The 143,528-nt window shown below is 43.2% G+C and overlaps 4 protein-coding genes across 5 annotated transcripts; 2 read left to right on the top strand and 2 right to left on the bottom strand.

The window, feature by feature from the left end:
• The first annotated feature begins 470 nt into the window (after window positions 1-470).
• BCO2 (beta-carotene oxygenase 2) lies at window positions 471-41,199 on the top strand. 2 transcript variants are annotated; one of them, XM_027578127.1, is made up of 12 exons: window positions 471-595; window positions 4,824-5,018; window positions 14,335-14,546; window positions 14,745-14,860; window positions 15,619-15,721; window positions 21,946-22,074; window positions 23,089-23,249; window positions 24,185-24,352; window positions 35,936-36,073; window positions 37,546-37,728; window positions 38,423-38,533; window positions 40,857-41,199. In XM_027578127.1, exons 2-12 carry the CDS (start codon window positions 4,828-4,830, stop codon window positions 40,968-40,970), a joined length of 1,626 nt encoding a protein of 541 aa, XP_027433928.1. In that variant the 5' UTR covers window positions 471-595; window positions 4,824-4,827; the 3' UTR covers window positions 40,971-41,199. The 2 variants fall into 2 exon arrangements, with proteins under 2 accessions (XP_027433928.1, XP_027433929.1); XM_027578128.1 differs by having other exon boundaries at window positions 40,838-40,947.
• On the bottom strand, window positions 38,776-40,215 carry LOC113913829 (thymocyte nuclear protein 1-like). The gene is made up of 2 exons (XM_035722654.1): window positions 39,674-40,215; window positions 38,776-39,604 (listed from the first exon to the last, which is right to left on the bottom strand). Exon 2 carries the CDS (start codon window positions 39,586-39,588, stop codon window positions 38,899-38,901), a length of 690 nt encoding a protein of 229 aa, XP_035578547.1. The 5' UTR covers window positions 39,589-39,604; window positions 39,674-40,215; the 3' UTR covers window positions 38,776-38,898.
• A 3,082-nt stretch (window positions 41,200-44,281) lies between the features above and the next one.
• PTS (6-pyruvoyltetrahydropterin synthase) lies at window positions 44,282-51,509 on the top strand. The gene is made up of 6 exons (XM_027581558.2): window positions 44,282-44,474; window positions 45,996-46,075; window positions 47,321-47,343; window positions 47,725-47,781; window positions 50,262-50,332; window positions 50,529-51,509. The coding sequence occupies exons 1-6, from the start codon at window positions 44,386-44,388 to the stop codon at window positions 50,650-50,652; spliced, it is 444 nt and encodes a 147-aa protein (XP_027437359.1). The 5' UTR covers window positions 44,282-44,385; the 3' UTR covers window positions 50,653-51,509.
• Window positions 51,510-61,115: 9,606 nt separating this feature from the next.
• On the bottom strand, window positions 61,116-70,889 carry PLET1 (placenta expressed transcript 1). Its single transcript, XM_027580255.2, has 4 exons — window positions 70,681-70,889; window positions 66,170-66,371; window positions 63,672-63,733; window positions 61,116-62,052 (listed from the first exon to the last, which is right to left on the bottom strand). The coding sequence occupies exons 1-4, from the start codon at window positions 70,859-70,861 to the stop codon at window positions 61,712-61,714; spliced, it is 786 nt and encodes a 261-aa protein (XP_027436056.1). The 5' UTR covers window positions 70,862-70,889; the 3' UTR covers window positions 61,116-61,711.
• Between the last annotated feature and the right edge of the window lie 72,639 nt (window positions 70,890-143,528).

Raw genomic sequence — 143,528 nt, forward strand, 5'->3', positions numbered from 1 at the left:
GAAAATGTTTTGTAAATTAAATAAATGGAAAAGAAAAGGAGGGATGAAATGCTAGAAGGCAGAGGGGCAAAAGATGGAAAGGTAGGTGTGGCCAGATTGTAGAGTCCTTTGTTGATAAACTACATTTGGACTTTATTCTGTAAGGAAAGAGATGTTAATCTTTCAGAAGAGAAGTGGCATAATGAAACTGAGCCATGGATCAAGGCGCTTAATTGTAATGTGAGAAGAGGTTTGAAAGAAGAAAGTTTAGGAAGGGAGACCACTATTGGTGGTCCAATTTCAGAATTTCAAACAGCTGCTTATCACAGATAGGTAGTTGGGATACTTCTGACAATGTGACCGACCTATGGGAGAGATTGCAGGCGTCTGGAAGCCCTATCCCTTGTCTGCCCTCCCTGACTTCCTCCCCCATTCCCTCCTATTCTGTCAGTGAGCCAAGGACAGCCCAGGAAGTGAGTGGGAGGTTTTGGAAATCACAGGATCTGCTGCTGCTAAATCAATACCAGAATATTTTTTCAGACCTTTCTCCATTTTGTCAGCAACCTTTCTACCGTTGCAGTGGGGTTCCTTTCTGTGGTAGGACACTGGATCCCAGGTAGGGGATTTGCCCCTTCCTCCTCCCCTTCCTCCTCTTCCTAGCCGCTCAGGCTTCCAGTTCTGTGCCTCTTTTCTGAAGAGTACTGGGGGCTTCTGAAGCTTTTCACTCTGTGTGTGGCAGATACAGGCAGCAACACCACAGAGCTGGGAGTTAAGGAAGACTGAGTCAATATTTGTTTGTCAGTGAAACAGTCTTTCCATTTGTATATTTTATATAACGTGAGGCAGGATCAGGGTTTAGGGATTCCCTTGGATCTGCAATAGGAAGAATAGTCACTGTTTAGACCCTTCTCAGTTGAAAATCATTGCTACATGTCCTAATGTAAATGTTTCGTTCTGCTGTTTGCATTCTGGGGGACTGCCTTAAAACCTCTGGTTTTGTAGCTTTCTATTTTAGCTACTATTGTTACATGATTTTATTTCTTGAAATTGGCTGATGTTGAGCTTTCAGAAATCATACTAATATGGACTATAAACTTTAAAATTATTTAATTCAATAATTTAGTACTTGCAGTATGCAAGGCAGTTGTGTTAGGTACTGGAGTGGGAGGAAAAACAAGTGACCCTTTACTCAAGGAATACCAGTAGCAGAAGTTATAAATTGTATTCATCTTTTTTTAAAAATCTTTTATTGATTTATTTGACCAGAAACACAGCGAGAGAGGGAACACAAGCAGGGGGACTGGGAGAGGGAGAAGCAGGCTTCCCGCAGAGCAGGGAGCCCAATGTGAGACTCGATCCCAGGACCCTGGGATCATGACCTGAGCTGAAGGCCAACGCTTAACGACTGAGCCACCCAGGCGCCGCTATAAATTGTATTCATCCTTATCGCCCAAGAGAGAGTAAGATGAGTGCCGTAACAGAGCTGAAATAGATGCTGTGTGAGTTCAGACTAAGGAGAATCAGTTCTTGTTATAGGAAATGGGAATGTTGTGTTTAAAAAGCAGGTGATATGTGCACTGGATCTTGAAGGATGAGTAGGGTCAGTGAATTTCACCTGGAGGAGATGGGAAATATCCTAGGTGAAGAGAAGGGTATAATTGTGATGAGGAGAAGAGAATGGGGAGTGGCTTAGTTTGGCTGGAGTGGAAGGCATTAGTGAGGGGGCACCTGGACAGGTAGGTTGGTGTGAGATTGTACAGTGCCTTCAGTGCCTGGCCACGCAATTTAGACTTTACATGGTAGACAGTGAGGAGTCATGTGTGAGGGCTTTGGAGGATTATTTGATACAATCAGATCTGTACTTAGGAAGATTAATTTTGTAGCAGTGCTTCCTAACCTTTTGCACATCATAGCACACATAGAGAATGATGGTATTTTTACCTCATCCTGGAGTAGATTGGATGGGATCTGGAGCCCCATGAACTGTTCAGAGCTGGAGGCACTTGGCCTGTGGGCTCTAGCCATCCCAAGGGGCAGAGGGGTCAAGAGGCCCAGCCATTTGGAGGCCCCCACAGCGGATAGCTTCCCTATCTGCTTTCTCCTTCCAGTTAAGAGACCCTGACCATCTTATCTAAGAGGCTGTGAGGGCCTAAATTAGGGCAGTGGCAAGAACGTGACTGATAGGAAAGAGAGACTGAAGCATTGGTGCTGAGGAGGACAGGTATGGACCAGAAGAAACAGTGGGGGGGGGGGCTGCCCGGGTGGTGTGGACCAGCACACATCTCGACAAAGCGTTTGCCCGAGGCACCCTTGTGGACTTCTGAGCGCTGGGGGTTTATACTGGCCCCCCTATATCATTCCTGTAACATTCTCTTCCTGGCCCCGTCTGGTCACAGTCAGAATTTAACCCCTTAGCGAATGTGAGGGTACAATGAAGAAGAGGAATTAAAGGCCCACACAGATTTTGAAGCTAGATGATTTTGCAGGTGGGAAAAATGGATTTGGAAAGGGGAAAATGAGGAATTCTCTTTTGACATGTTGAGAGCCACCTGCAAGAAGTACTTGGTGAAGTTAAGGGACTAGATGAGACTACCAAGGAGGGTGTCCTGAGATTATAAAGAGCAAAGGTCCAAGGTCAGACTCAGGAGGTGATAAGGGGAAGAGGAGCACTTGAGGGAGTTGACATTTGGACATTATCTACTACTATATTTAGTTATGACAACAAACAAATGGGAAGTATTATCTTCCTTTCATTTCCATTACGCCCATTCTATCATTGACAAACTTGAGGCTCCGAACGATTAGTAACTTATTCAAGGTTGTCAGCTAAGAAGTGAAGCTAGCATAAAGCAAAGAGGGAGCAAGGAAGTTAGAGAAGTGCAGTATTTTCAGGAACCAACAATAGAAAGGGGTTTAAGGAAGTATAGATCACAATATCAAGTACCGTGGAAAGTTTGAAGAGAATATAAAAAACTGCCAATAACATGCTATGGAGTATAGAACATATAGACATGTAAGTTTTTTTCTAAAAATGTGAAGTGTTTTAAGTTCATGAATTTCTATTCAGACAAATGTCCGATCAAGGTATTCAGTTTAATTCTACTTAAGTGAGAGGACTAAAGTAACTGACCTCAGGACATTTATTTTAATGTAAGAGGAGTGTGAGATGAATAGGCATAATATATTGTGTACTTTTGAACTAGGTATTAGATAAATACCTAAGCGTTTCAAAGCATCCTCTTTATACCTCTAATATTGTGGTTCTCAGATTTTCATATGCCTAAGAATACTTCCTTGCTGTATCCCAGAAATTCTGATTAGGTCCAGGGTGGAGTCCCTGAATCTGCATTTTAGCAGTAATACCATGTATTTCTGTTCCAAGTGACCCTCAGACCATACCTTGAGAAACAGTGCTCAAACAAAACACTGATTATAGTATAAATGATCTGTTTATATGTTCATTTACATCAGGTTTGAGTACTTTTTATCCCTCACCAGTTACTATTTTGTTGAATGTATAAATAATTCGAAGGAAGATGATATTACATCTTGTTGGATTGATCATTAAAAGCTATGTAAATAATGATAGCTAACATTTTTGAGTATTTACTATGTTCTAAAAACTTTACATAACCTAACTCATTTATTATTTATAGGCTTAGAAGTAATAAGAATTATTATTATCTCCACCTTAGAAAAGAGGAAACAGAGCACAGAGAGGTTGCCTTGCTCGAGGCTATTTATTTGGAAAATGGCAGGCCAGGTATGTGGACTGCACTCTGGAGCCTGGCAGAACCTGGGGCAGTACTCTTATTAAATATTACACTACACTTCCTCATAAAGGAGGTAGATTTGTGATAGAATTTGAACAATACTAGCATTTCCTTAGGGATAGATTAGTCAATTTTATTTGGGAAAGCAGGAAATAGTTGGGTTTGACTGAATTGTTACTTACAAGAAAGTAGAAGGAATCATGTACTCTAAACTGAATTTTATAAAGATTTGAAAGAAATGAGATGATAGATATAACATTGTAAAAAATTTTGCTAAAATAATGCAAATCTCACTTTTTCAGAGGAATAGGGTCTCTGTGTATTAGTTTTTCTAGTTTAGACTTCTATATTACTGTTAAAATTTTATGAAATAAAATAAAGTGCTGTCTAATTAATTACATATCTGACCACCTCTCTGTGTTAGGTAACACTACCTTGTGAACACCAAATGAATATGAAGTAAAAGGGATAATTTTCGGCTTCTTATATAATAATGATTTTTTTTTCTTGTGGCTTTTGAACTTTAGGTAATTCCAGACCAGGTCTCACTGCATAATTTAGTTCATGACACCCTTCTTTTAGAAAATGCCATGCATGTTCATGCATATGTCATTAAAATGGAAGAAATTGAATTACAGATCCTACTAAATTCTCGTAAATTGCTGTGAAATCTTTGGCATCCCGTTCTGGTGTAATGTAATTAGGATAATGATGAATAGTGGTCATTTTTTATCATAACAGTGAGGTTGCTTTTAGCACATCTGAGGTTAATACGTAGATTCAGTCTTGTGAAAAGAGGAACATTGTTCAACCATGACAAATGATAATAATAATGCAGTCCTGAGTTCATCCTTAGGCAGATTTGTACTGCAAGAATACAAAAAAAAGGATTGTTGTAGTTAAAAAATGGAGAACCAGAGAGGTGACAGTTTGAGAATGAGGAAGGAGAGGAATTTGGAGACTATATTTGGTGATGGGTTTACTTTTCCCTTACCAGTAGGTAAGAGTATTGTCTATGGAGAAACGGGCATCTTGTACAATTTTTTTGTGCTCTTGATTTCCTCTTCACAGTACCATGGAAAGTACTCATCAGAAGAAGGCAACCTTCGGTAAGCGTGAGAGGCTTCCATGTATTGCACCACTCCTAACCACGGTGGAGGAGACGCCACAGATGGTCTCTGCTCGAGTCCGAGGACATTTTCCCAAGTGGCTCAGTGGCTATCTACTTCGAATTGGGCCTGGGAAATTCGAGTTTGGGAAGGATAAGTAAGTCTTGATTTTGGAGAACAATTTGGATTTTTTAGCATGGCTGGTTCAATGGAATATGCTTTAAATCTGTTTTCTCTCTGAGGCTAACGTCATGCAGCTCCTTTGAATACAGGTGAGAAAATTGTAGTCTACGGAAAAAAAAAGAGAGACTTCATTCTTTAAAAAAAAAAAAAGTCCTGACTTTTCTATTTTGCAGAATATTACAAATTTGTAGTCCTCTGAGGGCTTATGGCAAAAGAGAAGTGTCAGGAACTGTCTGTATGACTACCGAGCTGTGTTTCACCACAAGTTCCTGAAGGAAGGGGCAATGTCTTCACCTCATACAACTCCCCTACCCAGTGCTCCCCAGACACAATGGCTCTTTCAGTTCCTCAAACTGGACACATTTATTTTTGCTCAGGGTGTTGGCATTGGCTCTCATCTATCTTCCCAAGTCTGACTCTTGTCATTCAGGTATCAGCTCAGGTCTCACATCCTTTGAGCCTTCCCTGATCCCCAAATCTAAAAATGCTCTTATTAAATGTATGACCTATTGGGGCACCTGTGTGTCTCAGTCATTTGAGCATCTGACTCTTGGTTTCTTGGGTTTGGCTCAGGTCATGATCTCAGGGTCTTGAGATCGAGCCCAGTGATGGGCTTGGCACTCAGCTCAGAATCTGTCCCTCTTCCTGTGCTCCCCTTGCTCGTGTGCACGCTCTCTCTCAAATACAGAAATAAAATCTTTAAAAAAAATGGTATTACCTATTTTAATTCTCTGCACAGCCCTATCAAATGCCTAGTATTTTTGTTTGTTTGTTTTTATGTTTGTTTACTGACTGTGTTCCTCCACTAGAATATAAGTTCCATGTAGGCCCTGCTCTTGAATAGCTCTCAATAAATACATGGAAATAAATGAAAAACACCAATAACTCTTATGTATATTATTTCTCTGTACATTTAGTAGGGACATGAAGTGATGTAAAGAAACCCCTATGGTAAGGAAGGAATCTTCTTTGCTTTAAACATTTTTGAATATTAAAAACTTTTTCATTATAAAAGTGTTTACTTATGTAAAACTTTCTGAAATATAGAACAGAGCGGAAGAAAATGTGGACCACATCCTCTCTTAGCACTTTGGTGTATTTCCTGCTAGTCTTTGCCTCATTTCTATAGATTGGTTTTAAATAATTACAATCATATTGTATGTAGAATTTTTTTATTGAAATATAATTGACATGACATTATATTAGTTTCAGGTGTACAACAATGATTTGATATTTGTATGTGTTGTGAAATGGTCACCACAGTAAGTCTAGTTAACATCTGTCACCACATATAGTTACAAAAATTTTTTTTCTTGTGATCAGGACTTTTAAGATTTATTCTCTTAGTAACTGTTAAATATGCAATAGTATTATTGACTATAGTCACCATGCTGTACATTACATTCCCATTACTTATTTTTGTAACTTTTGACTTCCTTCACCCATTTCACCTACCCTTACCCCCTGCCCCCCATATCTTGCAGCCACCAATCTGTTCTGTGTGTGTATCTATGAGCTTGGGGTTTTTTGTTTTTTGTTTGGTTTGGTTTGGTTTTTAAAGATTCCATGCATAAATGAGATCGTATGGTATTTGTCTTTCTCTGTCTGATTCATTTTATTTAGCAGAATGCCCTTACCATGCTGTCACAAATGGTTTTCTTCTTTTTTATGACTGAATGATATTCCATTGTATATACATATACCACATCTTCTTTATGCATTCACCCACTGGTGGATACTTAGGTTGCTTCTGTATCTTGGCTATTGTAAATAATGCTATAATCAATGAGGGGGTGCAGATATCTTTTGGAGTTAGTGTTTCTGTTTTCCTAGATAAGTACCCAGAAGTAGAATTACTGGATTATGTGGTAATTCTGTTTTTAATTTTTTGAGGAAACTCCATACTGTTTTCCACAGTGGCTGTACCAATTTGCATTCCCACCGACATTGCCTGAGGGTTCCCTTTTCTCACCATCCTCACCAACATGTGCTATTTCTCATTTCTTTGATACTACCCATCCTAACTGTGACGTGATGTTGTGGTTTTGATTTGCATTTCCATCATGATTAGTGATGTTGAACATCTTTTCATGTGCCTCTTGGACATCTGGATGTCTTCTTTGGGAAAATGTCTATTCAGATCTTCTGCCCATTTTTTAAATTGGATTGTTTATTTATTTTTTATTTTTTAAAGATTTATTTATTTATTTATTTGACAGAGAGAGATACAGCGAGAGAGGGAATACAAGCAGGGGGAGTGGGACTCCCTGAGGGGAGCCCGACCTGGGGCTCGATCCCAGGACCCTGGGATCATGACCTGAGCCTAAGGTAGACACTTAATGACTGAACCACCCAGGCGCCCTTTTTTATTTTTAAAAGATTTTATTTATTTATTTGACAAAGAGAGTGAGAGAGAGAGCGTGAGAGAGAGAGCACAAGCAGGGGCAGTGGCAGGCAGGGGGAGAAGCAGGTTCCCCACTGCGCAAGGAGCCTGATGTGGGACTCCATCCCAGGACCCTGGGATCATGACGTGAGCTGAAGGCAGACCCTTAACCAACTGAGCCACACAGTGCCCCCGATTGTTTACTTTTTTGCTGTTGGGTTGTGTGGGTTCTTTATGTTTTGGATATTAATTGAGTTTTTTTGCCCTGATTTAAAAACTTTCACACTATCATAAGCCTTTTAATCCATGTTGCTATGAAATCTGAATGACCGGTATTTTTGATGGCTGGATGGGAAGGTGGTTTGGAGGCAGAGAAAAAGAAGGTGAATCAGGTGGCCTATAGATCCCCCTGGCCCTAATCAGTGGAGTTGTGCTTTTTTCTACTTACATATCTGGATTCCATGCAAGTTATAATTTGAAGAAAGATTCTAAGGCAAAAAGAAGGGGGAGGAGGAAGAGAAAAATAAAACTACTGATGCAACCCCAGAGAGTAAACAGCCTCTTGCAAAAAGCATATGGTCTTTCATCTGCTGCTGAAGTAGCTCTAGTAAATTTTAAAACCAAGCAGCAGAGCTACTCAGGGCCTAGGCTTGCACTACAGGCCTCTTTAAAGGTAAACGTCTTCGTGGGGGAGGTGGTGGTGTGGCTGGTCCTCCTGAGTGTCTACTTTGTACTTCAAATCCATTTCTTCTGAGCCAGCAGTAGGCATTTACAGCAGGAACAGGGTCTGGCCTTCCCCTTGGGTGTGAGGTACAGATGCCTTCAGGTCAAAGAGGAGGTTTGGTTTAGTGCTCGGCTCCCCAGATTAGACTTCCTGGGCCGGCGGAGACCTAAAGCCCGGGCGCCCCAACCTGCGAATGAGAGTAGCCCCACTCAGTCCCGAGTCTCTGGTCCCCTTGTGAGACGCCGCCGCCGTTCAGGCGTCTCTGTCAACATGCCGACACAGTAGCGACAGGACAAAGGCCCTTCTTCAATCAGAAGTATTTTATCAATGATTTCATCCATGATATCAATGATTGCATGCTTATCAGTTTTTTAAATGACATGAATCTGGGTAGAATAGGAACCTGGTGTCTCCAGGGCATGTTTAGCCTTCCCTGTACTTTCCAGCTTCCTGCAGCGCGTCCCTTCCTGAAGCCTCCTTCATTCTGTTTGTCCCTCTCGCTATTAACCGGCAAGCGGGCCGACTTCATAGTGAAGAGGGGCGATTGCACTGGAGCTCCTTCCACTGCCCTCTTCCCCACCTCCAAACTTCTCCACAAAAGTACCTTCTCCTGCCTCCTCATGATCAGAGGAGGAAGTGGCCCTCTTCCTTTCCTCTGAAACCTTGCCCCATCATTCATACCCCCCCGCCCGCCCCGCTGTGTCTGTTTCTCCTCCACCCACCCCTCATCTTGGCCTCCAGATGTCCTCTCATCCTAAAACACCCTCGTTCCCCATTCCACCTTCCCCTCCAGCTAGTACCTCTTCTCCTCCCCTCACTGCCTCTGTTTGCCTGCTTCCTGGTGTCTTCTCGGTTCGCTGCCCTCTTGACTTTTAACCCACCACTCTACAGTAGCTGTTCTCAAAAAGGTCACCAAAGCCTGTTAATTATTAAACAAGATGGACTTTCCAGTCCTTAGCCTGACTTTTCAATAGTGTTCGACATTATTGACCACCCGTCTTAAAATTCTCTCATCCCTAGATTCCTCCATAACAATTTCTCCTGATTATTTCTGTTTTCTTTTCCTTTTTTAAAAGATTTTATTTATTTATTTGAGAGAGAGAGAGAGCGCACGGTGCGTGCACACACGAGTGGGGGGAGGGGGAGACGTAGACTCCCTGCTGAGCAGAGAGCATGATGCTGTGCTTGATCCCAGGATCCTGAGATCAGGACCTCAGCCTAAGGCAAATACTTAACCCAACTGAACCTCCCAGGCACCCTCTCCTGATTCTTTTTCTATCCATCATCAGATTGCTCATTCTAGAATAAAGTTTTTGTTGCTCATCTCACTTCACTTGTGCCTTTGATATTGATACATCCCAGCCTCTGCCCTGAGTATTCCTCTTTTATTATACGCTTTCTTTGGTATAGTAGAAATAATACATTCTTTGGAGTAAGATGGAGTGGATTCAGATCCCATTTTGCCATTTATCAGTGCTGTGGTCTTAAGCAAGTTTTCTCATATGAGAAATGGGGCTAATTATATAGATTTTAATGACTGGGGATGAGAATTAAAAGGAGACAATGAGTGCCTCATTCAGTGGCTGACAAGAATTGGCAGTACATTTTCATTTTCTTCTTTCCTTTTCTCCTTCCCCACTCCCTTTCCTGCCAAATTACTTTTTATATTTCACCTTACTTTTTGGGGTATTGTAAGACCCCAAGATTTGGGGTCAGCACTGAATTCAAATTGCTTTCTTGCCTCTTACCAGCCCTGTGACCCTGCACATGTTTTTACTCTGTACGTTGGTTCCCACATCTTTAAAATTATTCACAGAATCAATGCATATAAACATTTTATATTTATATATAAATTAAAATATATTATATGTTTATTTTTTATATATACCTAGGAAAGGATGTGGTAAAGTGCTTAGCACAGTTCTGGCAGGTAGTAAGCACTCAGTAGATGGTAGTTACTGTCTTATTTGCACCTGGCCTGTGCCTGTCACCCACAGGTACTCTCAAACATGCATCTCCCACCCAGCCCCCATCTCCTGTGCTCTAGCACCTGTATTTTGCCAACTGGCTGTAGAACATCTTTACTCTGATGGCTTCAAATAGCTCAGACTCTTGTTCAAAACTGAACTATTTGCTCCTCACATTTTCTCCATCTCAGTGAAAGCAAATTATCCCTCAGGTGTAACTTTTTGGACCTTCTCTTTTTGTCACTGCTTTTATCCTATCAGTCACCTGATTTGTTTCTGGAATTTTCTAATTATACTGTTCATTTCAGGTTCTCATAATCTCTCACTTGAATTATTGCCTGGTCTCCTCATTGGTTTCTCCGAATCTGGATGCTCCTCGTTCTATCCCGTGTTCTACTGTGTGTCCAGAGTGACCTTTCTAAGATGCGGTCTCACTGTTTCACCCTCCTGTTTCAAAACTCCACGTGTTGCTGTTGCAGGTCTTTGAGCTGTAAGTCTAAGTGCAGATAGGTCTCGTGCTGACCTATTTTCCCGTCGCCGGCCACTGAAGGCTCTGCCCACACACGAATTTGTTAGCTGGCTGTTCCTCCAGGATGCCATATGCCTTCACTGCTCTTCCTTCCTGCCTTCCTTCCTTCCTTCCTTCCTTCCTTCCTTCCTTCCTCCCTCCCTCACTTTCCTTTTCCTCCCTTTCTTATCTTTCTTTTTTTTCCTTTCTTTCTCTTTCTTTCTTTCTTTCTTTTTCTTTCTTTCTTTTTTTCTCTCTCTTTCTTCTTTCTCTCTCTCTTCTTTTACCACCTCTCCCTAGGATGCCCTTCTCCCCTTCTCCAACTGGCAAACATCCTTAGGGAACTAGACAAATGTCTTCTTTCCTCTAGACCCTTCCCTGATCCCCACATCCTTCCATCCTGTTGCTCCTTCTGTGCACAGATAGTATTTTTTTAACACTTGTCAGTTGTCTCAGAGAACAACTTTATGACATAGTTAGTTATGTGCCTGTAAGCACTGGTCTTGGCACAAGCCTGGCAGAATAGTAGGGGCTCAAGAAAAGTTGGTTGGTTTGAGTAAATGAATGCATGGAATGATAGGGTCTAGAAGGATCTTATGAGATGGAATCTAACAAGTGGAATATCATTAAAGGTATATGTAGAGGAAGAGAAATTTTACAAGCACAAGGATAAAAGTGATGTGGTTTAACAACAAAATGTGTTAAAAATTACTTAGGGGTTTTGGTTGACAGCTCAGTGTGAGTCAATACTATCAGGTGGTAACAAAAAAAAATAAGGAAAGAAAAGAATATGAAGTTTCTTAAATGAAGAAACTGAATGTCTGCTGTTACACCTGGAGTATTGTGTTTGGGACTGTGTATTGTGTTTTTGGTGGTGTTTAGATTAGAATAGCAATAATTATTGAAATTATTTTCTTTTTAGTGTTTTTTTTTAAAGATTTTATTTATTTATTTGACAGAGACAGTGAGAGAGGCAACACAAGCAGGGGGAGTGGGAGAGGGAGAAGCAGGCTTCCCGCCGAGCAGGGAGCCTGACATGAGGCTCGATCCCAGGACCCTGGGATCATGACCTGAGCCAAAGGCAGACGCTTAACGACTGAGCCACCCAGGAGCCCCTATCATATACCATATTAATAGGTTTTAGCATAAATAATCATAGGATTATCTCCATAAATGCTGACAAAACTTTTGTCAGAAGTCAACATCCATTCCTCATAAAAATATTCATAAAACAGGACTTGATGGATACTTTCTTAACATGATATATATATATATACACACACATATATGTATACATAATCCATATGTATATGTATATACAATATATGTATATCAAATATATGTGTGTGTATATGTATATATACACACATGTATGTATTTATATAGATGTATGTATATACACAAACATAATATGTTTTAATCTTAGTCTTAAAACCCGTAATATTAAATTGAGAAAGATTACAAGTATTTTTTTTAAGACAGGAGCAAGGAGAAAATGGCCACCATTCCACTGCTTTTCAACTAGATGTAACCAATACAGTTAGACTAAAGAAATTGATTAGAGGCACAAGGATTAGTAGAGTACAACTATCTCTGTGGATGATATTTTAGTAAATCTGGAAAACCAGAAAAATCAATGACAAGACTAACTCAAACAATAAAAGGTAAGGTAACTAGATGTAAAATTAACCTACCAAAATCAATAGCCTTCAAAGACACAAACAATAACCAGTTAGGGAACATAATAGGAAAAAACCTTGACAGTAGCAACAAAGGAGATTAAATATTTAGGAACTTAACAAGAAATGTGCAAACTTTACAACACTCCTGAAAGACACAATTAAACAAATGAAAAAACATCATGTGTTCTTGAATAAGATATTTCAACAACATAAAGATGTCTGTACTCCTTAGGTTAATTTTAAAATTTGAGGCAATCTTAATAAAAATTCTAACAAGTTTTTAAAAGAAGTTAGACAAATCAATATAAAGTTTATGTGGAAAAATAAATATGCAAGAATAGACAAGAAAACACTAAAGGTTTTTCAGTGAAGGGACTAGCCCTTCTAGACATTAAAAGATACTATAGGGTGCCTGGGTTGGCACAGTTAGTTAAGCATCTGACTCTTGGTTTCGGCTCAGGTCATGATCTCAGGGTTATGAGATTGAGGCCCTCATTGGGCTCTGTACTCAGTGCAGAGGCTGAGATTCTCTCTCTACCTCTCCCTCTGCCCCTCCTGTTCATGCTTCTCTCTCAAATAAATAGAACTTAAATCTTAAAAAAATACTATAAAGTGTCAATAATTAACACATTGTGATATCAGTGCATGAATAAATAGATAAGTGATATAGAATAGAAAGCCAAGAAATAAACCCAAGAACGATTGGAAATTAAGTTAATAATAAAGATGGCATCTCAAATCACTTGGTAAAGAGAGTCTTTTTTTCTTTTTTTTTTTTACTTCATTTCCTGCATTTTTTTTATTGTGGTAAAAAAAACAATATAGGAGTGCCTGGGTGGCTCAGTCTGTTAAGCATCTGACTTTGACTCAGGTCATGATTTTAGGGTTCTGGTACCAAGCCTTGCTTTGGGCTCCGTGCTCAGCACAATCTGGTGCTGCTTCTCCCTCTGCCCCTCACCCCACTCATGCTGTCTCTCTCTCTCTTTCTCAAATAAATAAATAAATAAATAAATAAATAAATAAATAAATAATAAAATCTTTTAAAAAAACCCATAACATAAAATTTACCATCTTAGCCATTTTTAGGGGTAAAAGTTAGTGTTAAGTTTATCACATTGTGAAACAGATCTTCAGAACTTTTTCCTCCTACAAAACTGAAACTATACCTTGTGTGTGTGAGAGAGAGACTGGGTTATTTCATTTATAACTATGTCCTCAAAATTCTTCTGTGTTGTATCATGTGACAGAATTTCCTTCCTTTTTAATGGACACTGGTTGGCTTATTTTTTGGTTATTGTAAATAATGCTGCTATAAACACAGGTGTATGAATACCTCTTTGATTCCCTGCTTTCAGGACCACTGCCGTAAGGCAATGGTGTTAGCCTTGCTTATCTGTGCTGAAGACGTTAAACATTCAGTCTATCAAGCACATGAATAAAAAGACTGTATGATGTGAAGCCCTTTAAAAAGCAAAGGCACCAACTTTTCTTTATAGTTTTTTCATGTTCCATCATTTAAATAGATCATTTCTACTGTAATCATATGTATAAAAATGATTATCCAGTAAGTACAGTTATCTTATTTGTTTACTTTAGCATAATTCTGATAAATTGAAAAATTTTAAAGTAAAGGGAAAATACAAGATATGAAGATAACTTTTTCTAAAAGCTTAGGAACCCATTTTAATTGAGAAAATGTCAAATATTCCATATCCTTGTATGCTATTCTCTTGGCTATAGGGTAAAAATCAGAATTATCTTAGGAATCACCAATTTGGAGGTTTTTTTTAGCCTTCTAAGTGTGAGTTTTTTGATGGGGTAGTGGTCAGGAGAATGTAGGTCACTCTTTTCTATTGTACTCCAGGATATACTCAAAAGGTATCATCCCTTAATTTCAACTTTTCTGAATAATCAAGTTGTGCTGGGAACCCATTCCGATTCCTTATCTCTATATTTGAAGGCTCTTGTTTTTACCCCGTATTTTTCTTACTGATATTTGTTTTTCTTTTTTTGCTCCTGTTTGAAGGTACAATCACTGGTTTGATGGAATGGCTTTGCTTCACCAGTTCAGGATAGAGAAGGGCACAGTGACCTATAGAAGCAAGTTCCTGCAGAGTGATACTTATAAGGCCAATAGTGTTCATGACCGAATTGTCATCTCAGAATTTGGCACGCTGGCTCTCCCTGATCCATGCAAGAATGTTTTTGAACGTTTCATGTCAAAGTTTGAGCTGCCTGGTAAGCAGCCTTTACTGTACCCAGAATTTCTGGGTGATAGTGATGATTCTTTAATTATGATATGTGTGAATCTATATAAATATATATTTTGAAATAGATTTTTTGTTTTTTTGGTATGAGAGGATGTTTAAGCTGTTTTGTTGCTCTGATTGTGTGCTGCAGTACATTGTGGTGTTTAACTCTGGGGTTTGGTTTCAGCAATAACTGACAATACCAATGTCAACTATGTGCGGTACAAGGGTGACTACTATGTTAGCACCGAGACCAACTTTATGAATAAAGTGGACATTAAAACTCTGGAAAAAACAGAAAAGGTAAAATATAGGCTGAAAAATGAATAAAATGGACCCAAAATGTCTTTCCTTTCAACATCCTTTTTAGAGTAGTAGATATCTGTAGAAGAAATTGGAGGGGCGCCTGGGTGTCTCAGGAAGTTGAGTGGCTGACTCCTGATTTCGACTCAGGTCCTGATCTTGTCCTGGGATCAAGCCCTGCAACCGTCTTAGTGCTCAGCGGGGAGCCTGCTTCAGGATTCTCTCTCTCCCCTCTGCCCCCCCCAAAATAATAAAATCTTAAAAAAGAGAGACAATTCTAGACTTCTTTTTCCTTAGTCCTAATATCTGAAGGCTATGGTAAAGGAGAAATAGAATAGTATAGATTTACTTTGGTCATTTCATGTTCTTCCTAGCTACAGGTAGAATTGGACTAGAGATTGTCTAGACCCATACTGCTTTCACTTAACACATTAATTAAAAATAAATAAAATTTTGGACCAGAATTTTAATTTTAACTCTTATTTGTAGTACTTTCCTGTGATCTTGGGGAAAAAATCCTTATTGGGTAATCATTTCTGTCCATTTGTTGTTGCTGGTGGTGGAGTTTTTGTTTATTATTTAGTTTCAGTTTCTTTAGTAGGAAAAATAATTTTGATTTCTCAGAAGTAAGATTGGGCTTATACTATAGATTTCCTATTCTATTTTTAAAATATTTGACACATTCCTACTGTCTCTGCGTCTAAGTAGAGATCTGCCTGTGTAACATTTAAAAGTCCCTGATTGTCTTAAATTTGCAGGTAGACTGGAGCAAATTTATTGCTGTGAATGGAGCAACTGCACATCCTCATTATGACCCAGATGGAACAGCATACAACATGGGGAACTCCTATGGGCCACATGGTAAAGTTGGGATAGGGGTCTTTTTTATTTATTTATTTATTTATTTATTTATTTATTTATTTATTACCGTATTTTTTATTATGTTAATCACCATATATTACATCATTAGTTTTTTGGTGCAGTGTTCCATGATTCATTGTTTGTTCATAACACCCAGTGCTCCATGCAGAACGTGCCCTCCTCAATACCCATCACCAGGCTAACCCATCCCCCTACCACCCTCCCCTCTAGAACCCTCAGTTTGTTTTTCAGAGTCCATCGTCTCTCATGGTTCGTCTCCCCCTCTGACATACTCCCCTTTTCTTCCTCTCCTGTTATCTTCTTCTTTTTCTTTTTTCTTAAAATATGTTGCATTATTTGTTTCAGAAGTACAGATCTGTGATTCAACAGTCTTGCACAATTCACAGCGCTCACCGTAGCACATACCCTCCCCAATGTCTATCACCCAGCCACCCCATCCCTCCCACCCCCAACCACTCCAGTAACACTCAGTTTGTTTCCTGAGATTAAGATTTCCTCATATCAGTGAGGTCATGTGATACATGTCTTTCTCTGATTGACTTATTTCACTCAGCATAACACCCTCCAGTTCCATCCACGTCGTTGCAAATGGCAAGATCTCATTCCTTTTGATGGCTGCATAATATCCCATCGTGTATATATACCACATCTTCTTTATCCATTCATCTGTCGATGGGCATCTTGGCTCTTTCCACAGTTTGGCTATTGTGGACATTGCTGCTATAAACATTGGGGTACACGTACCCCTTCGGGTCCCTACATTTGTATCTTTGGGGTAAATACCCAGTAGTGCAATTGCTGGATCGAATGGTAGCTCTAATTTCAACTGTTTGAGGAACCTCCATACTGTTTTCCAGAGTGGTTGCACCAGCTTGCATTCCCACCAACAGTGTAGGAGGGTTCCCCTTTCTCCACATCCCCGCCAACATCTGTCGTTCCCTGACTTGTTAATTTTAGCTATTCTGACTGGTGTGAGGTGGTACCTCATTGAGGTTTTGATTTGGATTTCCCTGATGCCGAGCGATGTTGAGTACTTTTTCATGTGCCTGTTGGCCATTTGGATGTCTTCTTTGGAGAAATGTCTGTTCATGTCTTCTGCCCATTTCTTGATTGGATTATTTGTTCTTTGGGTGTTGAGTTTGATAAGTTCTTTATAGATTTTGGTGGGATGGGGGTCTTTTTAAAAATAATTAGGAGGTAACTATCTTCCCAGGGTTTCATAATGGTTAAGGTTGTAAGCCTACAGGAACTTTGTTTGAAATGTTCAGAAAGAAATCTCCAAAGTGGTATAACTGAGCTTAAAGTATATAATTTCCTGTGTTCTGTGGTCCTTTTGCACATACACTTAGCAACTGATTTGCTATTTGACCTTTTCAGCATGACTTATATTTTTATGTTCTGTTGTGCTTTTTGGCTCACAGGCATTATAGGGATTTTCAATATGTATTTCTCAAACTTGAATTTCTTAAAAGTATCATATTTTAAGTACAAAAAAATGTAGAATGCTGCAGCAAAGAAATATTGGGAAGGTACATTGTTTATCACATGGGAAGGAATTTATTTTTATCATGGGAATAACACACAGTGAGGTAAGTTAAGGTTATGGTTTGGTTGTATTTATAGCTGTTTATATCATGTCTCTTTCTCGGTCACCCACATACTTTTCCAACTGCCTACCTATCTGCCCCAGAAAGTTCTAATAGTTAATAATGATAGCTAACATTTATCGAGTGCGAGTGTCTAGTATATGCTGGTGTTAAGCATTTTTCCATATATTTTCTCATTTAATCCTTAATAACAACTCTCTGAGAAAGATACTATAATTGCCCCATTTTACAGACAATGGCAGTGAACCTTGAGAAGGTTTAGGATACTTGCTTAGGCAAGCTTCTAAGTGTGTAAGACCGGTCTTGAGCCCGAATCACATCCAAAGTCACTCTGATAGACCATCTTAGAAATTATTCATTGCTGAGTACAGAAGACTCTCAGAGCGTGCAAATTCATGTTCCTATAACCTGAGTACATGTCTCTCTGTTTGAAAAGAAATGGGTCAGGTGCCTGGGTGGCTCAGTTGGTTGAGCAGCTGCCTTTGGCTCAGGTCATGGAGTCCCAGTTTCGAGTCCCACATCGGGCTCCCTGCTCAGCAGGGAGTCTGCTTCTCCCTCTGACCCTCTCCCCTCTCATGCTCTCTCTAACTCTCTCTCTCAAATAAATAAATAAACTTAAAAAAAAGAGAGATGGGTAGCTATTAGATATTTTATCTATCTTGGCTGTCACTCTATCATCTATAACCTGTGAAACCTCTGTAGAGTTTAACTTTTGTGTAGGTTAATGTATACTTTTGGAGAGTGAGTAATTGGCTTGCAGTTTGTTGGTCTCTACCTCTCCATATTTATACATGTGATGTATATGAAAATGAATACTGCAGGTTTGTTTTTTACTGGCTCATGTAGAAATGGGGTACTCTGAAACTTCATCACCCAGGTCTCTCTCCTCTTATTACCTGATCTAGGGTGGGGGTGTATCCTTCAAAGCTGTTATAGAACACAGCAAACACCCTTTTAGGTAAAATCTTTCAGCAAATGGGTAAACTGAGTCAGCAGGTTTTTGTCCATCTTTTCTAATCATTAAAAAAAGATACATTTTTTAAAAATGATGTCTACTCTATATGCTTTTTTGGTCTGTTTTTTCTTCCCTTAGCAACATATTAAAATATTGTAATTAATTATTTCTTATGTCAAGAAGCATTTTACAGAACCAAGCTGCATAGAATTCTCCTATGTAGAACTATTTTCTTGTTAATTAAAATATGGTTGACAAAAAATAAATTTCTTAATAAATTGAGTCTATCAATCAAGTAGATAACCTTGTAACTAGTTCATAATATGATAAAAACTGTTTAACCATTCTGAATTATATATTCTAAAATAAATAGTCATTAGATCAGAGGTTCTCAGCCTTTAGTGTGCCTAAGAATGTTCTGAACACTTCTAGCAATATAGATTACTGGGCTTTATCTTCAGAGATTTTGGTTCAATAGACCTGAAAAGGGGCCAGGAATCTGCATTTTAACCACCCCCTTACCCCTTATGTTGGCGCATTTGAGCAAGGTCCCCAGGTGATTTTGATGCAAGTGACTCCTGGATCTTTGAGAAATCCTGCCCCCAGTCATCAAAGGCTGTCTTGGTACTTTGCCTCAATTTACTATTATACAAAATCATGAAGAGTCTCCCAGAGTTAGACTCACAGTATTGGGAAGGTCATTCTTTTGGGCTTTCCTCTGCTGGGTGTTTCCTGGGTATATGTCTGCCTCGCTCAGGCTTCACAACTTGTGATTAGGACAGTTCATTAACTAAGAGTGGTTAAATTTAGTGAAGTGAGTCTTGTCACATAATCCAGCTACTGAGATGGGCAGCTCTTCTCTTTATCTCCTCCTGACCTCAACTAAAACTGAATTTTCTTTCCTCCTCCCTCTCCTCCTCCTCCTTTTTACGTGATGATTTAGTCCAGTGAGGAGTGTTTGAACTGGAACTCGAATGTACATGTCCTTGCAGGGAACTTACTACCTAGGTTGTGGGAAAATTTAGTGATTCCCCTAATAAAGCGCTCACCAGTAATTTCTATCTTTAAGAAGTAAAAAGCTTTTAATTGTTTTAGCCTTTCCATATATTTTTTAAAAGACTTTTAAAAATGAACAAAAATCCTCTAAACATTAATCAATCCAGGTAGTTTTTAGTACTAATTAAATATATGTAATCAGTTAGATGGTTATATGATACTCTTGAACTGTAGAACTTGTCTTTTATCGCTTTTATAACTCATCACTGTTTATATATCATGGGTGCTTAGAACACATGTATATCCCCAACTCAGACCTCTCCAGTATTTTATAACCAGTTGCTTACTCAATGTTTTTACGAGGATGTCTAATAGGCAGTACAAAATTAATTTATCTGAAAACCAAACTCCTGAAACTTTCCCCTAGATTTTTTCTGCTTAAAATATTCCCCATCTCAGTTGACCCTTCATCTTTCACGTTCCTCAGGATGATAATTTTGGAATCATCCTTCCCACCTGTCTTTCTCACATCCGTATTCAATTGGTCAAAAAGCAATTGCAGCAAGTGCCTTCAAAATAAATAAAAAATCAACCACTTCATATGACCTCCCCTGCCAGCACTCTGGTTTGAGCCCACCATCCTCTCTCGCGTGAATTATTGTAATAGCTTCTTGATGGATCTCCGTGCTTCTGTCCCACGTCAGCTCATGCTCAGCCTATCAGCCAGTTACCGTTTTAGCCCACCCACCTCGTCTCCTTATACTCGTCTCCTTGTTTACTATAACAGGGCCACACTGGCCTCCTTGCTATTATTTGAACACTCCAGACTTACTCTTGGCTGAGAATCATTTACTCTTCTCTCTGCCTGGAATGTGATTCTCTCAGGTGTCCTCAAGGCTCTCTTCCACACCTCCTTCAGGTCTTTACTCAAATGTCACCTTCTTAGTGAAGCCCTCTCCGATCACCATCTTGAAAATTGCAAACAGTGGCCTCCATCTATATACACTTACTTTTGATCCCCGTTCCCTGTTTTATTTTTCTTTGTAGGTCTTTTCATCATCTCATGCTTTATATTTTTACCTATGAATGCTTTATTTGAGCTTTATCAAAGAAGAGCCTCTTGTATATTTGCACACTGCTGTATACAAGTGTCTGGAAGATATACTTAGGACACTCAGAAGAGTGCCTGGAATATAGTTGGCACGCAATAAGTAATTGCTGAACAAATGAATGGAGAACTGTATGGTTATGTTGTTCCAAAAGAAGCTCAGTGATTGCAAAATTCTGCAAGTTACTGGACCAGCATTGGCAATTTTAATATGAGAAATATAATTTGAGATGACCTCAGTATATGTGTATTCACTGAATGATTTAAAAAACATATATTGTTGGGCGCCTGGGTGGCTTGGTTGGTTAAGCGACTGCCTTCGGCTCAGGTCATGATCCTGGAGTCCCGGGATCGAGTCCCGCATCGGGCTCCCTGCTCGGCGGGGAGTCTGCTTCTCCCTCTGACCCTCTTCCCTCTCGTGCTCTCTCTCTCTCATTCTCTCTCTCTCAAATAAATAAATAAAATCTTAACAAAATAAATAAAAAAAATAAAAAACATATGTTGTTAATTAATCTGTCAATAGCTATCTGTACTGTGCTTATTGAATTCTAAGTCCTTGCTTGGTACTGAGGATGCAAAGATGAATCAGACACAATTCCTGCCCTTGAAAAACTCACCAGTATACTGGGAAGCAGATAAACAAGCACAAAATTATAGTTCAGTAAGACAAGTGCTGTGACTATATGGGATATAATCAGGGCATAGAGGAGGGGCACCAAATACATTTGGGGTGGGGAAGAGTCAGGGGTTGCTACTTGAGGAGTGGTTACCTGAGCTGATTCTTGACGAAGCAGTAAGATGAATGATTACATGAATGAGGGTGATTGCATGAATGCATTGATGAGAAAGGATGAGATAGGACTCAGAGAGACCCCAGGGATCCAGAGGACTGGAGAGAAGTGGGTGTGGGGGCAAATAGAGACTGTAGTTGTAGGGACTGGGGAGTCGGGAGAGGGACAAATGGAATTTGAAGATGATCCTGGCTGGTACCTAATCTCTTCCTATAGAGAATGAGTTCATCTTCAGGAAGTGAGAGGGTAAACTTTTGGGAGCATTAAAATGCAATAAACTTAGCTATTAATCATGAAAAAAATGCAATAAACTGTTAGTTGATTACTTTGTGTGTATTGCTTTAAAATCTTACCTAATATGACTTTCATAAAGTTAACTTTTTTTTTTTAGATTTTATTTATTTATTTGACAGAGAGAGACACAGCGAGAGAGGGAACACAAGCAGGGGGAGTGGGAGAGGGAGAAGCAGGCTTCCCGCGGAGCAGGGAGCCTGATGTGGGGCTCAATCCCAGGACCCTGGGATCATGACCTGAGCCGAAGGCAGATGCTTAACGACCGAGCCACCCAGGCGTCCCAGTTAATATTTTTTTTTATCCAAGTCTTTGTTTGAAATAACCCTTTATGAAATATGGATGTCAGGCATATATTGTATAAATCTCTTAACTGCTTTTGTGTAGTCCATGAGTGTGAGGGTTATCTTTTATTCTAGAATGTGTGTAAAATAAGACAGGACTTTGTTTTCCAGGTTCTTGCTATAATATTATTCGGGTTCCTCCAGAGAATGTGGATCTTGGGGAGACAATCCACGGAGCCCAGGTGATATGTTCTATTGCCTCTGCAGAGAGGATGAAACCTTCTTACTATCATAGCTTTGGTAAGCCCAGACGTAAAGTAAATTGCAATGGCATCTGCCTTAATGTCGCTGTAGCAGAGGAACTAGTTTGGGCAAATACTATGTTGATAAGCTTATCAAAGGATGCTGATAATGAGACCAAGGTTGCATTTTAATGCCAGTTAAGTTTCTTCTATTCAGTCACATACTTCTTACCCTGGCCAAATGACTGCTTAAAAAGACGTATTTATTTTAGTACTAGCAATTACTTAAAACTTGACAACATCAAAAGTGAACCATAAGGTCAGTTATGGACTTTGAGTGCTTCTGATGTGTCTGTGGAAGTTCATCAGGTATAGCAAATGTACCAACCACTCTAGTGGGAGGTGTGGATAAAAGGGAGGCTATGCATATGTGGGGACAGAGGATGTATGACAAGTCTCTGTACCTTCCCTTTAATTTTGTTACAAAACTGAAACTGCTCTAAAAAAAATAAAGTCTTAATAAAAAAAAATCATTTGACCATAAAAAAATTGACAGAATTCAAAATTTTAGGTAACTTTAAGCCACAGGTAATGATCATACATGAAAAGATCTTGACTATATTTCCTGGGGGAAATTTATATTCTGTTTGCTTCAGCTCTTTCTCAGAATTTATTTTCTACGTTCTAAACTGTTACGGCCAATCTACTCCTGAATCCTTACCTTCAGTATAAATAGCAAATGGATTACAGAATAAACATCTCGATCACAAATGACACTTTAATATTATGCTTCTTTACTTTGTTCCTAAAACAAACAATTTGAAAAGAAAAATAAGAAAGATAAAAAGCAAGCTGAGGGCATTCAACCCAAGCTATTCTAAGCAGTTTCCTTTTTTATGTAGGAATAGGAAATATGTAAAACAAAGCTGGGAAATAGTGAAGGATTATTTCTGGCTGGCTTTTGCTTAGGTCAGCAGTACTATGTCCAGGCATTCAGGTAAGTCCCTGTAACTGTCACATTTCAGACAGTAATTTGCCAAATAACATTTTATTATTTGCTGGAACCTTTTAGGAATGACGAGGAACTATATAATCTTCATTGAACAGCCTCTAAAGATGAATTTGTGGAAAATTGTCACTTCTAGAATTCGAGGAAAGCCCTTTTCAAGTGGAATAAGCTGGGAACCCCAGTATAATACACGGTTTCATGTGGTCGATAAGCACACTGGGCAGGTGGAGTATTTTGAGTATATTCATCATGAAAATGATTGGACACAAAGACACATTTTCCTGTAGTTGATTTTTACTTTTCCTGGGCATTGCTTGCATAAGATTATAGTTCAGTAAGACAAGTGCTCTCTTAATCAAGGATATTACCTTCTTCCGTGGGTAGGGCTAGCTCACTTATTAGTTAATACAGTGGATTTTGCATATTAGAAAATTGTTGGTTTTACACTTTTAATTATCTGACTTAACTAAAATGGCATCTAGGAAATCTTCTTAGCATCTAAGCATGGATTTTTCCATATCATGATATTTGCTAAAGAGAATGTTGTTCATGCAGAGGTCTTGGAACTTTTGCACTTACTGTAATTGCTTGCTCCTGTGACTTCTTGATAGGTAAATATGATAATCCTACCAAAGTCCAAGGTGCATGTGTTAGTTAAATATCTTTCTATACTCCTGATTAGTAGTACTATTATATTTGTCTTCTCTTAGTCTCTTTAAAGAGATAATATCCTAAATCTACTCTCCCCTAATTTCATTACCAGAAAAATCCTATATTTGGTAATGAGTGCATTTTCAAAAAGTTCATCATAAGCTACTTAATAGCAGTATTTTCTATTTAATCATGTAAGATAGAATCCAGGATTTATTTATCCCTCAAAACATTGGGCCATATTTCATCAAGACTTTTAAGTTCGTTATAATCATTCATTAGATAGCTCCAGAATTCATTATTTAATATGGTATGTGACGGCTTAAAGAAGGATGCTTAAATCAAAGTGTTTGCTTCTACATTCCAAATTCTACTTTTTACACTTACTAGGCCTGTCATTTAAAGGGAGGGAATCTTTTTAATTTAAACTTTGTGGGTCTGTCCCCTAAAGAAAAAAAAATGAAAAAACAAAATATCTCTCTTTCATTGTTTGTATTTTCCCCTGCAGCTTCTTCCAGGAATGTACTACAGTAAACCTTTTGTTACTTTTCATCAAATCAATGCCTTTGAAGACCAGGGCTGTGTTGTAATTGATTTGTGCTGTCAAGATGATGGAAGAAGCCTGGAAGTTTACCAATTACAGAATCTCAGGAAAGCTGGGGAAGGGCTTGATCAGGTAAACATCTCTAATTTGTCAGGTTCTGATTGGCTTTGGAATTAGCTGTTTCTCTTGCTTCTTTGGCAGATAAGGAAGGAGAATGGTTTTGAAGACCCAGCTTTGTCATTTACTTATTTTAATACTTAAAAATAATTTGAAGTACTTACTTAATACCTAATAAATAAAAAGCATATTAAAGAAAACCAAGAGATGTGTTTTGGAGCACTTGTGATTAGTTCTTTATTACACATTCTTAAGTTTCCTGAAAAGGATAGCAAAATGGACTATAATATCTTAATTCTCTAATAAAAGAAAGTGTTCCAGTTCATCTAGCTGGAATTCTCTAATAAAAGGAAGTGTTCCAGTTCATATCATTTTCCTGATACTGATGAATCCAAGGTAAAATTTTTCCTTTGTATTATGTAATATAAATTGTTTTGAGCTGTAGTTTTGTTTATATTTATTTTTTTAAAAAAAGTTTTTTACAAAGTAGGCTCCATGCCCAGTGTGGAGCTAACGCGGGGCTTGAACTCGTGACCCTGAGATCAAGACCTGAGCTGAGATCAAGAGTTGGTTGCTTAACTGAGTCACCCAGGTGCCCTTGTAGTTTTATTTTTAAATCTTTTTAAAACATTAATTTTAAAGTTACTTATACTTACAAAGCTGACCTATATTTGTATGATAGGTCTTGATATCTGTAGGATAAGTCCATTAGCCCTCTTCTTTTTTAAGATTGCCTGGGTTTGGGGCACCTGGGTGGCTCATTCCATTAAGCATCTGACTCTTGGTTTCGGCTGGAGTCATGATCTCATGGGTTGTTGGATCTAGCCCTTCATCAGGCTCCATGAGAGCCCGCTTGAAGATTCTCTCCTTCTGTCCCTAGTCCCGCTTGCATGCACTCTCTCTCTCTCTAAAATGAATAAATAAATCTTTTAAAAAAATTGCTTGGGTTTCTCTTGGCCTTTGTGCATTTCCATAAATTTTAGAATCAACTTGTCAGTTTTACAAATTAAAAAAAAACCTGATTGAGATCATGTTGCAACTATAGATCAATTTGGAGATAATTGATATCTTTACTACAGTAAGAAATATTAAGTCTTCAATCCATGAACATGGAATATCATTCCATTCATTTGAGTCTTTTGAAGTTTCCCTCAGTAATGTCTATAGTTTTCAGTGTCAGGATATTACATAGCTTTTGTTAAACTTATCCCTAGGCATTAAATGTGTTTTGAAACTATTGTAAATTGTATCTTTTAAACTTTCATTTTCTGTTTTTGCTGGTATATAGAAATGCAATTGATTTTGTATATTTATGTCATATTTAGAGACCTTGCTAAATTCACTTATTAGGGTTTAAATAGTTGAACTGTAGGTTATTTTCAATTTTCTATGTATATAATCATGTTATCTGAAATAGTGACAATTTTCATTTCTTTCCAGTACTTATATACCTTTTATTTCTTTTTCTTGCCTTATTATACTAGTTAGGACCTCAAATTGAAAAGAAGTGATGATAGCAGTAATAATTTTCCCCATCTCATTTAGAAAATGTTTAATAATCCACCATTAAGTATGAAATTGCTATAAGTATTTTTGTAGATACCTTTATCAAATTATCTTAGTGGCGCTTTTGATGAATAAGCATGTTCCAATATATCAGTTTTTTTCTTTATGAGTAATACATTGTACATCCTGTTTCAGACATCTTCCCATCATAAGGTCATGTAAATATTGTCCCATATTACCTCTAGAAGAATTTTTAATTCTGAAAATTAAGTACCCATATATGTATTGTTCTGTTTCTGGACTCTATATTCTGTTCCATTGGTCTCCTTATGTATTCTTGTGCCAGTATCCCATTGTTCTGATTACTGTCACTGTATAAAAAATCTTGATGTTTGGCAGATCAGGTCCTCCTAATTTTTTCTTCTATAATAAGTGTCATGGCCATTCCCTGGCCTTCTACATTTTGGAATAAATTTTAGAATCAGCTTGTAAGTTTCTACACACACACAAAAATAAAAACAAAAAACCTGTTAGATTTTAATTGCATTTGCACTGAATCTACATATTAATTTGAGGGAAGATTAACATCTTTACATGATGTTGATTCTTCCAGTATATGAACACAATATATCTTTCCATTTATCATTTCTTTAAAGTGTTTTATAGCTGTCTGGGTATACATTTTATACACCTTTTGGATTATAAAAAAGATTATTAAATTATTAGATTTACTTCTGGTAAGTTATATATATGTAAGAATATATATATATACATATACATATATATATATATTTTTTTTTTTGAGAGAGAGAGAGAGAGAGCATGGGTTGGGGGAGGGACAAAGGAGAGGGAGAGAGAGAATCTTAGCAGGCTCCATGCTCAGTGCAGGGCCCAAGATGGGGCTTGATCTCATGACCCTGAGATCATGACCTGAGCTGAGATCAAGAATTGGACACTTAACTGACTCAACCACTCAGGTGCCCCAGGTATTTGATATTATTTTATTATTTTTTTTTAAAGATTTATTTGAGAGAGAGCATGAGTGGGGGCAGAGACAGTGGGAGAGGGAGAAGGAGAAGCAGACTCCCCACTGAGCAAGGAGCCCGACATAGTGCTCGATCCCAGGACCCCGAGATCATGACCTTAGCTGAAGGCAGAAGCTTGAATGACTGAGCTACCCAGGTGCCCCTTGATATTATTTTATATTAATTTAAATGTTATTTACTTTCTCTTTCATTTATGTTAATACTGCTGTATGGCAATATGATTGATTTTTATTTATTGATCTTGTATTCAGTAATGAATACAGTAATTCAGTAATTCTAAAAATTTATAGATTCTTTAGATTTTGTACATCTACAATCATATCTTATGCAAGTAATGATGGTTTTCTTTTCTTCCTTTCCAAACTAGTTATTGGTTTTCTTTTTCTTGCCTTACTTCACTGGATCTCCAGTACAGTGTAGAGTAAGTAGTGATGGTTGACATCCTTATCTGGTACCTAATCTGAGAGGAAAAGTTTTCAACATGTTACTATTAAGTATGCTGTTTGTTATAGATTTAAACAAACAAACTAGTAGACTTTGTTTTTTAGAGAAGTTTTAAGTTGAAAGAAAAATCAAGCAGAACATACAGAGAACTCCCATGTATATTCCCCTCCTCCTTATCTCCCCAGGTTTCCCTATTATTATTACCTTGCTTTGGTATGGTATATTTGTACAGTTGATGAACCAATATTCATATATTATTACTAACTAAAGTCCATGATTTACATTAGGTTTCACTCTTTGTGTTGTACAATTCAATGGGTTTTGACAAATGCATAAGGTCATGTATCCATCATTATATATAGTACCATAAAGAATAGTTTCCCTGCCCTAAAAATACCATGTTCCACCTATTCTTCCCTCCCCACCTCCCTCAACACCTGGCAACTAGTAATCTTTTTACTGTCAATATAGTTTTTCCTTTTCCAAGATGTCATATAATTGGACTCCTAGACTATGTAGCTTTTTCAGACTGCCCCCCCCTTTTTTAAACATTATTTATTTGAGAGAGAGAGAACGAGTGGGGAGAGGGGCAGAGGGAAAGAGAGAAGCAGACTCGCTGATGAGCAGGGAGCCTGATGAGGGGCTTGATCCCAGGACACTGAGATCATTGCCTGAGCCAAAGACAGAGGCTTAGTCAACTGAGCCACCCAGGCGCACCTCAGACTGGCTTTTTTCACTTAGTAATATGCGTTTAAGGTTTCTCCATGTCTTTTGGTGGCTTTATAGCTCATTTTTTTCATCACTGAATAATATTCTATTGTATATATGTACCACAGTTTGTTTATCCTTTCATTTATTGGAGGATATCTTGGTTGCTTTCAGTTTTTGGTAAATATAAATAAAACTACTGTAAACATTTGTGGACAGGTTTTGTGTGGACATAAGTTATTGATAGATTTTTCTTTAAAGATTTTATTTATTAGAGAGAGAGAGAGAGAGAACGAGAGTGCACACAAGCAGGGAGAGCGGCAGGCAGAGGGAGAAGCAGGCTCCCCGTTGAGCAATGAGCCCCATGCTGGACTCAATCCCAGGACACTGGGATCATGACCCGAGCTGAAGGCAGACACCTAACTGACTGAGCCCCCTAGGTGCCCCAGTAGGTTTTTTTTTTTTTAATTTTTAAAATTTTTATTTATTTTTAATTTTTTTTAAGATTTTATTTATTCATTCAAGACACAGAGATACAGAGAGAGAGAGAGAGCATGAGGAGGGGGAGAGGCAGAGGGAGAAGCAGGCTCCCTGATGAGCCAGGAGCAGGATGTGGGGCTTGATCCCAGGACGCTGGGATCATGACCTGAGATGAAGGCAGACGCTTAACTACTGAGCCACCTAGGTGCCCCTAGATTTTTTTTTAAAGATGAGTTTTGCTTGCTTAGGAAAACTCCCTTTTACTTATAGTTTACTAAGAATTTCTATCATGGATGGATGTTGGATTTTATTTATTATTTTTTTCTGTATTATTGAGATAATCACATGACTTATCCTTTATGTCATCAATGTGGTGAAGTATACTGATTAATTTAAGAAATGGTTATAATACCTATTTATTGATTTTTGAATGTGAACCTTAACCTTTCATTCCTGAACCAAATACCAACTGGTTGCAATGTATTTTTCTTTTAATATTGTTAGATTTACTGTATTAATATTTTGTTTAGGGTATTTTTGCATGTCTTTTCTGAATAAAATTGGCCTATAATTTTTCTTTCTTATAATGTCCTTGTTAAATTTTGGTATTAAGGCTTTGCTGATCTCATACAGTGAGTTGGAAATTGTTCTCTCTTCTCTGCAGAATGTGTAAGATTGGCATTATTTCTTAAATGTTTGAAATAATTCAAGAAGTAAGCCATCTGGTCCTGCAAATTTCCTTATAGTTAGATCTTAAATTATGAATTCTTTTTTTTTTTTTTTAGATTTTATTTATTTATTTGACAGAGAGAGCGAGAGAGCACAAGCAGGGGGAGCAGCAGAGGGAGAAGGAGAAGCAAGCTCTCTGCTCAATAGGGAGCCTGCTGTGGGGCTCAATTCCAGGACCCTGGGACCATGACCTGAGCCAAAGGCAGATGCTTAACCAACTGAACCACCCAGGCACCCCTTAAATTATGAATTCTGTTTCTTTAATAGTATAGGACTATTCTGATTTTCTATTTCTTATTGTATCAAATTGGGTAAATTGGGGTTTTCTAGAAATTTATCCATGTCATCTAAAATTTCAAGTATATTTACCTGATGTTATTCATAATATCATTCTGTGTTTTTAAAAAATGTACCTAGGGTTAATTGATACCACCTGTTTTTATTCCTGATATGGTTATTTTTTCCTGTCTTTTTTGTTCATTTGCTTAAGCTTGCCAGGGTCTTAGCAATTTAATGAAGCTTTTAAAAAAGGACTGTCTTTTGGCTTTGTTGATCCTCTTTAATGTGTGTTTTCCATTTCATCAATTTTTGTTCTTATTTTTATTATTTCCTTTTCTACTTTCTTTTTCAAGTTTTTATTTAAATTCTAGTTAGTTAAAGTGTAATATTAGTTTCAGGAGTAGAATTTAGTGATTCAACACCCAATGCTCATCACAAGTGCACTCCTTAATCCCCAGCCCCTATCCCCCACCCACCTCCCCTCCAGCAGCCCTCAGTGTGTTCTCTATAGTTAAGAGTCTGTTTTATGGTTTGCCTCTCTCTTTTTTTCTTTTCCCCCTATGTTCATCTGTTTGTTTCTTAAATTCCACATATGAGTGAAACTATGGTATTTGTCTTTCTCTGGCTTTTTCTACTTTCTTTGTGCTTAATGTGCCCTCTTTCTGGGGTGCCTGGGTGGCTCAGTCATTAAGCGTCTGCCTTCAGCTCAGGTCATGATCCCAGGGTCCTGGGATCCAGCTGGCATCACGCTCCCTGCTTGGTGGGAAGCCTGCTTCTCCCTCTCCCACTCGCCCTGCTTGTGTTCCTGCTCTCGCTGTCTGTGTCTCTGTCAAATAAATAAAATCTTAAAAAAAAATATGTGCCCTCTTTCTAACTAAGGATATGGATCCTTAGTTTGTTATTTTTCATCCTTTCCCCCACAACATATGTCTTTGAGATGATAAATTTCTCTTTAGCTGCATCCCACAAGTTTTGATATGTTTTATTTTTATTACTTTTCAGTTAAAGAATTTACTCTCATTGAGATGTCTTCTTTCAAATGTGTTTTAAAAATTTCAAATATATTGGGATTTTTCTAGTTATTTTCTGCCATTGATTTCCAGCTTAATTTTGCTATGTTTTTAAATTTATAAAATTTATTGAGATTTGCTTTATGACCCAGAATAAGATCATTTTTAAATGCTTCATGTGAAAAAAAAAAAATCCTAAAAATAAATAAATAAATAAATAAATGCTTCATGTGTATTTAAAATGTATATTCTGAATTTTGGATGTAGTGTTTTGTATATGTCAATTAGGTCATATTTATTTATAATATCCAAATCGTGTCTATTTTTATTAATTGCTGTCTATTATATAAGGCTCTGATATAACATGAGAGGCATATTGAAATCTCTTACTTACACTATAGATTTTTCCGTTTCTTTTTTTATTATGTTTTGTTAATCACCATACATTACATCATTAGTTTTTGATGTAGTGTTCCATGATTCATTGTTTATGTATAACACCCAGTGCTCCATGCAGTACGTGCCCTCCTTAATACCCATCACCAGGCTAACCCATCCCCTCACCCCCCTCCCCTCTAGAACCCTCAGTTTGTTTCTCAGAGTCCATAGTCTCTCATGGTTCGTCTCCCCCTCCGATTTACCCCCCTTTATTCTTCCCCTCCTGCTATCTTCTTCTTCTTCTTCTTTTTTTAACATATAATGTATTATTTGTTTCAGAAGTACAGGTCTGTGATTCAACAGTCTTACACAATTCACAGCGCTCACCATAGCACATACCCTCCCCATCTATCACCCAGCCACCCTTTTTATAGTTATGTTAATTTTATTTAATTTTATTTTTTTAAGTAAACTCTACCCCCGCCATGGGGCTTGAACTCATGACCTACCCCAAGATCAAGAGTCAGATACTCTACCAGCTGAGCTATCCAGACACCCCTATAGTTATGTTAATTTTTACTTTATATATTTTGGTGCTCTGTTATTATGTACATACAAATTTAACTTGTTTTACCTTGATAATTTATTGAATATTTATTTCTGAGTAATGGTTTTTGCCTTAAAGTCTACTTTTTGCTTAGTGTTTGCTCTAACTTTTCCATTCTTTTACTTTTAATCTTTCTAAATGTGTACCTTGTAAGCAACATATATTTTAAAAATCCATTGTGCTAATTCTTGACTTTTTGGGGGAAGACTTATTTCTTTGAGAGAGGGTGTACATGCATGTGTGTGGCGGGGAGGAGCAAAGGGAGAGAGACAGAATCCTCAAGCAGACTTTCCACTGAGCATGGAGCCTGCAGTGGGGCTCGATCCCAGGATCATGTCCTGAGCCGAAATCAAGAGTCAGTCACTTAACTGACTGAGCCACCCAGGTGCCCTTAATTCTTGACTTTTAATTGAGCATTTAGTTGGAATAATCACCTATATTGAAGCTTAAAAATCCCATGTTACCATTCACTTCCTATTTGTGTCATTGTTCTTTCTCTCTCTTTTTTTGCCTTCTTTGGATTGGTTGAGTATATTTTATCGTTTCCTTTCCATCTCCGCTTCCTCAAACCTCATTCCACCTTCTGCCCATTAGCTTGGTATACATCCTTTTAGTGGTTATTTTAGAGATTACAATATGCATTCTTCATTTAACACAATATATTATAAATTGGTTCTTTTAATTCTTTGCAGACAATGCAAGAACTCTGGACACTTTACTCCCAATTTATACACTACTGTTGTTGTATATTTTAGTTTTCTCTCTATTAAACCCTACAAGGCATTATTACTAATGTTGCTTTATGTAATCATAGTCCCCAATACTACCCATTTACTCACATCTGTACCTTTCAGTTGCTCTTAATTTCTCCCTGTCTCTCTGAACTTCCATGTGGAATCATTTTCTTCCTGACAAAAAAACATCTTTTAGTATTTCCTTTGGTTGAGATATGCTGGTGATGAAATCTATATTTTTGCCTGTAAAAAAAGTCTTTATTTTACCTTCTTTCTTGAAGGATGTTTTCATTGGATAAAGAAATCTAGGTTGTTATTTTCTTTTGACAGTCTAAAGATATTTGATTGTATTCTGATTTCTGTTGAGAAATCAGTAGTCTGCTACAATGCTCAGTTTAAAAGAATTTCCTCCAACATATTCAGAATACTTAAAGTCTGATAGCTTCTATTATCTGGATCCCTTGTGGCTCTGTTTCTGTTGTTATCTTGTTTTGTTTTGTTTTTTGATCATACTCTCTTGTCTTATGCACTTGCTAATTTTTATTGTGTACAGAATATTGTGTTTGAAAATTTGTAGAGATATTTTGAGATCCAGGATGATATTATGCTCCTCCAGAGAAAATTTTTTTTGCTTTTGGCAGATTGCTAGGGTATATGTTCAGTTCCAGATATTCTTAAATCTAGTTATAGGGGTTGAGATATTTTGAAGCAGGTACAGTCCCTGAAAGAGCTGGACTATTTCTTGTTTATTCTTACTCTTAGGTGCTGACCTAAGGGGTCCTGACCCAAAGAACTAGGGGTTTATCAGGGCTTCTCCTTTTTGGCAGTCATTGAACTCCACATTTTGTCCCTCTAGTTCCTCAAAACTATCAAAATCTCTACTCACTAGGGTCAAGTGGTGGGGGAGTTGGTGTGGCTATATCTTTAAAAATAGGTAGCATGAAGGATCTTCGTGGTGATTTTATATCTTGAATGTGGTGGTGATCACATGAATTTACACATGATAAAATTGCATGGAACTAAATACACACACACACACACACACACACACACATACATGAGGGCATGTTGAACTGGTGAAATCTGAATAAAGTTGGTGGATTATATCAATGTAAATTTTCCAGCTGTGATATTGTATTGTAGTTATGCAAGACGTTATCATTGGTGAATCTGGATGAAGGATACATGTCATCTCTCTGCATTATTTCTTTTTTTATGTGATAAAATATACATAACATAAAATTTACCATTTTAACCGTTTTTAGGTGTTCAGTGGCATGAGTACATGAACACTGTTGGGCAGCCATACCCATTGTCCATTTCCAGATTTTTTCATCATCCCTAACAGAAACTCTACCCATTAAATAACAAGTCTCTATTCCCCCTCTCTCCAGCCTTTGGGAGCCTCTATTCTACATTCTGTTTCTATGCATTTGCCTACTCTGGGTACCTAATATAAGTGGAAGCAAACAAAATTTATTTTTTGTGTGTTTGGCTTATTTTATTTAGCATAATCCTTTCGAGGGTCATCCATGTTTTAATATGTATCAGAATCTCATTTCTGTTAAAAGTTAAATATTTCCTTTTATGTCTATACTACATTTTGTTTATTCATCTGTTGGTGGACATTTGGGTTGTTTTTTTACCTTTCGGCTATTGTGAATAATGCTGTCATGAACATTGGCATACAGATACCTATTTGAGTCCCTGATTTAAATTCTTTTTGTTTATACCTGGAAGTAGAATTGCCAGATCCTATGATAATTCTATATCTAATTGTTTGAGGAACTGCCAGACTGTTGTCCACAGCAGCTGCACCATGCACAGGGGTCCAATTTCTCCACAATCTCACCAGCACCTGTTATTTTCTGTTTTTGATTTTGTTTTTTTTTTTTTCATTTTTTTGACAATAGTCACCCTAGTGGGTGTGAAGTAGTATCTCATTGTGGTTTTGATTTATATTTCCCTAAGGACTAATGGTGTTGAGCATCTTTTCATGTACTTATTGGCCATTTGTATATTTTTGGCAAAATGTTTATTCTAGTTTCTTGCCCATTTTTTAATCAATTGTTTATTTTTCTGGATTATTTCATGCCAATCTGCAGTGATCTGAAGATTAAAAAGTTTAATAAAAAAATTCTTTCATTTTCTCAGCCTTTCAGCTGCCTTTTCCTAGAAGCAGCTAATATGAGGGAACAAGTTGCCCCCAGTATCTTGTTTACCTGTGGGTTTCCTTCTCCCTCCACATCTCTGCCATATTGATCTTCACTGCCTTTTTAGCCCACCAGTGCCTTCGCACAGTTGTTTTAAACATCTTGTCCAGCTTCTTTAGCTGTTCTCAGTGGGACAGCTGGTCCACATGACCTAATTCACCATTACTGGAAGTCTCTTTTTGTTCAGCTATGGTTTTGCAAAAAGAAAAAAAATGTTTAAATAAATTTAAAAGTAATTTAAAAAATCTCTTTGTAAAGCTTAAAAATAGCACTAAATCTTTACTTGGTAAAAATATTTCTTTGTGAGGTGGAGATGATACGGACCAGGTGTATGAGGGGAAATGGCACAGTTTGCGCTCCATTTTACAGTATTTCAAGAGAAGAAAATGTGCTTAAAGCATTCTCATTGTCAGAAAAAAAATACACGTATTTTGTTAGAGTCTCCTGCTTAAACATGATCTCTACAGGGAGGTTGTGTTGGGGGTTCCCAAAGCTACCCTTGGTTTAATGATTCACTAGGAGGGTTCACAGATCTCAGAAAAATCAGCAAATGCAAAGGTTCATGGGATGAAGTCTAGAGAAAACTGCCAGGTGCACCCTTCTAAGTCCTTTCCAGTGGAGTCAGGACACACTTGATTTCTCTAGCAACTTGTTGTGACAGTGTGTGTGAAATGTTGTGTGCCAGGGAAGCTGGTTGTCCAGGGTTTTGTTGGGAATCAGCACATAGGCACAAAGCCCCTATACACCCTTGGTTAGCAAAGCTCCATACGCCCAACAAGGAAGCAAGGCGTTCATTATAAATCACATTGTCAGCATAAATTGTCTCGACAAACTAGTACAGTGTGTACAGTTTGTCTAGTAGAGTACTAGACAAACTAGTACTCAAGACCTCAGGCATGCAGAACCACTCTTGTCAGACAGAACATTCCAAGAGCTCAGTTTCCAGGTGCCAGCCAGGAACCAGTCATGAAAACAGACCTTTCTTGAGAATGTGCCAGGTTTGAGCGACCGAGGCCTACTAAAAGTTAATGCTTTTCCACGCAGAGGCCTATTCTGACTAAACATGAAGAAGGAAGCACCCTCTTACTCTCTAGGCTCTCACCCTACAGTATGTTTCTTAATGGCACTTATCACTATCAGACCTTGGGCTATCTAATCGTTTATTTGACACTAATTCAATAACATGTATTTTAATTCTTATTTATTATCATCTTTTCTCCACTAGAATATGATGTTCCATGAGGCCAGAGACTTTGTTCACTGTTGCATTCCCAGTGTCTAAAACAGTGCTTTGCCTATAGTAGGTACTTAACAGATATTTGTGGAATAAATGAATGAATGAAAAATACCACTTATGCAATTACTTAGGAATGCCAATAAAGCTGACTGGGTATAAATTATTGGGACATGCTGTTATCCCATGAATGACATTTTCTCCTCTGTTTCTTTGTCTCTCCTGAACAGGTCTATAATTCAGTAGGCAGATCTTTCCCTCGAAGGTTTGTTTTGCCTTTACATGTCAGTTTGAATGACCCCGAAGGAGAGAACCTCAGCCCATTGTCTTATTCTTCAGCCAGTGCTGTGAAACAAGCTGATGGAAAGGTATGCTATGAAAGGACATTAGACAAAGACTTTGATTTTTAGTCATGTTACTTTATTCCTTGGCTATTCTCCACAATGTTTTGTGCCTAATAAGTCTGATAACTTTCAGCTGAGCAGGGTAAGGTCACAAGAACTGCAGAATTCTATCCTTTTTGTGTTTTGAAACAGATAGGCGCAGTTTTCTAATGGTTGTGAAACGTCTAAGTATTTGAGATTTAATGGTCATCTCCACCTTTTAGATAATTTGCACTTACCATGTTACTGTTTAGCTGTCAGTGTTTTAGCTTTAGTAGAATAAAAAGCCCACTTCCACCTCTTATGCCATTTGACAGCTTCATCACAAAACCTGGTTTTTTTTTTTTTTTTGAGAAAGAGAGAGGGAGAGAGTGCTTGTGTAAGTGGGGGGAGGGTGCAGAGGGAATCTTTTTTTTTTTAAAAATTAACATATACTGTATTATTAGTTTCAGAGGTAAAGTTCAGTGACTCATCTGTTGCATATACAACACCCAGTGCTCATTACATCATGTGCCCTCCTTAATGCCCATTACCCAGTTACCCCACCCCCCCACCCATCTCCCCTCCAGCAACCTTGTTTGTTCCCTATAGTTAAGAGACTCATGGTTTGTCTCCCTCTCTGATTTCATCTTATTTTATTTTTCTTTCCCTTCCCCTATGATCCTCTGTTTTGTTTCTTAAATTCCACATATGAGTGAAATCATATGATAATTGTCTTTGTCTGGCTGACTTATTTCATTTAGCCTAATGCCCTCTAGTGCTATCCAAGTCATTGCAAATGGCAAGATTTCATTCTTTTTGATGGCTGAGTAATATTCCCCCGTGTGTGTGTGTGTGTGTGTGTGTGTGTGTGTGTGTGAGTATACACTACATCTTCTTTATCCATTCATCCATTCACCTGTTGATGGACATCTGGGCTCTTTCCATATTTTGGCTATTATGGACATTGCTGCTATAAACATTGGGGTGCAGATGCCCTTTTGAATCACTATGTTTGTATCCTTTGGATAAATACCTAGCAGTGCAATTGCTGGGTTGTAGGGTAAGCTCTATTTTTAACTTTTTGAGGAAATTCCATACTGTTTTTTAGAGTGGTTGTACCAGTTTGCATTCCCACCAACAGTGTAAGAGGGTTCCCCTTGGAGAGAGAGAATCTTAAGCAGGCTCCACACTCATTGCAGAGCCTGACACGGGGTTCCGTCTCACAACCCTGAGATCATGACCGGAGCCAAAATCAAGAGTCAGATGCTTAACTGACTGGGCCACCCAGGTGCCCCCAAACCTGATCATCTTTTATGCATATATACATATGATGGAAGAGGAATAATGGAAAAAATGACTTAGAGTCTCAGTTCCCAAGCCCTGTCACAAACTCCTAGCACCCTCACTGACCTACACTGAATAAAATAAGTGTGAAAGTAAGCAATTACTGCATATCTTTTTGGAACCTCTTTTAGATTTGGTGCTCTTATGAAAATCTACATCCTGAGGATCTAGAGGAGGAAGGAGGTGTTGAATTTCCCCAGATCAACTATGGCCAATTCAGTGGCAAAAAGTATCGTTTCTTCTATGGTTGTGGCTTTCGGCATTTGGTGGGGGATTCTCTGATCAAGGTTGATGTGGTGAATAAGACACTGAAGGTAATGAAAATCTTTTTCCCTTTCTGAACTCTTTTTTAAAAAATATTTTATTTGAGAGAGACAGAGAGCATGAGCAGGCTGGGGAGGGGCAGAGGACAGGGAGAAGCAGACTCCCCACTGAGCAGAAAGCCCTTTGCTGGGCTTGATCCCAGAACCCTGAGATCGTGACCTGAGCCTGAGGCAGATGCTTAACCGACTGAGCCGCCCAGGTGCCCCTCCCTTTCTGAACTCTTAAATGACCTGTTCTGTACTTTGAATTAGTTTCTGTTTTGTTAAAGTAGCTCTTTAGATCCTTTAATATTTAGGCAGTTCAGCCATTTACTTTTATTAAGTTTGAGAACCATGCTATCACCTAGGCTAGGGGTATATTCTGTCTAGGGAATCTTAAATGAATCACAAGCCCAGAAAAAGAAGTCTCTGCATGATCTTATTTTTAGACAAATAATGGGGTTCAGGTTGTTGGGACACTTATATTTCAGGTTGATGGGAAATTGTACAAATTGTGTTTGATGATGATGGAGTCTGCAGGTGCAAAATCACCCCGCACCCTGCCCATTCAACTCAGTGAGCCTGATTCTTTTACTCTTGGAATATTGTATTAGACAGCCAAATTCATGCTGGGAGTGACAAAAGCTATAGAAGGCTTCTTGCTCATAACTAGCCTTCTATCAAATACTTTTTTTGGGACTTCTAGATTTGGAGAGAAGATGGCTTTTACCCCTCAGAACCAGTGTTTGTTCCAGCACCAGGAACCAGTGAAGAAGATGGTGGGGTTATTCTCTCTGCAGTGATCACCCCTGACCAGGTAGATGTATCTCCTCATCACTAGTCAAAAAGAGAAGTAGCAATGAGCCTTTTGAGGATTATATTCAGTGATGCTATCAATAGTTTTTGATTCCAATACAGCACTTTCTCCCTCTTCTTCCTCTCCTCATATGTACATGCCCTTTTATCATAATCCACGCCTTATTATTACTTGAACGTTCTATTTATAGAATCATCCTCATAATTTGCATTTGCATAGGAATTCATTTTTTTTTTTTTTGATATTAACGTTTTATTGGAAAAGGTACATGAAAACCACGCAAGGTGCCACACACCTTCGTTTGTCTTATAAAAGCTTGACTTCTTTGGAGTAATGGCTTGCCCATTCCAGCAACAGTGTCCCAGTTAACTTGGCTCCTTTTCTTCCAGGCTCAAAATAAAATCAAACTCCTCTCGAGTCAGGGGCTGAATTGAGAGTCTCTGGCGAGTGAAGAGAGCCATATTTTTTAAGGGGCCTCCAGTGGTTTTGTGAGCTTGGTAATGGGTTTTGAGCTCAGCCAGGGTGATGTAACGCTTCATCATCCGAACAAACTGTACATCCACCATGGACCATTTGGGGTTGTCTTCTTTGCTGGATGGGTCATAATGGGGATTGTTTTTCTCAAACTGTGTGTGGTCTGGGTAAGCCTCCTTCACAATCTTCACAAGTCCTGCGATGCCTGGCTCTTTGCAGTTGCTATGGTAGAAGAACGCTTCTTGCCCCAGCTGCATGGCTCGCAGGAAGTTCCGGGCCTGGTAGTTGCGAACACCATCCCAGCATGCTGTCTGCTTGGGCTGTGCTTTAAGATCCTCAATGTTGAACTTCACATCTACACCTTTCTCTAGTCGGCTTTCTGGCTCAGACTTCATCAGCCAGTAACTGCTTAGATTCTTCCCACAGTTTTTAGAGGCTGAAGTCTTCTCAGGGCTGGAGTTACCCAATGTAGCTGATGTCCCTACTGGGTTCTTAGTCTTGGTACGTTTTCCTGCTGGCCCCTTATTGTCTGGCCCAGTAGGCCCAGCAGCCCCGGCGAGCCTCTTCCGGGGTTTCGGCATGGTTTCCCTGCGGGGACTGAAGAGCAGAAGATTCCAAATCAACCGAGAGAAACAAGACGCAGTTCTGTTGCCTGCCCCCAGACGCCTGCGCTAAAGTCTCCTCGGTTCTCTCCGTGATCCTTCTCTCATTCAGTCACCATTCTCCCAAGCCACTGATTCCACGATTCCGCAGACAGAACCCCACCCAGGCGCCCGCATAGGAATTCATTTACAAATGACTTTCACACATGTCACCTTAGTTACTCATCAGAACAGCTTTGTTGGATACCATTTTACGCACGTGGAATTTGTAACTTAGAGAAGTTGAGAGAGCTTGTGTCAGATCTTACAGTAGTAAAGCCCGTGTTTAAATCTGTCTTCTGATGTCTAGTCTGATGTTCATGCCACCAACTGTGCTGCCAGTTTCATCCGAGTGCCCCAAAAGTCTAATGTGGTGAGCCCTAGTGTCTCAATCATGTTGATGTCTTAACTTCTTGTCTAAAGCAGTCTTGTGGCAAATAGGTTGAGTACCAGCTTTGACCAGTTATTAGTGGGTGCCTGGGTTGTAGGATTCTGAGGCTTTTTATTTTATTTTATTTTATTTTATTTTATTTTATTTTATTTTTAAAAGATTTTATTTATTTGACAGAGAGAGACACAGCGAGAGAGGGAACACAAGCAGGGGGAGTGGGAGAGGGAGAAGCAGGCTTCCCGTGGAGCAGGGAGCGCGATGCGGGGCTCCATCCCAGGACCATGGGATCATGACCTGAGCTGAAGGCAGGTGCTTAACGACTGAGCCACCCAGGCGTCGCCTGAGGCTTTTTAAGGGTTTGGTGAGAAAAGTGCCGTGATCAATTACTAATATCTGCCATAGGCTTAGGAGGACTTTGTCCTCATATCATGTACTTGCCACTCCTGTAATTACACCAGGGCAAATATCAATCTGCCTTGTAATGCTACCCTTTGTACAGCTCCAAAGTAACACAAAATGGAAACATTTCTAATTTGGAAGAAAAAATTTCTGTCTCCTAGGAGATTGGAAAGGGGCAGGTAACAAGATCCTTAAACTCCAAGAGATCCTCTGAAGGTAATTGATATAAACAACTTAATTTCTTCACTCTAGGTATGAACTTCTTCAGCCATAATGTCCTTCTCAGGCTCGTTCAGCCATTCAGCAAACATTTAGTGAATGGATGGATAGTCAAGGCACTGTGCTAGGTGCTGAGGATAGATAGGAAGATGCATAAGACATTATCAAAAGAATTTTCAGTATTGTCTTTCTGTTCTAGAATGAAAACAATTTTCTCCTAGTCTTGGATGCCAAGAACTTTGAAGAACTGGGCCGAGCAGAAGTACCTGTGCAAATGCCTTATGGGTTCCATGGCACCTTTGTGACCATCTGATGGAGCAACTCGAAACACTTGGAAACTAGCTTTAAAATGAACATGCTCTGTACAAAAGGGAGCACAAAAAGGGCACCTTCCCTTCCAAACCACAGACACCTGGTTTTAAAATTTCTATTAAAAACAGAATTCTTGAGATAATAATGGTTTTATAATTTTTTAGAGCTCTTTCTTAAAAACTTTAAACAAGTGTTGATACAACCTTTTGAAGAGAGTTTTAAATTTATATTTACTAGATAGATCTTCCTCTAGATAATAAACGTACGTAAAAGAAAAAGTAGAGCTGCGTCATTACCACCACCAGATAGGGTGAGTGACAGAGGTTCTCACACTTGAGAGAAAAAATACAAATAATTGTAGATAGTAAAATATGAACATAGCTCTAAAAAGCACCTCGTTTTTTCCCGTCACAGCCTGCCTGTTAGCATGGGTTCTAGGGCTCACAGAGGACGGGAAGCCAGGTATGTCATGCTTAGAGGCTTTCTTCCAAACTGTTTCCCTGCTGTCTGCAGATGCCACAGCAGTTGAACCACTGACTGCCACCTTCTGCCCTGCCCCCAGCTCAGCCTTGGGAGGATGTTGTTTTGAGGGACGTCACTAAAATCAGGCATTTCTTCTAATCTCCAGGTGTATAGTTCTCCAGAAATTGATGAGAAGTCAGTAGTTCTTCATTCAATCGGGCAACAGGTGGCACTGGAGGCCATATAATCTCCATATAATTTAATTTATAATTATATAAATATAAATATATATTTATATTATATATAAATATATAAATTTATAATAAAATAATTTCTAAACCCCCTCTCTCACCCCCAGTTTTACTAACAGCCCAAATCCCGCTACATCTGTCACTTAAACCATACTCTTGCCAACACCTTCAAGATCTCTTGTTCCCTTTTCCTTCAGTTATACTTCCTCTTTCCACTTAACTCCAGCCTGGGGCCAGTTAAACTGTCCTCGCTCCCTCTGCATGTTGAATGTTGCTGGGGAAGCCTCCTAGATGTGTAGTTTGGGGCAACTGTGAACTCATGGTTCATGCACACCCCTGGACCAGCATAGCCAGTTTCTTCCCAGTTATCCTCAGGAGTTATTACAGACATCATAAACCTTGTCCTTTTCAGTGAAGGGTTCCCACAGGTACAAAAATGCCACAGGTAATGGTTTATATTGTGGCAATAAAGTGAAAGTTCTAAGTTTTGTGTCTGGCTTGATGAAACACAAAACCAAACCAGCAGGTACCAGAATGATGAGAAGATGCCTAAGTACAGCTAAGACAGCAGATGTGGGAGCTTCAAGGCTGAAGTCATTGTAAGAGAATGTAAATATATCTCACAGAAATCCTCAAAAAGGCATTGTACTCCCCCACACAAGACATGGAGGATTGTTTTAGATCTTATCCGGATCTAAAGGGTGGAGGAGATTCTAGCTGACTTCTGTGAAGTATGCAAAGCTGATAACGTCTTTCCTCTATAAATTCCATCCTAATCACAGGGAGTGAAGTTCAAACATATAAAGGTTAGTGGTACAATCATAAGATTTTGACCCAAGGATGCCCAAATTCTTCTGTGGCTCTGGCATCTATGAGGTTCTTGAAGGCGAAGACAAAAAAGGATCTATGACATTTTGTAATATGCCTATGCCTGGTAATCTAGTGCAGAGAGTTCTGGTAAAATTGAATGAGCATATGACTAAGTTTAAGCCTAAGCAGGGCCTCTTCCTCTCGCTAAGTCCAGCTCATCACTCAGCAGTGTCCAGAGACTCAAGGAAAGGGAGTATGTGGTGCATAGGGAAGGGGTAAAGGGACTAGGGCTTCCCCCTTGTGACTTTCTCTTAACTAATTACATCTGCAAAGACCCTATTCCAAATAAAGTCATATTTTGAGGTACTGGGGGCTCAACATTAATTTTGGGGGGACATGGTTGAATCCATAACAGGATCACTGAGGGTTTTTATTTATTAAGGGTACTTAATAAAAACATTTAGAGAAAGAGCTCTGCAAATGTAATGCCATGTTTTACTAAAGTAATTATAGCAATTTCTCAGAAATTCCTTCGGCTTTGTATTTTGATTCTTAAGACTTCATTCAGAATGAGTCAAGTGTTTTATCCCCGATGTGGTCAATGCCCAGGAAATACTGTTTTATTGTAAGTGATCTTGGATGAGTAATTCACTTATCTGGGCCCGTGTTTTCCTATCTGGGAGAGGACTGAACTAGTTCATGTCTGTCTCAGATGTCTCCGAAGTTTATCCTTCTTTGACATTTTTTTACAGCCCAACGGGGAAAAGAATAAAAATATTTGAAAATGCGTTAATGTTTGCTACATGACAATAATTTCTTTTTTTTTTTTAAAGATTTTATTTATTTATTTGACAGGGAGAGACATAGCGAGAGAGGGCACACAAGCAGGAGGAGTGGGAGAGGGAGAAGCAGGCTTCCCTGCGGAGCAGGGACCCCGATGCGGGGCTCGATCCCAGGACGCTGGGATCACGACCTGAGCTGAAGGCAGATACTTAATGACTGAGCCACCCAGGCGCCCCTACATGACAATAATTTCATGCAGGACAGAGTATGTAGCCGGAGACAGGAGACATTTGAGAGAAATCAACATTTGGGGCCCGTATGCCTGCCACTCTCCTGGTTTAATCTATCCTTCCCAGTACCTGGAACACTGCCAGCCTCATGGTTAGCTATTCAGTAAGTATTTAGTGAGGAAATGGTGAAAAGAGGTGACATAATACTGGGAACTGCAAGAAGTGTGGATACTCCTTATAGGTTGGTGTGAGGAAACAAGATCCGTTCACTTTGGAGGTGACAGAGAATCTCTAATGTGTGTGTGTTCACACTGTGATAAATGGCTTCATATGTGTGGATGCTAAGGAAAGCTTGAGAATTTCCCTTAATAAGAAGAATCTTTACAAACAGTCCAAAGGTAGTATCATTTCCGAAAGCCAAGCGCTCCCACGCGTGCCCTGAAATCCCCGCTCCCTTTATGTTGTAAGTGGCTTGGCCCTAGGGCTCATCTCAGAGTAACCAGCCGGTGGAGGTTACTGTAACCAGGGCTTTCTGGAAGGGAGTGGCAGGAGCATCTCAAAGAGGTCCCTCCAGTACCCGAAGTGTGCCCCGGCTGAGCCTAATGGCCCGACTTGGCCTAGGGCTGAGCAGCCAGTATAATGAAAGACACTAAGGTCCTACCCACCTTTTCCGACCCACCGCTGGGAGGTTTGCTTAGCTTATCCCAACTCTGCCATCCAAGAGACTCACAGTGCCGGACGCTTGGCTGCCTCCAGACCAGCGGAGGGAGCCAGTCGCAGCGCGGCGCGGAGAGCGCGTTCCAGGGCGCCGGCAGCACTGCGCAGACGCGGGCCGCGCTGTCGTCCAGCCCCGGCGCCAGCCGAGTGAGGGGGCTCGGCGATGAGCGCGGCGGGAGCCGGCGAGGGCTGTCGCCGCCGGGCGCGGGTGTCCCGCCTCGTCTCCTTCAGCGCGACCCACAGACTCCACAGGTGTGGGGGGGCGCCACAGGGCGGGGGGGGCGGGGGGGGGCGCGCGCCCCCCCGGCCGCCCTGGCGCCACGGTGACGGGGACAGCTGGAGTCGACCGGAGGAGGCTGTGGGGCGCCGTGGGGCGCGGTGGCAAACGGAGCCGAGCGGAGGGCACGGCCCTGCGTGCGGAACCCGAAGGCTAAGGTTCTCCCCCCTCGCCCCGGCTCGGTGCCCTGGAGCAGCTTCGGGGGCGCGCACGTTTCCTAGTGGAGCGCCAAGGGTTGCAGTGGCACCCAGAGCAGTTCGCCTGGCCCGGTTGACACAGTGTCAGACATGTGGTGACCTCTCGGCAAGTGTGAGCTGCCGCGAGGTGTCAGGGGCGCTAGCCGCCATCACCAGTACCGCTACAGCAACGCAGGTTTATGCCCTCCTTACCACAGCTGTCACGAACCCAGGCGTTCCCTTTGCAGCCCTGAGAGCAAGGAGCACAGCCGGGATTTGAACCCGGAGCATTCAGGCTGCTTGACTGCACTGAGGAGTTGATGTGGAGGAGAGTTTCGCCTCTCCTTAGCAAGCTCCGCTCTCGGCATACGTTTCCCTATCTGTAGAATGAGGATGATGATTTCTAACAAGAGTCGTCCATTCCCATTCACTGGGCAGGTATTTGTGACCAGCGTGTCAGGTCTTGTGCTAGGTGGCGGGGATGCAGCAGCGATCAACACGTGCCTGTCCCCACCTTCTGTGCGGAGCGCACGATCTGGCCAATTTTGTGGAGGGTACAGTGGGATAATTTTGTGCCAAAGCTTTGTGAACCGTAGCATTCTAAACGTAAGTGGATGAGGGTGGGGGGGGGCGGAGAAGAAAGAGAATCTCAAAACGGAAGGGGTGGTATAATAGGACGTTCACACATAGAAGGCCTCATTGAAGATGCCTAGTTGATTGGACACGTATAGACCTAAAAATTCATTAAGAAAATTGTTTCCTGCCCAGAATACAGCTGAGCATTGTAATTTTAAATTTGTACTTAATTTGAATACTGCTGTATGGATTGGTGAAACCGTCAGTGGGCAATAATTCAGGCATAATAATGCAAGATTGTTAAAGAGGAGACGTAGTAGGTCATCTATTTTTCAGGAGAAATGAGATTTTTAAGCCACTTGAAGACAAGCGTCTTCTTTTGTCATTGTAAGTCCTTGCTTCATTCAAGCCATACCTACCATGTAATGGGTACCCAGTGTCTGTTGAGTTGAAAAATAGAAGGGCCTTGAGCAGATCAGTTGGAATCTTGCTGTGGAACAAGGGTTGTGGACTTTGTTCACGCTCATTTGTACATTACAGTAGCCTAATTAGGGGGCATACACTGGTTCCTGACAGAAAGTGGAATAATGAAATCAAGTTGATTTATGACTCCATTTGGTGAGCTAAGATAATAAATTGTGAAGCTCTTCAAAGACTAGAGCAAATAATAAATGTAGGGAACAGAGAAGGTGTCTGAACTTGTGTCATGTTATTTTATTTTTATTTATTTTTTTTTTTGGTTAGCAAATCTCTGAGTAATGAAGAAAACTTGAAACTGTTTGGGAAATGCAACAATCTAAATGGCCATGGGCACAATTATAAAGGTGAGAGAAAAACTGATGAAATTTTAGGTCTTTCAATAAGGATGAAAGTGTGATCAGCAAATATAGTCTAAACGAGTAAGAAACTTTATGGACAAAGCATATTTGAGCCTTGAATGAGAAGTTACATGGAAGTTCAGAATGAAAAAAATCTGTTGCCTTGGTTGGATGTGTCTTAAATTTTACCTTGCAAATATCTGCTCTGTTAGAGATAACAAATGGTTTAAACAATTTTTTTTTTGCCTTGGCGTTAGTATGCATAATGAGGTTCTTTTGGCACCTGCTTCCTTCTAATTAGGTATTTCTGAGGCTAATGTTAAAATTAGATCGTATTAGAAACATTAGATTGTATTCTTTGAGTAAATAATGACTGACAAAAGGGAGATATTGACTAGGAATGTGCTGTATGCTGGGAAAATAGGTTGTGTCTAAAACTGCCTGCAGTGTTCCAAGAAAATAATGTATGTGAGTGTAGGAGACTTGATTCTTTGAGATAAAGCTGATATCTCAAAAAACAGCCCTGTGAGCATAGAGTATCAACAGCATATAGTTGGGTAGAGTAAAAAGATTCAAAAGGTGCTAAAAGATCAGAATTTCTAGTTTAGTTACCACCTCTTACTTGATCTATGATATTTGTCACTTTTAGTTTGCTCACTTATCACATAATACCTAATGGTGTTTGTACAGAGCTGAAAAATATATATAAAAGTCACTAATTTGTAAAACACTCTGGTCATCATTTTTCAAATGCTTATACAAGCAGTTCTTTAATTTACAAAATATTACCATAAACTGTATGTGTTTGTGTGATTATAGGGATCAGAGTTTTAGGCCCAGTAGTGGTTTTGCTTGCTGAGAAAGGTGCTGCCCAGCATTGGGCCAACTTGGTGTGTAGCTGGATGTCTTCCTGTACATTCTACTTTTTCAGGCAGTGATCGAGCAGCATCTCAATCCTACCTAGTGGACATTCCTACTTAGTGCATCAACATCATAAGCTGAATGTACACCCTTTCTGGCTCTGGCTGGGATCCTCTGCTTAGCCAAAGCTCCTGCTGAGCTTCTCTGTCTTGGCCAAGTCTTGCTTTGGTTGAGAAAAAGATCTTAACTAAAAGAACAGCTGTTTGAGGGAAAATATGAATAGAGCTTTGCAGGATAGAGACCTAACAATTTATGTTGTTAACTTGTGCTTGGGTGTTATCTGTTGAAAGTCATGTGGTTTTTTTTGGTGTTCTGTTTTCTTTCCCATAGTTGTGGTGACGGTGCATGGAGAGGTACGTGCTGAAAAGATCTGTGTGATTTGTCCAGATTGCTGGGCCCTCTCAGCCAACATGATGGATTCTGTGTTGAAAAATTCTGTTCAAATCAATATTGCTTCATTGTTGTCCTTTGTGTATGGTGAGCTGCTGCCATTCTAGGCCTTTCCTCTCCCAAAGGGTTATCTTTAATCTGCTCTATGTGGACAGGTAGAAGAGCAGTACCATGAAAGGGGTTCCTGGAGCACCTGGTGTTTCCATAATGAGATCGATGAGTGTCCTGGGGATGAAGGCAGACATGGGCACGATTTCTGCAAATTGTACAGCCTTTAATAATTTAACAGAGGTTTAAATATGAAGAGCATATTATAGTAACATTCACCTTTGTTTATTCTTTAGATTGATCCTGTTACAGGAATGGTTATGAATTTGACTGACCTCAAAGAGTATATGGAGGTAATGTCATGTTGGATGCTTATTACATACTGTCCTCTAAGTGTATTTGGTGGCCCCCTTATCACTTCCCAACCAAGTATCTCCAGAGGTTCCATGACCTTATGAGTGGAATTGGGTGTGGGAGTAAGAAGTAGTTGGAGGAACTACTCTCATGTTTTTCTAAAGGTGTTTGGGTGATTTAAAGGAAATAAGTCACAGTTATATTGCAATGACGGGAATAACCTTAACAGGCTTGTCGTTCTTGTATTTCTTGCTGGTGTATACTGATTTCCTCCATTTAACAGATTTTGCCTTTCTTTCAAGACACAGCTTTCTCCTTGAGGCTTTCTTTTCCTTCTCTGGATTTTCCTTATGCCTTTGATCATAGATTTTTAACATTACCCTGTGTTATTCACTCTAATTTTATCATAAACTCACTGAGGCAGTTCACCACAGGGATAACACAGAAGAAGGAGTTCAATCAGGGACTTGCTGACTGTATCATTATAGAAATCCTGCATTATCAGAGACCTTAGAGATTATCTAAACCAACTTCTTCATTCCATAGATTAAGATTGAGAGAGGCGGAACAGTTCACTGACTTGCCTTAGGTTGTGTGGTTAGTCTTTTACAAAGTTGGGAGTGGACTTCCTTCTATCCAGCTTTGTTATTATTCATCATTTTACCTGTTCAGTTCTTCATTTAAACTCTGCTCCTTCCTTTTTTTTTTTTTTAAGATTTTATTTATTTTATTTAACAGGAGCACGCTCCCTTACAAGCGTGGGAGTGGCAGAGGGAGAAGCAGACTCCCCTGCTGAGCAGGGCTTGATCTCAGAACCCTAGAATCATGACCTGAGCCAAAGGCAGATGCTTAACCGACTGAGCCACCCAGGCGCCCCCTCTGCTCCTTACTCTTGTTCTAGAATCTGACATTTGTCTCATAAAAATGCTATTAATGATCATTACTGCTTCCGAGGTACTTATCATCCATATATTCAGCAAGTTCGCCTGCTCTGCATCAGTCTTCGAGCTAAGTACCAGGAGTACACAGATGAGTGTGACATAGCCCTTACCCACAGAGTGCTCATGTTACTTTTTTAGGAGGCAAACGATAATAAGTGCTCAGTGAGTTTCAGTTGAATAAATGAATAAGAGGGGCGCTTGGGTCACTCAGTTGGTTGGGCAACCGACTCTTGATTTCAGCTCAGGTCATGGTCTTGGGTTCCTGGGATCAGCCCCGAATCGGATTCTGTGCTCAGTGGGCAGTCTGCTTCAGGATTCTCTCTCTCCTTCTGCCTCTCCTCCCACGCGTGCATGCATGCTCTCTCTCATAAATAAATAAATCTTCAGAAAAGAAAAGAATAATCAGTGAACAGATAACAGTGTGTTTCAAGTACTTTAGGAAAGCTATAAAGACAGGATTTTTGCATTTATTGGGAATGTAAAATATATATACACAGAGTGCTGTACGATATAGGACAAGAGTATAGGAAATATGAGGCGTTCCATGCGTGCGTATGACCACGTGCTAAAGGAGAGGTTCTGTATAGAGAACTCCTCCCCACTTTTTGTACCTGAGGGACACCATGCAGTCCAGTCAGTAACAGTGGCTCATCGTGGCTTATAGAGTAAAGTCAGAGGGGACTGTGGAAGAAGCTTCAAAAGAAAAGTTGGGACTTGAACTGGAATTGAAGAGAAAACAGGTATTTTCTTGATGTCCATGTTGGAACTGCCCTTCATTTGATCTGTTTTAAAGGCTGTTTGGTTTAAGGCTTAACTCTTTTTATATGGTTCTGGTTTTGCTCAAAAAATGATTATTATTATTAATGTACCCTTCTGAGAACCATGCCATTGGGAAATTGTTTCACAAGTGCTTAGATTTTGTACGCTAGCTAAAAGTAAGAAGTGAGAAAGAATAAGGCAATTACTGTTCTTGCCACTGACAAGGGAAAACATTGTTAATATATACACGTATTAGGAAGCAACGGTCTTCACATATTTATATACTTTTTCTCCTAAGAGTCCAAGATCATTCTTAAATTATTCCTCGTAGCAGAAATTTAGAACTACTTACATAATTTCACTCTTAGTCTGCTTTGTAAAATGTAGTACTCACTGGATCCTTGTCCTAATGACATTGTGGTGTTGGGCTGAGGTGAAGACTGTATGGAGAAGTATTTTTGGTAAGTTTATGGACAATTCAAGAAGCGTTAAACTCAGTTCTGAACTGCAATGGCTGGTTACAAGAAAGCTCCAGTGAATTCTGTACTTTTTGGTTTCTTACCTCTTTGCATTTAGTAATGAGGAGAACCAGTCATTATGGAGATCTGGGCCTTGCTTTATTTTTCATCCTTAAGCGTTGCTTTGTGAGACATGGAGTACTTACAAGTACTGAGTTAGCGGCTAACTGATGAGTTATGGTTTAGAGGCAAAGATAGAACACTTTGGAATTTGAGTCCTAAATGGAATGAGTGGTGTTTTTTCCTTTGTTTTATCTATAGGAGGCAATTATGAAGCCCCTTGATCATAAGAATTTGGATCTGGATGTGCCATACTTTGCAGATGTTGTAAGGTGAGTGTGACCATCTTGCCTTATGTAGATAGTAAGAAAGAAGAAGAATTGCTGTCAACATTTTATCTGACCACTGTGTGATTTCTGAAGTTTTGTTTTAACATTATCTTTTAAATCTAGAATTTCTGTTCTCTATCAATATCAAAAATGAAATTTTGTTTATTTGCCTTTGATCTTCTTTCCTTTTTTTCTACAGCACGACGGAAAATGTAGCTGTATATATCTGGGAAAACCTCCAGAAATTTCTTCCTCTGGGAGTTCTTTATAAAGTAAAAGTGTATGAAACTGACAATAATATAGTCGTCTATAAAGGCGAATAGCTTTTAGGGGTTAATACTGTAGAAAGACTAATTTCTTTCCATATTTGAAAAAGGTCTTTATCCCCTGGGACTATTAAGAAGTCGTCACACACTTGTTATGCCTCTACACTGTGTTCCGGAGTGCCCAATTGATTGAAATCGTTGTGTGTAAGACCTGTTGTGAATTCAAATCTATCTTAAAACCAAACTTGTAAAACATCCTGAGTATCATTTAGAGAGTCTTTTATTTATAGATTAAAAATCACTTCATTTTCAGTAAAATGTGTGGAAGTTAAAAGTAAAATAAATCAATTTTTGTTTTTCCGTTATCTCATTTTTAGTATTCATTTTTCTCTTGGTATAATATGAATGGCGAAAGTGTTTATAAGACATCGTAGGTGAAACTTAAAAAAACAAAAATACAGGTGACCACAAAACATGTACTTCTTCCTTGATTACTTTTCAGGTATGTAGGGACACAAGTTTATTCAGTGAAAATGAGACACACAAATCACGTTGGTGATGCATTGTAGGTGGATGTACAAGGATTGATGAAAATACCGCTTCAGCGCATGTTGTTCAGTGCAGTTTTGCACGTCTTATTGAACTATGAGTTGCTAGCGAGGATCAGCACGTTCATTGAACATTTGTTGGAGTATCATTAAACTATTTATTATGTATATTTGTCCATGTTTCCAGACCACCTGAACAGTTTTAATTCAGAAAACTGAAGAATAATCACATATATCAAATCCTATTAAATTAACATGAAAAAGGGTATATTATACTGTAATGTGTCTCTTACATACAGTTTTTCCTAATCAATCCCATTTTGTTCTGATCATTAAACTTACACCTGCTTAAGTTGAACTATATTCTTGGCATCTGGTTTCTTTTCCTCATAACTAAATCTGCAAGAATGTATTTCCCTGCTTTGCACAAAGAACTGTTCTCTCTTGTGTTCTCATTTGTATCCTAAACTTCTTAAAGGTAGGGTTTTATTTTTCTTTCCACATAGCAACTAGTACACAATAGATTCTCAGAATGTTGCTGCCTGAAAATAGTAAAAAGACTATGCAGTTGTCACTGTACTAGAAAAATTTTCAAAGGAGTACACTTTTATTCTGGAGAGTTAGTAACCACAGGGATTTTATGATCAATTTTGATAATAATGCAGTGCCCACTTAATTAAATTTGAATGTGTTTTAGTTACCAGACACAATTTTTGTTATGTATGCTTGTATTCTGTATTGATTACTTGAAAGACAGGATTTTTAATTCCCACAGATACCATGCAAGGTGGATATTATTCTTATTTTGCAGATGAGAAAATTAAAATTCAGTGAGTTTAAGCCGCTTACCTAAGATCACTCAGCAAATAAATAGCAAACTGAGTGTAGGACACTCAGAGTTTGTCTGACTCCTGAACACAGACTCTAAAATATATAATAAATAAAATATATAATGTGTGAGGATTTTTAAAAATAGATCTAATTTTGTAGATCTGATACCACATTAGAAAAACGTTATTTTTCATAGTAGCATGGGTACTCCAGATATTTGCTGTTTGTGAGTTGCTTCAAGAGAATTTTTTTTTTTCTCTCTCCTTAAAAAACTGAGAAGTCTGTCTATCTGTCAAACTGAATGGGTGAGTAAAGGAGGGCAGGACCAAAGATAGTATGTAGGTGATTTTCTTATGTCTTCCTAGAACCTGCTGTCAGAGACCTATTGAGCTGTACTGTAATTGTTGCTTTACCTTTTTGTGTTCTTACTGCCCTGAATTCGTTGTGGGCAAAGTCTTTATTCTAAGCAGAGTATCTTGTAAATAGTGCTCAGTAATTTTGTTGTTGATTAAATATATGAATGGCATATTGGTAGAAACTATTGAAATTTTGTAGTGCCCTATACATAATGGGCACTTGGTAAATGTTTCTAGAATTGAATAATGTGAGGGTTTTGAGGCTTGAATTCTGGTCCTTGTACTGTTACTCTTCAGATGTGTCCTTCTTCTCTTAGAGCCTCTAGTCTCTTTACCTGTAAAATGAATGCTTGAAACTGATGCTTTCTGAAGTTGCTTCTGCCTATTTTCAGATTTTATATCTCTGTGATTTTATTTTATTACTTTTTGAAATATTTTATTTATTTGACAGAGTGCATGCAAAAGCAGGGGGAGCTGGAGGCAGAGGGAGAAGCAGGCTCCCTGCTGAGCAGGGAGCTCAGTCCCAGGACCCTGGGATCATGACCTGAGCCAAAGGCAGATGCTTAACCATCTGAGCCACCCAGGCGTCCCCATTTCTGTGATTTTAAATACCAAAGGAGTACATATTAAATTAGACAAGGAAAAAGATTATCATGAGGTGGTAAGTTTTGGAAAAACTTAGTAGAGGAGGTTATTCCTGAATGGTCCTTGAAGTGATGGGGTAGGGAGGGTGGCCTTTGGAATTCAGGAGAAAGGAGGGAATATGTACTGAACAGGTACACCTCCATTAGTGAAGATGCTGGTGGGAATGGACCAAGTGTATTTGGGATAGAGCGAATAGATTAATCTCAATAGAAGGGTGATGAGAAGGAAGCAACGGTCTTCAAGTATTTATATATTTTTTCTCCTAAGAGTCCAAGATCATTCTTAAATTACATTCTTAAATAAAACAAAGGAAAAACACCACTCATTCCATTTAGGACTCAAATTCCAAATTCCAGCAGTGTGGAAGGGGGAGCTAGCTTAGAGATACAGGATGGGGACAGCCTGGGGGCCTGGAATATCAGTTTAGTTTTTATCCTTTGAGAAATAGGGAGCTGTTGAAGTTTTTCTGTTTGCTTTTTAAGGAAGATCACCAGCTGGACACAGGAAAGGAAGGAGACCAGTTGCAAAGCCATTGTGGGGATCCGGACATTAGGTGATGGTGGCCAGGAGCTGGCAGAGCAGGGGCAGTGGAGTGGCAGGGAAGGAGGGCAGAGCTAACATGATGTGGCACCTGCCGTGGCCTCAGGCATTTTGCTCAGTACTTTCTTTGTTACCTCAGGTTATCCTTAGGACCACCCTGCAAGGGGAGTGCGCTGGTTATCTACCACTACATAACAAATTACCCCAAAATAGTGGCTCAAAACTGTACGTTTATCATTATTATAGCAGTTTGAGTGTGCGGGGGTCACTGACGGGTTGCAGTCATCTCAAGGCTGGATTACGAAGGGTCAGCTTCCAGCTCACTAAAAGGGTTGTTGGCAGGATTCAGTTCCTCATGGCATTGTTGGTCTGAGTCCTCAATTTCTCCCTCCCTTTCTTGCCATGGGGGCCCCTGCCTAGAGCAGCTTAGGACAGGGCAGCTTGCTTCCTCAGCATGAGCAGGCGAGAGGGGAGGGAGAGAGAGAGAGTGCCAGTGAGCGAGCACGTGCCTCAGCACGGTGGAGGTCACAGTCTTGTGACCTAATCACATTTCTAGATTCTGTTCCTTAGAAGCAAGTCTCTAAAACCACCCACACTGGAGGGAGGGGATTGCACATATATTCTAGTGTGCAAAGTATGACGAGGAGAACAGCAGGAGAGGAGGCTGGGGAGGTCAGTGGGGGGAGGGGAGGCCTGTCATGCCCTTCTTGATTCCCCAGAATAAAACACATTTCCTTTTGCGGGAGTGAAATATTCGAGCAGTAGTGGTTGTTTCCGATGGGCGTGGTGGGTTTTGTGGGTAGACATGCACAGATCTTTAAAGCATGATTCTTGAAATTAAAACCAACTCTAAGGTAAGAAGTTGAGAAAAATTATATTGACCATATCACTATGGACAGAATGACCAGAACTCAATTGTCATTTATATGGCCTGAATTGATGTAATCATTACCAGTGGGTTATAAAAATGGCCAGAATATGATCAGTTGTGTATATGCAGCCACTCATAGCCTAGATCTAAGGTAAGTGTCTATTTCGTTTTTTTTTTTAAACTCCAAACTTTTACATTCCTCCTGGAAATAGAATTATTTTAAAGATGGGAAACAGATTGTGCTCATTTTGCTTTTGTTTTGTCTGGGATATTTCTAGCCTCCCTTGCACATAGACAAATCATTGTTAGTTTCACACAATTTAACTTTATAGCAAGATTCTGTTGAAAGACACTTTTGGAAACTGTCCCAGATAAACACTCTGTCCACATAGCTGCAGAGAGAACTGCTATCACCACAAATGAAAAGTCGGGGAGGGTGGTCTGTCCACTGGAAGAATTTTCAAAGCAGCAATTAGGCTTTCAAGTAGCTCATAAGTCAGTTTGCTTCCTTCAGAATCTATCCACCCAATCCCACTGGCATTCTGTCATCATCGAGACAAGAGTATTAATCATTAAAAAAAAAAAATTAAAGCATTGACCTTTCCTTCCTTCTTTGCTTCCTCCCCTCCCTCCCTCCCTCCCTCCCTCCCTTCCTTCCTTCCCCCTTCCTTCCTTCCTTCCTTCCTTCCTTCCTTCCTTCTTCCTTCCTTCCTTCCTTCTTCCTTCCTTCCTTCTTCCTTCCTTCCTTCCTTCCTTCCTTCCTTCCTTCCTTCCTTCCTTCCTTCCTTCCTTCTTTCCTTCCTTCCTTCCTTCCTTCCTTCCTTCCTTCCTTCCTTCCTTCCTTCCTTCCTTCCTTCCTTCCTTCCTTCCTTCCTTCCGAAACAACATCTCAGGCTTGTATTCTTCAGAATGCCCGGGAAACAAGTCCTCAGTATGTCAGCCCAAGTTCACCTTCAGGCAGTCAGTTTATTAGTGAAAATTCCCAATTTAGTATAAGTATGAACTCAATTTAAAAACCTTTTTCACTTTTCACAAATATCTTAATAAATACAAGCACTGGCTGATGACAACCTGAAGAAATAGAAGGGCTAGTGTTGTCCTTCATCTTTTAAAGGTTTAATTTGCCTGCAGAGAGACCCATAGATGGGGTAGTGAGGTGTCACACAGGCATCTCAAAGTTAACATTTCCAAAAGTGCATTTCTGATTCCTCCTTCAGAATTTATTCTTCTACCAGTCTTCCCTGAAAATGCCGCCACCATCCACTCATTTTTTTTTCAAGCCAGAAATCTGGGAGTTGTCCTGGATTCATGTCACTTCTAATCTATCAGAAAGTTCTACCAGTTCTACCTCTAAAATAGGCATGATTTTTGTGTCTCCATTTCCAGGGCCACCGCCCCAGGCCAAACCGCCACAATTTCTTGCCTGGATTATTGACATGGCCTCTTAGCTGGTCTCCTGCTTGCACTTTGATTCTTTTCCATACTTCTTTAGTTCTCTCTTCTCTCCTGTTACCCCTTGAAATCTTCCTCTTGATTTTAAAATGAACTCAAACTTTATGCTTCATATGACCCAGCCACTGAGCAGCTGGTCACACTGGCCTTTTCTCAAGTCCTAAGGCACACCAATTTCATTCCTGCCTCAAGATCTTTGTATTTTCTGCCTTTCTGCCTGGAATTCTGCCCCTTACCCCCACCTCCCACTTCTTCATAAAACCGTCATTCTTCAGATCCCAGCCTAAAGGTCCCCCTCTTGCAGAAGCCTCCTTGGTCACCTGTATAGGTAGAAATCCTGTTATTTTCCGTTATAATCCTATACACTCCACTTTCTTGCAGTCTCAAAACTTTTATCTACATTTTCTTTTGTCACACGTATTTGCTTATTAGTTGACTGTCTTTCCTGATTACGGGGATGTCAGTGTCATGCGGGCCAGAGCCCTGTTGTCTTATTACTCTTCTTCCACCAGGACCTAGCTTATTGTCCACCACCCAGCAGGTGCTGAATAATTAGTTATTGAATGAATGAAAGTGCCTGCCACCTCTAAAGAACTGGTTGAACCTGGTTTGGTAAAAATTTTGAGATTTAATACCGAACTTTTCAAGTATACTTCACATAGGTCTTATTCTTAGAAACAAACCACCACAAAATAAAATCAGATCCCCTAAGTACTTCTCCAAACCTGATTATATGGCTGATTCTATCTTCCTGGAAGTTTTCCATTCCCATTTATGGATAAAATTTGTTTTAGTCCTCAACTACTACTTTAAAGACAAAACAAAATCAAGGATTCTGAATCAAGGATCTTTTAGGAAATTGCTGTCATGGCCACACCATCATTTTGTAGCTGCTCTTATACAGGTGCTCACCGACAAGGTACTCCCTTTATAGCAGGATGAACAGTCGAGATTGGTGGGTAGTTACTGTCCCAACTTGTGGAGAGGAGGTTTGCCCCAGGGAGAGAGCCTCAGCTGGTATTGCAAAGAATGCCTTTTATCATTCCATCTGTTTGGCCCTTAAGAGCAGGGTTTTTTGTAGAGCATGAACTAAATAGATCTGTGGCAACACTGAGGGAATTACATGCTTTTCAGCAAACACGGGCCTAGTTTTGTTGCCATAATAACTTTCAGTAATTCCCAAAATATTAGGGGGGAAAGTTGAGATTTTATTCTTGAAGGAGAAAACTGTATTTAAAAAAACAAGCAACCTAACCAGATTGTGGGGTATAATGTTTTCCATTCTCATTTAAGATTGCATAGTTAACTGACTTAAAGTTGTTGGTATTGGTTGGTTTCTTGTGGATTAACGTTATGCTCACCACTGTGTGTCCAGCATCTCAGTCACTGTAGTCCTTGAGGTGGGAGTCAGCTCCAGTTCACTGTAAGAAATCTGGGGTCTAAGGAGATGAAGGGTCTTGTTCAAAGTCATTCATTAAATGGGAGAGCTGGGATTTGAACCTAAGTTTGTTTGGCTTTAAAAGAAAGGGAGAGGGAGGAAGGGAGGAAGGAAGGAAGAGAAAGGAAGAAGGAAGGAAGGAAAAGAGAGAGAAAGGGAAGGAAGAAAAATAGACTATTGAAAAATGTTCCCAAGCTCTTGGGTGGCTCAGTTGTTAAGCGTCTGCCTTCGGCTCAGGTCAAGATCCCAGGGTCTTGAGATTGAGCCCCGCATCGCGCTCCCTGCTCCACGGGAAGCCTGCTTCTCCCTCTCTCACTCCCCCTGCTTGTGTTCCTTCTCTCGATGTGTCTCTCTCTGTCAAATAAATAAATAAAATCTTTAAAAAAAAGAAAGAAAAATGTTCCCAAGCTCTTTAAATGTGCTGTCTACATATCTTGTTAATTTAGCCAAAGGCTTTTTGAGATTGTTGGACTCAAACATCTGAGTCTAAATTTATTTTTACATACAGGTTATATGCATATGCATAGATAAGTGTGTAGTTTTTTGCATATGTTAAATTATTTCCCACTTCTATCAGGTATATATATTTAACTTCATTCTGTCTATATACATGGACATAACTTACATAAAAGCAGGGTGGGGGTGGTCCATATGTCCCAGTTTCACTGCTGAACCATAGTCAAAGAAATACGGTCCAGTGATCAGAGGTAAAATTATACTATTTTCACTAGTATGTCTTGAAGGACATTAAGAGACAACCGGTTTATAACCGAGAACAGCTCTTGGGAAATCCCTGAGCCTCTCCACTCACTCCACAGAGGCTCCTTTCCATCTCAGCCCCCACAGTACTCATCCCAAACTTTGCTCTTTCTTCCCCACCCTCTCTTGTAACTCTTTATTATGTGGAATAATTCAACCCCTCACCCACGGTTTGGTTTCTCTGTAAGAAAGGAGCTGACCCAGCACGCAAGGAGACATTTTACTTAGAAGCTTGAAGGGTGGCGAAGGTGGGGCTGGGGGCGGGCGGGTGGGAAGACTGTGGAAAGTCAGACAGCCATTTCTTATAAGAGTTACAAGTTAGTACTTTTAGTCCTTGTTATAGGTACCATTTTATCTGCAAATATTTATATGGGTACAATACTTGGCTTTCTTATACATCAATATATCATTTGTGATGCCTTTTTTAGGCATTAAATAATTAAGTAGTACTTACTTTGTGCCAGGTACTGTTCCAAATGCTTTATATATATTAACTGATTTAATCTCCACAACGGCCTATGGGTAGCTACTATATTTCTCCTTATTTTACAGATGAAGAAACCAAGTTACATAGATGGTAAGTAACTTTACAAAGTCCCACTAATAATAAGGGGTAAAATCAAATGTGATTGAACTCAGGCAGTCTGGCCTCAGAGTTTATGCTTTAAGACAATTGCCAAACTACCTCTTGTGTGAAATAATATTAAGTTTTTTACTTAATTATTAGTATTTTTCAACGTTTATTTTCAAAAGTAATGTGGAGGTTGATAGATAATAAGATAATGTCTGCCTGTTCTGCCTGTTCTGAACGTTTTCCCTGCTCTGAACAGTCAGTGGGATAGCTGGACCACTGACCAGGCTTGGCACTCTTTCTGGTATGTGAAGATCTTTGAGGTAATGGGATTAGGAAGACAGCAGTTTTCTTTCCTACTCCCTCAGCACTCCCTTCCTGTAAACGGGTGGGCAATTGCTGTTTCTAACACAGGATAAGTATGCATCGAATTCACAAAACACGAAGCTGCAAACAAGAAAACATAGAAGTGGAAGAACGAGGTTGGGCAAGTGAACGTGGGAGTGGAAACAGTCCATCTTTTGTTCACCTCTTTTCTGTGCATGAGGTGCAGCCCAGGGGCTTCCTCGAATTTCCCAAATGCCTTTGTTTTCCTTGTGGTGAGTCACCTTCCCATCAGCGAGGATCAGGATTAGCTTATTCCTAGACTGTGAACGTGCGTACTTGTTTATCCCTTTCCTTGCTCTGCTGGCTGCTCACTGGACTCGCTCGAGAGACCACAGACGGCAGCTAACCTGAAGCCTCCTGAGGAAGTGCGGCCTCCTGAGTCCAAGGAAGATAACCCTTGTTGAATATGACACTCTGTGTCTGAGCCTGGCTTTCGCTTCCAAATCCTCCGCAGTGCTCTGGGAGGCCTCTGCCAATCAGCAGGGCATAGAGCAATGCCAACTTAACATCTCTGACTAGACCCTGAGAACTAGGTGTGGATGTGACAGAGAAATCAAAATGGAGACCCACCCACAAGAGTGCTCAGATGCCACCTGGGCCAACCCTTTATGGAAGAGATGAGAAACCAAGGCAGAAGGTCACTTTCTTCCTTCGTAGCAGAACTGGAATTTAACAGGCTCCCTGCCTCCGAATCCAGTGCCCTTCTCTGGCTGCCTCTGTGCTGCGTGTCTGAATTCAGCTCCCCAGATTTCTCTGAGTCTAAAAGTTTTCCAGCTTGAGAGAGTGTTTCTGCTGAGGCTCCAATTGTTGTCCCACCTTCCACGTTGAACCTGAGATGCCGCCAGGCCGGGCCATGACAGATAATACGAAGCTTGTTCCTAGCTTTTGGGTCAGGGCTCACTGCAGTTTATCTCCAAGGTGGCTGCAGGGTGGCGCGTGGAGGAGCGCTGCTGGAGCACGCAGCCTGCTTGTGCCCATCAGAGACACCCATACCCTCTCCTTGTCATAGGGCCCTGGGGAGCCACTTGTCCTGGGGGATGCCGGGGGACGCGGGAGCCACGCAGGGGGCCTTAGGGTGTCCTGGTTAATGGTGCAGGCTCTGAAGTGGTTGAAACCCAGCCCCACGACTTACTCACTGAGTAACTCTGGGCAAATGATTTCTCTCTGTCTGCCTGAGTGTCCGCATCTGTAAAACAACTCTATCTCCCAGGGTTGTTGTGACGATTAAATGGGATGATGCACTTAAAGTGCCTGGCAGGTACTAATAGTAGCTACCGAGCCGTGTCACAGAAAATGGCGGGATGAGGAGCTCCAGGAATCGGTCCCTCCACCGCAGCAACCATTAAGCTGGCAAAGACTGTCAGAGTGAACTTTCTCAGCACTCTAGGATCTAATAAAAAACTTCCAGCTATTAGAGGAATGCTTAATGAAAGAGGCCACTAAATTTTGACATTTAAGAAAATAATCAGGTCGCTGACTGACTGCTGAGATAACAGGAAAGGGCTGTCAGTGACCCACACTCAACAAGGAATGCAGTCTGCACAGAACAGTTGGGAAAAGTCCCTAAACAAATGGACGGCAGCCCTCAACAAGCAGCAGGCTGCCCTGGATTTCCAGAGCCTGATTTCCAGAGCCGCCACATTATACCTTCAACGTGTCCAGGGTTCAACAAAAATTAAAGACCTACAAGTAAGTAGGAAAGTGTGGCCTATTCATAGGGAAGAAGAAGAAATTGACAGAAACTATCCCAGAGGAAGGCTGGTTACTAGATATTGGTATCCTGGAATTTATCATAATTATTAAAAGAAAACTTTGTTGCTTATTACCAGGGTATTACTGGAAATCCCATGCTTTCTGTTGGTTTTACATTGTATTATGAATACTATAAATATTTTGCCCATTTCTTAATGGAAATTACCATTAGGGGAAAAATGACCAGTTTGTACTTGAGGAGAAGTAGAATCCCACCATTCTATTAATTTTTTTTAATGTTCATATACACAAATAAAATTAGCATGTTATACTTTAAGTTAGAGTAATCACTCATTACAGACATATTTGAATTTAACACATTCATTATTCTTGTTTGAAGTATAGCTTATTTGGTATCACATAGGAAATACTGTTTTTATACCATAATATTTCCCTATGGTTGTTTGCTCAGACATGGTACATTCCTGTTTTCTAGCCCTTCACATACTACTGGTGTGGCCAATAACATCAGGGCTATTCCTTTTTCTTTTCCTTTTTGGGTGACATGAGACACAGAAGCTCTGTGTAACCTGAGTGGGTTTGGTCAGAAATCTGAGGTCATCTTGAAAGTGAAGAAAGGTTTTCCCCATGGAGACTCAGGTGTGGAGGAATCATTTGGCAGTGAACAAAAGTTTACATTGGCTGTGGAATTGGCTGTCAGCATGTGAAACTGAGAGCCAGAATTCCGGGTTACACCCAGACTAGGTCTAAGCAGCTAACAAAAAGCCTAATTTGTGTCCTGAGAGATCCAGTTGAACATCTGTGTGCCCCAAGTCCACCAGTGAGTGGACTAGCTACCCTCCACCAAGTGACCCTCAGGTCTCTGTTTTGGTCCAAAGCAGTGGTAGTAGAGTTGCACATTTGAGAATGTAAAGTCTTCATTCACATGCCTGTCAGAGCACTGGCTTTGAACGGAATATAGGAGGATGCAGTGGAAGCAGGAGCAATTGTTTTCCTAGCTTCCTTCTAGGAGATGAGTTTGCTGGTGAGAAAGACTAGCAGGATCTGAATGGTACTTGTGATGGGGCAGAGGAAGGTTCTGTTGGCCAAGCTGGTTGTCCTTGGGATCGGATGTAGGGTTGTCCTGGCTGTGGAGAAGTGTCCTGTCATTGGGGTTGGGTGTGGGGTTGTTGTGGTTGTGGGGATGTGTTCTGTTATTGGGGTTGGATGTGGGGTTGTTGTGGTTGTGGAAATGTGTTCTCTTGTTGCAGTTGGTTGTGGAGTTGTTCTCGCTGTGGAGATGTGTCCTTTTGTTGAGGTTGGGTGTGGGTTTGTCCTGGTTGTAGAGCTCTGGTAAGTGGTTGTGTCTGGAAAAGACAAAAAGCAATGCATCAGAACCTGTTTTGGGGGGGGGGAACTGGAGAAAGGAGGCCAATCTGAGGGAACACTAGAGCCAGAGTTCATGAGCAAACTTCAGTCAACACTTCTCAGCGGCCAAGCATATATGTAGAGGAGGAGGAAAACTAGGGAGTGCAGAATGTCAAGGAAGAAAAAATAAGTAAGAAATATTCTCTACCCTTAAGGTCTATACAATCCTATGGGAGAAGGAGTTTATATAATTACTGAATTTGTTGTTGGGTGGGTACTCTGTCCTCAAATGTCTTCATGTCCTTAATGTTATATTAGATCAATCAGTGCAAATATGATCCAGAATGGCACAGTTATATTTTTTTCTTGCTAATTTCAAAGGTTGTATGTAAAGCTTATAAGAACGAGATATCAGGGGCACCTGGGTGGCTCAGTCGGTTAAGCGTCTGCCTTTGACTCAGGTCATGGTCCCAGGGTCCTGGGATCGAACCCTGTGTTGGGATCCCTGCTCAGCGGGGAGCCTGCTTCTCCCTCTCCCTCTGCCTGCCATTCCTCCTGCTTCTGCTCTTTGTCAAATGAATAAATAAAATCTTAAAAAAAAATAAACTAGTATCATTCCAGACCTGAGGACGGCTACCCCCGCTCTAAAGCAAGTGCACAGAGGCCCTGTTCAAACCCGCATATCTCTTTCTGTGGTTTCAGAGGCGCTGCTCATTCTCCTGTGCAGGGATCTGACCACCCTTTGGTTCTCTGAGGTTGCCTTGAAGAGAAGCAGTGAGAACCAGGCCCTGTGGGTAGTTTGATTCTGGAAAAACTGGAGCCTTGTAATGATGCCTCTAAGGGTCTGTGGATCAAAGAGGACTATATGCAAGAAGAAGAAGGGAGAAGTCTTGTGATTTGCTCAGGCTCAGGCACTCTCCACTGGTGGGAGGGTGCCTTCCAGTTACGAGGCATTGTTTTACCTCATTTAGTGCTTCCCCAGGGCAGATGTTTCTCCAGTAAGTTACCTATCTTTCCTCAGTTTCTTGAATTTGTTATAGCTCCCTAGACGGAGGTAAGAGAGAAGGAGGAGGAGCTTCGGGATGTTGGAAGTTGGGGACAACAGCCTATGAAAGTCAGTGGAAACCCTTGGTGGTAGTGGTAGTGGCCAGAGGCCGCTCTAAGAACTAAGGAAAGTATGAGCATTTCTATATTCCCAAGCCTTCTTTGTGAAAATCTCCCCCTCTTTCCTTGAGCCCCTGGGTTAGAGTGTGCTATACCTAGGAAGGCTTTGTGTGTGTGGGAATTCTTTGTGGAAATCAAAGAAAGAGCTGATTTTCCTATCCATCTATGTGGCATTGGACATAAAGGCTCCCAAGGAAGCAGGAGTCTGGAGCCAAAGGTGGCTGTGAGAATTAAAAGCCCCTGGGAGTTGGCAAAGATCTTGGGAATGGCTTTTGTTTCCCACAGGGTGTAGGATAAGGGGTCAAACTGTCTTCTGTAGGTCTCAGGTGCTGGGGAACTCAACTGACATTTGGATAACACATGATTAGAAGACTCTTCTAGGGCACCCACCAAGTAATCTTCCAGGCTGACGGAGTCACTGCCAGATGTGTAAATAGGCCACAGAGAAACTTACCTTTTCTTTCTAGTTGCAGAGAAGAAAATGTAGCCACATTGTAGATATTAATAGTGAAGGCTCTGTGGAGGGCAAATCAATGAGAGAGAATGGTGAGGCCCTCGGCTGTGGAATTCACAAGTGTAGCTCCCTTTTCTGCCTTCCCAGAAGATCCTGACCTTAGTGTTCTCTCCAGCACAATCAGCAGAGCATCACTGATCGGGTGCATATTGTCTTGACTAGGATCCCCCATGGTCTTGCTCCAGTCAAGCTCTTGTCCATTCCCCCCGCCAACTTCACCCTGAACTCCCCACAGGCTGAAATGCACCTCTGGCCATTGTTCAAGCCAGTCCTGCCTGTGATCTCCGTCCTGGTCCCATTTGCCCAGACACTCAACAGTAACCTCTGTGAAGTCATTTCTCCCTGTTGTCGTTCCCAGACAGAGCTCCATTAGAGAGACATGCCCCTCAACTGCATGGAAGGCCTTGCTGTGCGCCAGTCCCGCCATGGGAGGGCCAGCCCGTTGAGGGCAGGTTCTGTTGTCCGCAATGCCTGACACACAGTAGGTGCCTAATGTTCATTAAATGATCTGTACACCTTGGTGTGTTGTTCTTCTGTCGGTGGTCCCGTGATTATCCCAGTCTCTTGTTCATACATTCAACAGTTGACTAATGAGCGTGCGCTACATGCCACTCTCTGCTTGGTGCTTAGGGGGCAGTGGTGAACAAGACAGGCATGGTTCTTACCTTTGTGGCACTTTACAGTCTCTTCAGAGAGACAGACTTGAAACAAAGCAATCAGTAAGCAAGTTAAATAATTGATTGCAGTTGTGACATAGGTTGTGAAAAAGCAGTGGAAGTTATGGAAGTGAAAACAGGGAGCTGGACCTTGACCTAGGGGTTTAGGGAATGCTTTCTTGAGGAATTGGTATTCAAACTCCACCATTATTTCTGTAGAGGCCTTTCCTCCCCAAAACTCATTGTGGAGCCCTGTGGGCAGGGGCCTCTTCACATCCCATTGTGTCCCACCCAGCTGCTCTCCATACCCCCATCATATGTGCCGCTCCCCTCCCCTTCTCGGGTGTGGGGACCAAGGCCAAACAAGCAGAGAGGCCAGTGCAGGTTAGGAGGGGTCTGGAGACTACACTGTTGGTGGGAATGCACTGTTTCTGTGCAGGTTGTTACTGTTGGGCCTTTTATCTTGTTGTTGCATGGAGTGTGGAGGCTTTACGAGATGAGGTGAAAGCAAAGTCTTTGCCCTGATTAGCTTTGGCTGGCTTCTAAGAGACTGCTATCATCGGGAGGCTGGAATGCAGCAGCTCCCTTGGATTTTCACTCTCGGAAATCACTGTGGGCAAAACCCCCTCTCCAGAGCCAGCTATGTCCAACCAGGCCCCAGGTGTGACAGGAGAAGGCAGGATGGCTTGATAGCATCATCACCACCAGTGTCCACAGAGACTTAGTGGCTGTTCACCACCAAGGGGACACCACCAGGGGCCATGGCCTGATGGTCAGACCTGCCCTTTCAGTACAAAAGTGGCAGTCTGAAAGTGTGAGGGTCTCTCAACATGGGCTCCCATAATAACCTGGATAACATCGCTAGCTGAGAGGAAGGTCTTCTCGTTAAAGTGTAATGCAAGCCCACAGGTGGCCTCACCTCACAATCTGAGTGTGTCCATTTTGTGTGACATTAGGAAGCCAGTTTTATGACACAATCATCACACTTGGCATTTCCAAAATGAATGTGTGTTTTGAAAAATGATTCTCTGGAATTTGAAGCAAACAGCATGCCCAGTGACAAAGGCTCCAGAACCTTCTTCTAGGCCCGTCTGTGCACTTCCTTGCAAAATCCGGTTTTACTAATGATGTATGGTGACTAACATAACATGATAAAATAAAAAAAAATAAAATCCGGTTTTAGCAAGAACCCTGCTAAGTAAGTTGAGCAAGTACCTCCCACCCTTTACTCCTAATACCTAGTTCTCCCTCCTCTACCACCCCCGGGGAATATCTGATGGCCTTGGCATGCCTTCTGCAAGAATCCTGTTAGGTCAGTTTAGCCAGACTCCCCCCTCACAGGCCTTATTGTTTCCTGTGAGTGACTCCCACCCTGCTTCTTGGCTAGAAATTCCCACTTGCCCATGATGTATTCAGAATTGAGCCCGGTTCTATCCTGAGGTCTCTTTTCTCCTGTTGCAACAGTCCCGAATAAATTCTTTTCATTTGTTTGTTTGCTTGTTTGGCTTTAACCACCGTCCAGCTGTGGTTTTCCCAACACCAGAGCTTTCTGTCTCTGTTGAGCCTGCCTGGGGTGTGGGGGGTGGGGAGTGTGTGCGCATGCGTGGGAACTCCTGTAGGTAAAAGGACAGAGAGTAGCGAGGCAGAGAGGAGTGCAGCTACTAAATTCTCCACATCATGTCTGGGGTGCATTTTGAATTGTCCAAGGTCAGCGTGAAACTGTGTAAACCCCGTCTACAATTGTAAAAGCCCAAAGCAAATCATGCAGAGATAGGTTCTTACTGTAATACGATTGTAGTTATGTTCGTTGAGTTAGGAGATACCCAGTTTGCTTTGAAGAGCTGGTCACTTGGGTTATCCAGGTAATATAGGGCGTTGTTGTTGCAGAGCACGTCTACTTTTTCCCAGAGGCCTAGTGAGTTGTTGTTCGTGTCCACTGCTCGCAGGACCACAGAGCTGATACTGGCATTCACGGGAACCCATACTAGGAGGAAAGGGTAAGGAACCAATCAGCCATTGGTGCAGTCAGACAGGGGATGTGGATCATGAAATCAACCTTTAGCAGGAAAAAAGGAAGTTACAAATAATGTACGTACAGTATGATCCCATTTTAAATGAAGTTGCAGACAAAAGTCTGGAAGGAAATACAAGATATTAACTATGGTGATTTCTTGGTAGTGGGATTATCTTTATTATTTTTATTTTCTTCCTCATGCGTTTTCATGTTTTCCAAATTTTCTCCAGTAAAAGGTAAACAAAAGAAGACCTGTGCTCTGGCCCTGGTTTCGCTGTAGAACAGAGGTGAGATCCTGGTTGGCTCTTAACCTCCGGGGCCAGGTTCCTGTCCAGCAGGCGAAGGGGATAGCCTGTTCTGCCCTTCTCTCAGGGGGAAGGCAGGGTGGGGAGAGGCAGGGTTGATGCCTGGGAAAGGGTCAAGTGGGTCCCCTGGGCAGTGTGTCATGACATCAGGGATCCTTAGTGCCAAGTCAAAGCAGAGCCCATTTCTTGGTCCCAGAATCACTGATGCTTTCAGTCTCTGTTGTTGAACGTGAGGGAAGGGGGTGGGGTCTCTGAGCCCCAGTACCTGTCCAATAACCCTAGGGTTTCCTGGCCTTCCCCAGTCAGGTGAGTCTTCCCGGTTGACGTAGCCTAGGGTACACTCACAGGGACCCCACTGGGACACTTGCTGATTCTAGCATTCTGATGTGTGACAGGGAGCGAACTTCAGGAGAACATTTCAGCCTGTCCATTTCCTTCCTTAGAAGATCCCTTCTGGAAGAATTTCTCAATGCTAAAGGGTTATTCTCCAGGGCCCTGTCAGCCACTCCAAATCCTTTCAAAGACTTCTCTGTACAAAGCAAAGAAAATCAAGCATGTAGCACAAGGGGATCAGACAGTCCTAGATAAGAATTCTAGCTCTCACATTTAGGAGCAAGGCATTTTGTCTCTCATCCTTGGTTTCCGTATTGTCCATCACTCACTCCACAGATCTTTGTTGAATGCCCACTCTACACCAGGTCTGCTCCTACGTCTGCGGATGATGACCTTATCCCTCATGATGTGGAGATCATGTTACCTTATCTACAAGGTTCCTGGGACGAGCACAGAGAAGAGTGTAAGACTTTTAACACATGAGGGGTGTTGGATGAATTGTGATTGTCATTTCTATTTTTTAGCACAAAACATTTCTGTTCTGTTTGTTTTTGCCAATCAGGTGGGCTGAGCCAAACCCCACTGGCCTGACTTGCCCACTGAGAACCTGACAACTGCAGATGTGTGCACGATGATGAGGTGGATGGTGCTCAGTGATGGTGTCCTGGGATAGCACCAAGTCTGTCAGTTCTCCCATGGGCATGCTCTTGTCTCTGCCATTTCTTCTGCTCTCCCTCTCTCACACTGGCTTCTTCCTTCCTTCCCTCCTAGGCATCTGTCACCTGGATTTCTGGTCTCCACCTTCTCTCTTCAGGCTGCAGCCAGATCAGATTCCACTTACAACTCTTCCATAAAGACAAAGTACTCTCCAAAACCTTCCAAGTGCCCATCTTTATAGAGGATCTAAACATTTCTGCTTTTACGTTTTCACTTCTGTTGATTACAGTACCCAACACATGGCTTTTTTGACCCTCCTAACCTGGCTCACCGTGCTTTTTGCACTCCTGCTCTAGGGGCAGCCAGCCCTCCTCCAGTTCTGCAGATGCATCTGGCCCACACCTGCCCCTGGCCTTTTCTCATGTCTGGAACCCTGCCTTCTCATAACACATTCCATCCCTGCTTACTCTCCAGGATCCTGCCTGTGTTCCACCTCTGGGCCAGTTCAGCCTCTCTTCTCACTTGAAACATTTACATTTGTTCCTGCAGACTTGAGTACCTAATTACATTCTGGCTTGTTCTCTATACTCTCGTTTCATCCATGTCAGTATCTGGCCAGCCCAACGCTGGGGACCTGGCGGGCACTGACTACTCATTGATTGATTTAAAAAGTGCATCCAGTGCTGGACCACGCCCTTAAAGATGAAGGTTCAGGAAAAAAGGCAAGCACCTTTTATCCCTCTCACCCATGGAGGCAGATACGTACCCAGCACAATCTTAATATAAATGTCACTGCATCATGGATTTCTTTCACCGATACCAAGACAGACCCAGAGAACCTCTTCTAAGATCCTGCCTGAGGGGTGTGTGTGCCATGGGACATGCCAAGCCATTTATACATGACTTACCAATGTTGACACACACCCTGAAATTTAAAAAAATTTCAAAATCAAAATAAGGAGAACTGGTTGGCCTTTGTGGGTCTTTACCCAGTCTCCCCAAAAGACCCAGTGCAGTCCTGCAACGACACTCTCACAAGGAAATCATGGAGCCTGTTGTGTAATCCTGGGTGTGGAGTCTGGCATTTCCCTTTTCTGTGAGCGTAGGATTTTGACTCTCAACTTAAATCATTCACTTAGTGGTTTGGTTTATCATGGAGCTTTAGCACGTTTCTGCTCTGAGATGAAGTCAGGTGAGGTTTGAAGTGCCTGGCACGAAGTAGGCATTCAGTGAACCGGAGTTTGTCTCCTCCTTCCCCCTTCTCTCTGCTCTACCCAACACCTCTGCAAATGTTTGATGTCCCCCTCACCCAGCATATTCCCTTTCACGGGGTCTTATGGATCCTCTCTTGACTGTTCGTTCTCCTGTCTTGCCACTTTCAGAAGAACCCCAGGCTACACATCTCCACCCAGCATTTTCACGAGATAGGTTTCTTTTTCTTCCATTGCAATAGCAAAATCCCTTACCTTGTGATATGTTATCTTAAGTCCGAGGCCTGTGATCTTTTGTGTGGCAGTCCCTCTGACCCCCCAGGTCCTTCCCCGTGTGCAAGGTCACACATATGCCTTCTTGTCCTCATCTTGAATTATAAGATTATCCTCCCTGGCTTGCGAGGACAAGATCCACTGCCTGAGGGAGTGGGGTACAGTGATCTGAATCACAGCTGAGGCCCTTAGTGACAGTCCCCATGAAAAAAGAAAAGGACAAGCTGGGACAAGTGTGTGAAGGCAGACCATCGTTGTTCTCCTGCCAAAGTCTGGAATCTGTGGTTCATGGGTGTGGACATCACCCTGGTGCTCTCTGCAGAATTGGTTAGAGTTCTAGGAGAGCAGAATGACACAGTAATGAGACAGCAGGCTCTGAAGCTGGACATCCTGGCTGAACAGAGCTGTACAAATCTTGGCTGTTACTTACATTCAAATATTAACAATGCTACCCACTATGGCCTTGGGTAAAACTTTAACTCCCCTATGCTGCGGTTCTCATCTGGGAAGATAATAGCATTTACCCTTAGAATAGCACCTAGCACATGGTAAGAAGTCTCCCCAGCTCTCATTACTGTAAGTGAGGGGCGTAGAGTGCAGTGGTTAAGGACTGGGTGTCTGAAGCTAGACTGCTCGGGTCCATATCCCAGCTCCATCCTGTAACTAGCTCTGTGACCTGAGCAAGTGACTAGCACTCTACCTCTGTTTCCTCGTCTATGAAACGGGAATGATCACGGTATGTTATCTGCCTAACACGTTGTTGTGAGATCTAAATGCATGAATACATGTAAACCACTATATTAAATGTTGTTGTTATGAAAGCAATCAGAAAGCACCTGTCTTGACTTATAGGTTTGGCTGATCCAAAATGGGATATTTATAAAATGTTCCTAGGTACCTCGAAGAAAAGCATTGTTTGGGAAGGAAAGGCCAAGATTCAGGAGCCGGTTCTGCCCCTTACCAGCAAGGGAGCCCTGACCTGTCACCTAACTTCTTTCAGCTGCAGGCTGCTCATAAACAAGGTGGGAGAGTAACACTTTCCATGCTTAGCTCACTAGAGTTTCCACCCACACCCTAAAGGCAAACAGTGCCTCCTGATGTTGTGCAATATACCATCATCCATAGTGACTTTGTTTTATCAAATGGATGTGAATGGACCACGCACTGTGATGCATTTATTATCCCTGAAAACAATAAAAACGCCCACTTTATTTAAGTCTGAGAACTTGCCGCAGGTGTGCTCTTGCTGGGGCTCAGTTAACCTGGGTGTCGGGACTTAATGACCTCTGGCGCAGGTTTGCACAGAGAGCAGGGAGGAAACAGTCCCACCCAACCAGCTCTCTCACACATGTTCTCTTTCTGTTTCTGCCCCCACTTCCCATCTGGGTCAAAAACACATGTTTTGTGTGATTGAAAGCAGGAGTGGAGGGGTGTGCTCTGAAATTCTGGTTAACTCCCCTCAGAAGACAAAGGACAACAAAGAGAATGGCTTCTCCTCACCTGTGTAGTTTGTGTTGCTTTCATAGACATCTGAATTGGCCATGATGCCTTGGCTAGTGGTGGTGACCTCATTGAAGATCATGCAGTTGTCAATGTCATCTGCAGAGCTGGCAGAAGAACACAGCAGTCCGAAGCATAGAAACAGCCCGAGTGGCAGCAACATGGAACTGAGGACTGCCATGGTCTTGACCTGTTTGGAAACTGCCGGTCCCGGTACTGTATCTCATATATCTCAGCTGTTTATATGCTCCAGGGCTGGAGCTTCTGCATGAGGTCATACATGCAAATCTCCTTCCCACTCCTCCTTAAAATGAACTGGTGTCTAGAATTCGGTACAGGATATCAGTAGGAGTGACTTACCCAGTACTCATCACCATGACCCTTTACCAAGTCCAGTTTTGCTCAAGGAGGGGAAGGTATTGATCGTGGTTCTATTTTGCATCTCATTCATCTCAGCATCTGCTATTTGAAGAAAGCTGTTGAGAAAGGGGTTAGTGCTGGCAAAGTAAAATTCAGAGTTGTATAATCATCACGTACCTGGCCCATTTAGAAGCTCCACACTTCTCCCTGTAAGGAATTCAGGCGTAAAAACTCTCTTTTCTTGGAATATTACATATCCTTTTCTAGCTCTCCTTTATTGAACTTGTCTCCAGTGTGCTTTTGGATTTATATTTATTTCCTGGAAAGAAACAGCTTTGGTCCACCTTGCTCCTGACATATCCCTCCATAGCACTATAGCACAAGGAAACTACTAAAAAGTCAGAAAATATGTTTTCTTATATCTCTTCTCTGATTTTTATGATTTACTTACTGAAGGAGTACTATGTGAGTAGAAAGGAAACCAAAAAAAAAAATAGAATCGAATCAAGGTGATATTTATAAATGTTTCTTCAAGAGAAGTACTCACAGACTGGTAAAGCAAGAACCTCTGAAAAATCTCCAGAAAAGCAGTGAGAACACTAGCAAAAACAGTCAAAATCAACTTTTTTGGAACTCTTGAAATTAACCAAAGGCTTGCAAAAATCTGAGGAGCATTTGTTTAAGAAAAATGGCTGGATCTCATTGAGCGCAAAGAGCACTGTGACGTTTTAACTTGGCTTATTTATACCCCTCTCACCACACCTCTGTACTAGCCTTAGAAACTGCCGTGGGCAACCCCCTCGGGTCCTCTTTGGGAGCTTTGTGCTATCACTTTACTATCACTCAGTAAACTTTGAAAAAAAAAAAAAAGAAACCAACAGCTTTGCCACTATGGGAGCCCTGCAGACCGGCAAACAAATAGCCAATGGAAGGAGACATAGTGGGCTTGGAGCTCTCCAGAAAGCCTCATTTCAGATAGTTGTCACTATGTGACTTGTCTGGAAATTGCCTATAAATCTGAATTCTCAGGTTTTAGTACTTGACCACCAAGTGAATGGAGCGGAAACTTCAGTGGCCATGCATGATAAAGAAAATAGACTTCACAGAATTAATTTATAAAAGTCACTAAACAGACGTTAGCAGCAACAACAAACAATAATGACCAATGGAAAATACAGCAAACCTTGGGAGGGAGGGGTATTACATATCCAGAATGACCACATTATATTTTTCAAATGTCCAGTTTTCAACAAAAAATTATAAGACATGCAGAGGAACAAGAAAGTATGGTCAGTACACAGGAAAACAGCTCCCAAGCAAAAGAAACTGTCCTTAAGGAGGCCTAGATGTTAGACTTAGCAGAGATGTTATCTCAAGTATTATAAATACAGTCAAAGAAGTAAAAGAAACCATGTCTAGAGAGTGAAAGGGAAGTGTGAGAATAATGTCTCACTCAATAAAAAATATTAAGGAGATAAAAATGATTAAAAAAACATAGAAATTCTGCTGTGGAAAAGTACGATGACTGAAATGAAAATTTCAGTAGAAGGGCTTAACAACAGATTTTAACTAGCAAGAGAAAGTGTCAGTAAACTTGAAGATATTCAATAAAAATATCAAATAAATTTAACAAAAGAAATGTAAGACTTATATCTAACGGGACCCAGAATAGCCAAAATGGTCTTGAAAAAACAACAGTAACAACAAAGTTGGAAGACTCACACTGACTACAATTTCAGAACTTACTACTAAGCTATAGGGATCAAGACAGCGCCATACTAGCATAAGGATAGACATATATAGATCAATGGAATAGAGTCGAGAGTCCAGAAATAAACCCATACGTTTATAATCAACTGATTTTTGACAGGGGTGCCAAGACAGTTTGATGGGGGAAAGAATAGTTATTCAACAAATGGTGCTAGAACACCATATATCCACATGCAGAAGAATGAAATTGAACCCTTAACTCCATACCATCTAGAAAATTACCTCAAGGTGGGTGCATTCAAATCAAGAAAGTAAAAAGACTACCTAAATAGTGGGAGAAAATATTTGCAGATTGTTTATCTGATAAGGGCCTAGTACCCAGAATATATAAAGAACATTTACAACTCAACAATAAAAAGACAAGTATCCTAATTAAAAATGGGCAACAAGTACTTTCTCCAAAGAAGATATACAAAGGCCAAAGAGCACATGAAAAGATGCTCATTATTAGTTATTAGGAAAATGCAAATAAAACCACAAAGAGATACCACTTCACAGCCAGTAGGATGGCTAAATGACAGATAACAAGTGTTGACAAGGATATGGAAAAATTGTAACCCTCATGTATTGCCAGTGGAAAGGTAATCAATTTGGAAAACAGTTTGGCAATTCTTCAAAAAATTAAACACAGAGTTACTATTATATGACCCAGCCACTCCATTCTTAGGTATATACTCAAGAAAATTGAAAACATTTGTCCACACAAAAACTTGTACATGAATGTTTACAGGAGCATTATTCCTAAAGCTAAAAGGTGGAAACAACCCAAGTGTCCATTAACTCTTGAATGGATACCAAAATATGGTATATCCAACAATGGAATTCTATTCAGCTATAAAAAGGAATGAAGTACTGATAGATGCTACAACATGGATGAGCCTTGAAAACAGTATGCTAAGTGAAAGAAGCCAGACACAAAGACCACATAATGTATGAAAGCACTTATATGAAATATCCAGAAGATGCAAACTAATAGAGATCAAGTATTTTCTGGGTATGGGGGGGCAGGGAAAGGGTGCAGGGGTTGGGGGGAGACAGGGGAATGAGAAGTGACTGCTTATTGGTTTGGGGTTTCTTTTTGAGGTAATGGAAGTGCTGTGGAATTAGATGGTTGTGACAGTTTTGTAATTGTGTGAATATACTAAAAGCCACCAAATTGAATTTTATGGTATGGGAATACATCTCAGTAACAATGTTTATTTATATACTGTTATGTGCAAACAAGTTGGGAGTAGTAGAAAGAACGCAGCAAAACTTTCGTATTAGATCCTGTTTAGAAACCTGGCTTTGGGAGAGTTTTAACCTACCTGAACTTTGGTTTCCACTTCTGAAAATTGGGGCATTAATACCAATCTTACATATTTTTATGTATGTTAAATGAGAAATATATGTTAACTGTTTTGGGGGATGAGCTGGGTCTGGCACACAGTAGGTATATAATACATATTGATTTGTTCCCTCCCTTCCAACTTCCTTCCTTCCTTCTTTCATACCAGGTTAAGGCAGTGGGTGAGAAGAAAAGAAAATATATAGGAGTTCTGCTGTTGATATGGAGACAATAGTATAAACCTCCCTGTGAATTGTGGGCAGAAGATTGGAGCAGAGGGGAAAACTGATAAGCAGAATTATTCCATTCATTTACTGGATGAAAATGGAGCTCTGCCCTAGAGAGGGCCAGTATGAAGTCATCAACACTGTTCCTGGGAGGAGGGAGCTGTCTGTTGGCTGTGGGTACAGCTATTGACAAGACAAAGTTGATCTTTGATTCCTTCCAGAAAGGACTTGAGTTTTCTTGAGAATAGGAGACCACAAGAAAACTAGTTAGGGGGAAAAAAAAAAGGTGTATTTGGACATCCCACTATTCCTCCACCCCATTTCTCTGTAATTTTGGACTCTAGTTTCTGGAAATTCACACTTTTTTAAAACTCCATAGGTGATTCTAGAACAGTGTTTTTAAATCTTGAATGTGCATTCAAATCACATGGAGCATCTTGCTAACTGCAGTTTCTGATTCAGTAGGACTGTGTGGGGCTGAGACTCCTCACTTATAACACGCTCCCAGAGGATGCTAAGATGTTGCTGATCCCTGGAGCTCACCTTGCATAGCAAAGGTTTAGAATCTGATCTGAGTAAACCAGGTTGGGACTGAATGTCAGACTAGTTATTAAAGTCAGAAAAGCTGGGGTCTGTGACTGTACTGGGTACCCCAAAGTTTCCAGTTGGCCTGGAGCTTATATGCTGAGACTTCATGCTGCAGAAAGTGGTTGGCGCTTCCATACCTCCTTATCTCTCTAGGAAGGAGAGCTTTCAGACAGCAGAGAGCAGCTGGTCTTCCTAAGGTCAGAGTCTAAAGAGAGGTTCCCTGAAATTCCCCAGGAGCAACCACTGGTGAATGCAAGGATCATGACCCTGAGGCACCTTGGATGGTTTTTGATCTAGTCTTCAGAGGTGTGGGGGGTGCAACATTGCCACCAAGCGGAACAGAGCACAGGCTTTAGAGTCACAGAAGGTCCCAGATTGAATCCTGCCCTCACGTTGTGATGTTGGACTATACTTAACCTGTTCTGAACCTCAATTTTTAAAATCATATTATGGAGTTAATAATACAAACCTTGCAGGATTGTGTCAAGGTTGAAGAGAGAATGCAGGTAACATGGCTGCCATTGTCTGCCTTCGGTAAAAGGTGGTTCTTAGCCACCCATGGCAGGGCAGGGTGCAAATCTAAGAGGAAGGGCCACCAGGGAGAGGGAGGGGCCTGGAGAATATTTACAGCTCTTTTGTTTGTCCACAATGGATGCTTACGTCCACACGTTGACTTAGGGACTAATTGGGTTGTACCCTTTGGCTTTTTGGATCAGGGGAGTGGGTGTTGTACTTTTGAGGATCCCGCATTGTGCATCCTTAAGCCTTAGAGGGTAATCTAGTGGTTCGCGGTTTAGAAGATACAGCTCATCCTTCTCATTCTCCGAGGCTCTCAAATTCTCGGAGAGATAATACACTATTGTATATGACATTAAGCATTGTCAGGCTGAACTGGCTCTAAGAGAGCATTTTAATCAAACTTCCTCATTTATGTCTGAGAAAACCGAACACAGAAAGATGAAACTTTCCTAAGGCAATAGCCATACTTAGTGGCAATGTCAGGGCGCTCGGATCACACTGCCCACCTCCTTCTGTCCAGCTAGATGTTTTCTCCACTGTACACTTTTACTACCCAGTTAATATACGCCTGCTCCTACTTAGCACCTGAGATTCAGATGGGCCAAAGTCAAGGTATAATACATTTTAATTTTAATATTTAATACATTGTAATAATTCAACACACTACATAATTTTAATTTTAAAATTCTAGCTTAATATTTAACTTTATTTAATATGTGTGTATACTTCATGGTATATTTGGGACTCTTGCTAGTCTATTTGCATTTTATAGAACTTGGAGAGAAATGTACTCTTGAAATAATTGTTACCTTTGCTCGAGACCTTTTGTTGGCCACATCCTTGGTTTCATTTAATCCTAAATCGTGTGTCATTGGCACCGTTGGGTTGGCACAGTGCCTTATCCACATTGCCTCATTTGCATCTTTGGTCAGGGGACTAGGGCTGGGCAGCCCTGAGTAAGCTGCTCAAGGTCACACAGCTTTAGGGGAAAATACCCCTGCCTTACACTCAGTTGTTGCAAGACTTCTGGCTGACTACAGTTCATTTGGTTTCGTGGAATAAGGGGAACGAGAACAAAATGGTGAGATTTTGAAAGAGCATGTAAAAATTTATTCAATTGAAGGGCTTGCCTTTTATTCAAACATTATAGCTTTTTTGACATTTTGTTATTAAAATGTCCTTTCTGTTGTGAAATTATGGTCATTATAGATTGTGGGCAGTAAATCCTCCCCTTTCATCTATTTGTTTTTTTAATGTCCTTATTTGGCAAAATGAAAACTTGGTCCCCTAGCTAGGTCCCTGAAATCCCAAATCTGCTACAAAGGTTTACTTTGTGTGGTAACATCCAGACATGCCTTGTGTTATTGTGGCAAGAAGCAGGGATTACGGGCATTTAAGTGGGAGCTGGTATTCAAAGACCTCTTTCTCATCAAGTGTGAGATTGAATCTTTTTATTTTTTTCTATTCTCTAATTAGGTTTCCAGAACTTACTCATACCTGAATGTTTGTACCCTTTGACTACCATCTTCCTTTTCCTCTACCTCTGAGGCCCTGGGAAACACCATTCTAATGTCTGCTACTGTTAATTCAACTTTTATTTTTAGATTCCACACATAAATGAGATCATGCGTTATTTATTTTTCTGTGGGTGGCTTATTTCTTTTAGCATAATGTCCTCCAATTTTATTCATGTCACAAAGAGCAGGATTTCCTTCCTTTTTATTTTTTATTTTTTTATTTTTTTAAGACTTTATTTATTTATTTGAGAGAGAGACAGCAGGAACACAAGTGGTGGGGGCGGGGAGTGGGAGAGGGAGAAGCAGACTTCCCGCCGAGCACGGAGCCCGATGCGGGACTCGATCCCAGGACCCTGGGATCATGACCTGAGCCGAAGGCAGACGCTTAACAACTGAGCCACCCAGGCACCCCTTTCCTTCCTTTTCAAAGGCTGGATAATATGTGTGTGTATATATGCAGATATAATCCATATATTCATATATATGCATATATATATATCACAATTTTCTTATCCATTTATCTGTCAACAGACGCTTCTGTTGTTTCCATGTCTTGGTGACGCTGAATAATGAACATGGGAGTGTAGATACCTCTGTGAGAAAGTGGTTTTATTTCATTTGGATATATAGCCAGAAGTGGGATTGCTGGATCATAGGATAGCTATATTTTTAGTGTTTTTGACAAATCTCCATATTGTTTCTCTTAATGGCTGTGTCAATTTACCATTAACTTTTACTTATTTATTTTTAAAGATTTTATTTATCTATTTGTTTGAGTGGTGGGGGGAGGAGCAGAGGGAGAGGGACAAGCAGACTCTGTGCTGAGCACGGAGCATGACTGGGGCTTGATCCCAGGACCCTGAGATCATGACCTGAGCTGAAATCAAGAGTCGGACGCTTAACTGGCTGCGCCACCCAGGCGCCCCACCATTCACTTTTAAATGTTGCCAGGAGGGGGGCGCCTGGGTAGCTTGGTCAGTTGGGCATCGGCTTTCAGCTCAGGTCATGATCCTGGGGTCCTGGGATCGAGTCCTGTGTCGGGGGTCTCTGCTCAGCGGGGAGCCTGCTTCTCCCTCACTTTCCCTCTGTGATTTCTCTCTCTCTCTCTCTCAAATAAATAAATAAAATCTTTAAAAAAATAAAATAAAAAAATAAATGTTGCCAGGAGGTATTTTCTTTTTTCTTTGTTGCATTGAAGTGTCATTAACATACAGAGTTATATTTCAGCTATACAATATAATGATTCAGCAATTCTGTATACTACTGAGTGCTCATAGGGAAGTTGAACCTTTTAAGCTCGTCCTTCTAACATTAGCATTTGTAGTCACCCCCAAATCAGAAATTAGTTTCATTCATTTTTAGGCAGAAAGAGTAGTGTTGAGGGCACTCAGCACCTGGTCAAAGAGTGGGTTAGTGGGTGAGGAAGTGAAATGAGACAAGAGAAGTCAGGGCTCAGTGCTTTCCAATCCCCACACAGAAGAGGAAGTAGAAAAGGCATCCCTAGCAGAGGGAGGAGGCAGGTTTGGACACCCCCTTCACTGGCCAGCCAGTGGGAGTTCCTCCCTAGAGAGACAAGAGCTCTATGCCTGAGAGGAAGTAGCCTGCAGGGTGCCCCCATCAGTTACCTCTGGAGAAAAATGGTACCCATTAGTTCCTCTTAGCTACACTTTGGCACGTCTTTGGAGGGTGTGGCATTTTACCAAGAAATTCAAATGCATTGTACCAACTATTTAACTGGACAGTTCCATAGTAAAAACATACAGGACAGTTCAATCAGTGGGACATGAGCTGAACTCCCAGGATGGGAGATGGACCAGTGTGGTGGTTGACCTGACAGAATGCAGCAGACAGCCCTCCAGAGGCAAAGTCAAGGAGACATGCTACTTACGGGAATCCCCTTACATCCAATTCTTTAAAAGTATATTGATTTGGGCGCCTGGGTGGCTCAGATGGTTGGGTGTCTGCCTTCAGCTCAGGTCATGATCCCAGAGTCCTGGGATCGAGTCCCGCATCGGGCTCCCTGCTCTGCGGGGAGCCTGCTTCTCCCTCTCCCTCTCCCTCTGCCTCTGCCTCTCTCTCTCTCTCTCTCTGACTCTCGTGAATAATAAAAAAAAGTATATTGGTTTTCTAATATCCTACCTCGTTCATGTAGGATTTAAGGTAACTTAAAGAAATGCAAGGTTTAAAAAGAAAGAAATGAAGGATATAGGAAAATAACAAGATAATAAGAGGAAGATAGTGTTCATTATTTCAGAAATGTTGCCCAGTGTCTCTATAGACTTGGTGCTGTTGTAGGCAGAGGAGAATACGACAAACCCCTGCTCCTATGGAGTTTATGATGTGCTGATGTAGCATACAGCAAGGCTACTAACAAACACATAGCCCTGAATCTAGCCCATAACTTTCCTTTTCAATATCATTCTATTAGTTGAGTCACAGAAACATCCTTCAATTCATTTAATTCCCATCGATGCTACTGACTTATGCCATTAATCATGAACGGTGATTTTTTTTTTCTTTTGGTATTGATTTGATACTATGTACTAGCATTTAAATATCACTACTGTGTACTATGGTATCTTATCTTTTCTAAAAACAAAACAAATGACTCTCCTGATAACAAATGGGCTCTATTTCTAGCCTTTTGTGTACAAATATAATTTTGTCACTTGTGTAATTTGTTGATACATTAATTTCCAATTTCTTTGTAGCTCTGTTTCCTGAAACTTTGAGAAAGACTAACTTAAGAAATTAAAGTCTCATTCAATGAACATGTCTTTCAGTTGAGAATTATCACTTCAAAGATTTTTTAAATAGCATGTAAAGGCTGTTTTTAAGTGATCATTGAAATTGAAACATAAACTCTAAAAATTCTAATGGAACTTGTGGATCCTAAGAATACAATAGATGCCATTTGGAGATATACTTATTTATTTAAGTGATTTATAATGTATTGATTATTAATGACTAATATATTTTAAGAACTGATATAAATATTATTACTGTTTTATTTTTTGGCAATCAATAAAATTATGTAAAAGATAATATATTACGTTTTTTATGACTACCTTTTTGATACCCACAATATATATTCTCAAGCCAGAGATTTTGATCTAGTTGGTGTATAGTAGGGTCAGACATCTGCATTTTGAAAGGTCTGTAGGGTTGAGAAGTGCTCTGCTGGATGGTATTGAGAAAACAAAAATAAAGCAGACATCAGGGCCTGGTGACAAGTGAGACAGGGAAAGAAGTGACTTTTTAAAAAAAGATTTATTTAGTTTTAGAGAGAGAGAGCGTGAGCACACCCAAACACGCATGAGCAGGAGGAGGAGGGGCAAAGGGAGAGACACTCACATTCCCTGCTGAGTGTGGAGCCCCACTCAGAGCTCGATCCCAAGACCTTGAGATCATGACCTGAGCTGAAATCAGGAGTCAGACACTTAACTGATGGAGCTAGCCAAGCACCCGAGAAGGGACTCTTTTTGAGCCCTCTTGAGCCAAGCTTTGTGAGATGGTTGCTTTCTAGCAGTTGTATTGAATCCTCACAACAATCCTGAGCAAGGAAACTTCACCTCCATTTTACAGGAACTAAGATTCGGCAATATTAAGTGAATTGACCAGAAGCTAGTAAGTAAAGGAGCTGAGATATAAAAATAGTTATGTCTACTCCATCTTGTTACAAAAAAATGTTTTGGAGCTATGAGCAGGGATTTGAACCCAGGCCTTTTTTTTGGCTATGGGTTCCCTCTGGCTTATGACGTCCCACTATGAAAGATTCTACAGGCAGAAAGTTATTTGGTTCAGGCATAACAGGAACATTACCTTGATCTCCTAAAATTGATGCTCTGGTGCTTTTCTTTTACAAGTAATTCTCAGGAACTCTCAAATTTATTATCTATGAGTAATAAGGGCACTGTTTTATTGTAGGTAGAAATAAGCTTTCCTGCTGTTTTACTCTGAGGGAATAAATACTATCATTTTTATGTGATTACTCTAGAGCAGTAGTTCCCAACGGGGGGCGATTTTGCTGCCTGGGGGCATTTGGTCATGTCTAGAGGCATTTTTGGTTGTCACAGCTGGTGGTGGTGGGATTGCTGCTGACATCTAGTGAGTAGAAGCTGGGGTGCTGCCAGACATCCCGTGATGTACAAGACAACCCTATGACAAAGAATGATCCAGCCCCAGATATCAGTAGTGCTGAGGTCGTGAAACCCTGCTGTAGAGGAAAGGAATTGCCTGATATGTGGAATATTAATGGTTTTAATAATAACAAATGAATGCTATTTACTAAACATCCATGGTGTTCTGAACCCTTCAATTTATGTTCTTGGTATCACTTCCAAAGGAATATTAAAAATGATTTCTAACTTCAGGAAACTTTCACACCAATGGGAAACCAAGAGAGTTCTGAGAATTTGAGCTTCTATCAAAAGGGAAAAAATCAGGGGCACCTGGGTGGCTCAGTCAGTTGGGTGTCACAGCTCCGGTCTTGATCTCGAGGTTGTGGGTTTGAACCCACGCTGGGCATGGAGCCTACTTAAAAAATTTTTTTTTAAAAAGAGAAAAATCATAGTCTTTACAATGAGAAGGAGATATGCACGGCGACAAGGACGATGGCCCCTTCTGTGTGGGAGGCTAAAGCAGGATCTCCGAAGTCAGGAAGAAAGATCTGTGTTGTGTACCTGCTTCTCCGTGGGCTGTCCCTGTGACCTCAAACTAATGTACCGGACTGCTCTAGTCTCTGGTTTGGAAAATGGGGATAATGTCAGTACTTATTCCTAAGGTCGTTGGGAACTTTTAATGAGATGGTACATGTAAAGCTCAGTGTCTTGGCATAGAGAAAGCGCTCATTAAATTCTTATTGTCCTTGTTCTTTATTAGATACCACTGAGGTGGTGCCTGGGAGCTGCCCACACCTCCTCCAGAGGGGAATTCACAGATCCCAGGCTTCACCCCCTCCTTGAGCAATGAAAGGTGAGTCAGGGCTGCAAGTGCTTCACTCTGGCTCCAGGACACGGCCTGTCCAGCTGGTAATGAGCTGTCTGTTGCAGCTGAGCTGAGATGGAGCTGGGCTTGGTTGGCTAAAGGGAAGCAAGAAAGGAGGACAACAGATCCTTTTTTCTTGTGAAACTTTGTAAACCAAAGGCCTTTATGTCACAGTCCGCAGAGGAGCAGGTATATGATGTATGAATGTCTCCATTTGTGAATGAAAACTATGATTTAGAGCTGAGACTGCTCTAGCTTCCTTCCCCGGGGCAGGAAGTGAGCTCTCCTCTCCCAGAACCCTTTAGGGAAGAGGATAGGTTGGCTTGGCCCCCAGAGATTAGGATGGGGACAGAGGGTGGGGGAGTTCTTGCCCTGACACCTGTCAGATTCTCTATTAATGAGGTCATCCTGGCTCTTCACCTTTGTTTGACGTGGGGTTTACCAGAGAAGGGCACTCTATCTTCATCCTTTGTTATCCACACCCTTGCTGCCTTTTCCTGTGTTTTGTCAACACAGGATGGTATTTTTAGTTTTCTTTTGCTGATATCATTGCAACCTTGTGTCCTTGTGCCTTCCTTGTCTGGGGCAGTCATCTTCTAGATACGGAGTTTTGGAGGGAGGTGTGCAGGGATGGCCGTGTTTGATGTGTGCAGGGGTGGGGCCATTAGCTGCATCTAATGACCCCCTCTTATGCTGTTTTGTGATTCTGTGGGTTCCCGGGCCTGAGCTTTCCTTGGTTTGTCTCATGTCTCTCTTGACTCCCTTTGTTGGCTGCTTTCTGTGTTTCAAGTTGAAGGAGAAGGCTGCTGGAAAGTAGGGGGGTGAGGCTAGGGACCTCCCAGTGGAGGCTGAGGGACATGGCAGCTCTTTTTTATACACAGATCCATATTTATTTGTCTTCTAATTTCCTTGGGATATCCCATGTCTTGATCTATACTAGGAACTTCCTGGAGGCTTGTTTCCAAGAGAGGAGATTATTTCTAAGAGAGGACTGAGAAAATGGTCACAAAGCATCATTGTGAGTATTTGTGGGAACATCAGCTGCCTCAGGCCCAGCATGTAGAATTAGCGAGTGGGCTGCTCAGGCCTGGCACTGCCTGCAGTTTATACTATCAGGACTCTGCTTAGAACCAGCAATGCTAGGACTCTTTTTTTTTTTTAATTTTTTAATTGTTATGTTAATCACCATATATTACATCATTTGTTTTGGTGTAGTGTTCCATGATTCATTGTTTGTTCATAACACCCAGTGCTCCATGCAGAATATGCCCTCTTTAATACCCATCACCAGGCTAACCCATCCCCCTACCCTCTTCCCCTCTAGAACCCTCAGTTTGTTTTTCAGAGTCCATCATCTCTCCTGGTTCGTCTCCCCCTCTGACTTACTCCCCTTCATTCTTCCTCTCCTGCTATCTTCTTCTTCTTTTTTCTTAAAATATGTTGCGTTATTTGTTTCAGAAGTACAGATCTGTGATTCAACAGTCTTGCACAATTCACAGCGTTCACCGTAGCACATACCCTCCCCAATGTCTATCACCCAGCCACCCCATCCCTCCCACCCCCCACCACTCCAGTAACACTCAGTTTGTTCCTGAGATTAAGATTTCCTCATATCAGTGAGGTCATATGATACATGTCTTTCTCTGATTGACTTATTTCACTCAGCATAACACCCTCCAGTTCCATCCACGTCGTTGCAAATGGCAAGATCTCATTCCTTTTGATGGCTGCAAAATATTCCATTGTGTATATATACCACCTCTTCTTTAGCCATTCATCTGTCGATGGACATCTTGGCTCTTTCCACAGTTTGGCTATTGTGGACATTGCTGCTATAAACATCGGGGTGCACGTACCCCTTCGGGTCCCTACATTTGTATCTTTGGGGTAAATACCCAGTAGTGCAATTCCAGCAATGCTAGGACTCTTAAGTCCATACTCTTCAGCCCCCTAAAATCTTGCCCACCTTCATTTCCTTAGATTGTTTGCATACACCATCACCCTTAGGTGATGTACTGACATGTCATTCTCATTTCTGTTTCTGTGCTTAGCTTGTGTTTTCCAGGTTGTGTTTCAAAGAGCACAGTCCTTAGAGTTGATATGAAGTTGCTGCTCCCTCATCTACTAGTGTGTAACTTGCTGAGTCTGAGTTTTTTCACTTGTAATACCTGCCTCATTGCCCTACTGTGGCAATCAATTCAATAATTATTTTCTGACTACTTATAGTATCAAGCAATGTGCTGGGGGCTGGGGGAGAGGGCGCAAAGGCCAGTACCCAGTACTTGATCCCTGTTTTTGAATTTGATTTAGTGTTGGGAGGTAGGCCCATAAACAGATAATTTCAAAACAGTGGGCAAATGCTAAGGCAGAGGTAAGCTCAGGTATGCCTTAGGAGTACAAAAGAAAGGCAAGAGTGATTTTTGGAGTAAATGGGGGATGAGCTGTTCTGAAGGACAAGGGGTGGCTGGGGGTGGGTGTTTCTGGATGAGAGGATTATGGAGGTAGGAAACAGTATGGCAAGAGCAGGGCATTACTAAAACATAGTGTTCAGGACAAGGGGTGATGTGCTGATGCTGGGGAGTGAATAGGATCCAAGTCACCAAGGCCTTATAGGTCATGTCAAGAATTTAAGACTCTATCCTACAGGCAACAGGGTTTTAAAGCAGGAGAGTGACATGACCAGACTTGAGTTTGGATCAATCACTTTAGTGACCTTGTGGGAAGTCCATGTGAGATTGAAAAATCTGGAATCAGTCCAATTAGGAGGCTGTTGTAATAGTCCAGGTGAGTGATGATGAGCTATCACAAAATAGTCATGAGGTGTAGGATGTAGAAGGGACAAAATTTAAATATTAAGGCAATAAAAAAAGGCAGATTTAGAGATAGTTGCTGAGGAGAGGGTGGAGTTAGGATGACTCCAGGTGTCTGGCTTTACAGGACGGGAGGGTGATGGTCCCGTTGACTAAGATGGGGATCACGGGAGGAGCAGTTTTGGAGCAAAGGTGGAGATGGTGAGTTAGGTCTCAGTTGAGATGCCTGTGAGGTATCCCAATGAAGATGTCTAGCATGCAGTTGTATATACAAACTTGATGTTCAGGAAGAAAACCCAGGCTATGGTAGAGACTTACGAGTTATCAGAATATCCGGTGATAGCGAAAATGCCAACAATAGAAGCTTTTGTCCAGGAGCACTGTGTGGATGCAAAAAGCAGTAGTTTAAGGACTGATTGACAGGGAATCCCAGTGATTAAGTGGTGGGTGGAAGAGGAATCCAAGGTGGAGATCCATGCTGACAGAGAGTGGTATTCCAGTCACAAGGGAGTAGACAGTTGCAAGAAAGAGTAGGCAGGAGGGTCAAGTGCAACAGTAAGAAAAGTCTAGAAATTATCCATTGGATTTGGCAATGGGAAGGTATTGATTTTTTACTGGAGGGTGATGGATAGGGGATCAGAAGCTGCAATGGAATGAGTTGGGGAGGGGAGAAGAGGTGGTGGGGAAGAACAAGTATAGGTTTCAGTAGAGAAGGAAGGAGGGAGATAAGATGGGGCTGGGAGACCCAGGGGAAGGAAGGTTTCTGTTTGTTTTTGACTGTTGCAAAACTGGAGCATATTTATAGGCTACGAGGCAGGAAACACTAGAGAAGGAGGGGTTGGAAGCTAAGGGACGAAAGCGGAGGGGGAAAGGTGCCAAGGGTGGGGAACACAGGTGGAGAGACTGGCCAACCCTCATCCTGGGAGACTGGAGAGGAGAAAAAAGGAGGAGTGCAGAGATGGGTAAGAATGTAGTGGGAACAGGAAAGTTAAGGCAGCTCTCATTTTATGGCTTCAAGTTTCTCATCAAGATAAGAAGAGATGTTGTCTGCCAAGACAGAAGGGCTTTGGGGTTGGGTGGGAGGGACTTGAAGAGGGCTCTAGAGATCGGAATATTTCCTGAGGAGAGTGGGAGAGATGGCCTGCAAAGCAGGAGTTAAAGGATCCTCGATCCGCAGCGCTCAGAACCCAGTTGAGTTTGGAGGTCATGGTGCCATTGGTAGAACTGTGTGCTTTTCTTCAGCAGCACTTGGCCTGGGCAGAGGCGGGTAGAAGGCAGATCACGGGATTCATTAGGGGTGGGTTTTTCCAGAAAAATGAGATTGAAGGTAGATTCTTGTGAGAGCATGGTTCAGGTGGTCAACTATGAGGTCTCGGCTGGGCAGGCGGCAAATGAAGGACTCGGGACCAGGGGTGTCTGTGATGCTGAGGAGCAGATGGAGTAGGAATGAGAGCAGGGCAAGAGCCACACAAGAAATGGCTTGCTGTTTGGGGCTGGACTATTAGATCTTCAGATTTCTGATGAAGGGCAGTTCTGACAAGGTTCCTGGATGTGGGGAATCCGAGGGGAATGGAGATGAGGAGGTTTGTGAGCTGTGAGACTCTGGTGTTGGACAAGTCGTGGACATCCAAGTTACATAGCAAGGTGGTAGGTGTAAGGGACAGAGGGAAGGCATCAGCCCTCAGTGATGAGGTTGGAGGCCGATATGACCATGGGGCCGAGTCTCAAATGGCAGAGACTTCTATAGGAAGGGGACGAGTAGAGGTTTGGAAATGGCACTGGGGAGTGAAGAGGACAGCACTCCCTTCTTGATCTTGGTGCCAGTGGGGAGTGGGAGGTTGAACCATCTCCCTGGAAGGTTATAGGGAAGTGGTCAGGCTGGAGTTGGTGTAGTTTGTGCTCTGTCTGAGGAAGGGTGGGGCTGAAATCTGAGCTTTCACTACACTTTAGGTCCTGGGGAGAGAGGGGAGCACTTTTAACCAATGCCCCCTCCACACTCAGAGGGGCCTTCTCTTTCTAATTTACTCAAGGCACCATAGAGGCTATTGGTGGCCCTGGGAAGTGGTGTCCGCAGTGGAGTTGGGTTTCTTCTGGGATCACAGGGTAAGATCACTGGGAAAGGGTTGAAGGTGTAAGGAGCTCAGTAGGCTTTGGGGACTTTGAGTGGCACAGAGGAAATGTTGCTTAGAGCGGGAAACAGGGAGAGGGAGGGTGGAGGGGCATGGAGGTGTCCTGAGGAGTACAGATGACTGGAGGGGCTTTCACTGCGGACAGTGACCAGGTCGGCTGCCTCTGAGGCATTGATAGATGGTGATTCCAAGGGTCCAAAGGGAAGCCACTAGCCTCCTGGGACCAGGCTGGAGCTCCACAATGGCCCCATCTGGATACGCTACTGTGGTCCTTGGACATCTGCGTCACTGTCACAGGATGCTTATAAAAATGCATGTTCCTGCCATTGTACTCAGCTCCATGGTATTCTGCAGCAGCCTCCAGTTTGAAAACCCCTGACCAGGAGTCTTGGTAGTCTTGGGTGCAGAGTGCCCATGGCACTCAGTGACATCTCAGAGATATGGCACCAAATACAGGGCCTGTCTAGTCAATGATCTTATACACACTGCAACTCCTTGTTCTCTTGGTGACCTCTGCGAGGGTGTGTGGGCACAGAGAGTTTTATTATTGGCTGATGCACATGCCAATATGCATGGGGCAAGGGGTAAATATGGCTTCACTTTTCCCTTCCAGGACCTGGAGGTTGGTGTGTGGACGATGGACAGAAGGCTGTGCCAATGGCCTCTCCTCACTTCTTTCAAGTGTGTTTTGCCAACAGTCTACACCTTTTCCCTGTATTGCCAAAGACTCCTTACAAGTGGGCAGAGGGGAAGAGGGAGGAAAGGTTTAAGGGGACCAAGACCCCTGGCCACCTTGTCACCTGAATCTTACACTTGAGGCCAGTTATAGCCCCACTGTGGTGGCCACCTCTTCCCAACCCTCTAGCCTTCACAAATCTGGAACACTCTTGAATCAGAATTTGAGTTAATTCAGGGAGGCAAATGTTTATTTAGCCGAGTGGGCCTTAGAAGCTTTGGGCAACACAGGTAAGAGACGTGAGTGCACAGTAAAGGGGAAACTTGATCCATCCGTGGTGTTGTGAGATGTGCCTTAGAGAAGAAAAGAGAAAGGAGACCTAGTGGGGGCTGGGTGTGGAGCTGCAGAGAGGAGAGCAAAGAGGGAAAAGGGCCCGGAGGGGCCAGGAAAGGCATAGCCTGTGGGAGGGGAATTGAGCCTTGTTCTGTCTCCGTGGAGGGGGAGCCGCTGTTCCCGAACCAGACACTCAGGTGGGGTGGTGGGAGATGATCATGAGGTTTGCAGGGTCCTGGAAGGGCAGGAAGGGGGTGTGAGCATCAGTAAGGTACGAGAAAGTGAAAAACAAACCCCAAACCCTTGAACCTCTCTACATGTTGGGCCATGTCGATGAACTGGCAGGTGACCATCCTAGGATTCTGACAATTGAAGGTGGTGTGGTGGTTTATTTAATCAAACCAGTAAGTTAATACTGTTAATGTTACTTTAATGTCTAGTCCTAGAACCTGGTACATGTGTTTCTTATGCTCTCCAGTGTGCGGTGGACTAATATGGGAACAGGGGTGGGCAGTGGGTAGAGGGCTTGGCAGCCCGTTGCTATTTTATAACACTGAATAATTGTGAAGGAATTATGAAATCCTTCACTGACGTGATGTGACAGGTGTATGAGTAATGTACCATCCCTGCCCTCCGGGGTTCTCAGTTGATCAGGAAATAAGGCTTGTAGACAAGTAACAATAGTTTTAAGACCGACCCAAAAGCCATACTGGATGTGGGGACGCAGCCCCATGAAAGAACAGGGGAAGGAGGCATTAAGCCCCAACACCTTGTGTGTTGGTTTTCTCCCTCCCTAACTAGCTTGCAAGTTCTTGGAGGATAAATACTGTTTCTTCTTTAGTGTCTCCCATGATACTCTGATACTCCGTATGCCTTGGTGCTCAATATCTGCTTGCTCTTACTCATTTTAACGCCTGCAGGGTTTACAACATGCTCTGCATAGGTTAGGTACCTGATTTTTGTTAAATGACTAAAATTAATTTTCCCTGTCTTTCCTCCCATTCCTTCACTTCTCTCCCATCTCCCAAGGGTTTATATAATAAATGCTTATTAAAATGAATCAAGAAATTGTCAATGACATTAGAAGTTCAACTTCACCGATAAGAAATTCCATTTATTCCATCGGCAGAGATTAATAAAAATAAGATATTTTCCACATTAATGAGGTCGCAGGTAGACGGCACTTTTATAAATTGTTACAGGGAGAACAATTGTTCAATTTTAGGGGGGAAGGCAACCTGATATTATTTGTCAATAGCTTTAAGAAAGCAGATATCCTTCAATCTAGATGTTCAGCCTCTACGAATTTACCCTAGGGGATTAATTACCACTGAATGGAAAGAAGATAATCATAACATTGTTCGTGAGAGTGAACACTGAAAACATCTGAGATGCTAACCATTGAAGGACTGTGCGATTAGTGCCTCGAAGGTACTTATAATAACATGGTACAAAAGTATTTGAAAAATGAGATGAGAGCGTGTTAAAGCAGAATTATGTAAAAAAAAAATCACACACACACACACACAAACAGCTCACAAAGCTAGTATGGTTAAGATTTCTGGAATTCTGGTTTTTTTCTAGCCATATGGCCTTAGGCAGGTCACTTGACCTTTTTGTGCTCAGTCTTCTTTTCTATAAAATGAGGACATTGCTATCTACCCTGTAAGGTTGCTGTAAGAATTGCTGGTGTTGGGGAGGGGAGGGGGCACTTGTTTCCGAGCCTGAGTATCAGTCTGATGCTCAATTAGTAGTGGATATTATTACCCAATTTTTGTAAAAAAAAATAACATAAACTGTATATTTCCACAGTAAAAGAAAGGCCAGTAGAAGTTACTTACAGTGAAATGTTAGCAGTTTTGTCTCCAACTGGTGATATTGTAGTGATTTTTCCTTTCTTCTTTAGGCTTTGAACCTTTGCCAAATTTTCTACAATGAACACTATAGGAATTATATTAACATTGTAATTAGAAGTGAAGTACTCGGAAAAGAAATGGTCCTGGGCTTGTATTAAAAAAAAAATTAAAGAGTTAAAGAGATGGATTACTGATCTGTCTGTGTTAGAATTACAAGAGACACAGGGATTGTTTAACTTCCTTTTTCAGTAGAGGAAACGCAGAGAGGGAAAGAGATTCGCCTGAGGAAGTACATAGATTCATGGTGGATTTCACATTTCTGGAGCTAGGACTTTTTAAACTACACTAGTCTGTCTCTGGGGACACAGGGCTCAAGAGAGGGTCCGCTTTAGGCCTGGTTATTCGACACACCATTGGTATTCCCAGCGGAATCCTGAATCCTCTGAATCCCTTCCCAAATCTCCCAAGAAAGACTTCTGCCTCCTTACCTCTCCCAGCCAGCAACCCGCTACTGCAATCTACTTTATTTCTCCCAGACAAGTTTGAACAAGCCCCTTCTCCAAATGTCATTCTTTTCCTCATTAAGTGGAGACAGTGACGCCTCTGGAAATCCATGGCATTGTTTTCAGCCTACACGTCTCTCCTAGGTGAGACGCCCATCTATTCATCCTCACGTGGATGACCTGCAGGCATATCCGGCGCCTAGTGTCTAAAATGGAATTACTGTCTTCCCTCCCAAACCCACCTCTCCTCCCGTGTTGTGCCTTAGAAAATGGCAGACCCAGAATCCAGGATAACTTTCTCTACACCTCCTCCTTCTAACCTCTTATTGATTAGACCCCTTATTGACTAGTTGTTAAGTCTCACAGATGCAGCCTCCATCACTCAATCAGGATTGATTGGCCCGAGTGCTCTCCATCGGGATAGCGGGTGGGTAGGAGGAAACGTGAAGATGAATCAGGTCTATCCTCAAGGAGCTAATCCTTTGCTTCACCAAAAGCGAAGAAGAGATATTGGGCTTTGAGATAAAGGGGAAGGTATTTCTAGTGGGAGCTTGGTGGGAGAGAACAGAGGCATTTTACCTGGACCTTGAGGGCAGTGTATGATTTGGACGTGTGGAAAAGAGGAAGAGAATTTCAGACAGGAGAGCGCAGTGGATGAGTTGAGCCCTCTTGGAAGAGGGAAGGATGATGGTGGAGACAAGAAGAAAGGAGGGCTGGTATGGGCCTGGGGAAGGACTTTACTTCCATACATAGAGCCCAGGGCCAGAGGGGCCAGATGTCAGAGCACCTGGGCAGAGCAGGCTCCAGGACATCCTTTTCACCCCTCCGGGCTGGTGGAGCTGTACAGTGGAGGCTTGAACAACCTGGGTTTCAACGGTGTGGCTCTACTCATGAACTTTTTTTTTTCCCCCCCGATCAACATAGTTCTGTAAATGTATTTTCTCTTCCTCATGATTTTCTTAATAACATTTTCTTTTCTCTTGTTTACTTTTTTGTGAGAATACAGTATATGATGTATATAACATACAGAATGAGTGTTATTCAACTTTGTATTACTGGTAAGACTTCTGGTCAACAGTAGGCTATTAGTAGTTAAGTTTTGGGGAGCTAAAAGTTGTATAGGATTTTTTTGGGGGGTTTCCTTTTTTTTAATTTTAAGTTCAATTAATTAACAATATAGTGTATTATTAGTTTTAGAGTTCAGTGATTCATCAGTTGCATACAACCACCCGTGCTCATTCCATCACGTGCCCTCCTTCATGCCCACCACCCAGTCACCCCATCCCCCCCCACCTCCCCTCCAGCAAGCCTGTTTCTTTCCTATGCTTAAGAAGTCTCTTGTGGTTTGTCTCCCTCTCTAGTTTCATCTTGTTTTATTCCTCCCAGGTTTTTGGTTTTTTTTTTTTAACTAACCAGAATCATGCTGTATGTATTGTTCATGTGCTTTTTGGAGATGTTCTCAGCCTAGCACACTCCTTTTATCCATTCTGTATTCCACAGAAATAGATGTTTGGGTTGCTTCATTCTGCTGTTATAATTATTCCCACTTTTGTGCACAAACTTGGGTACAGGGGCTGAAATTTGAGGGGAACAGTGTCAACTTGAGCCCTTGGCAATCTGAGGTGAAGGCGTGCTGACTTGGCATTTAGCAGGTGGCAGGCTGTGCACGCTGACTCGGGCAGGAGGGCGGCTGGACTGTGAATTTGGGACCCACAGGCCGATGGCATCATGTGTGACAGGGACATGGCTGGTTTTGCTTTTAATTTTTGTTTTTCTGGGAAACTTGATCACTCCCTCTATTCTAAAGGAAAGCCTTGCTGGATAGAGTATTCTTGGCTGTAGATTTTTTCCTTTTAGCAGTTGGAATCTATCATGCCACTTTCTTCTGGCCTGCATAGTTTCTGCTGAAAAACCCACTGATAGTCGTATGGGGTTTCCTTTGTATGTACCTGCTTTCCTTTCTCTTGCTGCTTTTAAAATTCTCTCTTTCTCACTACTTTTGGCTGTCTTATTTACTTTGTGTCTTGGTGCAGACCTCTTTGGGTTGGTTTTGTTGGGGGCTCTCTGTGCCTCCTGGATCTGGATTTCTCTTTCCTTCCCCAGATTCAGGAAGTTTTCAGCTATTATTTCTTCAGACAAATCTTCTGCCCCCTTTCCTCGCTCTTCTCCTTCTGGGATCCCTATCATGCGACTGTTAGGCCTGACAGCATTGCTCAGTTCCCTGGGTCTATTTTCATTCTGTGTATTTCCGCCCCCCTCATCTGCTCAGCTTGATTGCTTTCCATGACTCTGTCCTCCAGGTGGCTGGTCCTTTCTTCTACTTCCTCTTGCTTGCTATTTATTCCAGATGGTCTATTTTTATTTCCATTTAGTAAATCCAATAGCTCTAACTGGTTCTTTTTTACATCTCCTAGCTCTTGGTGGAGGGTCTCAAGGAAGTCCTGCAGTCCTTCCTCAATTCCAGCGAGAATCTTTATGAGCGTTACTTTAAATTCGCTATCAGACATATTACTTATCTCCGTTTTGCTTAGGTCTCCTGCTCTGATTTTGTCCTGTTCTTTGATTTGGGACACATTCCTCTGTCTCCTCATTCTGTCTCTTGCGTTGTCTGTTTTTCTGTTAGGAAAGTCAGCTATGTCTCCTGCACTTGAAAGTAGTGGCTCTATGAAGAAGAGGTCCTGCAGTGCAATGTCTGTTCCCCAGAACCTGGTGCTTCAGGGGGTGTCTCCTATGTGTGTTGCTCCAGGGGGTGTCCTACTGTTGTGGCTGGGATGTGTTTGCCTTCAGTCCTGTTGTCTGCGATGGCTCCCTGCCTGTTGTGGGCAGAGTCTGGTGCCCGTGGTGTTAGTGGGCTGCTCCGGGGCTGCCTCGGGCTTGAGTCGAGTCAGACCAGATGTTTGCCAGAGATGCAGTAGCACCAAACTGCAGGCACTGTCCCTGTGTCGTCCCCGGAGAAGCTTTTGTTGGTGGGTGGGGCCTGCAGTCAGACCAGCTGCCTGCCCTCAGCCCACTGCTGGGGTCACAGTCAGACAGGTGTGTGGTTATCTTCCCCTCTCCCTGGGGCAGGACTCACTCTGGAGTGGTGCTGACCTTGTCTGGGCCACGCACACACTGCCAGGCTTGTGGCACCGCTTTGACGGGATCTTGCCAAGAGCGATCAGAGGGGGTGGATCTGCTTTGCTGTGGCCTCTTGTCTATGCCGGGCTGTGGAGAGTCTGTTCTGCCAGTTTTCGGGCTGCTTTTTGGGTTATTTATGCCGATGTGGGTGCTCTCTACGCGGCAAGAGGTCAGCACAGGGACGTCCTGCTCCACCATCTTCCTTGTATAGGATTTTTGACTGCACAGGGAGCTGGCACTCCAACCCCCGCCCCCAACATTGTTCAAGGGTCAACTGTTCAATCAGATTGTCAAGATTTGATTTTTGCAAATCTGATGTGAATCAGTATCTCATTGTTTCAGGTATTATTTCCTTTATGTTGGTGAATATAAGTTTTTAATGTGTTTTTTCTCACATTTATGGTATGGCCCTTTTGGTTTTCCATTCTATGAAGTGCCTCTTCATAGCCTCTGCTCGTTTCTCTGGTTGGTTGGTTGGTTGTCATTTTCTTGTTGATTTGAAAGAGTGTTGTTTTTTTTTTTATAATACTAGATTCTGAACATTTGTTGGTTCTATCTTCCTTCAGACTATGGCTTGTCTTTTGCCTTCTTTGTGGTATGTTTTTCTGAACACACATTTTTAATTTGAAAATAGTCATATTTACAATCTTTTATGGGTAGTGTGTTGTTTTATTTTGTTTTTAAGCAGGGTCCACACCCAGCATGGGGCCCAACACGGGACTTGAGCTCACAACCCTGAGATCAAGACCAGAGCTCTCTATCTCTCATTCTCTCTCCCTCAAATAAATAAATAAAATCTTTAAACAACAACAACAAAAAAAGACCAGAGCTGAGATCAGGAGTCATACACCTAACTGACTGAGCCACCCAGGTGCCCCATAGGCAGTGGGGTGTTTTGTTTTTTTTTTTTGTCTTTGAAAAATTCCTCTCCTTTCATGAGATTTTAAAAAGTTATCCCCCTACATTTTCTTTTAATGTTTGGAAGTTTTGCATGTCACATTTGGGTCTTGAATTTACTACTGATTAATTTTTGTGACTGGGGGAGATAAAAATCCAATTTTTTTTTGCATATGGGTAACCGATTACACCAACACCATTAAGAGGCCATTCTGTCTCCATGGATTTGTAGTGCCAGTGATGGGGGCAGAGTGGGGTACTTAGAAGGATAGGGAAGTTCTCTGATGAGAGCTTCTTTTTGAAGTAGATATTGAGAGGTAAAGGTGGGTGTGTCTAGGTCTGCTCCCTACTGGTGGGCTTCCTGCAAGGATCCACAGGAGCTGGCCCAGTGCATGTCAGCCAATCCTGACAACAGCAAGGACTGGGTACCAGCCCTGTGCCCTCACGTCCCCATCGTGCCAGGAGAGTGGGGCTGCCACTTTCTGAATGGCTAGGTCATAGAGCTGTAAGTGCCGGGCTTGGACCTCTGTCTCCATCATCTGGGGGGTGCTGGTCCGGAGCTCTCACAGAGAACACAGCCCAGGCTCTGCCACATCATTCTGCTGTTACATTCCAGCCTCTGATTGCTCCAGGAAGGGGCCGAGGCTTCCCTAGTCAACAACTTCAAAGCCCCTCGGTCTAAGAGTCAGGCTCCCTCTCCTAGAGTCTGATGTCTGGCCATGCCAGACCTCTGTGTGTTGCTGTAGGAGAAAAGGGCCACGGGGACCTGCACACGAGCTCCCGCTCCTCTTGGAGTCGCCCCCAGTGAGCATGGCTCCAGAGGGCCAGCTGCGTGTGCTGCTTGGCCATTTGCCCTTTTTTGGTGGCCGACATTATGCCTTCATTTGTGTCTCAACCATCCCCAACATACTGATGTGTGCCTTTGATTCTGTTTCCTAAAACTGATTGCATGTGGACTGGTTTATGTTCAGATTGTTGAAGTCTGTGACTGTTAGCTTAGCATTTGATTTTTGCGAGTGTTTTGCGAGTGGGATTTGCAGGCTCATTTGGATGGGGAAGCTTTCGGATTCTTTTCTTTCTCTTCCTATGTGCTCACCTCCAGGTCTAGAGGTGCTGTAGCTTCCTATTGGCCTCCTGAAACTCTGGTCCCAAAACAGCCCTCGTGCTGGTGGCAGGTGAATGGAGATAGTGGGAATAGCACAGTGGGCAGCCCGGCTCGGGTCCTGGAAGGAATGCTTTGTCCTCCAGCTGCCCAGGCCCACAGCTCCCAAGGAAGCTGGCAACCCATGCAGCACTTGGCAGCAGTTTTCTCCAGCCTTCTTCTGGATTGGGGGTAACCCCCCCCAAAGTGGACTTGAAGCAGGGGAACACTTTTAGTTCTTCTTTTGTTGTTGTTGTTGACCAAGGCAGGGAAAGAACCCATTTGGCTCCTGAGAGGATGCTGCCTAAAAGAGGAAGAAGGGGAGGGAGCTGGTCCTTTTGCCTTCAAGTCTGTTAAGAATTCCGCCCCCCCCCCCCGCCCCCGTAGGGCACAGGCTAGGACAGGTTTCATAAGGAAGCGTCTCCCTCTAGTGGCCGCACGTATGTATTGCAAGATGCTGTCCTCCCCTAGTTCTTTGCTCTTTGGGGGGTTTCCTTACAGCTCTAGAAGATCCACCAACTTGTGGGTGGGAGAGCTGTAGGTTACAAAGCTCCATCTTTGTAATTACTCCATCTGCCTGGTGACAAAAATGAAAGGATTCTGTAGTGACTGATGAGAGAGAGCTCCCCTTCAATTTCCATGTTTCTCAAAATTTTTCCCAGCCCAAATTTGCAAATGGTTTTACATATGTTAATTAGTATTGTTCCCAGAAACTCCAGAACAGTTGTTCTTCCTTATTAAGTGGCCTGTTTCATGGTTTTCTCCTTCCATCTCTCCTTGCTAAGTGGTTTAGCTGAGTTCTTTCAGTTGCTGTAAGTGGACTCCTCCACACCAGTTGGCGGGAAGTTGGAGAGGAGGTGGAAGGGACTCTGGAGCAACAGAGGGAGCGGTTGTCCTCAGAGCCTGCGATCTGGATGTAAGGTCGCTCTGGAGCAGGAGTCTGGGTTTGTCCTGGTTCTCCCCAGAAGGGTGGCCTGCCTGCTCTCACTCTCTCTTTGCAGCTGACCTGGCTCTGAGGTCCCCCCTTGCCTTTCTCTGCATCCTAGCTTCTGCTTATTCAGCGCTGTGGTTGACCCCGAGCTCATCGTGGTCCCCTGGCATCTCTCCACTCTCTCCACCTCATGGCATTTCAGTCTTAGCATGTACCACCAGCTGACTTATCTTCTTGGCATTTCCCAGTTCTGTTTCCTGAGACAGAAAACTAATTGACGCTGCTACCCCCCTTTTTTTTGGTTCTTGGGCACATCAAAGGTCTCTGCTCAGCCCACGAATTGGCCCTTCGAGGGTCTGCTTCCTTTGCAATCAGCTGGGCAGGGGACAGCGTGGTACAGAACAGGACTGGCTGGAGACGCCTTTGTAGCAGGGGCCGAGGACGGGCAGTTCCTTTAGAAGGGTGCAGCCATGCCACACCATAGGGCTGTCCCATTTGGACACCCCCCCCCCCCCCCCACCCTGTGGCTGCTGTGAGTCGGAGCCCTGGTCTGGGCACTGAGTGATCTGGTCTGCTTTGCAGAGGGCTGGGAGCTCCCACAGGATGGAAGTTTCCGGATGTCTCTTGGTGGGCTGCATCTCCCCATTTGCCCTGCTCTGTTTCCCATCCTCACTGTGTGGTCAGTGCTGTGGAGCCGCACACAGAATGGCTTGTGTGTCCCTGAGGCAGACATCATCACGACCTACCTTGTGGGCAGGTGGAGGGGTTGGCCGCTAGGGGGTGATGTCACATGGGGCAGAGGAGACAGGGAGTGGGGATGGCCCCCTGCTGCTGGCTGCAAGGGTACATTTGTTCAAATTCAGAGAAGGGTATCTCTTCCCCAGGACACTTCACTGACATCTTCCAGAAAGCTGTTGCAGTAACCAGTCAACGCCATGAGGAGGAGCACAGGGTGAAAGGGGTCCTCGGGAGTTGTGCAGTGCAAAACTTGGCCCGCTGTTCGTGGCTGCCTTGCTGGGGCCACGCTGAGCGTCACCTGTATCTCGGCCTGCCTTGCGTCTACAGGTACTCGGCGAGGATCTCACGTGGCTGTGGAATAGGGGCCCCTGACACACAGGGGACACAGATACATAGGTTTGGGGATATAGAAGACTTTTGGGGGGAAAGTAGGAGAAAGTGAACATTTATTGAGCACTTACTATGTGTTAGGTGCGATGCTGTGTTATATCATTGTTCATATTTCTGCATCATATATATGTGCTGGCTGTCATGATTGCTATCTCACAGCTAAGAAAACTGTGAGGTTCAGCCAGGGCTGCTACAAATTGTATATTTGTACTACTCTAGGGGATGCTCTTCACTTTGTAGTTAAAGTGGCCATGCTGGTTAGAGGTGGGGCCATTAAATCACCCGCCCAAGCCACACAGTGAGGGAGGGGCAGAGTCAGATTCAAACCTGGGTCCGAATGATTGCACAACCTTTCTGTTCAGAGACCCCATGGGAGTAAAAAGCAACTGAATTTAGTTTTCTCTCCCTCCTTGGGAAAAGTTCTACTCAGATATTCTGAAATCAAGTGCAGGAAACATGGAATTTTATCCCAAATGACAGCAACCTCAGAAAGAACAGCGAGCATCTGTGTGTGACGCTGACTACTGTCCTTGGTGCTGGGTCATCAACATGACACGGAGCCCACCGGAGGCCATGCTGGGCTGGATTGGGCCCAGAACAACATGGCTCTAGGGTGTGATGAAGCCAGTCTGAAAACTGGATTGAGTTCCGAGTTAGAGGTTCTCTATCCCACAGAAATTTGGTTTTAATTGGCCTGGCATGGAACTCAGCATCTCACTTTTTAAAGGCTCCTGGGTGGATTCTAATGAGTGGCCAGGGTTGAGAAGCACCAGTCAAGTCTAATCCTTGATCATAGAGGAGGAGAGAAAAGGTGCCCCAAGAAGCCAAGTACTTGCTCAGACTGCTCAGGTAGTTAGTGTGTGTTGACTCCTATTGGATCCTCTGCTGTGTGCCTCACAGGGACAGGGAAGGGGGGGGGGGCACAACAAAGCGGGAAAGAGGAAGAAAGGAGAGGCCTTACTTGTCTCTTAGCGTAGGTGGTGCTGGGAGGCACTTACTAATTTACCAGGAGTCTCAGTACCCACTCCTAACCACCACGTTAGATGAGGTTGATCCTCAGAGGGCATTGTCACTGTTCTGAGCTGAAACCAGATGTGACTCATGCCAGGAAATTGCTTGCTCTTGTTATTTGTTAGGGTAAAAGGCAAAGCCATTGAAAGAAAAACACGTAGGAATACAGTGGCTTGAAGAATATCAAGATTTATTTCTCTCTCATTTAACAGTCTGTGGTAAGTGGATGGGCTCATTTATCCTGTCAGGGCGTTTGGGACCCCTTCATCACCCCAGGGCCGTAGCTCTGCTGACTGAAGCTGGGATGCGGGCTCTTCTGGGTTCCAGAAGGAACGTGGAGGAACACATGGAGGTATTTTAAGTGACACATGTCACTTTTGTTCGTTTTCCAGTGCTGAGAACTTAGTCCCATGGGAGCAGGGGGCATGGGGAAATGTAGTCCCTTCATGGTAGCCAGTGCCCAGCTACAAATCTATTCCTATGAAAGGAGAAGGCAGATCTTGGTGACCAAGAAGTGTCTCCATGGCAGCCCTGAAGGGGCTTTATTCCTGGAGCCCTTTGTAACTACTCTTCCAGTCAAGAAGCATTTTTGAATGAGTCAGGCAGGTATGGGAGAAGGAGCACAGGGTGGGGGCCCCGGGGGTCTAGGTTAGATGTTTCCATCAGGGAACATTCCCTAGAGGCAACAATGTCTGGACTGGGCTTTGAATATGAGTAGGACACACCAGGCAGAAGACACAGTTGTGCAAAGTCTCGGTGATGGATGGGGCGAGGGGAGGACTGGAGGTGACAAATGCTGGAAGAAGGCTAGAGAGAAGAGAGAGCCAGGCCGTGCAGACTCTCACGGAGCAAAGGAGCACAGACTTTCAACGGATAGTTTCGAGGAGAGGATCCACTGGCATCTCCATGTGAAAGGAAATTTGGTGGGATCGGGCCCCCACATTTTAACCTCTATTGAAAGAGAGTAAGAAGAATCTGGACTGAGTTCTTAGCTCCCCTGAGCTGAGCTTTTGACGTCCCCCACTCGAGGTTATCTAAGAATGGAATCAGCCAGACCTTGGGAAATGCGCCATTCTGTGATCTTACAAGGTGGTTTTGCCGGAGCCCGTTTGGACTAGAGCAGAGTAGGAGTGGTGTCCCCTGGAAGGGAAGGGGTGTGGGAGGGAGCAGTCCAGAGGGATACTGGTCATGGGAGGTAGGCCTTAGACCGGGAGAGGTGCCATCCCTGACTCAGCCCAGAGCATGGAGGTGAATGGCACATTTCTGGTGGTAGGAGTTGAGAGGCACCTGGCCATGAAGGTGGGTGGGCATGACGTGGGAGGCAGGTGGGTAAGGGACCTTTGGCTGCACTGTAGACGCAAGGCAGGCCGAGAGGCAGGTGATGCTCAGCGTGGCCCCAGCAAGGCAGCCACGAACAGCGGGCCAAGTTTTGCACTGCACAACTCCCGAGGACTCCTTTCACCCTGTGCTCCTCCTCATGGCGTTGACTGGTTACTGCAACAGCTTTCTGGAAGATGTCAGTGAAGTGTCCTGGGGAAGAGATACCCTTCTCTGAATTTGAACAAATGTACCCTTGCAGCCAGCAGCAGGGGGCCATCCCCACTCCCTATGGGAAACAGAGCAGGACAAATGGGGAGATGCCTCTCACCAAGAGATATCTGGAAACTTCCATCCTGTGGGAGCTCCCAGCCCTCTGCAAAGCAGACCAGATCACTCAGTGCCCGGACCAGGGCTCTGACTCACAGCAGCCATGGGGCGGGGCGGTGGGGGTGGTTGTCCGAATGGGACAGCCCTATGGTGTGGCATGGCTGTGCCCTTCTAAAGGAACTGCCCATCCTCGGCCCCTCTCAGTGACCCCTGCAGGACATGCCAGCAGGTTGGTTGGTGGGGGCTTAGAACCTAAGCCTCAGGTGGTCACAGTTTGGGAACTGAAAGTAAATATGAGCTGGCTTTGAAGTTATTGGTGACTAGGTCTAGAACTTTCTGGTTGTGCTTTCATAACCTGCTCCCCCTCGCGCCCTCACACCTCTCGTGGATTGGAAAAGTGCATTCTTCTCTAAGTTCTCCACTTGGGCTTCTCAGTCTGCATCTCTTTGTCTCTTCTTCCCTGCTTGTTCTCTCTGTGTCTCTCTCATTTCTTGTCATCACCTTGCTGTGGGCAGACGGTCAGTTGCCTCATGCTTCCAGTGTTCTCTGCCTCTCGGGGCTCTGCTACGGACCAGGCACCATTTCTCCTCGGCCCTACCTTTTCCTCTCAGCCCTGGCTTCAGGAGGTCTCTGCAGGCCCCCACACAAGACCAGCCTCCGGCTCATGATGAAAAGGGGGTGCTCTGCTTTTCTGAGCTAATGCATCAGGGGCAGAGCCTGATAACTAAAGCCTGAAGCCCAGGATCTGTGGCGCTGGTGCCCCGGGCTGGCAATTGGAAACTTTGTTACTCAGAGCCATCTCCTTTGTTTCCTACATGTTGCTGCTCTCTTGTTAGCCAGTCCCTGTTCATTGCTTTTCTCTCTCTCTTTTTTTTTAAATGAATTTTTTTATAAAGATTTTACTTATTTTTTTTGACAGAGAGAGACACAGCGAGAGAGGGAGCACAAGCAGGGGGAGTGGGAGAGGGAGAAGGAGGTTCCCTGCAGAGCAGGGAGCCCGATGCGGGGCTCGATCCGAGGACCCTGGGATCATGACCTGAGCTGACGTCAGACGCTTAACGACTGAGCCACCCAGGCGCCCCTTTTCTCAGTCTTTCTGGCAAGCTATTTTTGCTGTAAAGGAGCCTGGGGTTGCTGTGGCTGGTGGAGGTGGCGTCACAAGCCCTAGAGGGTGCAATCACGGTGACCTGATGCAGAGCCCGGGAGGCTCTACGAAGGATAGCAGATAATGATGTTGAGTCGCAAGGAGTTTGTTTTAAGTAGTCTGGCTTAAGAAATGACAGTAGCCCGTGGCCAAGCCTTTCCTGGGGGTGTCCTCCTCTTAGGGTGTGTGTTTTTAGCAGGCCATCCTTCCAGGGCAGGGGCCCCAGGAGGCAGGCACCTGTGTGCTGGACTAGCTGACCTCTAGGTCTTTCCCAAGACCCTGTGGACACTGGCAGCGAGGAGACCAGCACTGTGGTGTCACATCTTCCCAACCCACACGTCAGAACACGTGGGTGGGGGATTCAGTAACTCAGTCATCACAAATATTCACTAACCTCCTACTGTGTGCCTGGCATGGTGCTAAGGTCTGGGGACACAACCGTGAGTCCTTCACAGCTCCCACCTCAGAACGGCCCCCCGTCTGGCTGGGGGACAGACCCACACACGTGTGGTGAGCCGCAGCTACACATGGGGCAATTTGAGCACAGGGGAGAGGTACTCAGCCCAGTGAGAGCCAGAGCGGGCTGCCTGGAGGAGGAACCAAGGCGACTGAGTCTACAAGAATAAACAGGTGTTGGCTCAGCCAGGCAAAGGGGAACATAAAGGTGAGGAGAGGAAAGGTGGATTGCTTTCCTATCTGCACCACCCCGTGTAATAATAATGCAGTAGAAGCAAGCCATATGAAGAAGGGAAAATGACAAAGTGTAGGCCTTTCGACCTTACAGACCCAAGTTTAATCTCCTCTCCTTCGTACAAGGGTCTCAAACTCAGTGTCCAGCTGTCCAATATCTGAGCTGCATGTCCCCTTCATAGTTCCTCCCAGCAGTCGTGGGAACCTGAAATTCCTGGGACTGCAGATGAATGCGTCCTGATAGTCCTCGCCTCACTCAGGGACTGTCGAAAATGTGGGCCCCTTGGTAACCAGTGCAGTGTGCAGAGCATGGTGGGTGCTCATCAGATCCTTTCTTACAGCCATGTGTTAGCACCGACCTGTCAGGGTGATAAGCGGGAACTCGGCAGTTAGAGGCAGTCACCAGTTACGTGTGCTATTATACTCACAGCCGAACACAGGCCAGGCCAAAAGATAAGGCTGCAAGAGGCCTCCCTGTGTCAGCCACCGGCCTGAGGAGTCAGAGGAGAGCCCTTCCTGGGGAGGGACATCTCTGCTCGTCTCTACTGGGGGTGGGGGAGCTGAAGCCTCTAGAGGGTGAATTCCAACCTGGGCCAGTTTCTGTTCCCCAGCCCTCTGGGGACTAGCCCCAAGGCTCCATTTCCTTCCTCTGCTGCTGGCCTCAGCTTTTTGGGCAGATAATGGGAAGTCCACGGGGGGCAGTGTGCTTTTACGAAAAGCAGCCTTGGAGACAGCTGGACCTGAATTTGAATCTTAGCTCTGCCACTTTAGCTGTGCATCCTTGAACACATCACTTTCTCTGAATCTTGCTTTCGTCATCCATAAAATGGGGTTAATCACATCAATTTTTTTTAATGGCTGTTGTGAAGATCAATGGATAGCACATCTAAAGCACATTCTTCAAACCTTTTATCTCTCTGGGCTGGGTGTAGTGGCTGCATTCATTCATTAAACAATTATTGGTTGTCTGCCTTTTGCTAAGCTTTGTTCTGGGTTCTGGGGAAACAGTAAGGAACAAAATGCCCTGCTTTCATAAAGCTCACTTTATTCTGATAAGGAAGCTAGAAAATAAGTAAGTAAACCAATAAATAAACAGGTTTAATTTCAGATAATGATAAGAGCAACAAAGACAAGGAAACAGGCTGGCGTAGCAGAGGGGGATTTGGTGGGAGGCCTGAGAAGTCTTCAGGGAATGGGTGATATTTAAACCGAGATACGAAGGCTGAGAAGGAGTCTGCCTTTTGCCAGGACCTGGGGAAGAGCATTCTAGGCAGAGAAACAGCAAGGAAGACATGTATTGAGGAGGGAGGGTGCCTGGTACATGCAGGGAAGAAAGAAGGTCCTTGTAGTGGAGCGTCGTGAACCCTGAGGAGCGTGGTATGAGCTGAGCTGGTGAGCTGGAATGAAGGCCATGCATGCTCCCAGACGCTGTGCTGAGGTGTCCCAGGGCCCTGCAGTGAATCCACAGGGGCTCCATGGGGTAGGTTTAATGGTTAAGGCGACGCTTGACATCTGTTGGACTACTACTAGTCAGGATGGTTTGCAGTTTCACCATTAAGTTGCTTTACATGCTTTTTGATAACAGCATATCTTCATGAAGCTGGCTTTTTAGTGGTTGCTGTGATAAGCAAGCACCATGGGAACATCAATATAGAATAGGAAATAAGGGTGGTAGTGTCTAATCTGATTCCAAGGTTTGAGGTGCTGTGTAGTACCCAATTAGCACACACATCCCATTAGTAAGTAGTTGGTTATTTAAGAATGCAATAAAAATATGATCCCCCCCCCATTTTTATGTATTATTTTTCCTAATGGCTATTCGGTTGTTAGAACATAAATACTTATTACATTGTTTGGGCCTAACTACTTAATGAACAGACCCTTAGGTGTTTCTTCTGGCCCAGAGGGACTGTGAAATTAATTACTGAACCACGAAGGGCACTCTGAACAGAGAAGGTTGGAAACTGGGCTAGGGATGCATGCTCAGGGAAATCTTTCGCATTTTAAGCCCTGGGCCTGTTAGTAGGTGTTTGTCTCGCACAGACTCAGGAGCGTGTGTTTGTGTGTGCAGGCAGCCTGTAGGTTTTCTAACTCGGGTGTCCCTGGCCAGCGGGACCATTAGGATCGCCTGGGGGAATTTACAAAACAATAGTTTACTGTCCTCAGCCCTGGATATTCTAATTCAGTGTGTCTGACAGAGGAGTCTGAGTTTAAGAACCTGTGCTCTAATCCGCATTCCTTTAGGCAGCCAGGATAGCTCAGATTTGGGGGTCCTGGTTGTTATCCGGTGTCCCTGGGGACCAGGCTGTGGCCCGGGGCAACTGTGTGGCCTTTCCGGATCTCCTGGCGGGGAAGGGGTGCGGGCACGTGCCGCCCAGAACCCAAGGCCAGGTGGGCGCTGGCAGCACTCATCCCCACATCCCTCCTGGGTGCGCAGCGGCAGTGACCCGAAAGGAAGACTCTGCATCCATAGGAAGTCCCTGTGGGGAATGGCTTCGACCTCCCAGGCCCACTGATCACACACCTCCTCCAGCCGAGCGCCCACTATACCCAAGACGCCAGGAGGGGGTTTTGGGGCGGAGTGGGAGGGGAGTATGGGGGATGGCTGGGTGCGGCCGGGAGAGGGGCGGCCGAGAGGTGGCAGCAGCCGTCCGCACGCCGCTGACGCCGCGGAGCCTCCCTGCCGGGCGTGGACACGCGAGTGGTTCGGGGACGCGCGGGCGGCTTGGGGACGCGCGGGTGGCTCGGGGACGCGCAGGCAGCTGGGGATGTGCGGGTGGTTCGGGGACGCGCGGGTGGCTCGGGGACGCGCAGGCAGCTGGGGATGTGCGGGTGGTTCGGGGACGCGCGGGTGGCTCGGGGACGCGCGGGCGGCTCGGGGACGTGCGGGCGGTTCGGGGACGCGCGGGTGGCTCGGGGACGCGCGGGCGGCTCGGGGACGCGCGGGCGGCTCGGGGACGTGCGGGCTGCTGGGGATGTGCGGGTGGTTCCGGGAGGCGCGGGCGGCTTGGGGACGCGCGGGCGGCTGGGGATGTGCGGTGGTGCGGACGGCTCGGGGGATGCGGGGGTGGCTCGGGAACGCGGTGGCCCGGGGACGCGCGGGCGGCTCGCGGGACCCGGGAGAGGAGGAGCCGTGGAGAGCGGAGACGGAATCGGGATGCTCCAGGCGGCGGCTTGATGGCATGTTGTGGCCCGGCTTGGCCTCTATACATGATTTGTGGGGGATCAAGAGGCTGAGTTAGATAACACCGAAATGAGCCAGGGCCCTCGGTACACAAATGAGGAGAAACCACGGCCTCAATATGGTGTGATGTGAAGATTTTTTGTTTTTGTTTTTGTTTTTTGGTGTCAACGTGGTGGGGGAGGGAGGTTTAAAAAGAACTCCCTTGCTGGTGTCTAAAATTTCACTATTACAGGTACAGTCTCTTAAGTATTGTTCTCCTCAAAGCTCTGGGAAGGAGCAGTGCATTAGACCTTGAACTCTTGAGGGTACATCAGTGACTTAGTGTCACTTCTTTTCTGGCAAGAGAAGGATTAGCTCAGAGTACACAAGAAACAAAGATGACGGAAGGTCCAGTGGTACTTACTTGCTAATCAAACCTCGGAGACCAGGGCAGGCTCTGGGAATGTCTCAGAACCATTGATGTTGGAGAAAAAGCAGCCCCATATCCACTTTGTGAACGTTTTAGAGAGGATTAATGAGGTACTAGAACAGTGTGATTAATCCAGTGCATTGCATTACTATTACTATTATTATTTTGTAAAAGAGAAAGCACTTGTACTAATGCTTTGATACAATATGAAATCAATCTCTCCACTCCCTTTCCTTCTTCCTTCTCTCTTTGAATTAGGGAAACGGTGTGGTATGGCATGATGAACTTCTAAGCCAGAAATTCCTGGATTGGAGATCCCTCTCTGCCACCCCCTTACTGGCTATGTAATTCTGGGAAACAGTCTTTGAATTCTGGAAAAACAAGCCTCAGTGTTCTCATCTGTAACATTGGCAAAATGGTGCCTGTGGATGGTTGTTGTGAGCATCCACTTAGGTAGTGGATGGAAAACACTTGGTGTAGGTATTGACTTCAGGCCTAGGTGCTGTGTGTGTAACAACAGTACCTTGGGGAGTTTCCTCCTGGTTGAATGTTTGTGTCTTTTCAGGGTGCCACCAGCGACTCTGTTGAACAAGGCAGTCCTGACTGAGGACTGACCCATCTTACACTGACACGAGACAGAGTGGGGCGACACTGACCTCAGGTAGAGAGAGCACCACCTTGATACAGGATTCTGCATCTTTTCATGCCAGACTTTAGGAATCTTTTACCAGAGGAAATAGAAAATATCGGTCGGCAGTAAGGTATAAACATCATTGGAAGACTGGTTCTCCACAGGCTTCTTCAAAGAATTTAACATTTGTTTATTTTTATAACAAATTAAAATGCATCCTGCATGTTGTCTAGGGGTCTTCAAATATCTTGAGGCAGGGGTGAAGTTTTATTTGTCTTTTAAAGGAAAGTCTCCTGTTCTCCTATGTAATGTGCTTCTAAAAATGTATGTGAACACCAATCAATATTTCTCATTGTTTAGTCAAGAATAAAATGGTATTTTTAGGCTCACAACTGTGTAGGGTATAGACTTTTGTATATTTTTATTTTCCTCTGTTCCCCCTTCCTACCTGAAAGTTTATTAAATATGGGTTTAGGATCTGGGTTATTATTAAATATTTTTTGTTTTTGTATGTCCCTGGTTCCAGAGTATTTTTGACACATAGTCTTTCTTGTAACTGTATTTAAACAATTATTTTAGACCCATCTCTATGTTTAATTGGTTTCACTGCTCACTGCTGGTCCTTTTATATTCTGATTTTCCCATTTTTGAGCTCCTAATTTTAATTCGTTAAAATTAGGAGTTAGAATATATTTTAAAGTGATTTAAAAAAGAATATGTGAGTGACAGCCATTTTGAGCTTTTATTAACATCTTTTTGTTGTCCCCTCTCAAAAACTAAAATTTACCTGTGAGTAAAACTCTTGAGTCTAAATCTTTGTCATGTCAGAACTGTAGACAATACTCTATCATTGTGGAAGAGAAGACGAAGATCAGCATGATTTTTATTCCTTTATAGATATCTCTCTTTTTTTTTTTTTGGTCCAGATGTATATGGAAAAATGCTTTTTATTTGTTTATAATTTAAAAGCTTGTCAAGATATTTCTCTCTTGGTTACTTTTACCTGGAACCCGGTGAACCCATTTCATTCTTCTCAGGTCCCCTGTTCCCATCCTTGTTTGGAAAGTTTTCTTTAATTATATCTTCAATGATTATATCTTATTTGACAGTTTTGGATTTTTCTTTGGCAATGTAATTCTTAGGCTGAATCTCTATTCCCGGTCTTCCATAGCTATCATTTTATTTTTAAATATCTGTATTTTTTTGAATCTAAGATTGTACTGATTGTAAGAAGCACTATTATTTTATGTACAACTGAGGAAGAAAAAAAATACTGCCAATTAAAAATATGACATGGTGTCGTAATTACCATCCTGTGAAATTTGTAAATTAGTTGCACCAGGCCCTTTCCTGTTTTAAAATGTTGCATCTATTTTGGGGAATTTGGCAGTTTCTCCTGCATTCAATTGCGTTGCTGGCATGTGGCAGGCAGTCCATTTTGCATGCCTCTCTGTTACAGAACATCACAGAGTTCACATTACTTCGAGAGAATGTTTCTCTTTCCTAGATCCGTAAAGTTCTTGGTTTTTCTTTAAAAAGAAAAAAAAAAGAGCAATTGTAGTCATTGCTCCAATATTTACTTCAATAATATCAAATTACCTCTTGCTGCTTTAATCCCATGCCTTTCTGCATACACAATATCTTCTTGTTTCAATGCCAATCATAGTGTAATCTTTAAAAAGACATTTCAAATAGCAATTAAACTCACATGTAATCACAAGGATGTACATAACTCAATTAAAGTGCTTACAACATGAACAGCTGAGACCAAGTTTGCCCATGGCCAGGAGTTGCTAGCCTCACCATGACAGCTCCCTGCTCCAAATGATTGCAAGGTGCCACTGACTGTAAGACTTAACCTGATTTCCACAGTGTTAACATGTGGAAAAATGGATGTCTTAGAGTCAGTGGAACAGGGTAGTTCAATTTTTTTGTTCCCTTCTCTGCACTTTGAAAGTGTTTCTTGAGTTTGCCATCCATTATTCTTATTTGACTTTCTGCCATCTGATTTCCACTCATTTACTGCTTTATATATGGTGTTTAATTATTATTTAATACTTCTGTTTTCTTGGAAATTTTTTAAAAGTCAAAAGCAGCTTCCTTTCCATCTGTTCTTAGGAGACCATTGGTCAAATTCTCCTTTATAGGCTTGAAGCCACTTGATATTTACCATGCAACTGAATTCTAGACAATAAAAATGTAAACCCAAGTGATGTGTGTGATTTATAGGACTTCCCCACAGGAATGTTCAATGAGCTTTCATTCATGCTTTTTTCCCCCCATTCCAGCTGAGTGCCAGGAAATGACAAGGACAACCTTGGAGGCAACATGATGAAGACAGCAGAACTTTTGTTAGCGTGGGTGTCCAGGGGTAGAGAGCTGCTCTTGAACTGGGAACCTTTGCCTTGGGCTGTTTTGTAAGTGACAGATCCACTTTTATTATATTCCATCCAGTCTACAAATATTAAATGTGTTTATGCAACAGCTGAAGTTACCTTGATAACATATTCGGAAACCACTAGGTATTTTTTCTAAAAGACTTCTATAAGAACTTCTCTGAATTGTGCTTTCTTAATTATTTACTGCTGCTGCTAAAAGAAGAGTAACTTCGACAATGAAACTATCTCAAACGAGGTAATGAGGTTATTATTGGATTTCAACACTCCCATCATTTCTGCCAAAAAAAAAAGTTTCAGAATACAGTCTTTCCCGTGGGTGTGTGGTGTTCTGATTTGCCAAGACATTCGTTAAAAGAGAACTCTCACAAGCAAGGGGCTGAAACTTGGGCAGATAATAACAGAATATTGCTTAATACTGTTTTGGATGAGCTATTTTAAAAACTCCACTCTTGAAATTTTAACAGCAGTTAGCTGTTTCTTGTGTTCTAAGAGTTCTGTCTCATTGTTTATTTTAAAAGAATCACAATTAGGCTTAGCATAACCAAAGGAGCCCTCCCCTGCCGTTACATTTGTTAAGAACTAAAATGTCATCTGTGGTGGCAGTCTTTGAAACTTATCTGTTTATTTCAGCTTGTTTTCCATATGATTTTCAGTTTCAACTTCACAGGGCCACATTGCATTTTTCATATTATAGATGCCAATTTCCTAAAATTTTCTTCTGGTTTCTAGAGCAAATCATCTTCAGGGTGTGCTCTTTTTCTTAGTCTTCTGGGTGATGCTCTAGTTCCTGAATGTGGCATTGTTTTTCTGTAGGCCCCATGAGGATCCCGCCTCCGCTCCTACCCTCTTCACTTTACTTACCTTTAAGCAAGTAGAGCTCTATGGAGACTTGGTGCTTGCTAACAGAGAGGAAGTGTGGGTTGTCCTTGGCTTTGCTTATGGCCCTAATTTTTAGATCTGTAGCTGGGGAGCCAGTTGAGGTGCATAGCTCCTCTGTACTTCCTCTGTAGGTGCATAGCTCCTCTGTAGTTCCCAAGATAGGATTCATCTTTTATAGCCCTGCTGAACTGATGTGGGATCTCCTCCTACTTCTGCCTATAACATTCAGGACTGGTGGAGTATGTCAAAATCTTACTCGCCAGCACATACTGCCTTCATCCTGCCTACAAAGCATCATACATGGAAAAAAATACCTTCCAAAATGTGATGTGCCATTGCTAGTTCTCTTCTGCTTCCTGCTCCATGCCTTCCCAGGAGTGGTATTCTGTGAAAGGATGTGGGTATATTGGGGAAGATGCAATAGTTCTCTGACCCATCCCCAAAATAACACCCAGAGCAAAGAGCCAGATTTTTGTTTGCTCTGGTCCTGGGTCTCTGAGCTGGTGGTGGAAAGTAGGAGAAAGGTGAAGTCTTCATTTTTCAGGTGGATGAGGCTGCTCTGTTTACAAGATGAAACATAGATTGTTTGTCTCAATGCAGCTCAGCTTCATTACCTTTATTTAGTTAATAGAAATTCCTTCTAGATGCTGGTAACAGATTGTTGATTAGTCTTCGTTTTCAATGTTGTGAATTTTGTTTTTTTTCTGTGTCATAAGTAAATTTAGAGATACTTCATCAGGAGTGTTTAGCCAGATGCCATTTTAAACTCAAAGTGTACCTGAATTCATTTTATTTTTAAAAATTAGGTCTAGAGATTAGTTCAGTTCACTTATTTATAATGTTCTGTTTGCCTTAAAGCACTTCATGAAGCATCCACTGTGTCCAAAGTTGTCTTCAGATATTTTTCTAAATTCTGTCCCATGGGCCTTCGGAGGAGGCAGGGGTGAACTTCTTTGGTAGCATGTAGCCATGTCAAATGGTCATCAAAGGGTGGGTTATTGTTCTGACCTGGGGTCTTTTTTTTAATTTAATTTTATTATGTTAGTCACCATACATTACATCATTAGTTTTTTTTTAAAATAATTGTTTTTGTTTTTTTTAAAGATTTTATTTATTTATTTATTTGAGGAAGAGAATGAGAGAGAGAGAGAGAGAGAGAGAGCACATGAAAGAGGGGAGGGTCAGAGGGAGAAGCAGACTCCCTGCCAAGCAGGAAACCCGATGCAGGACCCAATCCCGGGACTCCAGGATCATGACCTGAGCCGAAGGCAGTCGCCTAACCAACTGAGCCACCCAGGTGCCCAATTACATCATTAGTTTTTGATGTAGTGTTCCATGATTCATTGTTTGTGTATAACACCCAGTGCTCCATTCAATACGTGCCCTTCTTAACACCCATCACCAGGCTAACCCATCCCCCCACCCCCTCCCCTCTAGAACCCTCAGTTTGTTTCTCAGAGTCCGTAGTCTCTCATGGTTCATCTCTCCCTCCGATTTCCCCCCCCTTCATTTTCCCCTTCCTATTATCTTCTTCTTCTTCTTCTTCTTCTTCTTCTTCTTTTTTTAACATTTAATGTATTATTTGTTTCAGAGGTACAGGTCTGTGATTCATCAGTCTTACACAATTCACAGTGCTCACCATAGCACATACCCTCCGCAATGTCCATCACCCAGCCACCCCATCCCTCCCACCCCCCACCACTCCAGCAACCCTGTTTGTTTCCTGAGATTAAGAATTCCTCATATCAGTGAGATCATATGATACTTGTCTTTCTCTGATTGACTTATTTCTCTTAGCATAATACCCTCTAGTTCTATCCACGTCATTGCAAATGGCAAGATTTCCTTTTTTTGATGGCTGCATAATATTCCATTGTATATATATACACCACATCTTCTTTATCCATTCATCTGTTGATGGACATCTTGGCTCTTTCCATAGTTTGGCTATTGTGGACATTGCTGGATAAACATTGGGGTGCACGTACCCCTTTGGATCACTATATTTGTATCTTTGGGGTAAATACCCAGTAGTGCAGTTGCTGGGTCGTAGGGTAGTTCTATTTTCAACGTTTTGAGGAACCTCCCTACCTTTTACCAGAGTGGCTGCACCAGCTTGCATTCCCACCAACAGTTTAGGAGGGTTCCCCTTTCTCTGCATCCTCGCCAACATCTGTCTGACCTGGGGTCTTATTCAAAGTTCTTTTGGCTGTTAATAACAGAAACCAACTACAGCCAATTGTAAGATGGTAGGGGAGAAGGCAGAAAGAAAGAAAAGAAAAGGGAAAAAATAGAGTATATTGTGTTGCAGCGGGATCCTACAGAATCTAAGCACAGTTGGGCCTTTTAAGAGTTGGGACTAGGAGCTCTTGAAGCTGTTAGCAACCTAGACCCATCATTCACTCTCTTACTCTGCTTCCCTCCAAAAGAAACATTAATTGTAAACAAAGTCCTGTTCAGGATGTACCTGTGACTTTGCTTCTCCATATGCTTGGAATGAAATGGATGCCTTATAGCTCCTGAGTTTTCCTCTTCTCCATTCATGTAACCCAGCTCAGATGGATGGATGCCTCTCCCTGGAGCCTGCCCTAATTCCAGACTCCGGGGAAAGAGAGCCTGGCCTGGGTCAGGTGACCCCACTGGTCCAATCAACAGTGGTTGGTTATGTGAAGGCAAGTGCATATGTATGTGAAGTTACAGGCAGAACTGCTGGCTCCACCTAAGGGTGGGAGGCAGTTCCCAGAGAAAGAGGCTCTTTGTGATCTGGGCAGATTCTCTAAAGGTGCCTCCCACTCTTGGCATTTGGAATAAAGCCCATTAGTTCCTGTCCTGAGGGGAGCTGGAATGCCCAGCCATGATCCTTCTCTCAGGCCAGTGAGTTACTTGGGTGGAAGGGAGCGTCAGTCTTCCCATTGAGCTGTGGGCCTCGGGGCTCCTGTGAAGAGCTGTGAGTCATGTATAAGGCCGCACACCTGCATCTCCAGCTGCCTCCCATTGCCTTTTCCCTGGCATTTTTCCCACTCCCCTCCAATCAGAAAGACTTTTTAATATGAAATCCACATTTTGCAAACTTCCTTTCTAGCAGTGACTTTATTTGGAAACTAAACTCTCTCTTTAGTGCAAAGGCAGGACCAGTCACGACTGGACACGGCACACCTGGCACCATTGCTTTTTCCTGTGGAGGTAGAAGTGGAAATATGTTTCTCATGGACGCACTCAGTGGAATCCAGCCACGTTAGCAGTGTAGGAGAGCACTGGGCTAAGACTCAGAAGTCCTGGGTTTTATTCCTGAACACCGTCTTTTATATAAAACTTCCAGACTTTGGGCAATCTTATCAATGGACCCAAATCTCACTTTTTAAAAATTTTCAAATGGGGATAATAATACTTTGTTTACCATTTAGCAAGTGCTTTAAATATGATCAAATATCTCTAACTATAAGGCATTCTTTATTAACTGACATTGTGTGGACTGTTCATAACTTTCCAACAATATTCAAGTGGTCAGGAGAGATTTGTAGCACGACCTCAGGAGGAGAGTTGGGATCTTAGGGCAGCTGAACAATTCACCTGATGGCATTGGTAAGCTGGAGGTAGCACTGGGGCTCAGCATAACACTGTGGACGCTGCCCTCCCCCACCTGCAGGCTCACATGGGAACGCAGATCTTCTCCACGTCCCTGTTCGCTCTAGCAGACCCTCCCGTCCTAGCTTGCAGTTGACCCATCCTGATGTGAGACTGTAGTAACCCTCCTGACCCCAGCCCACAGGACAGGTTCATCTGTGCGCATCCTGGACAATGCTTTGGAGCTAGAAGGGCCGATGGGCTTGTCAGACTCCTCGGAGGTCAGACCCAGCTGCTCTTTCTCCTCTTCCTTCAGAGTGCACATACTGCAGAGTGTTGTGAGTAAGATGGGGACCAGGGTAGGCAGGGGACTCAGTGAACAGTAAGCAAGGCAAATCCAGTGGGCGATTTTCTCTCTCTGTGCCTTCCAAGGGACTTTGTGAGGATGAATTAGGGTTAAATTAAATGACAAAACCAAAAGAAACAAGGCCTTGCTTCCTTTCCTTGGTTTTGTGCTGCAGAGGGAATGTGACATGAAAAGCAAAAGGGTCGCAGATCCTTACAAGCAGTCCTGTAGGCTGGACATGGTTATTGTCGCTGCTATACGGCTGAGGGCTCCGGAGCTCAGGGACGCGAGCCTGAGGAGACATGGTTAGTAGACGGAGTCAGAATTGGAACCTGACTCCAGATTTCTTCCTCGTAACAAGCACATGCTCAACTAACAATGATTATATTATTAAAGAGTTTGGAACTAAACATTTATTGTCTGACATGTGCCATACCTTGTACTAGGTGTTTTGTAGACATCCTCTTGTTTGAACCTCAGAACAACCCTGTAAGTTACATATCATCTTCTCTATTTTACGGATGAGGTCATCGAAATTAGAAAGGTAGTGATTCAGCCAAGGATCCACAGCTAACAGTTCTAAGATCAGACCTTGCGTCCTGATTTGTCTCACGTTGAAGACTCGTGTAGATTGCTTTTGACAGTTGTGGCTTATTTGACAGGTAGGAGGGACTCCATAAAAACTTTTTGATGTATCTGTTTGGGGGAGAGGGAGAACAGCACCCAGAGGGCTGGGAAGCAGCCTCCCACTCTCCATTTGCCCTCAGAGGACAGGCTGGGATAGGAGCAGCGGTTCAGAGAGAGAATGGCCAAGTCAGAAAGTGACTTTGATGGGCAGACATTACCAAGTGGTGCTTGCCTATCCTCTGCCTTGTGAAGCAGGCCATGCAGGGTCTAGAGGAGCTGTAGGCTTCTATGCCCTCCTCAGGAGTGAAAAACAACTTTTTTTGTGTGCTCTAGGGGGTTGAGAATGAGCTGGCCACAGCAGGTGTGAATACGGTGGATGGGGAATGAATGAGATCTCTTCATGGCTGGGGGTGGAGCACGGGCTTCCACCCCAGTCTCCACGAAAAAGATCTTGGTAGGACCCAAACCCACCAGTCGCCTTGTCTCCTGCCAGACCCAGGAGACCTGCCACCTGCCACAAATCTCTGCCTTTGCCACGTGTGGGTCCAGGTCGCTGAGGTAAAGTGTAAATCCTGCCTTTAATACAGAAGTCTGGCAATGGGGAGCATGCTGATGAGAAAGTGGGACTGGACTGGGGGTGCTGCAGGGAGCTAGCTCGAAGTCCCAAGTGACACGACTGTGGTGGTGACATGAGTGTGGGGCTTGTCCCCTCTCTTGCTGAGGACCCTCACCTTCCCAGGCCTTGCTCAGCAGGGTGAGGAAACCCTAGAGGAGGTGTGAAGACTGAGGCCAGAGATTTTGTTTATCTATTTTAAAGACTGATTGACTGATTGATTTGAATGGGGGAGGGGGTTGTGGGAGGGGCAAAGGGAGAGAGAATCTCCAGCAGACTCCCTGCTGAGCAAGGAGCCCCGTGCGGGGCTCGATCCCACGACCCTGTGATCATGACCTGAGCTGAAATCAAAGGTCAGATGCTTAACCGACTGAGCCCCCCAGACCCCCCCGAGTCCAGAGACTTTAAATACAGCTGTTCCAGCATGGGACTGGCTGCTTAGGCTGCTGTCCCTTCCAGCCAGGTGAGCTGCAGCCTCACAGCCTGGGATGCTCCCAGTGTCGCCGTGGGAGAACAGTGACACCAGTTTGCACCCTTCCGCATCTCTCAGCACGGGCACTAAGATGGGTCCTTTTTATGGTGGTGGAGATTGAGCCAAGAGAAAAACTCTGCCGAAGTCCCTGGTCTCCCAGTAGCGGTGTTGGCCTGCTCTCTTTTGCTCTGTGGGAAAACACAGAGCCCCTCCACCTCACGTCACACCGGCTCTTCCAGCTTCAAAGCTCACGTTGTCCATCTTGATGGAAAATTTGCAGATTTTACACAGTTACAGGAAAAAAGAAACCCATGACACATGCTTCATTGTTTATATAGCTGGTTTCATAGATTTTGGATAGTACTATTAAGTTTTCAACAAGTACCAAAATTCTTTTTTCTCTTTTTCTCTGAGACTGGGGGAAGGGGCTTTGCAGAACAAGGGTCCCTTCATCCATCTTTATCATTGCTTATAATTTCATTTTTGATTAATTTCAGACTTAAGAAAAAAGTTGCAATAGCAGTACAAAATTCCCATATACCCCCTCACCCAGATTTCCCCAAATATTAATATATATAACTTGGAGTACAATGATCAAAAGTAGGAAATTAACATTGATACAGTACTGGAATCTACAGACTTAATTCAAATTTTGCCAGTTTTCCCACTCATGCCCTGCATTGGGCCCAGGATCCAATCCAGGGTCACACGTTGCATTTACTATCCTGTCTCCTTAATCTCCTTTCATCTGGGACAGTTCTTCAGTTTTCATTTGTCTCTCATGACCTTTTCCCTGTTGAAAAGTTACTTGCTAGTTATCTTCTAGAATGTTCTTAATTTGGGCTTATATGTTGTTTCCTTGTGATTTAAATCCAGGCGATGCATTTCTGGCAAAAATACCATGGATGTGACGTTGTGTCCCTCTCAACGCATCCTATCAGGAGGCACACGACCTCTGTCTCCTACCAGTGGTGTCATCTGTGATCTCTCGTACCAGGTAGCGAGGGCCAGGTTTCTCTGCTGTAAAGTTACCTTTGAATGAATTTTTACCTTTGTAATGAAAAAGTATTTTGTGGGGGAGATTCTTTAAATCATCCTGTTTCTCATTGTATCTTAGCCCACTGATTTTGGGATTCAGTAATGATCCTGCCTGAAACAATTATTGCTGGGGAGTTTAATTCACTTACAAATGTCAAGACGGTACAATTACAAGGCAAAAATAAAAGAGCCTTCTAGGCACACAGGCAGGACTGGAACTCTTCTCACACCTCTCTGTTTGCTTGCTTGTCTTCATAGTTTCGTCTCACTTAGCATACCTCCGTCAGCTGTTAGGTACATAAAATGTTGAATGTCACATCTGCACCACTGTTGTTTGCTTTTAGGAGGCATGATATTTCAACTGATGCTTCTATCCTTCTATCTGATTCATTCTTGTGTTTCAGAGCAAACAGTCCCTTTGGAGCTCAGAGCTGCCTTCTAAATTTGATCTGAACTTAAGCTCTGTCTCCCTCTATTTAGACTGAAGATATGTGGCATTATTCTGTGTGCCCCAGTGATTCTAATTTCTACTCAGGACCAGCCTTTTCCTTGGTGAATGACTCAGCATTTTACAATCTGACATTTTAAGAGAACCACTTTGCGATTAAACTGAAGCCATATATTAAAGTTAAACCCCGAAGCCAGCGTGAGTCCCACAAAGGTTAGACAAAGATAAGACAATTTGTCATACCTACGCCTACGAAGTGCACAGCAGAAATGAAATGAGATTCCAGAACCAGACTGGGCCAGGGCCCCTGACTACAAGGTCTCACGGAGACAGACTCTTCTCCGGTGGCTGTCGCTCTGCCTTCCGACAGAGCCCGACTCGGCCGTGCTGATGGACCGGGTGGAGGGCTTCTGTGCTCCAGACCCGAGGCCCGAGTTAGGACAGCGTATTTAAAGGAGGCTTAAAAGTTGAACTTCTAAATTGGGGAAGTTGTAAATTTGAAGCAAGTTATTGGTTTTTGTTTTGTACCCACGAAGAATTGATGAAAAGAAAGCCATCTGTATGAGCACCTTGCAGCAGGCAGGTTGTCAGTCGGCTGATTGTACTTCCCTCATCATTTATTTCAGGCAGCACGGAAGTGCTGATGCCTTTTCTGCCCACAGAAATGCCGGCCGGCCGGCCGGGAGGGGCGGCCGAACACAGCAGCAGAAACAGCTTGGTGCCTTAGTGTACGCCTTGTCTGTCTGGGATCGACCGGCGCAGTAGCCGCCACCCAGCCCGCATTCCTTGTTAGCCTCGCTCTGTCTCGCTCTTCCGGAGGCTGGGAGGGGAGGAGGAGGCAAGGAGCCAGAGGAAGGGGAAAGAGAAGAGAGGGGTGTGAATGCAGAGCAGGAGGGAAGGGGCAGGGGAAGACAAGCTCTTTCTGTCTCCATCCCTTCCCAGTGGCCTGCCATCTTCATCCTGAGACCTTCTGGCTCATAATACCTCCAGCGGGGCCCCGGGCGCGCCACCTCTCCCAGCACACTGCACACTCGGTTGCCCCTTACCACCACACCTAGCCCTCAGGGCTCTCTCTTCCACCGGCTTCCAGAGCACTGCACTCTCACTTACAATCTATATAATTCATTCATTCATCCATCAATCATTTATTGGTGCCTCTGCTAAGCCAGGCCAGGAGTCGTACTAAGTACTGGGTATATAAAAATAAATTAAGCACAGTTCTTACCCTTAGGGAGCTCCTGGTTTCGTGGGGAGAGAAGTTTTTAAGTAGATCATCATCGTGCAATCGTAAGATACCATTTAGTACACGCACGTGTCCTTCTGAATACTTTACATGCTCTACTCATTGAACCTTTGTGACAACCCTGTGGAGTAAGTGCTGTTATATCCCTTTTACGGTAGATGAAGCACAGAGAGGTTAAATAATTTACCTAAGGTCACACAGTTACTAAGGGACAGAGTCAGGATTTGAATTCAGAGGCACCGGCTTCAGAGGTAGGGCTTGGGACCAGTATATTTCACGGCCTCTCTGTGAGTCAGGTACGGTAATGGGGCTCCGAGTGTCGCCGGCACACACAGCCGGGCCTGGTGGAAGTGGCAGGGGTGGAGGCCGGGGCAGGACTTGGTTTGGTGATGGGGAGGAGGTAGCTTAGTGATCTGGGCAGCCTGGCGTTCCTTCCCTCCCTCCTTTTCTTCTGCCTTCCACATTCAGTAAGCACGTATTAGTAAGCAAGTGTGCCAGGCATTGTGCTAGGTGCTGGGGGTACAAGGATGGAACTAGTCCAGCCGGGGCTATGCCAGCACACGGTGTGGCCAGGGCTCTTCCTGAGGAGGATGGATGTGGGGTCGTGGCAGGAGCAGTGGGGGAAGACTTCGTGGAGGGACAGGGGGCACATTGTGTGGGTCGAGGGGGCAGGCAGATCTGGTGTGAGCTGCTTGGTGACACACAAGTACAAGTGTCTAATCATGTCACTTCTACTTCTGAGTCCCCGGCAGCCAGGGTTGACCAGACATCTAAAATCCAGTCATCATTTGGGCCAACACTCTCCGTCCAGTGGCCTTCAGGACCCTGGAACCGATGTGGGTCTCAGTCTGTGGTTTCCTCACAGCCCGCCTTTCTCCATCAGTGTGGCACGGTCCCTGCTTCCTGGGAAGGCCAGCCTGGTCCCTCGGAGGACGAGCAGCGTTGCAGGTGGCCACAGTCCCGTCACATCACGCTGCGGCTCCCACGGCGGCAGCCTGGTGCCTGAACTTCCCCCAGGCCCCGCATGGCCACTGACAAGCTGCCAGATCTCAGCCTTCACCAACAGGTGGCCACTGAGCCAAATCCTCCTGTGCCACCTTTGAACGGAAACTTAAAACTGTGTTGACTGCCCCTGGTGGTAGGGGAGCCCTAGAATTTAGGAATGGCTGGTTACCTCTCAGAGGGGGAGAAGTTCTCTCTTCCTCTCCAGTGACTCTAGAGTAGCCTGACCATCAAGTATCCTGATTACAGTTACAGGAGCGTTCCAGGCAGGGCAGACGCTGTGAGCAAAGACACAGAGGTGTCACTGTGTTGGGTCTGTTGACAGAATGCACCATGGCTTGGGATGTCAGTGGGAGACTGGGGCAGGGCGATGGAGGTTGGGCTACGTGGTGAGGGGCCTTGACGGCTCAGCTAGTAGGAAAAAACCAGCTTTCACCTGAAGCAGAGTAGTGATGTGACCAGGTCTGGAGTTTAGAAAGATCCATGCGTGGGTGTGGGGGGGTGTGGGGGGGTGTGCAGTAACAGGCTACTAAGAACAACTTAACCTACTGCATAACCCCCCCAGGGTGGCCTGGGGCTGCTGCTGTCCTGTCCGCTCACTGAATGATGTGCCGTGTGGGGCAATATCGCTCACAGGCACACAGCCAGCTGCTTTCCCACTTCACTGTGGCTCTTAATCCAGGCAAAGTAAGAGCAGGGTGGGGAGATTATAGCCCATGTCCCAGGGGATAGGTGGGCAGCAGAAACCAGTCAGTCGGTGACAAAATTAATTTTGTATCCCGTCCTTGGGAAATAAAAAAGAACGGGCCATGGAAGACTCTTCTGACCAGGCTCGTTAGCAGAAGTGCCGGAGAGATTAGACCAAAGGTTTCTCATTTCCCATGATCCCAGCCAGATCCGGTTTCAAGGACTCAGAGCTTCCTCTCTGAGCCAAGAAGATACCCCACTGCCCCCAGTCCTCAAATGGCTCTAAAACCGGAGGGACTGCAAAGGACGCTAGCGTCCTACAAGCCAGAGCCAGGTAATGAGGTGCGAGGGAAAAGTGCCTAGCCGTGACATTAAGTGGGATTTATTTTCTTCATCTCAGGTTCCCTATTGTATGGCACGCTCCTTCCCCACCTGCAAACACAGCCATATTTTAGGATACAACTCTGAGGGTTTCAGGGCTGTCTGAGAAATAATGGCCCCGTGTGCTGTCACTGCATAGATGTGCCCTTTCCAAATACACAAAACAGGAAGGTGACCTGCCGATTCAGTGGAAGGCAATAAACCACACATTCGATTAGAATGACATAGATTTAATCACAATTGTCTAATGGTAGTTGAGATTTCTTATTTAATCAGTAATGAGACGACCCAGCAATTAATGTTCCTCGAATTGCGGCTGCCCTTACTGGTGCAGAGTTGATTTTAAACTAATCTTTCTATTTTATATTCTCTTCCGATTTCTGGAGCTAATAAAGGTGCTCTAATGAGTTGTATTAAAACATCAAATTCTTCTTTTGTTGCACTCGCAAGTTTATCGTGATTTTTAATCAAAATGCCGAGGGAATTTGCAGGAGGGAGTTTTGGACCTCACAGTTTGCCTGGATGGGGAAGCCGCGGTGGGCTTGGCTCATTTCCGTCCGACTCTCCCAGCTCTTTTTGGCCCCCACTGGAGAGGTTTGAGAACTGGGACGGCGTCATGGGTGTGTGACGTATGAGGCCACGGAGGGCCCCGTGCTCAGAAGGTCCCTGTGCTTAGTTTAATGTGATGTCAGCACAGTTTTGAAAATCTTAATTCCTTTTGTAAAAGGGGCCCCACATTTTCATTTTGCACTGGGCCCTGCAAATTATGTAACCAATCCTGTTTGAGGTCCGTCAGATTAGCCTCTTCTTGAGGTAGTGCTTCAGGCTCTAGGCTGAGAAGGGCAGTGTGTGGAGTGGACAAGAATTGACTATGGGGTTCAAGTGAGATGAAATTTGCCCTTGGGTTTCCCACATGGCTTCTCATGTCACTGAAACTCCCGTCTTCTTGCAGTCCTGAAGCTCAGGCCGTAGGAATACCAGAGAAAAGTAGGGGTCAATGAAAGATGTATTACTAGAAATTCTTTTTTGGAGGGGAAAAGTATTTTTTTTCCTGAAATCTATTTTTAAAAAATTATAATGGCTATTGAGTACCTACCATGGCCCAGGAACTGTTGTAAGCACTTTACATACATTATTCCATTTGATACAACAGCCCTGTGAGGTAGGTACTATGATTAATCCCAGCTTGGAAACTGAGGCAAGAGAGGTTAAGCAAATTGCCTAAGCCGTATAGTCAATAAATGGTGCAGCCAAGCTCAAATCCAAGTTTATGTTCTGGCATGGTAGAAAGAGATGGGTTTTTGAGAGAGGCAGATCTGGGTTTGTTGTTGCTCCTGACATTTGTTAGCTGTGTGAATGTAAACCAATCACTTAACCTCTCTGAGCCTGTTTCCTCATTTGTAAAGTGGGGATAACAGCACCTGCCAAGTAGGGCTGATTTGAATGAAACAAAATCACACATGAACAGCAGTTAGCCTGGTGCCTGGCATAATACCCAATTAAATGCAAGGTCATTTCTCTGCCTCCTTGCAAATTCATGCCCAAGCTCTCCTGCAGAAAGCCTTTTTTGTGTGCTCTAAACTTATACTCCTCACTCATTTGCTCTATTATTTCCTTAAGAATTTTATTCATACCATTGTATTGGTGTATGCTTGTTTTATGTTAGTTTATTCATCAATAATTTGTTGAGCACTTGGTATATTATTAATTTAGCAGCTATGTTCCAGCCATGAGCAAGGCACTGTGCTAGGCATGATAAGGCATATTGTGTTATGACTACAAGGGGTACTGGCCATGTGAAGGATGTGATTCATGCTCAAGGGACTCAGAATCTCCTCGGGAGATACAATCCATAAACACGTCAGATAGGAAAATAACTAACAAAACATTCTATGATTGTGTCAAAGTGAGTCTACAGAGGAGGATAAGAGTGTATAAATTCATTTACTCCTTCATTCATTCGTTTGAATATTAAATGTTTGTTGTGGATACTGTGCCAGGAGCTGGGGACATAATGATGAATAAAACCAATAGGATCCCTGTCCTCATGGAGTTTATATTCTAATGAGGATGATAGACAATGGATAAGTAGGTACACACATAATTAAAGTTTTAATAAGTAATGGGAAAGAGACTATGGGGGTGATTAATGCTCAGAGAATGGGGACTGACTGCTATAGGCTGGGGTTGTTAGTAGTGTGTGGCAGAGGTCGGAATGAAGAATAGTTGATGTGAGGGGCGCCTGGGTGGCTCAGTCGGTTGGGCGTCTGCCTTCGGCTTGTGTCATGATCCTGGAGTCCTGGGATCGAGCCCCACTTTGGGCTCCATGCTCAGCGGGGAGTCTGCTTCTCCTCCCTCTGCCCCTTCCCCTGCTCCTTCTCTCTCTCTCTCTCTCTTGCTTGCTCGCTCACTGTCTCTCAGATAAATAAATAAAATCCTAAAAAAAAAAAAAGAATAGTTGATGTGAGTAGCTGGAGAGGAGAGATGGGGTCACAGGTCAGGATGTAGGAACAGTGAATGTTCAGGTAGTAATGGTAATTCTTTACATTTGGATTATACTTTAAAATTGCACAGTGCTTTCACATAGGTCATGCATTTGTCAGGATGGACTGAGCTGTGCTGCAGTAACAACCCAAATCGACAATGGTTTATGTATTGTTCACCCTCCTTGCTCAGCGGGGGTCTGTTGGAGGCTCTGCTCATCAGAGTCGCTTAGGGATGAGGTCCATCTCAACCTGTGCTTTCAGGATCACCCCAGCAGGGGGAAGGAAGGGTGTAGTGGCTCTATGTTGGTTATCCATTGCTGCGTGACAAATTATCCCAAAACTTAGCAACTTAAAACAACATGCATTTATTATGTCACTGTTTCTGTAGGTCTTAGCTGGGTTCTTTGGCTCAGTCTCTGCTAACACTGGGCTGCAGTCATCTCAAGGCTTAACTTCCAGGCTCACTCACATGGTTGTTGACAGGATGTTTCCCTGAGGACCGTTGGACTGAGAGCCAGAGGCCACTTTTAGTTTCTTGCAAGGTGGCCTGCTTTATCAGGGCAAGCACATGAAATGAGCCAGGGAGAGGGAGCATGCCAGCAAGACAGAAGCCACAGTCCATTTTATTTTACTTTATTTTATTTTATTATTTTTATTTAATTGATTAATTAATTATTATTAGTTTCAGGGGTAGAGATCAGTGATTCATCAGTTGCGTATAACACTCAGTGCTCATTACATCACATGTCCTCCTTAATGCTCATCACCCAAGCCACAATGTTTTATTACTTAATCTTGGAAGTGACATCCCATTATTTTTGCTATATTCTGTTCATTAGAAGCAAGTCCGGACCACACTCAAGGGGAGGGGACAATACAGGTGGGTAAATGCCAGGAACTGAGGGTCATTGGGAGCCATTTTAGAACATGCCCACCACAAGCTCCTAACACTTCCATCTCTCATCCCTGCCCATTAGGGGCACGACACATGACAACCCCTAATGTAGAGGGGGTGGGGAAATACAGTCTTATCCTGTGCCTGGAAGGAGAACTGGCATATTTGTGAACAGCTCTGACGACGAACAGAAACGGTCCCATTGTGCGGACTAGGTCACTAGTGAGAGGTTCTGCAGGGGGCTTTGATCAGGGACAGGTTAGAAGGTCAGGCTGGGGTTCATGAGATTAACCGACTTGTAGGAAGTAGGTAGTTAATAAATTCAATCAAAATTTTTAAGTAGGAGAGTAATTTAACCAGTGATGCTTAAAATGATTACTCGCTGACTTCTTAAACTGACAAAAGTAGAAATACATACACAAAGGTAAAAATTCAGAGTCCAGAGGGATATGTAAGATAAAAGAAGGTTCTTTGCCATCCCCAGCTACTAGCTCCCCCTCCCGAGAGTCAACCATTTTTTAATATTCTTGTCTCTGGTGGGAATATTTAGGAATATATAAACCATGTATGTACATATTCCTCCTCTCCTTTTAAGTCAATTATGCATGTATTATATACATGCATTGTTCTGAGTCTGCCTTTTTTCACTTCACCATGGAGATAATTTCATAGCACATATAGGTCTGTCTCATTGAAGGTTTTAGACGGATTGGAACTGGTGGCCACGTGGAAAGGAGAAAAGAGAACGGAAGAAGCTAGATCAACTGAGAGGCTCTTCCAATAATTCTGATTATTTTTGTTCATTCATCAAACGTTTATTTGAAGTCTTTACTGGGCTCTGTGATATTAAGTCACATTTCCTTGAAATGATCCTTGCCTGCAAAGAGCTCAAGGGAGCTGAGTGAACAAATAAATCATAACGTAATGTGCTAAAATGTTGTAACTGGAGTAGAGTGACAAGTGTCTGGACTGGGGTGTCTCCATGAGATAAAAAACATGAGGTGGCTGGAATACTTTTTCTGTAGGAAAAAATGTCAATAGTTACAGTCTGATAAAAGGTAGCTGCAGGCCTTCCTGAAAGGGTAAACTGACACATTTTCCATTTATTTTATACTCTCTTATCCCCATCCCCCGCCATACACACACTGACGCAGTGTCTCTGATGCACACACGTGCTACCTGACGCGTGGAGGACAAGGCTCAGGAGAGGCTCATGATGGAATCGATGGTTTCTCTTTTTTTCTCCACCTCTGTCGATGGCATCTCCTGCTCCCGCCTGGCTTTAGTACAAACAGTGAGCAAATTCTTGATTATGCAGCAAGATGAGCCTCTGATTCATTTTTGATGTTCAGTGTTATGAGGCACGCTCCCCGGCCATCTGTTCAAAGGAGGAATGTGTTACGTATTTTGATTATTTTATTTTTATCTTAATCAAGTGGCAACTTCCCATCTTGATGCATCTTAACCTGAGCAGTTGTGGCTGGAAGGCAACGGGCTTGAACAGACAGATGTGGGGCGGAGGGGTGGGGAACAAGGCTATGCCACCTGGTGTAACGCTGGTGTCAGGTGCAGGAGCAGAGTCTCCCCTGCATGGTCCTTTCACCTCCCTGATTAGTGAAGAAATTGCAAGCCCTCCAGTGGGCACCTAAATGCTCAGAGTGCCAGCCTCCTGGGGCTCATTACACAAACGGAGGCAGAAGACCAAAACCACTAGGGTCTGTTGCTTACAATCAGGGAGCCACAGGGAACCTGGGCTAGGGGCGAGAGGCGCAGGCAGCTTCCCAAAATGGTTAAAGGCAACTGAGGCACAGGGGAGGGGGCTGCAGTGTCCTCGTTAGAAACAGCCAAACATCTTAGTCCATTTACCGACATTAAGAGATTTAGGTTTTCCCAGCCACTGGCATTTGATGGAAAAGTGCAATTATGTTCTAGGAGCTGGCTTTAGGACATCAGAGGATGAGTGTGATGGAGCAGAGAGAGATAATCTAGGCAATTGTCTTAGTTTGGGTTTTCCTAGAAGATGAACCTGAAACAGAGACTGGGGAGGAGTTTAGTTTAGTTGTCAGGAATCCAAGGAAAAGGGGTGAGGAAGACAAGGGAGGATAGAAAGCCAGTAGAGAGCTGGTAGCCACAGTGGGCGGCTGGGCTCAATCCTGATGAGGACCTGCTGGAATTGTCCCTCTGATGCGTTTATGCAGACTTCTAAACCCACTGACTGAGGGATGCCCTTGGGAGTGTTAATCCCTTAACCTTCAGGCTGCTCTGAACAGCTGGGATTTAGAGGAAAAAGGCCCTGAGGCAGTCAAGTGGAGAGTCAAGGAAGGTGCTTGAGTTTGTTCCCTGAACCCTACCCCTTCTCTCCCAGGTGGGCTGAAGGGAAGCAGTGTGGGGCACAGACAGCGTCCCCCTCACGTGTGGAGAAAAGGAGTGGGGAAGGGAGGAAGGAATACTACTTTGTCATTGACTGTTAACAGTGTGCGAGTTTCATTTGCGTGGCAGGCACCAATCTTAGACCCAACCTCAGGTAAGAAATCTCAGATTCTGTACTTGTCCATAAATTAACCTAATCTTGACTGTGTTCTCATTATACTGTGCTGGTGGGAAATTTAACCTCATTCTGGAACTCTCCTCCCCGAGCGCCAGCCTACTTCCCAGCTCCGTGGTTGGTTCCAAGTTTCCAGGAGCCACTGGAAGCCTCCAGGCGGGAAGCTTTGTGCCTGTGCAGGCACCCGCTGAGAATAGACTGTGATGCTTGCATCATGCATAGGGTTTTTATGATTGTTTTTTTTTTTTTTTTCTGTTTTTTTTGGTGGTTGTAACTTCTCTGGTTAACTAGTCAGGCAGAGCTAGCTGAGCATTTTCTTCTCTTTTGCAAGCTGCTTTATTTTGCACACTTTGGAGGTCTCCTGTGAATCACCGTGCATAGGAAATGCCTCTCTGTAAGAAGATGTAATGCCTTTTGTGCATAGTTATTGTCCTACTGTCTTCCAACCAGAGGCTTGCCGCACCCCCCCCCCCCCCCCCGCCGCCATTGACCTAAGAGCTCATCCCTGCAGCCATTTCCACGTGACACATGACCTCTGGGTGTGAGTTACAGCACGAGACTGGCACCTGGACTCTGGCTGTCTAGACACATTCACTGTTAGTTTCCTAGTGAACTAGCCTATGGGTCTCTTTATTTATTTATTTATTTTAAAGATTTTATTTATATTTGAGAGAGAGAGAATGAGAGATAGAGAGCACAAGAGGGAAGAGGGTCAGAGGGAGAAGCAGACTCCCCGCCGAGCAGGGAGCCCGATGCGGACTCGATCCCGGGTCTCCAGGATCATGACCTGAGCCAAAGGCAGTCGCTTAACCAACTGAGCCACCCAGGTGCCCTCTTTATTTTTTTAACTGCTTTGAAAAGACCTTTTAAATTTTAATTTGATTAAAACGCTATCATCCAATGAGTTTGAATTTTTTTTTTTTGATGTGTAGTTCAAGAGTTTTAACATACATATAAATCTGTGGAACCACCACCAACACAAATCAGGATACAGAACTGTCCTCACCCTATACAAGCTCCCTCCTGCTGCCCCTTAGCAATCACATGCTCTCCCCACTCGGAACCCCTGACAACAATTGATCTGTTCTCCATTGCTATAATTTTGTGTTTTTGAGAATAAGATCCTTGTTATTTAAAACATTGAAATTCAGTTCAGTATTCAAAGTCGTTCTGGTCTTGTATTCGCACACATGTGTTTACTTGTCTTCTGGTTGGTCGAAGCAAGGTGTAGACCACTCTTGCATAGTCATGTGTGTCAAGGTGGCTTGCCACGAAGAAGCCACAGAAAAGACACGCCTGAAGAGGGTGACCAACTTTGCCAATCTCATCAGCCTCACAGTATTTCACAGCACCTGGTTCTACCGTCTTTCTCTTAATGCTCATCCTTCTTGGGAGTATGTGGGATGGCTTCTTTTTCTTAATAGCACCGTGAAGTCTCAACAGCAAAAGTGGTCTCTTCTTGAATGTTGTAATCAGACATTGGTGCATCCATCTTCCGGTTGCTCTCCCAGCAAAATAAGTCCCTGCTGATTGGGAGGAATCTTGGCTTTCACATTTTTTATTGTACCCATGGGTTCAACCTTGAGAATGATGGTCTTTCCTGTCAGGGCTTTTCATGAAAATCTGTGCCTTGGCAGTGGTTCTCCGTGAGATAGTGAATTGGAAAAGAAGAATCGATTCTGATTAAATGTTGCTTAACTTTGGCTTAAGCTGGGTTAAGTCTGGGTTATGGGAGGAAAAAAGATTAAGGAGTCCAGTATCACAATTGCAGTTCTTATCTGAAGACTCAGGGGAGCACTGGTCACTGGACATCCTAACCTAGCCACTTGCATCGGTAAAGGAATTAACTGAAGTTGCTCTAAAATCAGAGACTCTGAGAAACCCTTCTTCGTACCTACTGCCCACAGATTCTGCAGCCTGACCAGTGATCCCAGGGTGGGCTGGAGAAAAAGGGAATGGAAGGAATGGAGTCTCTAGCTAGGACAGTTACAGGAATGAGATTTTCTTAGGGAAACAGAGGAAGAGGCACACGGTCCATTCCTGGAACCCACTTTGGTAATCTTATTCTTAGTTCCATGCCGCACGAAATGACTGCTGAGCTATTTCAGGACTCTGACAAGATTTATACACACACATATCTGATAAAGGTCTTAGATTCTTTTAAGGCAGAAGATCTCAGAAGATTTTCTATCTCTCTTAGCCACGTTTAAGCTTGGCTATGTAGAAAATCCAACACAACAGTGGCTTAAACTTAATTGAAGTTTATTTCTCCAATACATGTAGGCTGTCCTGAACCAGTACAGTGGATCGACAATCCTTAGGAACCCAGAATACTTGTCTGCTGTCCCATCTTCAACATGAAGCTTGCACCTAGTTGAAAGTCCAAAACTGTCGTTCTCACTCTAGCCATTGAGTTCATGTTCCAGCCAGCAGAAAAGAGGAAGGAGGAGGAGTCAGAATCTTTCTCTTTAAGAGCTCCACCCAGAAACCCCACTTACCATTGTACTGACCATATCCTCTTACCTTTTTTTTGGCCAGGACTTAGGCGATTGGCCACAGTTGGCAAGAGAGCTTGGGGAGTGTAGTCTTTATCCCACACAGCCATTTGCCCAACCGAAGATCGGAGAATACGTGTGGTCTGAGGGGAGATGTGGCAGTCTCTGCCACATCCTGCTAAGGCAACCTCAAAACTTCCAGTAGAGAAGAGGTATAAAAAGAAGATACCCAGATGGAAGTGCGAGGGGAAGGAACTGGACCCCTTGAGGTTCACCTCCCATTCAGTGCTGTCATACTTACTGACTCACCCCACCTGAGGGCACAGAACTTCCTCTTTGGAATTTAGACCCGGGATGCATCAGACCTCCTTTTCTTCTTTTGTTCCTGGCATGAAGGGGGTCTCTCAGCAATTTCAAAGATCTTTGAAATGCTCAGGTGTGAAAGAAGAAAATAAAGAATGCTGGATGCTTAGAAACTTAGAACTTAGAGGTTTGGATCTTAAGGTAACTGCTTTCCATCCCCAAAAGGCAGGCATAAATATGCAAAAATCGTGCCTGACTTTGTTCCTTTCAGTTGATGTCAGGTCTCCATGTAGAGGAGAAGAGCTTTACTTCTTCCTGGAGCAAGGCACAAGACCATTTTCAAGCTTCACCATCCCCCTGTGCTCAACCATTTAGGTCTGGCTTTCTGCTGAGAGGCAGGCTTTGTCAGTGATCACTTCTGGTGGTTAACAGGTAAGATTCTTCCTGTCTATGCAGGGTAAGAATTTGTCCCTTCAGGACCATTGGACCAGACTTTCACCATACTCTAACTAGAATATCTTCGAGATCTTTCATATCAGCCCCTATGGATCTATTTCATCCTTTTTAACAGTTGCATAGATATTCCATTGTCTGGATAATGCCAATTTATTTAACCATATTCCTATTGTTGAGTGCCTTAGGAATTGATGTTTTAACAGCAGAATTGCCTTTTTATTGATTGTTTTTTAAGCAGGGGAACAGCCTGAGTTTACGGGGGGACTTGATAGGAAAAGGAACTGTTGGGATAGGGGTTGGGAAGACCAACTTCTCCCTTTTCACAGTATTTTGAAGGATGGCCTCATTTGAGAAGCTTGATGGTTCAATAAATTATGGACAAGAATTGAAGTCTCTTGAATCTGTAGGAGGCTGAGAGCAGATCCTTGGGATCAGAGGAAAGAACAGAGTCATTGACTTAAAGACTGGGTCCATTGAAATAGCAGGTGGGCCAGCCCACAAACTTCTAAAGTTCATACCTCAAAGTCAAACCTTGGCCTCTAACACTCAAGTAGGTTGGTGCAAAAAGCAGAGGTGGGTGATAGCAAAGACGAGACCACTTCAGAAGTCCCCGATGCAGAGAGCAAGTGGCTGGTCAGGACCTCAACCAAACTGCCAATCCCCATGTGGTTGACTGTTTTTATACAGGAGGAGCTCCTGCAGTCTGCAAAGTAGACACCCTTCCCTGTGTTTAGGGACCCCAGCCGCCCAAGTATGTTTGCCGCTCTTCCCTGTCTACCCCACAGCTCTCAGCCTTCTCCTGCCCACTGAGAGTTCAGCTGCATTTCTATTCTTTTACTATCAAAATGTGCTCTCAAAAAAAACAAAAACAAAAACAAGAACCAAAAATCATTCATATTGTAATTTAAATTGCTGATAACTGTTTGAAGTGATACCAGGTAGGGAGGGACTGTGGGAAGGTGTATATATATATGTGTGTGTGTGTGTGTGTGTGTGTGTGTGTGTGTGTGTGTGTATTTGTATCTATACAAACATATATTTTCATTAAAATTTTTATTACATTTTCAACCACACAAAAGTAGAGAGAGACGTATAAGGATCCCACACATGTCCACCAGCTTCAGCATTTTTCAGCCATCTTTTACTTTTGTTTCCAACTATTGTCTGTTTTCCCTTAGCATCCTTTCTGTTCTGCATGACTCTCAATTATTTCAAATCTTTTCATGTAACCCACAAGGAGGGGAAGGGAAGGTATATTGAATGGGATGAAAACCCCATGGAAGGCTCAGCCGGGCCGCGGCTGCCTGGGTTGGGAAGGAAGGAGCAGGTGCTCAGGCTGCAGAGGATGCCTGCCACAACACAGAGGAGGGAGCAGGAGGACACACCACCTACCTCCCTCTTGCTGTCCCTGCCTTCAGCCAAGGGAATGACACTCTCACTCTGATGTTTTAGGCATTTGCAGCTGGTGGGAGAGAATGTTCTGGAGGGAAGAGAACTTCTCACGCACCAGTCACCCCCAGTGGGCAGTTGCCGATTTTTCTACCTTCCGCGTTGTATTGCTTTTCCAAATGCTGGATGTGGTTTGAACAGAGTGGGGTGTGAATGTCAGGCAGAACACCAGCCTGGCTGCCAGGGAGCGTCTGTGCTGGGGAACAAAGCCAGGCAGGGCTTCAGGTGACAGCCTGCACGCTGCCAGGTGGGAGGAGGGAGCAACAGAACCTACCATTTGGAGGGACTGTGGGCTTCAGGCCTCCTGGAGGAGGACCAACAGCTGTCAGTGTTATCCCGGTTCTACTTCTGCTCAGAGTGAAGATGTCGTGAGATAGGAGATGCCAGTCATGCCCTTTGATTTGCTAGTTTTCTCCAGCAGCAGCAGTTTTGTCTCCAAAACTCTTTTTTGGCAAGCCAGTATGTCCCAAGGACAGCTTTTTTTGGCACGTGTGAGAAGCCAAGAGGGAGCTCTGTGTGTGAGTGGTGTGTGTGGTGTGGGTGGACAGGCAGCGGGGCAGGGTGGCTGAGGGCACGTGGGGCTGAGCGAATCCACTGGCACCTTTAGAAGCTGCTGCTGTACACCTCCCTGTGGGGTTGGGCCTAGAATGTTTGTAGTGTTAGTTGGTCAGCTGCTTGAGGAGCAGGTGTTCTTGGGGTGAATTCCTAGCTCTGATTAGACCAAAGGACCTGGCAGTTCAGATTCACTGTTGGGCCCCACGTGATAGCAGGAGCCAAGAGGGGCCTGTTCCTGTCTGTCTCCCTTGGTAGGGGTGCACAGGCTGCAGAAATGGGTGCTGGACTCAGATGTGGCTGCCACTTGCGTGCCATCCACAGAATAGTAAGGGCTTTTAGGAAAAGAATCTGGTTGTTCACAGTGAGGTCTGCAGTTGGCCACATGTCTAAGCTATTTTTAGCATGAGGGACGTCATGAAGACTACTAACTTGAGCTAAGCAGAATCAACAAGCCCCCTACTTCAGCATTTTCTAATGTGTGTTCTGCTAAGCACTAGCTCAGTAGAATTATGGTGGACAGGGATGCTCAGGTGGGCTAGGGCCAAGAGTTGGTGGAAGATTTCTATTATGACATAAATTGGGAAATGGTGGGTTGACTAGGTCTGTTTGCTGTAGGACTTCTCAGGACATTTGTTATACTATCATGCCTTGTGACTTTCCAAGAGAGGGCTATAATATGCTGTGGCTATTTTAATCTGGATTTTTTCCCCCACTTATTTGGCTTATATTAAAGCAGAAGTGATTTGACATTTATATTGTTATAAGCTCCTCCCAAAGGGTTTTGGAGACTTTAATTGACTTTATTTTTCTATTAAAAAAAGAAAAGCCCACTTTGCATCTGTGTAACCTTCCTTGAAAGTCTGGATACATTCTTATTCTTCAAGCAACCGTGAGAGGTAGCATCCCCATTTTATAGACAGGGTCACTGAGGCTCAGAGAGGTTTAGTCATTGCCTCAAGGTCTCATAATTCGGAACAGAGATGATGACTTTCTCTAGCTCTGAAGGCGGTATTCTTTTCTTTCAGGTGAAGGAGGGGCAGGTTTTCCTTGTTTGGTGTCTGTCTTGCCCACAAGAATTTAAATACTTTCCCTGAGGGTGAAGACTTTGTTTTGTTCACTCCTGAATCCTAGGGCCTTGCACACAGTAGGTGTTATGTAAATATTTATTGGAGGAGGGAATCACTATCTTCCTATCTATGCAATAAACATGTATTAAATGTCTCTTCTGTGTCTCCAGGAAGGTAAGTTTGGGAAAGTGTAGCTGAAGTACAACCTTGGTAAGGCCAGGTCAAATAGAAAGACCAAGGAAAAAGATGTTAGCTCTGTGGGGGTGCTCAAGTGTTGTCTCTGAATCCTGATTTCTTTTAAATTGAAAAGAAAGAAAGGACTACTAACCACACATGCCCAGGGAAATAACAAATAGTCCAGAAGGGTATGACATGAAAAGTAAGTCTCTCCCTGCACCTCCACTGCAGATCCTGTTCTTCACTTTACCTTTTTGGGGATGGTGGTAGTGATGGTTTTGTCCATAACTCAAATAATGTGCTTGCATTTCTGTTCCTGCAGTCATCAATTTGATGACTGTTGACTCCCCACTATGATAAATGAAGCATGCATCTTCCCCTAACTTCTTCCTGCCAATTTTGGTTATATTTTTATTCTTCTATTTATTCCCTCTATCCTTAAACCTTCATTCTTTGATTCATTAACTCAGTATCTCTTGTGTCTCTACCATGTAACATTGAGGAAATTAGTTCCCCGTTTCCTTGCTCCTCTTCCTCCTACCAATATTGGTCAGTACTAACTGTTCTTTTACTTTGTCAAAGTTTAGAACATTTATATTTGACACGGTAACCATAATTAGTCTTTTCATGCTTTGTTTACATATCAGTTGATGTTGACCAATGAAAATCAATATATAGCTTTAATAATACTGTGATTTTGCAAATATTTATTCACTGTAGAATCAGTGGAGTGTTTGGATCTAGAGAGGAGTTGTAATCCTGTTTCACTAAATTTTGGCTGCTCGGAGGAGGTTGTTGCAAGCATCAAGGTCAAATGGAGTCCTTCTGTACTCTCTCAGTTCTCCAAAATAATAACCCATTTTTAAATTTATTTCATATTCGGAACATGGCTCTCATCCTGGAATTTCTAATTGCATGTGTTTCTTTTCTTGTTGGCCGAGGTGAGACATACCATCTTCACCATACTATTAAGAATGTCCAAATTCTTTTTTTTAAATTTTTTTATTGTTATGTTAATCACCATACATTACATCATTAGTTTTTGAGGAAGTGTTCCATGATTCATTGTTTGTGCATAATACCCAGTGCTCCACGCAGAACTGCCCTCTTTAATACCCATCACCAGGCTAACCCATCCCCCCACCTCCCTCCCCTCTAGAACCCTCAGTTTGTTTTTCAGAGTCCATCGTCTCTCATGGTTGGTCTCCCCCTCCAATTCCCCCTGCTTCATTCTTCCCCTCCTGTTATCGTCCTCTTTTTTTTTTCTTAATATATATTGCATTATTTGTTTCAGAGGTACAGATCTGTGATTCAACAGTCTTGCACAATTCACAGCACTCGCCATAGCACATACCCTCCCCAATGTCTATCACCCAGCCACCCCATCCCTCCCACCCCCCCACCACTCCAGCAGCCCTCAGTTTGTTTCCTGAGATTAAGAATTCCTCATATCAGTGAGGTCATATGATACATGTCTTTCTCTGATTGACTTATATCACTCAGCATAACACCCTTCAGTTCCATCCACGTCATTGCAAATGGCAAGATCTCATTCCTTTTGATGGCTGCATAATATTCCATTGTGTTTATATACCACCTCTTCTTTATCCATTCATCTGTCAATGGACATCTTGCCTCTTTTCACAGTTTGGCTATTGTGGACATTGCTGCTATAAACATTGGGGTGCACGTACCCCTTCGGATCCCTACATTTGTATCTTTGGGGTAAATACCCAGTAGTGCAATTGCTGGATCGTAGGGCAGCTCTATTTTCAACTGTTTGAGGAACCTCTCTACTGTTTTCCAGAGTGGTTGCACCAACTTGCATTCCCACCAACAGTGTAGGAGGGTTCCCCTTTCTCCGCATCCCTGCCAACATCTGTTGTTTCCTGACTTGTTAATTTTAGCCAAGAATGTCCAAATTCTTGATCATTCTATTTGTAGAATGGACAATTTTGGAACAGACTTTTTTCTAACTGTGTCTTCCTGAGCGCTCCTGACTTAGTTCCACTGTTTGTTGGATCTCATGCAGTCTTTTAAGTTTGAGAGACTGGATATACAAATAGACAATGGCCAGATGATACAAAAAAAAAAAAAAAAAAAAGGAACTCTGACCCACGATCTGCAGCAGTCAGTGTAAGACGCCAACCCATTCTCTACAGTAACCAGCCCAGGGAGTCAGCCTGCTGTCTCTAAGTCAGACTCGTAGGTAGTCAGACCACTATCTCTAGCAACCAGCCCAGAAAGCCAAATGATAACCTCTGTAATAACAGGCCCCAAATGGGTAAGACTTGATGGCTAGCTGACAATTTCTCTAATTTTTGCCCTTCTTCTAATTTAAGATCTACCAGGAAAAGCCAAATGTGCACCCCTAAACAGTCACATGGGATGCCCCACTTCTAGTTAGCCTGCTCATGTCTTCCCCACACTAGCAGCCTCCAAGCAGGGTTTACCTGAAGCCTTCCCTTTTTCCACGATAGAGCTTTCCCACTTTCTGCCTGCCTTTGGATCTCCACCAGAACACAAGCAATGGTGGCTGACTTCCTTGTGAGCTCTGCATAAATAATCTTTGCCTGTTCCCATTTGGTTGGTCTTTGTTTATTTCCACAGATTCCTTTTTTGATTGTTTGCTTTTCTGGAGTATATCCCCAGGTAATTTTTTTCAAGTAAACTGTCTGGCTCTTTGCAGGTCTGAAAATATCTTTATTTTGTCCTTTCACTTGTCTGGCTTCTGGGATCAAAATAACTTCACTCAGAATTTCGGAGGAGTTACCCCACTGTCTTCTATTATCCAGACTTGTCGTTGAGAGGATTATCAATCCTTTATAACTAAACTCTTTCCCAAGCAGTTTTAGAAATTTCTCTTAATCCATGTTCTGAAAGCACATGAAGATAAATCTAGGAATTGGTCTTTCTGTAATCACCTTTCTTAGTACTTGGTGGGCTTTTCAGCAATAAAGACCTGAGAAATAGCTATTCGCTTCTTTCCTCCCTTCCTTTTTTTTCCTTTTTGTTTTCTCCCTGGAATTCCCTGAGATGGATATTGGCTGTTATTATATATCTTCTACATCTTTCAGTTTTTCTCTCATGTTGCATCTGTCTCTTTGTCTTTTTGCCTTCCATGTTGGCGTATTTGCTTGTATTTCCGCTTCAACAATTTTATTTTCATAGCACCCTATTCTTTATGGATGCAGTTTCTTCTCAAAATCTCTTTGGAGTTACTGAAATGAATTTTTTGAGTTCCGTGATATTTCCTCTATTCTGTTTCTCCAGGGGCCTGTTTGCTCCTTCAAGATGTTTGTTCCTTTGTGTTCTCCTTAAGGGTCTGCTGGTCCTTGACTGTCCCTGTGTATTTATGAGGACAGAACCAGGGTGATTATGGTAGGTAGCCATATGTGGATTTCCTGGCCATTTCCCTTCTGCTGAAGAGAGGGCTACAGGTGGTGGATGGAGATGCTAATCATGCCCTTTGATTTGCTAGTTTTCTAGGGCGATCTGTACCAGCACACTGCATTAGGGTGTCTGAGTGGGGAGCAGTCAGCATAATTGGGATGGCCTTATTTTGGAATGCCAGTTCCACTGTGACGTCCAACCCATTTCAGAAAGAACTCCCACTTTCTTCTGACTTTTCAGTTTCAGCCTGGGGGTGAAGTGCTGGGGAGACCAATCCTTGAGGACCTCACTTTAGCCAGGGACTTCGTGGCATTCTCCTCTCCCACTGCTGATTATTGGGTGGGGGATGGTGAGGAGGGATCCTGGCCTTAGAGAATGGCTCTTGTCTCAGTGTAGTCCTCTGTCACTGTGGTTTGCAACCAGTGGGGTTTAATTCACCTTGTGAGTTCTTTGGTCCTTTCCTATCCTGTCTTCTGGTCTGAGTACTTTTATGAATTGATTGCCTTTTGTACTTTTATAAATTGTCATTTTGGTTGGATCTTGGAGCGGTCTGCTTTTTTGACCATGTTTTAATGGACTCAAGTGCTTTTCTGTTAGGCTTAGGACTGAGGTAGTTAGAATAAAGATTCTGTGACCAAAGGCAAATCAATTCAATTTTACCTGTCACTGCCATCGCCCCAAAGCACCCTCCAAACTACAGAGAGGCAGAGGACCCAAGATAAAGAGGCATTGACAAACAGGGATGGGAGTCCTTTTGCTCTTTACCATTTAGCGGGGGTAAACTGCAGACCCATGGGAGCATACCTGTGGCTCTGGGGAGATTTGCTGGGCTCTGTCACATTCTCACTGCTATAAGGATGGTCAAATAATATTGTGTAGAACTGGCAGAATTCATTTGAAAGGGCACCCAGGATCTATTTCACTCTCTCCTAGATTCTTCTCAGAAGAATCGGAATTACAGTAGAAGTCAGAGTTATGGTAACCTACCTTTGGAATAACAAGATATATATGTTTCCCAGGACAATTCAAAAATACACTCATAAACAACTTTGCAGAGAATGGGAAAAAAAGAACTCTGTGAAAAAGCTGGCTGCTATGTTATGCACAAATTTTGAGGAGAGAGTAGAAGTCATTGCCTGGTGTCTAGAGAATGGCTACCTGGCACCTGCCTAGGATATTCCTCAGATTCTGCCCTGACAAGCTAGGGGACAGTGATCCTAAGTTTTCACATAGCATCAGTGCCTTGTTCTAGCAGAAGCCAGTGGTCCTCACACTGTGACAGAGCGTTGATTCTGCCTGGGTACCACATCTTGTCTTAGAGTGAGATTAAGTACATGCCCAGGATCCCACAGACAGCAAGAGGCAGGGCTGGGATTTGAACTCGGGACTCTCTGACCTCACAGCCTGTTCTTTCTTCTACAACATTGCCTTGTATCATTTTTTTAAAAGATTTTATTTATTTATTTGACAGAGAGAGACACAGCGAGAGAGTGAACACAAGCAGGGGGAGTGGGAGAGGGAGAAGCAGGCTTCCCGCAGAGCAGGGAGCCCAACGTGGGGCTCGATCCCAGGACCCTGGGATCATGACCTGAGCCGAAGGCAGACGCTTAACGACTGAGCCACCCAGGTGCCCCGCCTTGTGTCATTTCTTTAAAAAAGTTTGCATCAAAGGGCAAGAACGACACGCGGCTTAGCCCTTAACACCGGTGGTAACGCACACTGTAAAATGCAGTTCTGGTCTGGGGAGGGAGTGATGGGAGGGCAGGGATGAGTCTGTCTTGTCCACACTGCATCCCAGCCTCGGGGAGGCCCAGGGCCCAGCCTAGCACTGATGCTCAGCCCATATTTGCTGTTGAAGGAGTGAGCTAGAACAGCCAGAAGAATTTTGTGGGGGAAGGCAGGGTTTGATCCAGGCTTTGAAAAGCATTGGCTATGTGTGTTGGGGGAGAGAGCTGAAAGAGCTGTCTGGGTCATGAGAGACAGGATAGAGCATATCATGCAGGTGGGGGCAAGGAATGAGTGCTAAAAACGGGGGCAGGTCAACTTGAGGAAGCAGCAAAGATCATGTTGTGGCAAGCCCGAAACATCAGAAAGAGAGACTGGGGAGAAAAGGATGAAGGAATCGGTTGAAGTGGGAGTTGTTTTATCTTTAAATATGAGCTGTGATGGGTACTTTGATTTCTTGATTCTCAGATATAAAATCATCTAATTTAATGAATTGATAATAATAGTTATTTTATGGAGTCCTCATCATGAGCCATAGATTTTGCTAAGAGCTTTCCATATATCAACTGGGCTAATCTTCAAGTTGGTGAGGTAGACATCATTATCCCCTTTTCTAGAGAAGAGGGACCAGAGGCTCCAAGAAACTCAGAGAGGTTTAGAAACTTGGCCCAGATCACACAGCTGGCCAGGGCAGGGCAGGGGCTTGAAGCAAGGCGTGTTTGTCCCTGAGGTTCTCTCAATGGCCAGGTTCTACCTCCTCCCAGAACAGGTGCAGCGGGCTCGTGCTGTGACAATGGGAGTCCCTGGGTGAGTTGGAGCCGGGCCCGCCGTGTCTTCCCGGGGAGGCTTGTTGCAAGTGCAGGCTTGCTCTGCTAAGGCCAGGTTTGACCGCTGCTGTGCTAGTGCAGGACACTGAGCCAGTGCCCTCAAGGTCGATCTCAGTCACGTTTCTCTGTGCGTCTATTGCTCAGAGACTTGAGAACAACCTTGCAGGAATAAATAAATGAGGGAACAAAGTATATGCTCTCCCCCATTAAGCTTGGCTGGGAGTCTCGCTTCCACACTCCTCACATACAGATTGTAGCTTGAGTGAGCAGATTAACATTTCAGACTGGTTCGTGCAATTAGACTGGAACACCTGGTTTCGCAATAACTCTCATTTTCTGTGTGTGCTGAGGGGGTTCTTGAAATTCCCATGCTTGGTGGATTACCCTAATGACTGGTCACCAGCTGTTATGTTGGCATGTTGCACGACAATTGATTGCAGCTTCCCACTGGCACTTGGCAGCGGCCCCGGCAGAAGCAGGTAGCAGGCTAGAGCTGACACCTTCTCTTCCTCGTGTCACGCGGGGCACAGGCTCCTCTTCAGTGATAAGTGGCTCAGGCTTAAGAGAAGAGTGTCAGGCTGGCAAGCACCCTCCTTGTCTCAGCATCTGGGCTGATTAATCAAAGCCAAATGTGTGGGCAGGGGGCAGTGTGAGGGAAGGAGGCTAGGAGGTGCAGCATCCTTGAATCTGTATGCTGCTTTGTGCAGCCCTGGGGCACATATAATCATTTTGGGGTTTTATACCAACTTTGTTGGCTGATAGAGCGGGTTTTAGAATCTCGATTCACAATGACGACAAACCCTGTGATATGATGTTGTATGAGAAATATGCATTTGGTCATTCAGATACGTTTCCTATCCATCCTCAGTTCCTAGAGATGCTTCAGAGCCATAAAAGTGAAAGAGGCGTCATGTTATACATGAAGGTGACTTTTGGGACCCCACCCAAGGGCAAGGTAGACCAACCATGTGATTAAAGGGTTGGAACTTTCAGTCCTGCCCCTGACCTGTGGGGAGGGGAGAGGGATTAGAGGTTGAATCAGCCAACGGCCAGTGACTTAGTCATGCATGACTATGTAATGAAGCCTCCATAAAAGGGCCAGGAGGACACCTTCTTGGTCCTTTTTGTTGAGCTTCGGTTCTTAGGGAACCAGAGTGTTCCCAGGTACCACTGAGACAGTCCCTAAGCTCCGTGAGGACCGAAGCTCCTTTGTTCAGGATCTTGCCCTATGTATCTCTTCATCTGGCTGTTGATTCATATTTTTTTTTTTAAAGATTTTTATTTATTTGACAGAGAGAGACACAGCGAGAGCGGGAACACAAGCAGGGGGAGTGGGAGAGGGAGAAGCAGGCTTCCCACGGAGCACGGTGTCCGATGCAGGGCTCGATCCCAGGACCCTGGGACCATGACCTGAGCCGAAGGCAGACGCTTAACGACTGAGCCACCCAGGCGCCCCGATTCATATTCTTTATCATACCTTTTAATATACTGGTAAACATAATTAAGGGTTTCCCTGAGTTGTGTGAGCTGCTCTAGCACTTAAAAGAACCTAAGGAGGAGGACGTAGGAACCTCCAGTCTATACGGGTGGGTCAGAAGCAAAGGTAACAGCCTGGGCCTTGTGATTGATGGCTGAAGTAGGGGGTGGGGATGGGGAAGTCTTGTTGGACTGAGCCCTTAACCTGTGGCATCTGATGCTATCTCTGAGTAGTTAGTGTCAGAATTGGGTTGAAATCTTGGACACCTTGCTGGTGTCTGAGAATTGGTTGGTGGTGTTTGTGTGGGAACCACCCCTACCACATTGGAATTGGGTCTGGACACCCAAAAAGAAACCCAGCCCTCCAAAACAAAGACAAAAATCTGGAGTCTAGACAGAAAGATATAACAGACATTTATCATTTTTCCCCACTGCCTAACATCAGGCTCTCTTCCCCATTGTGTGTAATATTGGTAGGATGCAGAACCCTGCCTTTCTCCTCAGAAAACAACACAGGCAGATTTTTCTTCTCTTCAGCCCTAACCACTGTAGGGGAGGAAAAAATATTTTCTATGCTTCTAGGTTCTTTGGCTGGTCTAATTAAACCGACATAAGACAGATTAATAGGAGAAAAACAAATTTAATAAAAATATGTGCTATCCTGAGCTAAGGAATAGGATAAGGGGCCTGAAGCTTCAAGGGGAAGGAGGCAAACTCAACAGACATAGACAATAGAATAGCAGATGTTTGGTAATGAGATGTTTGCCGGGACATACAGATAGGCCTTTCAGATAAGTTATCTCTGGTTATCCTGAAAGCTAGGCTCCTTATCCAAATTTTTTTAGGGAGTTAAGGGAGAGGTAAAAGTTTTTTTGAGTCTGCTGGGTCTTGATTGCCTTCAGCTCAAAATAATCCACATGCCAAAGGGCCATATTTTGAGGTCTCATATTCTGCTCCTCTTCACAGAACACAAGTGTGCAACTTGAGCCAATCAGATACTCCCAAGCAGGACTTTGAATCTGGTACCAAGGCCTCAAAGATGACAGTAAAAAGGTGCAGGAAGGGAAGATCAGAATCCATCCATCTCTCCATGGCCACAATAGTAGCCAGCATCAGTGGTGTCTTGGAAGAGCAGTGGGGTCCTGACAAAGGTTTTACTAAAATATATATGTATCATCTCCTCTTAATTGCCTGGTTCTTGGACACATGCTAAGACTGGAGATCAAATTTAGAAGAGCGTTGTTGAATTTGAGAGAGTTCCTTAGAGTCTTCCCATGGCCAGTGGCAGTCACTGTTGCTTGTAATTGTCAACTAAAAAACAAGCCCAGACTTAATAAGTTAAGAAGAGACTTCACTTGAAAGGATTATTCCAAGGGGTGGGAGAGGGGGCCTGTTGCAACAGGGAGAAGCTCTGACCATAATATTTGCAGGTGTCTGAAGAGTTAGGGGAAGAGGTTTTTCTTTTTTAGGGAGGATGGAACAGTGCTAGAAAGAACCAGGAATGAAGAAGTGAAATGAGGTGATCAGGGCAGTAGATCAGACAATGGTTTATCCTGAGGCCAGCCTGACTCAGGCTGTTGGGTGGGCCAAAGCTTTGGAAGCACCTGGAGGAACAAGAGAATCTTAGCTACTTGCTTAACAAGCATTTTATTTCAGTTGTTTCCAGTGAACTACTGGGGACAAAACAGATCAGCTAATCAGTTATGAGGCAAAGAATGGGAACTTGGAAGGTGAGTGCCTGGCTTTGTACTAGATAAACCAGACTGGCTTCCGTGAGTCTTATCTGTGTGGTAAGGGGAAGAGAGGGTCTTTGTAGTAAGCCATTTCCTGGAACACAAAAGGGTGGAGGGACTTTTTAACCACCGTTTCCAGGAGGGCAGGGCTCAGTCAGGTACAACAAGTCAAGGCTGTCACCACAATCCTGGCTGATAAAAGGGGAACATGCATATAGGGCCTCTGCAACTGCCAGGCATTCTTACCTCCATTATCTCAGGCACAGCCCACAAGGTAGGTTATTAATATCATCACCATGTGACAGCGAAGTGCAGTGCAGAGCAGAGACAGACATTTTCAAGGCATTTTACCAAGAAATGGAGCTGGAGCTGGAGCTGAGGCTTGAACCCTGGTTTCGTAGGTCGCAGGTGCGTACCTGCTCCTTTGTACGCTGCTGCCTCTCCACGTGGGCTCAGTGACTTCCCGAAGACCACAAACCTCGTTTGTGTTTAAGACACGAGCACCATTCTTTGACATGTAAATGATCCATATGTATTTGTGGACTTTTTCATGATAATTATGTTACATCAATATCTAACGGAATATGAAAATGGGGATCAATTACAATCTCAATTTTCTAGTCTGAAATTTTCCTCTGTAATTTCTAGGCAGTCATCAGCACTTCGCCTGGCTTACAGGCTTGTCTTTGAATGCAGAAGGCCTGCATTCGCACAGCCATCAAACCCTGTCCGCCTCCAGCATTGTGATCAATGCTTCTGCAATCCTTCTTTACCAAAATAACAATTCTTCTTAGGAAAAAGGAGATGGAAATCTGACATCTTTTTCTTTGTTCGTTTTCACATTCCCTACCAGATAAGCCCCGAAAACAACAGCAGCAACAACAACAAGAAGTGGAGATGAAGTATTTTACACAACATCAGGATGGAATCCAGAACAGGCTTTGTTTTGGTCCTGAGAAAGTCATAGAGCCCTGAGAAGGCTCTGGTCACACGGGATAGCAATATTCAAGGGGAGTCTTCCTGCTGGAAGGTGGGACGGACAGCTTTTAAGCTTCTTGAAACTGGGATGCTACAGATGTGTGCTGAAAGGGCCCCAGAGTTCTATGCTACGGGCGGTGCTGGTCGTGCAGATGCCTCAGAGCTGGGGGCTAGCCTGCCTGTGCTCTGGTCATCCTACTCTGCGCCCCCCTGGCTGCCCAGGGCTGATAGCTGACCACTCCTGTTTGCACAGGCCTGCTCTTCTAGCCTCCTTAGGGGGCCCACCCCCCGACATCTTGGACCCATGTCGGGACCTTGGAGCCCAAACCCAGAGCTGGCCTGCTGTGGTCATGGCTGGAGCTCAGATTCTAGAGGTGGACAGTCATGGATTTTGTTCTGGTTCTACCCAGTGGAATCTTGCTGAGCCGCTTGGACACAGTGTTACAGCCCTCTCTGCCTCAGTGTCCTCATCTGTTAAGAGGAGGTGATAACATCCATCTCATTGGGTTGTTGTGAGGGTTAAAAGAGATCATGTAACTAGGTAACCTAAAAGAAGCGCTCAATAAATGTTGGTTAATGGTGATGATGATGATGATGATGATGATAGGCCAAATATATTAATGTGTGATCGTGGGAAAGGAGAAGAGATCGGCCGGACCCTTCTCCCCTTTCTTGTAAGAAACAGATGGTCACTTTCCAAGCTCAGTTTTGGAGCTTTGTTGTCTAACCCACTGCTCTCTATTAATGCCTTGTCTCTGGGTGGGCACGGGACCTCATAATGGTCATTCAGGTCTTAGTCTCCCTCAGTGCTCAGTTTGGCCTGCGGTGTCCCTGCTTACCTCCCGGACCTGCTCCTGGCCAGGAAGCACTCAGCTTACGGTTTGGCTAAACTCTCCTTTGCATGGGGTCTTGCTGCCTTATCTTAGGAGACAGTAAAGCATAGGAGAAAATATGCAACTTCAGCATAAAACCTAGGTGGATTCGAATCCCAGCTCTGCTACTTCCTGTCTGGAAGTAGCTCTAGGCACAGATTAGGCAAGATGCTTAATCTCTCCAGG

Source organism: Zalophus californianus, chromosome 11 (genome assembly GCF_009762305.2).
Source record: "Zalophus californianus isolate mZalCal1 chromosome 11, mZalCal1.pri.v2, whole genome shotgun sequence".
In the NCBI taxonomy this organism is placed as follows: domain Eukaryota; kingdom Metazoa; phylum Chordata; class Mammalia; order Carnivora; family Otariidae; genus Zalophus; species Zalophus californianus.

Coding starts and splice junctions, on each gene's coding strand:
- PLET1 (XM_027580255.2), bottom strand. CDS start 70,861: ATGGCAGTCCTCAGTTCCATGTTGCTGCCACTCGGGCTGTTTCTATGC. Junction 66,372..70,680: donor AAGCAACACAAACTACACAG/GTGAGGAGAAGC, acceptor CTTTCCTCCTAG/TATGGGTTCCCGTGAATGCC. Junction 63,734..66,169: donor ATAACTACAATCGTATTACA/GTAAGAACCTAT, acceptor TGCCCTCCACAG/AGCCTTCACTATTAATATCT.
- BCO2 (XM_027578127.1), top strand. CDS start 4,828: ATGGAAAGTACTCATCAGAAGAAGGCAACCTTCGGTAAGCGTGAGAGG. Junction 14,547..14,744: donor GTCAAAGTTTGAGCTGCCTG/GTAAGCAGCCTT, acceptor GTTTGGTTTCAG/CAATAACTGACAATACCAAT. Junction 22,075..23,088: donor TTCTTACTATCATAGCTTTG/GTAAGCCCAGAC, acceptor GGAACCTTTTAG/GAATGACGAGGAACTATATA.
- PTS (XM_027581558.2), top strand. CDS start 44,386: ATGAGCGCGGCGGGAGCCGGCGAGGGCTGTCGCCGCCGGGCGCGGGTG. Junction 44,475..45,995: donor GCGACCCACAGACTCCACAG/GTGTGGGGGGGC, acceptor TTTTTTGGTTAG/CAAATCTCTGAGTAATGAAG. Junction 47,344..47,724: donor TGGTGACGGTGCATGGAGAG/GTACGTGCTGAA, acceptor TTTATTCTTTAG/ATTGATCCTGTTACAGGAAT.
- LOC113913829 (XM_035722654.1), bottom strand. CDS start 39,588: ATGCCGAAACCCCGGAAGAGGCTCGCCGGGGCTGCTGGGCCTACTGGG.